This window comes from Electrona antarctica (assembly GCF_951216825.1).
Source record: "Electrona antarctica genome assembly, chromosome: 20".
Taxonomy (NCBI): Eukaryota; Metazoa; Chordata; class Actinopteri; order Myctophiformes; family Myctophidae; genus Electrona; species Electrona antarctica.
This window is the reverse complement of record NC_136801.1, coordinates 4,788,941-4,926,935: the sequence shown is the minus strand read 5'-3', so window position 1 is coordinate 4,926,935 and position 137,995 is coordinate 4,788,941. Positions and strand designations below refer to the sequence as shown.

Here is a 137,995-nt window from a genome sequence, read left to right as displayed (position 1 = left end):
CACACACACACACACACACGCGCACACAGAGCACACACACACACACATACGCACACACACACACACACGCACACACACAGCACACACACACCGAGCACACACACACACACACACACACACACACACACACACACACACACACACACACACACACACACAAACACACACACACAAAGAGCACACACACACACGGAGCCATCCCACTAATCAATAGTGCATCGGGCTGCAGGTCAACAGAGGGAATTTACTGAGCGTGGCCAATCACGTGGAGGGGGCCTCTGGGAAAAATCATTGGCTTCGCACCATTATAACCAGGATTGCATGTAGAGAAGTGCACATAGATATGTGTGTGTGCGCGTGTGTGTGTGTGTGTGTGTGCGTGCGAATGCGAATGTGCGTGTGCGTGTGTGTGTGCGCGTGCGCGCGCGTGTGTGTGTGTCCTATGCTAGAGGATGCTTATAACAAAGTGGATGTTATAAAAGTGTGTTAAACAAGAAATGTCCCTCAGCAAGGGCCTCAATCCCCCCTGGAGTATGGCCCAAACTACTTCAGGGAGAGCTAAAGAAAAACATGTTACATTCTGTTACTGGACACAACATGTAGGCAATTTCTTGCACTACAGCATTGCCTGTATCTCTCTCAGCCCCCCTCGCAGATATTTTATAGATAGTGTGTTTCAGTATAGAGCGCTGGATTCTGTAAAGTAATTATAGTTTCCCTGCCTTTTAGCTATAAGAAACCATTTCTCTGGTCATTTGTTGTTCATATTAAATCTCTTTATGGTATTGTTTATTGTTATAGTGGAACGTAAACGTGTTGAGCATGCACAATTATTAATCTGCAATTTATGCAGAATAGAAAAATGCAACCGGTTTAACCCCTTTTGGTGTTTTAAACATTATGTTATAATTTAGCTATTGAAAAATAGCAGATCTACAAGCTCATAGCGCGCCACCGAGTGGCGCGCTACGAGCTTGTAGGTCTGCAATTTTTGAAAAATTGTGAAAATATTTATTTCTGAAAACTGGAGGATTTAGAAGATTTTTTTTAAATTTCGAGGTCAGGTCTAAATGGGTTAATATACAACCAAATACATACAGTATAGCCGGTTCTGTGGTATATACAGTACACTCGATCCAGGGCGCTGCACAGCTTGCATCCATGCCATGTGAGAGGCTGACCACTTCCCCCAGCAGTGTGAGAGATAGGAGAAAGAAAATAGTGTCAATCCATTCTATGTCTAACATTCCATTCCACTCATGTGTCCCGCGGGGTCAGAGCCAGTGCAGTCCGATCAGAAGTCAAATCAGAGGAGACAGCTGTATCCAATCATGTCATTCAGAGAGAGGCCTGCCCCACTACCGTTGTCCGCCAACGCACCAGGGCTGAGGGCACTGATCTCTATCAACAGGAATACATTCAGTGAAGCCTTCAAAATGCGTGGCAGCTAGTGGACCCTCTTATAACCACGACAGAAATGACAAAACTTATTTCGGAAAATAGCAGAACTAACGAGCTCATGAATCTGCTATTTTAGATAATATTTAAAGTGGTTAACCCATTTTGGGCGGGAACCCCTTTTGGTGTTAGCATTATGTTATGCTTTAGCTATTGAAAAATAGCAGATCTACAAGCTCATAGCGCGCCACCGAGTGGCGTGCTACGAGCTTGTAGGTCTGCTATTTTTGAAAAATCGAAGAACGACTGACATAGAAACATAGCTTTTTCAGAAAACTGTCAGGATGTAGAAGACATTTTTAGAATCTGATCTCAGGTCAAAAGTGGTTAAATGTTTGAAACGAGGCCATCTGCATGGTGCAGTCAGAGCATCGTATGAGGCCATCTGCATGGTGCAGTCAGAGCATGGTATATACAGTGTATGGCTGCGTCTCCCTGCCTGGCACAGAGAGAAGAGTGCCATCCTCTGGCCCCTCTGTTAAAACACCCTTCCCACTAACAAGGCTCCGCTGTGGGGAGAAATGCAACAGCTACTGTAATAGCCTACTAAAGAAATACACCTATGGTAGCGTGTGTGTGTGTGTGTGTGTGTGTGTGTGTGTGTGTGTGTGTGTGTGTGTGTGTGTGTGTGTGTGTGTGTGTGTGTGTGTGTGTGTGTGTGTGTGTGTGTGTGTGTGTGTGTGGTACAGTATGCTAGGAGAATGTGCTTAGCATAAAGAAAATGCTGTGGTGTTTTTACGTAAATTGTAAATTTACTTACAATTTAGGCATTTGGCAGACGCTCTTAATCCAGAGTGACTTACAAAATGGGTTAATACCCATTTTGACCTGAGATCAGATTCTAAAAATGTCTTCTACATCCTGACAGTTTTCTGTTTCGATTTTTCAAAAATAGCAGACCTACAAGCTCGTAGCGCGCCACTCGGTGGCGCGCTATGAGCTTGTAGATCTGCTATTTTTCAATAGCTAAAGCATAACATAATGCTAACACCAAAAGGGGTTCCCGCCCAAAATGGTAGAACAAAAAGCATGGCAATACATCACATATATAAAAAGTGTTTATCATGAAACATGCGTAAGCTAAGAACGTAACAGTGGAATATCTATATAATGAAACTATACATATAAACTATACATATATACTATACTATGCTATACATGTACTATGAAGTGCTATGACCATACAATGCAATTCTAGTGCTGTCTACATAACATAACATAACATGCTATAAGTATAACATGCATAAGTCTGTATCAAATTATAGTGCTGTCTACATAACATGCTATAAGTCTGTATCAAATGTTATCTAAGTCTACAAAAAGTGCTATCTTGTGCTAACTTTATCAGAAAGCAAGTGATGATCATGTAATGATCGTTATATCAGCGCAAATTCAGTGTTTCCCAAACATAGGGTGGGACCTGTTTTATGGGCCGTGACTTGTGAGTAAATATCCAGGTTTTAACCGTTCTTACAAAACATTTTTTTTGTAAAATTAGAAAAAAAGAAAATATATATTTTTCCAGAACTTTCTGAAAAGAAACAACAAAAAAATTAATAAATAGTGAAAATGACAGATACACAAGCTCACAAACGTGTCAGCTATTTTCACAATTTAATGGCTTCTTAATAAGTGATTCATTCATAATGATTCTTTGTAAATGTAGGTCTGGGTCCTACCTACGTAGCTGGGAAGGCACACCATTTCTCTCTTGGGTCTTGAGAGAAAGGATGTGGGTGGGAACCCCTGGCGTCATTTTGCACCAGCAGCCAGTGTGTATAATGCCTTGCTTCATTAAGGACACACCCCTTGAGATGCATCTCATCATGAGTTTTAAGATGTGTTTTAAAAACAGGTAGTGTTGGAGCCAGCCTGACACGGCTAGGAAGCTGGTTCCACAGTTTAGGAGCAATGACTGAAAAGGCTCTGTGCCCTCATCTCTCACACCTTGCCAAACCAAACAGGTCTTCTTCAGCATTGCTATACCTTTATCTGGAGTGTTGAGGGCCTTCTTTGCAATATTTTCTCTCTGTGTACAGTATAATCTAATAGCTCTGTAAATGAAGATGTGATTGGGCAACAGCGTTGGATTGGGGGAAGGGGAGCATGTACTGTGTGTGGGGGTCAACTGCAGTTCCAACTAAGTCATTGGGGGTTGAGTGTAGAACTACAGTATAGGCTACTGTAGGTAGGTGTAGAACTACAGTATAGGCTACTGTAGGTAGGTGTAGAACTACAGTATAGGCTACTGTAGGTAGGTGTAGAACTACAGTATAGGCTACTGTAGGTAGGTGTAGAACTACAGTATAGGCTACTGTAGGTAGAGCTGTTGTTTGTAAACAACAGACTTCGCTGAGGAAAGTCAAACCAGAATACTGCACTTGATTGATTGATTTTTTTTATTCACAGTATGTACAGTAGAATAGGTATACATTTCAAACGAAAGCACAATTCAATGCAAAAAAGGATGAAACCAGAAAAGTACTACTAAGACTTGTTTACATCAGGGTCCATTTAAAGACGTACAAATATACACTTCTATGTAAAAAAAAAAAAAAGGAAATCATCATACAGTTAAAGATAGTAAAAAGTATAGGCTACATATATGTATACAGTATGGAGAAAAGGGGTGAGGGATTTTTACTTTTTTACAGGGGCCAGTTTTGAATTGCAGCTGTCCGTATGTAGGTATGTAGGTGCTCTTTGAGAGCAGTTTTGAAGGAGTCTAGGGATTCACATTTCTTTCAACTTAAAATGTACTAATTTTTCATGAACAAACAAACAGTCAAACAAGTAAACATCACATATGTTGCCAAACATCATCCTGTGTGAATTATAAAAGAAAAAGAAAAAGAAAACATTTTAGTGGTATAAGAGCAAAATTAATTTAATCCCTTATTTGAGCCGAATCTGGGTTTTACGTGGTTTGTTGAACTCCCTCTGGTGTTGTGATTGTGGACTTCGTTGATATTAAGGAAGTATTTTGACAGGTACATGGGTATCTTGGTGGTGTAGCGAATCTTGTAGACCAGGCCCATTGCAAGTTGTTGTACTCAACCCTAACCCTAAGAAGACTACCAAAACACAGGAGGACCCAGACCGGATCTCACTGGCCTCCACCCAGGACACAGGAGAACCACAGAACCCAGGAATCACACCCCAGCCACAGAGGACAATTCGGACCAGGAATAACCGCACACCAACCAACCAAAGAAAACAGAAACCTAAACTTAACATCTCAAAAACGAAGGAGATCTGTATCGACTTTAGACGTACCCCCCGTCCTACCCTGAACAGTGTCATCCAAGGCCAACCAGTGGAAATACCCAATTATAAGTATCTTTGCACGATCATCGATAAAAAAATTGAAATTTGATGCAAACACTGACATGCTGTGCAAGAAGGGCCAGCAACGCCTTTACTGACTAAGAAAATTGGCCAGGTTTAATGTGGACAGAAGCCTGATGAAACTGTTCTATAGTGCCTACATACATTCCGTCATTTCTTTCTCCTGTATCTGTTGGTATACGGTATAACCTCGTTATATAAAAGATAGAAATTCCCTTGCGGGACAATTGTGAAAACTGCTTCTAAAATGACTGGCATCCAATTGGAGAGCCTTGATTTCTTCTATAACCCAATCTGGGCGGGAACCCCTTTTGGTGTTAGCATTATGTTAGCATTTATAGCTATTGAAAAATAGCAGATCTACAAGCTCATAGCGCGCCACCAAGTGGCGCGCTACGAGCTTGTAGGTCTGCTATTTTTGAAAATATCGAAGAACGACTGACATAGAAACATAGCTTTTTCAGAAAACTGAATGATGATGATGATGTAGAAGACATTTTTACAATTTACAATTTAGGCATTTAGCAGACGCTCTTAATCCAGAGCGATTTACATTAAGCAATAACAAAAAGCATGGGAATACATCATATATATAAAAAGCATTTATCATGAAACATGCGTAAGCTAAGAACGTAACAGTGGAATATCTATATAATGATTTTTAGAATCTGATCTCAGGTCAGAATGGGATAATAGACAGCTGCTCCAAAAAGCCCTGTCCATCCGTTCAAATAGTGACTATATGCTGCTGCCATCTGGCCTTCGCCTGTGTGCCTGTGTCCCTATAGGACAACAAAAAACAGGTACAAATACTCCTTTGTACTCCCTCTGCCTCGATGCGAGCAGCTATTATGCAGCCGAAAGAAGGTAAAAAGAAAAGTGATGATGACGAGGATGATGACGATGATGGTGTTTTAGTGCCTAGCCCTTTGCTCACTTTGCCCTTGGCACTTAATGATGATGTCACTTTATGATGATGTCACTTAATGATGATGTCACTTTATGACACTTCACTTTGCTGTACTTGGTTGGCTACTCTTTTATTTTCTTATCCTTTTTATCAATTGCACATGATGTGCCCATGCTATGTTGCAGCCATTTTTGAAACTCGCGGGCCACCTTGAAAATTTTGAAATTCCCGAGGTTGATTATCGATTAGGGTCATATGAAGGTCATCTGTGCCGAATTTCATGCTTTTATCACCAACTGAACTATCATGTATTGAAAACAGCAATTTCCCGCCTAGCTACTATGCTATGTTGTCACATGTCTGTCGCTATGTGTTTTTGCGTTGCAAGCCTCTACGATCTGCTGTAAACCAAATTGCCCCCCTGGAGACATTAATAAAGGACTTGAACTTGAACGTGTGTGTGTGTGTGTGTGTGTGTGTGTGTGTGTGTGTGTGTGTGTGTGTGTGTGTGTGTGTGTGTGTGTGTGTGTGTGTGTGTGTGTGTGTGTGTGTGTGTGCATATGACGGTATAGAGATTAAACTATAGTGTATTTAAGAAGAAGATGATCTGGTAATATACTGTAATTGTGTGTGTGCGTGTGCGTGTGTGGGGGGTATTGTAATAGTACGGTTACGGACGTATGTTTGTATTCAGTCTGTTGATTGTAAAAAGTTGCCTGGCGTGGATTTACCTTTCAGTGTGTAATTGAAAAGAGGAAATCAATAAAAAGTCAGTCGTGTTTCCCGTCTCCGAGAAGCAAGGTGAATTCTGGGTGAGCTGGGGGGGGATGGGGAAAGATCCAACCTGCATGAGTGCTCGCCTCGCACGCCGACAAATAACACAGAATCCTCCTAATCAAGAATTATTCACTCTGTGCAAAAAAAATGCACAGTAGAACCCACACAATAATATACATTTGCACACATTTCAACACTCCAGCATGCATCCTGTTGATAACATGTTTGAACAGCATGCAATCACTGCCGTTATTTACCTCCCCCTATGCTTCCACTGTCCTACAAACAGCCTCGCAAACAACAAACAAACAGGTGGAGTCGGTCTGTGACACGCGCCAGATGCCAGAAAACACACAAGAGAATCTTAGTCAATCAACAATCAAGCCCGGGCGGCCCGAGCATAAACACACCTATTATCCCATTTTCACCTGAGATCAGATTCTAAAAATGTCTTCTACATCCTGACAGTTTTCTGAAAAAGCTATGTTTCTATGTCAGTCGTTCTTTGATTTTTCAAAAATAGCAGACCTACAAGCTCGTAGCGCGCCACTCGGTGGCGCGCTATGAGCTTGTAGATCTGCTATTTTTCAATAGCTAAAGCATAACAATGCTAACACAACAGGGGTTCCCGCCCAAAATGGATTATTAGCGTCGGACAGCGTCAGTGTAAACAATACAGAACAATACACTCTGCATTTCCTAGTGGCAGCGGCTCCCGTGATTGGCCGGATCGATCGTCTGAGGCATTTGATGTTATAGGAGGAGAGGCGAGGCTTATTGATTGGAGGATAATCAGAGTCAAGCTGCCTTGGTTCTCTTCAATAATTCAAAGGGAGGATTTGGGCCGAGATTCCCTGGGATTGGGGGTGTGGTGGGATGATGGGATGTACATTTCATACCCTGGGAGTTTTCGAGGAGGAGTGTTGGGGGGGGGGGTTGGGTTGGGGTAAGCTGAAAACATGATTCTAAAAATGTCTTCTACATCCTCACAGTTTTCTGAAAAAGCTATGTTTCTGTGTCAGTCGTTCTTCGATTTTTCTAAAATAGCAGATCTACAAGCTCGTAGCGCGCCACTCGGTGGCGCGCTATGAGCTTGTAGATCTGCTAAAGCTAAAGTGTAACATAATGCTTTAAAACACCAAATGGGGTTCCTGCCCAAAATGGGTTAACCAATCCAGAAGGATTTTGCTGTGACTTAATGCCATTTAAGGCCTGACGTCAAAATTTAAAAAAAAAACGTTCGCTCTGAAAGAATATATATTCAAAGATTTGTGCCGCATTTTTACGATTTAAAAAAGATAAGCTTGTAGATCTGCTATTTTTCAATAGCTAAAGTATAACATAATGCTTAGTTAAAACACCAAAAGGGGTTCCCGCCCAGAATGGGTTAATGCCAATCTCTGTGTCTGCTCGTAAAGCAGTAATAATATGTATTCTCAGTTTGTCACACCACAGAATAATGTGTTATAAACCACCCAGAGTAATATAGTAAGAGATTGGCGACACTAGCGTTGACTCCCATTGTAACAATGGAATGCGGAAGTGCTCATTATATCTCAATGGGAATGGATAGTTCCATCCATAGGAGCAATGTTTGGAACTATAGCCCATAGGCACCCGCTTTGTCTCAATGGGATAGTTCCAGCCATAGGAGCAATGTTTGGAACTATAGCCCATAGGGACCCGCTTTGTCTCAATGGGATAGTTCCAGCCATAGGAGCAATGTTTGGAACTATAGCCCATAGGCACCCGCTCTGCGGCGAGATAAAAGCGTGTCGCTACTCTCCTACTCTACACTCTGAAACCACCCAGCCTAATTTGTGATCATAAGCAGTATTACCTCTATTCACCTCTATGCTCTGGATGCTGGGGTCCACTGAAGGCTCAGAAACCATGCCCATTCTGTGGACATTCACTTGCCTGATCCTTTATCTATGAAAATAAAAAATAAATTAAGCTAAAGAGCTGTAGAGGCTATAAGTTATCGAGGGTTGAAAATGTCTGCCTGCCAGCTGTGTGTGTGTGTGAGAGAGAGAGAGAACATGCAGGTGCGGGGTGAGGACAGGGGGTCCCAGGGGGTCCTCACCCAGTGGGCATTGGTGCGGCTGATGACTCAACTGGAAACTGACTCAAGTGTGTCATCAAAAGTCAGGATTTATAGGTCTGGTTAAATGGTCTATAACACCACAATTCATTACATAATCATTCACAGTCATTTTACATGGTTTCAGCCTTTACTTTTGAAAGTATAAAGTGTTAAGAAACAAATAATTGAATTACCTGTGTGCGCGTGTGCGTGCGCGTGCGTGCGTGCGTGCGCGCCATGGTCTGTATGCACAGAATTGGGAATTATTGCCCTTTTCCAGCAGGTTTCTTGAAGTTCTCCAGAGACCGTAATGTACTGTATAGCTAACTCTGTGTTTACCTCACCCCGAGGACCTTGCAGTGCAATTCACACATTGATTTTCCTCTAACGCCGTTAACCCTGTCTGTATGACTAAGCCCATTTTAACCGGCCCTGACGTTGCTTTGAAAGGACAGAACAAACATCAAATTCAGCCTTTTGGTCTGGCTTTCATGAAATACAGGAAAAGTGTGTTACCATTGGAACAGGGGAAATAAATTGCCCGAATGTGTCGGGACATCCAATTTATATCGACGCACAGAGTGTGTTGCATTCAAATGCTTTGTGAGTATAGCTAGACGTGGTATAGTTTTATCTTAACAACTCAGCTATTGCGGTTTCTGCCCCGTCCAGTTTATTCGAAACATCGAAACATTACATTTTAGTGCTTGCCTCTGTTTTCCTCTGTATACCTCAAAGGCCCTTAAAACAAGGCTCCAGACTTCCCAAAACAAACTGGTCAGGCTACTACTGGGCCTCACCCCCCCGAACCCACTTCACCCCTGCCCACTTTGACAGGCTGCAATGGCTTAGGGTTCACGACACAAGATTCGATACACCACCAAGATACCCATGTACCTGTCTAAATGTCAATGAAGACCACACCCACAACACCAGAGGGAGCTCAACAAACCATGTGCAACCCAGATTCGGCACAAACAAGGGACTAAATTAATTTCACTCACTTCAAAACCGCTCTCAAAGGGCATCTACGGACGGCTGCAATTCGAAACTGGCCCCCCTAAAATCTGAATCCTCCACCCACCCTTTTCCCCCTCACTATATGTTTTTCCCCCTTTTTACCTCCTATAGAAGTGTATATTTGTACGTCTCTAAAGGTTATGATGAATTGAAAACGGTGGACCCTCTTGTAAACAAGTGTAATGCTTTATGGTGTCGTCCACTCACAGTTAAAGGACCACTTCACCACTTTTCAACATCTCTTCTTATAATTGGTCCTCACTAATGTTCATGATAAAACACCACCATTTTTTTCCGATCAGTCTGTGTCTCATAGGAGGGCTTTGGGCAGTTCGGACACCCGTCCACCAGTGACATCATCATTAGGCAGAATTTTTTTAAACAAGATTTGTTTTAAAATATATTTCGATTTTTGAGAGAACGATGGCTTCAACTTTTGCATTGCAACCTTTCAGGAAAAGAAAGCCTGCCGTTTCTATTAGCTTGGATTCACCATCGATGATGTCACTGGTGGACAGGTTTCTGAACTGCCCACAGCCTTTCTATGAGACACAGACACAGAGTAGGAAAAAATGGTTAGGACCAATTATAGGAAGAGAAGTTGTAAAGTGGTGAAGTGGTCCTTTAACAGTTTTTGTATTGAGTTGTGCTTGAAATGTACTTTAATTCTGCAAACTGTTAGTAAATACTTCAATCAATCAATCAATTGAATCTCATATTGCTAGTAACCCCCAGCCTGAGGCTGTGTGCTGCTGCTTGGCCTGCATGCACACTGCAGAAATCAATCGCAGCAACTCCTTCTTCTGGTGAAAGGTCACATGTTCCTCCGTAACCCGCGGTTTGCTCCCCCTGCACTATCTCTAATCACTGCAATTACTATGGCAACACTTGTTTGTTTGTTTGCTGGAATGGCATTAGTGTGTTTGTATCACGCTGACTGGTGCAGGTGGGTTGGCGGGGTGTCTAGGGAGGAGTCCTGCGGTTAAAGACCAGGTCTTGTGCTGACTGTAGATGTGGGCTATTATGGAAATGCACATAGCCATCATCAACATCTCTCTCTCTCTCTCTCTCTCTCTCTCTCTCTCTCTACATCGCGCCCTCAGCTCTCTCTCCTCCAACAGAGAGAGAGAGAGATTGCAGTTGAAACACAGCTCTGGGGGGAAAAAGCAGCGTAGGGTCATCTATCATCAGTGTCCCTAGCTGTGCAGCGCCGCCACACCCCTGTTCACTGTGACCCTAAAAGCAGCGTAGGGTCATCTATCATCAGTGTCCCTAGCTGTGCAGCGCCGCCACACCCCTGTTCACTGTGCCGTCTACAGTACGTTCCCACATGGTCAGCCCAAAAACGCAGCCCTCATCTGTTCCGCAATGTTACCGATATTGTAAACTTTTATCCCTAAAATCACGTCTCTCTCCTCTCTAACCCATTCTGGGTGGGAACCCCTTTTGGTGTTAACATTATGTTATGCTTTAGCTATTGAAAAATAGCAGATCTACAAGCTCATAGCGCGCCACCGAGTGGCGCGCTACGAGCTTGTAGGTCTGACATAGAAACATAGCTTTTTCAGAAAACTGTCAGGATGTAGGAGACATTTTTAGAATCTGATCTTGGGTCAAAATGGGCTAACAGACACAAGCTCCCTCCTCGGCTCTGTTCCTATACAGTATAGCGTTGCCTGTCCATCTGCTGATGGTTGCGATATCTTGTCCTCCCCCCCATACCTTGTCTGCTTAGCCTCCTTCTACAGCAGCCCTGCCCGTTGACATGCAGTGCGGGAGGCAGGCAGGCAGCAAGCACGCGTTAGACTGTGTCCCCCCCCCCCCCAGCCCCCCCGCCTCCCTTCCCTTCCCAGCACCCTGTCACCTCTTACCTGAAGATCAGACCTCTGAACACACCCCTAATTATCCCGTTCGCCCATTTAGAAAGAGTAAAATGAAAAACGTCTGTCCCGGCCTCAGTCACGCTGTGTGCTGCAGCACTGACTCCAGACCTGTCCCCGGCCCAGGCAGGCTAGCCCATTCTGGGCAGGAGGGAACCCCTTTTGGTGGTAGCATTATGTTATGCTTTAGCTATTGAAAAATAGCAGATCTACAAGCTCATAGCGCGCCACCGAGTGGCGCGCTACGAGCTTGTAGGTCTGCTATTTTTGAAAAATCGAAGAACCACTGACATAGAAACATAGCTTTTTCAGAAAACTGTCAGGATGTAAAAATGTAAAAATGACATTTTTAGAATCTGATCTCAGGTCAAAATGGGCTAGACGCAGGGCTCCTCAACCCACTCATCATTACCGCAGGAGATACCTGGCTAATTATAGCTCTGATAGGAGCAGCCAGGCTTGCATTCCGGAGACCGCACGCTGCTAGAGGCAGGATATGGTACAGTATGGGAGAGGCTGATGATGAAAGACTAATCCATGCGCCATCGTGCTTTTTGGCGAGCGAACACTGTCACACAACGAAATGTAAATTGGGGCTTTTTATAAAGGCTCCTGATTGCAACGTGCAAGGCGTCACGCCGAGGACAGACAGCAGTCGAATCAACACGATCATGTGTTATCCCATTTTGGGCGGGAACCCCATTTGGTGTTTTAAACATTATGTTATAATTTAGCTATTGAAAAATAGCAGATCTACAAGCTCATAGCGCGCCACCGAGTGGCGCGCTACGAGCTTGTAGGTCTGCTATTTTTGAAAAATCGTAAAAACGTGGCGCAAATCTTTGAATATATATTCTTTCAAAGTGAATGTTTTTAACTCAGGTCAAAATGGGTTATTTTGAATAGTCCTGTCAGTGGAGAAGCCCCGTTCTCTGTAATTAAACACCCTATTTTTTTCTGAATACATTTTCCATTTCCCAGTACTGCGTTTCTTGGAAATAGAACTATATTGTTCGTGAGATACAGGTTTCGTCAACTTGGGCTGCAGTAACCCTGGCTATATGCAGAAGAATGCAATAGTGTAAAAGTGTGCTAAACAGAATGCAGATCCCCGCCAGCCTGGGTTGCTTACCAAGGCCTGTGTCAGTCATGGGGTGCAGCCGTATACAGGAATCTGAATGTATGACAGAAGAGAAAGTGGTTTTGGAGTTGTAGGCCTACTCTAAAGCGGCCCCTCAACATGCAATTTAATTTTGGGTATCATGATAGGCCTATATGGCATTTTTGTAAGAAATAGACTCCGGCCAAACATTTGTGAGGACAATTGCAGACGATATTTATTTATTTGTTTATTTGTTTATTTGGATCCCCATTAGCTACTACCTTAGTAGCAGCTACTCTTCCTGGGGTCCACACATAAAATACATTACAATCAATACAGTCATATGAAATACATTTTACAAGACTGTAAGAAAACAGTTTAAAAAATAAAATACAACTAAATATAAAACAAGTGATTAATAACATTGCATATATATACAATTTCAGTTTGAGTAGCCTACCGTTACAGTATGAAATATTTTAAACAGTGCTCAATGACCATTCTCAAAAAGCAAGTGACATGAGATATTTCTTTAACTTATTTTTAAAATCTGATTTACTTGTTGCCTGTCTGATTTGTGATGGAAGACTATGCAGCTCTTTCATTGCTCTATATATTACTGTGTGTTGCATTGCATTCGTTTTTGAGATGGGAAACGTAAAAAGACCTTGTGCTGAATGTCTGGTATTGTAGGTGTGTTCATCAGAACTGAACGTCAGCCTGCTGATATGGAGTATCAAAACCCTGTTTGTTGATAGTCATTGTCACATGATTCACAAGACCATTTGTGCCTAATTTGTTGAAGGGGGGGGGGGGGGGATCAAGAATCAGCAACAAACTATTTCTAACATTTGTGGTATGGGTGTAAGTGCAATCACGTTTGGCTGCTAAATGTGTGATTCAAAGTTGGAGCAGATGCTGCGTTCGTGCACTTTTTACAAAGGCGGCCGGCCCCTCCCACAAGCTTTGGAAGCCAATCACAACCAATTAGAATGGAATATGTATAGCCTGGAACATCTAAACAATGGGAAATGGGCGGGCACGATCCACAGGATGAAAGGACGTTGTTTTTATTGAACGCCCTATACCGTTCAAGAGCTAGAGGACAAAATGTGACGTGGCCTGTTATAGCCAAGGGGCCAGTGAGGCTTTCCAACGTTGAAGCACTGGGCCCTAGTGGTAAGAGGAGGGACTGCAGGCGGACCCGTGGAAGTATGACGAGGAAACCCCGTGCAGCTGGACTTTAACGTTGAGCGCGTTTGCACTTCGAAAAAGGCGGAAGTAGAAGGCTCTTCCGGGTGCTTCAAAACGCCACTGAGCAACTTCCACTGACATGAATAGCGGGGGGCGGAGCTTCGCGCCAGATCAGTCTCTATCCTTTTATATACTCTATGGTTATAGTGCCGCCACCATGAGGCCAATTTGAAATATTTGGATGGAAGTTCTTCCTTGGCCTACTTGGAAAGTGCGTTCAAAGTGCGTTTCACACCGATCGGTCGGGCGGTTACCGAGGTTAGCTGTTCACTATAGTCTCTCGAGACAGACTGTTGACTCACGTCAACTAAGGGAGCTGTTTTTGCTTTATTTTTTGCCGATGGGTTCTCAGATGTGTTGTTCACAGAAAGAATCACGGACGGAGGGACGAATTGATGGATTGGACAGACTGACTCGATAATACCTCATCTTTGGCTGTTCTGGCCTGGCGGGGATAAATATACTGTACATATTTGAATAGCATGCATGCTGTCAGTGTGGCTTTAACCGTTACGCTGTCAGAAGCTGTGTAAACCAAAGAGGCAAAGATATTATTCAATATCACTTGACCTTGACTTTGAGGCTGTAGGTGAACCACATGGCAGGTTAGACACACGCACGCACGCACGCACGCACGCACGCACGCACGCACGCACGCACGCACGCACGCACGCACGCACGCACGCACGCACGCACGCACGCACGCACGCACGCACGCACGCACGCACGCACGCACGCACGCACGCGCACACACACACACACACACACACACACACACACAGATATACACACACACACACACACACACACACAGATACACACACACACACACACACACACACACACACACACACACACACACACACAGATATACACACACACACACACACACACACACACACACACAGATACACACACACACACACACACACACACACACACACACACACACACACACACACATGCAGGCATGCACATGCATAAAACGTGTGTGTGTGTATATACACACGTACACATGCACACATGTTTTATGTGCAAGCATCCTCTTTGACCCAGGTTGTCCTCTCTCCATCACCCCCCCCCCCCCCCCCCCACCCCTAATGGTTCTTCTCCTGCTCTCTGGGTTTCTGCAGCATCATTCACACACATCTAGTATTGTCCTTTTTGACTCTCTCTCTCTCTCTCTCTCTCTCTCTCTCTCTCGTCCTCTCATTGTTTTGCGGTCCATTCTTTGCATATACTCTTTTGAAGAACCCCTATATGTCAGCCGCCCAGCCGCAGAGACAAAGGCACTGAGTTAATTACCTATCATTTAGAGCAGATGGCTGTAGATGATATGTAAATGACGTGCGTGCGTGCGTGCGTGTGCGTGTGTGCGTGCGTGCGTGCGTGCGTGCGTGCGTGCGTGCATGCGTGCGTGGTGTGTGTGTAAATGCATTGTGAATGTGCAAACATGCATACACTCGATCCATGCGTACTGTATTTACATTCCTATAGCTATGCTCTCTTGTGTACCTGTGTGCGTGCGTGCATGCGTGCGCCTAAACATACTTTCACGCACATATACAAACAAAAGTGAGTGAATTATTTTATTCCTTTCAGATGAAGCGTTAATGACCAAAGCCATAATTACAGGTTGTCGTTATGAAATTGTGCAATTACGTGCAGCCTCCTTTTCCCTGCATATTCAATTGGATATACTATGTCTGGTGATATGTTTCTTGATTTTGAAATTACTGTGTGTCGTGCATTTGCATTTTGTGGATTATGTGTTGATTGATTCACATAAATGGACATGCAAAACATACAGGAGGTGCACACCCTACACCCTACACCCTACCCCCCCACCCCCAGTGTGAGGTAAGTTGAACAGATCATGCAAAAGAAATATCATATTATGTTCCAATCCAAAATATAAAATGGTAAATGGTGTATTTATATAGCGCCTTTATCCAAGGCGCTTTACATAGATTGTGCATTACATTCACCCACCATTCACACACACATTCATACACCGATTGCGGCGGAAGCCATGCAAGGTACCAACCAGCACATCGGGAGCAATTTGGGGTTCAGTGTCTTGCCCAAGGACACTTCGACATGTAGACAGGAGGAGCTGGGATTCGAACCGCCGACCCATGGATCATTGGACGACCTGCTCTACCTCTTGAGCCACAGTCTCTTGAGCCCCAACTATCATCTTCATAGAAACATATTTAGTCAAAATAAACAAAAAAAAAATCTCTCTCTCCACAAACTAAGTAACAAATGAATCGTAGACACTGCAGGACAGGCCCAATTTTACACCTGATCTATAACCGCAGGTTGTAGCTAGCATAGGGCCCGACAAGCATGATGCTTCTCCCTATAGCCCTTTTTCAGGGACTTGGACCATTTTGATTATGGTTTACTATATATGTATAATATGTAAACAAACCGAGAATGATTACATATGACTCTATATATACATATAAACCGAACTGAACTGAACGGAAACACTACCTGATGAAGAGTAATACCATCCTACTCCTCTTAGACATTATATGAAGCTCTCTAGTTCACTTCACTACATGATCCAAACCATCACATGGCTTCTGTAAGGGATGCACCGAAAGGGAAATTCTTGGCCGAAACCGAATACCGAATATAGGAAACAGTTGGCCGGAAACAGAATACCGAATAGCCGAATATGATTAAATTATATATATTTTTTCCTACCATTGCTGTCATGGCCATACCTTAAAGCTACCTGATTTATGGCAAAATAAATGGCAAAACTTAACTTAAATAATAATCATTATTATGGGTCCATATAACATTCATTCAGCTCTTTTGAATGCATTAATTGCATACACTATTCGGTGATATATTTTCTGCCTATTCGGGCCGAAACCAAATAGGCCGAATATGCATTTTTAGCCATTTTCTGCCGAATATTCGGTGCATCACTAATTATATATTTTTCTGTCAAATGCAGTCCGTGAAGATATGAAGCCATGTGTACACTCAACTGAGATGTCTGCCTCATATGCTTGTTGTGTTGTGGTTTGTGTGACTCTTTCACATACTGTACACTACTTCATATTCTCTCAAAGAGACCCTTTATTTTCCAGAAGCAGCCTTGTGTAGGATGCCAAAGAGACCCTTTATTTTCCAGAAGCAGCCTTGTGTAGGATGCCAAAGAGACCCTTTATTTTCCAGAAGCAGCCTTGTGTAGGATGCCAGAGTCGAGGTATAGTATTCGTGTCTCTTCGCGCGAGGTGAGAGGTGCAGCAAAATCAATGGAGAATGCATTGTGAATCAGATATATGTTACAGTGTACTCTATGACACAGGAAGTAATGTAACCACAGGAGGAAGCCAGGAGGAGAGGGAGATGGGGGGGGGGGGGGTTGGGGAGGGGGGGGGGGGGGGGCTGGGGGAGGGTAGAAAGATCAATAGCGCTGCTAGAAAGACCCATCCATTTTTTACCTCACTCTGTAAATTAAGCCTTCACTTCGCCAAGATACTTCTGCAAGGTGTGTGTGTGTGTGTGTGTGTGTGTGTGTGTGTGTGTGTGTGTGTGTGTGTGTGTGTGTGTGTGTGTGTGTGTGTGTGTGTGTGTGTGTGTGTGTGTGTGTGTTCGCTGTTCTGTTGTAATTGTATCCAATGCTTGTGTATTGTACTGCAGTTTAAATTATCACTGTGTTTTCCCCCCAGACCAACACTCCCAGCAGGAGCGTGACGTGGCTGTAGTCTCCATGTGGCTGTAGTCTCCATGTGGCTGTAGTCTCCATGTGGCTGTAGTCTCCATGTGGATGTAGTCTCCATGTGGCTGTAGTCTCCATGTGGCTGTAGTCTCCATGTGGCTGTAGTCTCCATGTGGCTGTAGTCTCCATGTGGCTGTAGTCTCCATGTGGCTATGTAGTCTCCATGTGGCTGTAGTCTCCATGTGGCTGTAGTCTCCATGTGGCTGTAGTCTCCATGTGGCTATGTAGTCTCCATGTGGCTGTAGTCTCCATGTGGCTGTAGTCTCCATGTGGCTATAGTCTCCATATGGCTGTAGTCTCCAGGCTGTAGTCTCCATGTGGATGTAGTCTCCATGTGGCTATAGTCTCCATATGGCTGTAGTCTCCAGGCTGTAGTCTCCATGTGGATGTAGTCTCCATGTGGCTGTAGTCTCCATGTGGATGTAGTCTCCATGTGGCTATAGTCTCCATGTGGCTGTAGTCTCCAGGCTGTAGTCTCCATGTGGCTGTAGTCTCCATGTGGCTGTAGTCTCCATGTGGCTGTAGTCTCCATGTGGCTGTAGTCTCCATGTGGCTGTAGTCTCCATGTGGCTGTAGTCTCCATGTGACTGTAGTCTCCATGTGGCTGTAGTCTCCATGTGGGACTATAGGAGCGTGTGGCTGTAGTCTCCATGTGGGACTATAGGAGCGTGTGGCTGTAGTCTCCATGTGGGACTATAGGAGCGTGTGGCTGTAGTCTCCATGTGGCTGTAGTCTCCATGTGGCTGTAGTCTCCATGTGGCTGTAGTCTCCATGTGGGACTAGAAGTTTGTAAACCCACAGATGGAGACCCACGACTACTATTATTCATGAAAACCTATAATAGCCTGAGTGTGGAAATAGTGACTCAATAATTTCACACGATGAATTCAGATCCTACTCACCCATTATGTTGGATTTTAGGATATTTTGTATGGATAGTCAATTTTAAGTTGATTCTTGGCATAGCCTAAAAACAATTAGTATTTGCTCTGTGGTATCATTCACTCATTTCAATTTAGTAAAAGTCCTCTAGTTATACGTCTACTTTGAGGGGAAACAAAAGATAAATTCAGATATGGAGATGTGTTGTATAGTGACTCATACTGTATAACACAATCAGATTTCAGATTGTTATTGAAGGGACAGCCCCTTGAGATGTAGCATCTCATTTTCAAGAGGGACCCAATAAACAAACAAAAAACAGAAAAGCACACTGTACACTAATACACAAAACATGCAGTACACAGATACAAACAGATATACAAATACATACATATATACACAAATAGCTTGCTCACCTTCTTCCACCTACACCACCAACCACCACATAATACACAATGGAGATAACAAGGTCACAGTGCAAATATTTCAGTGTCATAATTGGTTACAGTCAGGTTAGAAGCATAGACAGGTTGAGTCTAGATGTGAATGTAAGGAGGTCCTGAAGCTACTAAATGATGAAATGGATCTAAGAGATAGAGGGAGGTTGTTCCAATCGAATGGGGTTTTGTAGCAGAAAGACACATCAAAACACTGCAGTAGCAAATGGTGTCCAGTGAGACTATAATGCTGGTGCCCTACTGAGAGCTAGCCCTGGTGTGCCTATCTATAATGTATAATAAATATATAATATATCTATTTCTCCATGTTGAAACATTACCACTGCTTCAGGGCCTTTATGGCGCACTGGGAAATATAGCAGTTTGGCTTTCTGTGAAAAGTCATTTACAATAGGATGTATTCAGGAAGTACAAGTGCATACTTTGTGCATACGTATCATCATCTTAATTCAAATGGCAATACAATGCATGAAAACATCGCATTAGTAATTAAACTTCCTTCTCACTGCAATTAGCAGATTAAAATAATAATTGAGACAAAAATAATCAATTTGCTTTATTCAATTGTGTACTTTTTTGAGTGGTGTAAACCACTCCTACAACTGGCTTTTGTGTGCATAAAAAAATGACCATGGTTGCTATGTTCAAAATAATTTCTGACGTAATTAAATCACACCCGGGTGAACTGGATGACCGTAGCAACCGTGGTCATTTTCTCTGCGCAAAAAAAGCCAGTTGTGAAATCACATCCAGGTGTGATACATACGTTTATCAAAAATGATAGCTTTTTTTACTTAACATATTTTGTGTGATTTCATTACGTCAGACATTACGTCAGACCACAGCTGATCATGCTATATAAAACCTTACACCACTCAGTTCACACGGGTGTGATTTTATATAATACTGCCCGGCTGTAGAGCACCAAGTCGGTATAACGATTGAAGAATACCCGTTCCACCCGTCTGTGTCCCTTTTATGCCCATATATGGAGATTTCTGTCTCTGTCCTTTTATTCCTAATATGGAGTCCTGTGTCAGGCATGCCCAAATATGGAGTGTTGTTGTGATGTCAGAACAAGCCAGCTCCATATATGGAGCATGGGGGGCAGGGCAGCCCTGTTCGAATGTATATGTGTATATAAAATACAAGACATTGTGTAATTGGACATTTCTGAAATGATTTGGCTGGTGCTATATTTTCTGAGATTCTCCAGAGTTATTAGAAGAATGTGGGTGTCCTGTATCATAGATATTTAATCAAATCCAGTACCATTCAGCATTGTCTATGTGTGGAAGTCATGTCTGTATGTGTGTGTGTGTGTGTGTGTGTGTGTGTGTGTGTGTGTGTTTTGGTGCTAGAAAATGGAACCCGTCTTCTCCACTGCTCCATGTAACAGCAACGAGGCCCTCTGCTGGTAAGCAACAGTAACTGACAATGTTTGGGGCGAGCACTGAGCAGCATTTGCTCTGTATAATTTCACACTGTACGTCGTGGGCCTTTGGGATCATTAGTTCCACTTCTGTATGGTTTTAGTGCAGATTATGGTGCTACAATGCTCTTCACCATAGACATTTCAATTTTCAACATTAAAACTATAGTCCTACTATACAGTATTTAAGTTTTATAGAGTAATAAGCGCTAAATGACATTGTTAATGTAATTTCACATTTATTGCAAACCTTGGTGTGATGAATAAATAATGGAAACTGCAATACTCAACAACGAACAATGAAGCCGTTAGTAACTTCCAACGACTATAAATATGAACTAAATGTCCTGTTTTGATATTATTGCAGGGACATTGTTAAACTGATATAGGAGCAAAGCATATGATGGAAAAGGGGATTTGAAATTACCATTACTGAAAAATATGCCACCAGTACTTAGTAGGAGTCAATGTAATATTTCTGTTGCATTACACACACACACACACACACACACACACACACACACACACACACACACACACACACACACACACACACACACACACACACACACACACACACACACACACACACACACACACAGTATTTCCCCCCAATCCCCCTATATGGAGAAGTGTGTTTGATCTAGCCCGCTCACTGTGCATCTCTCCTAGAGCAGAAAAACATTATACACTTTGTGTGCACATGCAATTGTCATGCAATGGCGAACTCAGATCTCGGGGAATCAAAGTGTATGCCTCCAGAACCTGCATTAATATGTATGACAGGAGCCTGACCACTCTGCCTCCAGAACCTGCATTAATATGTATGACAGGAGCCTGACCGACCACTCTGCCCTGTGATGTAATTGCGGCTACAACGTGGATCAGTAGTTCCATCCAGCCCCTGTGCCATATCAAAGCACAGATATACGCGTGCGCGTGCACGCACACACACACACACACACACACACACACACACACACACACGCACGCGCGCGCGCGCGCGCGCGCGCACACACACACACACGCGCGCGCACACGTACGTACGCATGCATGCATCATGTATGTGTGTGTGTACACACACTCCACTGATAGGCTGCTTTATGGAATTTGCCATGCTCTTTTGTAGATGTGCTGATACAGGATTGCCTATATCTCCAAGCTCACGACACGTTGTGAGCTTGTATAGATTGGCTGTTTTCGCAGAAGAGATTTGGTGCAGAGGGTAACAAGGATGGGGAGGGCCCGGCATAGATCCTTGGGGAACCCAACTCTTCTCCCTTCTGGCCCCAAAACTGTGGAATGCACTCCCCGTTGCAATCAGAACTGCAGCATCACTCCCAATCTTCCGCCGTAGTCTGAAGACCCACCTTTTCAGACTCCATCATGGCCCATAGCACTTATCCTACCCCCTTAGATAGCACTTTTAGACTTAGATAGCATTTGAAACAGACTTATAGCATGTCATGTAGACAGCACAATAATTGCATTGTATGTAGTCATAGCACATCATAGTACATATGTATGATAAATGCATTTTATATATGTGATGTATTCCCATGCTTTTGTTCTTGCCTAATGTAAGTCGCTCTGGATTAAGAGCGTCTGCTAAATGCCTAAATTGTAAATTGTAAATTGAACCCCAGTCGTCAACTATAGGGTTTGAGTGGTAAATGTTAGTGCTGCTGATGATGTTACTGTGTTGGACTTGGAGTGTGTAAGCAGATGCTTAAATTGTCCACTTCCTGCATACGGTCTCCAAGGTCCGACATCCAATTCTGGCGTGTCTCTCCTTGGAAACAGTGCATGGCTCTCATCCACCAAGGGAATGTGTTTACAATCCCATCCCTCTCTCTCTCCTCCACACCATAGTCTCACATTCTCAAGACTGAGCCCGTACGTACATTATATACCTTTTATTCCTTCTCCAGCTCTGGCCTCGATTAGGCCCCATGGACACCATTAAAGTGTCCAAATGTTTGATCAGAAAACCTGTGTTTAATGAATTGGCACAACATTAGAGTAGACACATAATATTCCTTCTACGGTGCGAGACACACTGTGTAACTGCTTTTGTCTTTGCAGAGAAGTGCCCTGGTGGGATTCAGTGTTTGGGTTGTGTGTGAATGTGAATCCCTTGCCAATGCGGCTGAGTGATGGAACCGGGTTGGAAGAACGGCCCACATCCACAGCTATAGCACGCAGCTCCCCGTCTCCTCACAGACCCAGTTCTGTCACATTACACAGTGCATGTCTCTACTTAACCAAGAACAACACATTTTACACTATCAGCCATCAAAGGTATGAAGGGAATGTTTGCGGGACGTAACAGAAAGAAAAAGAAAATGAATAGTCAGTAAAATATATTCCCTATAGGACAAAATCTGTAGTCGAGATAGTACCATGACGAAACACCAATCAACTGATATTGCAGATTTTTCCCGATATTGTAGATATTGTATAACATATTAAAATGTACGCTCCAGAAAAGATTGACACCATCTTAGCATAGGACCTCAATCTATTTGGACTGGATGACTCGTTGCATTCTGAATGTTAACAATTGAAATGTAACAATTATATTGTACTGTGATGCCCGAGAGAACTATTCTCAAAAACAAAAGAATAAAAATAAAGTTAAAAAAAATAAAATAATAATGTACGCTCCAAATCTGGCTCATGTATACATGTTAACACTGAGGGTCCCAGAGTTGTATTGACACTCAAGATTTTTTCTGCACGATTCCAGTAGGGAACAGGTTGCCAGTTCCTCAGGAACACCCCCTCCCCCCCAAACGGCAGTGCAGTGGGACAGTTTATGTGGTGCATTGGAAACTAAGAAGATTACCAAGAGCCTCTGTCAATGCTAATAACCACTGTGGGGCTCACAGAGGGTTCCCCCAGGGCTGTTTGACCATGCAGGCAATGGAAGGCTGCTGGACGGGTGAGAGAAGTGTGTGTGGGGGTTGTAGGGCTTTGGGTTTATGCCTCTCAGACTGTCTGAACCCATTTAGCTCTTAGGCCCACCCATCTCTCTCCTGCAGATTCCTTGTCATAAAAACCCCCGTCGTACTTTTGTAATGTAGCCTACATTGCGCGCACACTGCAGGAAGGCTTCAACGACAGAAATGCAGACAGACAATGGGGCCAAGACACTCAGAGACTCGCCTTGGGGGCTTGGTCCCTTTGGGATGGGCCTTAGTGCTGACATCAGCTAGAGCAGTCACAGCCACCCCCCCCCCCCCCCCCCCCCCCGCCCGTCTCCCCCCGTCCCTGCAGAGCACCCTGGGCCACGAAGGGCAGAGTGGGGGATGGAGGAGGGAAGATGGCCGTGTGGCGATGGGGTGGGGGGTGGGCGACGGGGACAGGGGGTACAACACTTGTAATCGGATCATTGGCTACAGTGAGTTGAGTCGATGTGATCAATAGAAACTGCACATGCAGCAGAGAGCCTTTAATGGCCCTTAATCTCCATCAGGCCTGAACAGGAGGTCTGGAAGAGGAAGTCACAGCCAGCGTGCATCATGTTACATACCAACTGTCCGCTCATACAGTGCCACGCTCCTAGTCTCTCTTTCACGCACGCACGCACGCACGCACGCACGCACGCACGCACGCACGCACGCACGCACGCACACACACACACACACACACACACGCTTCAGGCTAGTTTCCCGACCCCATGTCTCCCATGTCTCCCACCCCGTATAGCAGCCAGCATTTCATATTTCATTCCGAGGCATCTTTTTATCCACTTCATTTCAAATGCATTACATTTCAGACCTTTCCGTGCTGCACTAGCCCACCGTCGAACCTCCACCCCCTTTGCAATGCATACCATTGGCCTGAATTACAGGACCGTTTCTAACCTTTTGAATTCAATAAGTAGCTGGACCATGTCCAGCAACGACGCCTCCCCTCCAGGAATCACCATCCCAGTGCAAGAGAGGTATAGATGTGGGTCTGGCCATCCGGAACGCTCTTGCATTCTCTTTCCACAAACATCTGATCCATATTATAAGTTTCACACATGCAAACAGTACATATTTATACACAATCTTGAGTAAACCGTGCTCAGCCTCAGTGTTCTGATTTCTAGTAGGGCCAGTGCAGCTTATTTAATATAAATATCTGATATATCATTACAATAACCAATCCCCCCCCCATTTTCTAGCTCACAGTTTGTTCGCTCTCCTGTTTCGTTCCCTCTCTGCTATCCATAAATAAAAGAGTGGGCCAACAGATAGGCAATAAACCTGACACCTTAGGGAAGAACCGGGCCTGTGTATGACCTACTGTAAGATGAATAATGATGGCCCAGATATGTCCATACTGTACCGGTATACCACCATAGATAAGAGACCCCACCTGGAGCCGGCACACAATTATGTCTGACTTGTAAGTTGTAAGCGGTTGCAAGCTGCATCTAGAAGGGGCCGTGTGTGTGTGTGTGTGTGTGTGTGTGTGTGTGTGCGCGTGTGCGCGTGCGCGTGTGTGCGTGCGTGCAGTATGAGCACATGCAGCATCAACAGCTGCAGCTGATTCCAACACAAAGATGCAACCAATTACATCAATTAAACACAAACAGGAGACAGTGCAACACATGTGCCATTTAAAGACATGCACACACACACACACACACACACACACACACACACACACACACACACACACAGGCCCCACACATACCCACACATAAAGGAGTAACACCGTCTGAGTAGTATAGTAAAGTAGTACCACTATCATCTGAATACCAGCACTCACACACCCAATAGAGAGTATGCACATGCATGCTTTTCCTATCAGGACACAGACTGAGTGGCAAAACAAATGCCGGCCATTTCTTGACAGAAAGTAGCTCATAGTTTCTATGGTGGATTTTCATGAAACAAAATCTTTGCAGATAGAAAGAGGATAGTTCAAGCTTTTCGTTCAGCTGCAATGTTGGTGAGTTTAACATTGTTTAATGCAATCAGACAGGACTTTTCTGTGTGGATGTATGGGCTGTCAAGGCCAGAAAGTAGTTTTTTGCCACTCAGTGCGCGTTCCCGCATAACTTCCAGGTACGATGATGTCACGCGCATACCCTCTATAAAGTATACTGTCTGTCTGAATACCAGCACCCACACATAAGAGTAGTACCGCCTGAATACCAGCACCCACACATAAGAGTAGTACCGCCTGAATACCAGCACCCACACATAAGAGTAGTACCGCCTGAATACCAGCACCAACCACACAACAAATAGAGTAGGCATGCACTGCTTATTCACAGAGGGTACGTGTGATTTTGTTTTTCTAACAACCTCTGTGGTGGTGTCTGTCAGGTGTGCAGGGATTTTACCAATATGGGCTTTCATGTAAATGTGTCAATGACCAAAAATCCGTAGTATGAACATTAAGAAACAAACAAATGATCAAAGGGGGAGCCTGCCTGCACATTCTCAATCAGCCTAATTACTAACGTGGTATTGCATGGTATGGCATGTTATTGTGGTATGGTATCATTGGTATGGCATGGCATATGGTATTGTAGATGGTAAACACAGTATTGCATACATACAGTATTATTGTAGTGGTTCTCAAAGTGAATTGGGTTACTTGAGGGAGTGGGACCAAAGGAACTCTTATACAAGCTCTAACTCTGAGAGGTATGGTGGTCCTTGAACTCTGAGAGGTATGGTGGTCCTTGAACTCTGAGAGGTATGGTGGTCCTTGAACTCTGAGAGGTATGGTGGTCCTTGAACTCTGAGAGGTATGGTGGTCCTTGAACTCTGAGAGGTATGGTGGTCCTTGAACTCTGAGAGGTATGGTGGTCCTTGAACTCTGAGAGGTATGGTGGTCCTTGAACTCTGAGAGGTATGGTGGTCCTTGAAATTAAAAGGTTTGAGAACCACTGGAATTGTATAGCTGCAGACGTGAAGTCTGACTGTGATGAATCCACTTCCGGAAATGGTTCCAAATGTGATGGAACCGATTCCGGTTCCTTAATGTTGGATCCAGTTCTTCTGGTTCCGAATCCCGACCATAGTCATGTCAGTATCATGGTCAGTATCATGTCAGTATCATGGGCACTATCATGGTCAGTATCATGTCAGTATCATGGGCACTTGGGCAGACTCTGTATTATGGTCACTATCACGGTCAGTAACATGTCAGCATCCTGTCAGTATGACATGATATGGAAACTCAATGACCAGTATCGAATAAGATGATAAGATAGCCCTGTGACAGGGCTATCAGGTCACAGGGTCACATCTACAAGCCAACAACACGTCTCAACACGTTGTTGGCTTGTAGATGTGTTATTTTTCTGCAAGCAAAAGCCGTCGTATGTCAGAGTGCGGCTTTAGTACTAGTTCCAGAGTCCAGACATGTTTCCACCTGTACTGTCCAAACCCCATTCAACACTTACTACATCTAGTTCATCACCAATGTTAGGTGCTTACAAATACACACATGGCACACAAAGCATGGTGCTATTTGTTTGCACACTCTTGTACATACATACATACATACATGCATACATACATACATACATACATACATACATACATACATACATACATTATTACTTTGGCTTAGGTATGCGGTCTAGTCTAACTTGGACTCAGGGGGGTGGACGCCTCTGCCTTGCATAGTCCCCAGTGAATAGGCAGGTTGCCCTTCACTGGTAACCTTACTTTGGATTTTAAATATATGAAGGTATTGTAGGCTGGGATTTTACAAAAAAAAAACCCTTTTAAATACATACATACATACATACATACATACAGACATACATACTTATAAGGTATGCCATAATGAACCAAACACATTCTCAGAAGTTGAAGCAGTTTTAGAGGACCCACTTTTAGGCCAGTGCAACAGAGCATGCTTTTGCCTTTTTTAAAACCTTACCCATTTTAACCAAATACATTATTACTTTGGCTATAACCTGGTATATGTGCTTGCATATGAACACACATGGCACACAAAGCATGGTGTCATATGCTTGAACACTTTACACACATCATCACTTGTCTTATAATGTGTTATCTGTCTGTCATCTATTTGTCCATTAATGTACTCTGTCTTTGCTCTGTCATAGTACCTGTGACATCGCTGACCCCTGCTGGTGTAAGGGACACTACCTGTCAATCACCTGAGGGCTCTGGATGCCACACCCTGTGGCAGCTGTGTCTTGTTGCATGATTGGGAGGAGGCTATAAATAGGAGCATGTGGCCAGCAGCTCAGTCGCTCCCCAAACACCCATCAGAACAGTTGTGTTCCCTCCCTGTTGCTGTTGTTCTTCTTTATTTCAGTTACAGGTGGGCTGGTCGTAAGTACTCTTTTGGTGTTTTGAGTTTGGTTAGTTTAGTTTGTTTTGTTTGATAGTTTATGAGGAGTCTGGGCACTCCGACACGCACATAGTGCGTAGCTGCCCAGGCTTAGCCTGGCTAATAAGCCAGACTCAAATCACACTGTCGTGTGGCATTTGAGTCTGGAGATGCTGTGTATGGATCTTGTTTCCCGGGGGGCGGGTTCAAACATTTTCTCTTTGACGCAATTGGTCAGAGCTACTGTCAGTCAAAGGTCTCAAGCATTGAACGTCACTGTACCAAAGCCCGCCCATATTGCATACCGTGTGCTGATTGGCCACACCAGTTCTCTGGTGTAGGAAATGGGCGTACAATTGAGCCGCAGGCAATTTTTTTTGCCAACGGCTGATTCGGTCTGGCTTATTAGCCATGCTAGCCCAGGCTCCCCACCTTATTAGTTGTGACCTGCCCATCCTTTGGTTTGTTAGGATATTTAGTTAGGTCTTTAGTTTACATTTATGATTGATTTCGGCATTCATTAATCCACTAATTTAGAAGTTCATTCATTCACTTCTTTATTCATTTGGTTATTCAGCGTTCCTTTTTGACTTGTAAGTTCATTAATTCGTCCCTTAACTCATGCATTGCCTGTTTGGTGTTCAGTACATGATTTATATGCCTGATTTCAGTTTTAAATAAACCTTTTGTAAACTTTTGAACTGCCTTGTGTTGAGTTATTATGGTATGGTCCTGGTGTTCGAGCCAAGTTCTTACGCACCGTAACAACCCCATACAAATGTGAAAGGATGACATATATGTCGTCAAATTAAGAAAATGTGCACTTGAAAATATCAAACTAGACAAATATTTGCTTTAATTGTATATTGTATGACTTCCATCTATCCTTCAGTAAAAGATGAAGTTAACAAGATCGGGTCCAATAACGGCGTGTCTCCCACCATATGATGATGTGAGTCTTACCCAAATATGGAGAAATGGCAAGCATTGTGTTTTATTATTAACAAATCTCTTTAATGCATTTTGACCTGAGATCAGATTCTAAAAATGTCTTCTACATCCTGACAGTTTTCTGAAAAAGCTATGTTTCTATGTCAGTCGTTCTTAGATTTTTCAAAAATAGCAGACCTACAAGCTCGTAGCGCGCCACTCGGTGGCGCGCTATGAGCTTGTAGATCTGCTATTTTTCAATAGCTAAAGCATAACATAATGCTAACACCAAAAGGGGTTCCCGCCCAAAATGGGTTTTAAACTATCACTTACAGAGCCACACCGAGAGACAATAAAGGCACTTGCACCTAGAGTTTATAATTTATTAATGACATCATATTGATGACATTAGTCACCAACAAAATGTAGCTCATAGAGGTGAGTACTCCATGCTCTATGGGGAGTGTACACTGGTGCTGGGTCAACTTTGTGGTAGCCTTGGAAACCCAGACATCCAAAAAGCAATTATAAACTCCATCTAAGGCTGGTCTGTGCCCATTCATTCAACCTTTTGAACCCTAGCATCCCTATTCTGGGGGAAATTCACAGAAAATAGCAGATCTACAAGCTCACAATGTGTTCATCACTTTAGAACATGAAGCTGAAGAGAATAGGCTTTCAAATATATATAGTAGTGTCCACGTTCTACCAAGCTAAACAGTCTTCAGATGGTGCCCCTTTGTGGATATCGAATAAAAGTACAATTCCGGCAATAAGCTGTACCGCAAGGCCAAACCTTTAACATTTCTCCATTGCTATAAAATGCATAGCAATAACTTTGCCTTCATGGATATGTCTACCCCCTGATCCCCTGTATGTATATTCATACGTACAGAGATTAAAATAGGGTGCATTTTGCATCCCAAAACGCAGTTTATAGTTAAGGGATGCAATAAAACAATGCCCTCTGCATCCACGGGAAGCACTACTGTACTGTTTTTATTCTAGTTTATTTTGCTAACTTTAGTTATAATAATCATTTCTTCTTCTGTTTTCTACATGAATATAACCATATAAAATGAAATGGGAGTTAAATGCTGCAATTTGTAAATGGCAAAATATGACTCCTGTTGAAGTGGGACTCATAAAATGTCCCTGGGACTCATCTAAAAGACCATCCCGGGACTCATTACATTGAAAACCTATTGCATCACTGCTAGTATAAATACAAACACAGGGGGGAGACAAACATTAGAAACCCATGCATTCAAGCAATAATTAAAAAATGATGACAGTTTAACAAAGCTATAGTTTCAGCAACTCTCTAATCTACATTATTGCATTGTAGATATTGCATTATTATTACATTATTAATTACAGAAAATGGAGGGAAAATACTGCGCTGAAAATACTGGGCTCTCGTCTCTAAAGCTTGGATCACTATGTTAGAAGTTAGAGAGTTTAACAGAGAGGACCTGTTACTATGTTTGCACATGTTAGTGAATGGTACTTGCACAGCATATGGGCACTTTAGGTATTGGCACTTTATTATCTTACACAGTTGCATTTTGCAATTTTCTTGTCATTTTTGTCATGATTTTATTGTTGAATACAATCCGGTTTAGCTGAGATGACCTCTCAGCCAACGAGTTCCACCTGGGGAAAGGGAAATTCTTGGTGTTTAAACAAACATGAGGGGCAGATAGATGCAATGTGGATATGGGACTAGGTGCAATATGTTTTCAGAAGTGCAATACTAATGTGAAGTTTTATTGTTGAATTGAATTGAATGCTTAACAATGACCTGTTGTGTTTCAGTAAGATTGGGCTGGACCATAGTCAGGAGGATAGTAGAGGGGGTGTGATGTGCATTTGTAGTTGCGAATTGTGTAATTCATGGAGACTTTTAATATACTTGTAGATATTGATGTATTTATTGTATGTATTTATTGTGCTCTATTGGTGAATGCTAGATTTAAAATACACCCTGCTAATGGTATAATCCAGGCTGGCTCATTGGCTCAGCTGAGCATAAAAGGCTGGTACTTGCCAGTTGACAGGGGTCTCCTGAGGGTATGTGATGTGCTTGTCTTGTTCTGTCTATGGTGAATTTATACACCTTTATTGGTTGCGACCTACAAGGCCTCTGTACTGTTTCCAGCCACTAAACACGGTCATTCTTACAGAGATAATATGTTCAGCCTCCACTTTCAGTTCATAATAATATAACCATGGCGACTGTGGCTCAGGAGGTAAAGCAGGTCGTCCAATGATCCATGGGTCGGTGGTTCGAATCCTGTCTACATGTCGAAGTGTCCTTGGGCAAGACACTGAACCCCAAATTGCTCCTGATGTGCTGGTTGGTACTTGGTACCTTGCATGGCTTCCGCTGCAATCGGTGTGTGAATGGGTGAATGTAATGCACTATCTATGTAAAGCGCCTTGGATAAAGGCGCTATATAAATGCACCATTTACCATTTTACCATACATCAATTATCATGTTAGGGATCTTGACAGTCACTAGAATGGAATAAAGGCCTCTGCTGTGGGTCTATATCCTGTTTTTCAGTAGAGCTAACACTGACCTGAGGTTGGCACCGGTGCTTACAATGAAGCTAATGTCAGTGAGCACTGTCACCAGCTTATGGCATATTATGTAGACATATAGTAGGCATCCTATAGTGTGTAGATTCAATGTACAGATTTGTTTTTTGGATATTCTACTGTTAGACGGATGACAGTTATTGGTTTACATATGATCCTAGATGACTTTCTATGCATTTGATGTATTACCTTGTGTTGTCCTTGCTTATTGTAATCGCTCTGAATTAAGAGCGTCTGCTAAATTGTATACGCAGACTTTATAAGAAGTGTCAGACTTTATGTAGCCTCAGAAACCCAGACGTTTTTATTTCCAAGGAAAACCCACAAAACACTTGACCTAACCTGTGTTGACGAGCCTTCGGTTCTGGCTGAAACTTCAAAGACAGTCCAGCTTTCGAAGTTTGTGCAGCTTCTTATCTTTCATCTCCACTCTCTCCTCTCCAGATATTGATGATTCTGAAAAGTTAGCTTGGCATGACCCTGGAACAACTTTGACCAATGTATACTGCTTTGATTGATTTAATACGTTAACAGCTTGCAAGAAGTACGTAGAGGTACAGTTGTACAATAATGCTGAACGGAACACAAAAAGCCTTGAGGGCTTGTTTCCATTGTGGTCCTATGTATTCATTTCATCACGAATGGACTATATGGTCTATATAGACTCTATATTATTGAGACCAAACAGGTGATTTGGCCTTGAATATATTATCATTGATGACTGACGTCTGTTGTAATTATTTTCTCGTACACATTCCATATGTAACCATAGACCTAATTCTGATAATGATATACTATATAGCCTAACGGAAAAAATGAAATGCTGTGCAATTTTAACATTATTCTTAAAGGAGAATTCCATACTAAAAGACTTTCTTACCTTTCTTTGTAGTTGTTACGTCCTCACAAAAGAGGTCCAGGTGTTATTTTGTGCAAAAGCTCCTTATTGGCTATTTCCCCTACCATAAGCCCTAAATGAATTGCATTGAATTGAATGGGAATTGAATGGGGCTATGGGGTGTTGTGCTAATTCGCTTATTTCCTTTGCTATTTTTGTATATATCATCTCTTCATAATGTAAATAATATCCCAAGCGGCATACTTTACTACTTATTTCGATGGAAATAAGTGAATTAGCACAACACCCCATAGCCCCATTAAATTCCCATTCCAAATGCAATTCATTGAGGGCTTATGGTAGGGGAAATAGGCAATAAGGAGTTTTTGCACAAAAAAACACCTGGACCTCTTTGGTGGGGATGTAACGACTACAAAGAAAGGTAAGAAAGCATTCTAGCATGGAATTCTCCTTTAAGCTTTTAAAGAAACAGAATTGCCTGCTATAATTAAGGAATAGGCTAAACCAAGCAGTAGAGTGTCATTACAGGTTTAGATTCCGTAAGCATCATCCTTTCATTGCACAAGATAAGAATCAGCAATTCAACAAACCAGATGGGTCTCTAATTTAAACCGCATTCATAGGTTATCCTTTGTGCATTTCAACGCTGTTACATACAACTAGTAATTGTCATGACATTGTGAAGGCCACGGGTATAAATAGAGTTTGGTTTAGTTGTGTTCCCAGACACATGGAGGAAGGAGTGTGGGGTATTCTTCTTTGAGAAAACCTGATGGATGTACAAATTAACACATAGAGAGCAAAGTTGCAATCCAAAGCTTCCGCTGTTATAATTACTGTTCTTTATTCATCCTTGACGAACATAAAGTGGGATTTATCCTCTCCACTTCTCATTGCAAAGCTTAGCTGGTGTTTAACTGGTCAACTGCTCCAACGACGAGGACATGTGAACTTGAGATAAGAGAGCCTCATACTGCCGGGGAGCTCACTGCAGCCACACATGGTACTATGGCGCCCTCTCGTGGACAAACTGAAATAAGCTTTTTTTGGTACAGCACCAAAAATGTGTGCTGTGAACAAGTTGATAAGTCAGTCAAATTCTCAGTGAGCCAGAAAGTCAGGCACATATACAGCACCAATGGGCTGACTACAGGATGGATAGTGATACTGGTTTATCGATCAAAAAGGCATTCTTAGTCATGTATAAATCTAATTTGAATTATAGCCAGTCAGTGAGGCAGGTGAAAGTTCTATAGTGCACAATGACTGTCATTTTGTGACAATGAAAATAAAGATTTTCTGATATGACTTTCTTAGTTTGTGTGACCAAAAGGTATACATTTTATAAATGGAGGGATTCTCTCTCAATGCACATTCAGACAAGTGTGACTCATGTGTACAGAGCAAACAGGAAATGCCATGGTCTGTCAATTACACTATATTACTTACAGATGTCTAGAGATACAGAGCGTTTTTCTGTAAGTGGGAGAGTGGTAGTGTCATGGTGCTGGGTGACGTGTTCACACCATAATTCCCTACAGTATTTCAACGTCTTTCACTCATCGCACTTCAATCGTCAAGTTTTCAATTCCATTTTGCAACAGTACTGTATGTATAATACAGGGTCCATTATTACACTCAGTGAAACTTAAAGGAGAATTCCATACTAGAAGGCTTTCTTAGCTTTATTTGTAGTTGTTACGTCCCCACCAAAGAGGTCCAGGTGTTATTTTGTGCAAAAGCGCATTATTGGATATTTCCCCTACCATAAGACCTCAATGAATTGCTTTGAATTGAATGGGGCTATGGGGTGTTATGCTAATTCACTTATTTCCATCGCTCAAAAATCTATATTTTTTGTATACATCCTCTCTTCATAATGTAAATAGTATCCCGAGCGGCACACTTTACTACTTATTTCGATGGAAATAAGTGAATTAGCACAAAAACCCAACCCCCATTGAGGGCTTATGGTAGGGGAAATAGCCAATAATGCACTTTTGCACAAAATAACACCTGGACCTCTTTGGTGGTGACGTTACGTAACAAATACAAATAAAGGTAAGAAAGCCTTCTAGCATGGAATTCTCCTTTAACACTCAAGATGTAGCTGTGAATGTTGTTCCCAACATGCATTGTCCCCAAGTAGGTCGTAGTCAGTAAAACAAGACAGTAAAGACACCAACACGGTTTCCGCTAAACATGGGTAATGTTTATTTAGCTAGTCAGTCACCTAGAGGAGAAAACTGTCACGTCCTTTCAATTGAGGGCAGGGGAGGGGGGAGAGGGGGGTCCCAGTCAAACCAAGCAGGATGGGGGTGAGGGTGGATGTTTGTTGGGAGGGTTATCCCAAAAGTGCTACAGAGTTGTGTAGGACAGACAGCCTGGCTGAGCCTGAGGTACAGTACAATACATCAACGTCAAAGCAACAGTCACCCATAGGGGCCCGAGGAGGCCACTGCTACTTCTGTCACAGTAGCAGGTTCCTCCTCAGACAAATGCACTTCAGAATGACAGGATCACATAACAGAGAGAGAGAATATGGAGTGAGCCAGCGAGCGGAAGAAAAAAAAAAGTATTAGGAAAAAGAAATGAAACAAACGTTACATTTAGCTGGGATTTATTTGCCACAGCTCAGCCGCTGCACAATAGTCATCTTTTGGTACACGGAATAAACGGGATGCTGAAACTAGGAAACAGGCAGTGAGGAAGGAAACACTGCATGACTGGCATGGTTGCACCCACTTCCCTGTCATCCCAACGAAATCAATCACAGCCTCCGTCTGAGAACTACAGTATCAGACGAGTGAATACAGATTTAGAGAATAATCTTTATTTCATTTTGTACACATTTTCTTTAAATCTCTTTTATGAGGCGATTGATTTCACCAGATTTTTTTTTATCCCAAACTTTTGAGGCATTAAAATAAAACAGATTGTTTTTTTCTCTTTCTTTTTTATAAGCCCAGTAAACTTCCCTGACTACACTGGTTAGTCAGTTAATCACAAATATAATCAAAGAAGAAGAAAATAGTTAGAGAGTTAAGGGTATTGGTAGAGGCTGTTTAGAAGGACTCAAAGTGCTTTAAAGACAGTTTCTAAAGTGGATTACGTTCCATAATTTTTCTTGTGAGACAGAAACACAGGATTTTGAATACACCAGTGAACTGATACAGAGGAGTCCGTCTATCATCAGGTTCAAGTGATCAGATACATTGTCATCTTCAGCAGAGAGATTGTGTTGGCCATTCTTCATTGTGGTTAGGCAAATCGTTTTAAAGTCCTACATCATTTTAGTGTTGCCGTTCTAGCAGAGGGCTTGCTTGAAGGTTACTGTTTATTTCTATTCCGCTCCTGACAAGAGAAAACAAAAAACAAATAGCAAACATAAACAGGCTGCATTAAAATATACGATAGATGGAGAAGAAACACATCATTTAATTATATAACAGTTATATAACAGTTTAAAACACTTTTCTGTTCTCAACTTCTCAGTGTCCATGCGACAAAATGTTAAACAAAAGCAACTGCTTGTGCACTCTACACAAGCGCAAGTACTTGAGCTTAAAGAGGTAAAAATCCACACTGGAATTCTTTGCACCCTTCTTTGGCTTTTATGTAATTTTATAACCTCAGTTGATAGAATGATGCTCGGCTAAATTTGGTATTATACTCTTGGGGAACATTGCCGTGAGGTGACGTCTGTGTCCCCTGATCGGATATGAAGTGACAAACTGTCAGAGGGTTTGGGCTCCCCAGAAGAACATGCCCCCCCACCAACCACCCTATTATGGCCACTTTGGTAGTGAGTGTTTGAAAACTGTCTGAGAATAACGCTGTCACTATCTACTCAGCAAGGAGGTTATGCCGGACTGTCTGCCTCAAAGGATACCCGCGAGGGGTGTTCGCTGGGTGACCCCGGTGAGTTTTTTTATGCAATGGGTGAAAATGGGTACGGACTGCTGTAGGATAGCAGTTAGGATGCAGGTACTGTACACTGTACAGGCCAGTGCTGGTTTTCAACCCGTGCAGAACACAATGTTATCAACCGATAATCACCAGTAGGTTACTTATCAAGACCATGCAATGGAGCCTACTTGACATTTCTTAGGGCCAATTCATACTCCTATTTTAGAGCTGAATAAAAGTCGGTTCGGCGCTGTAGAGCCTACAATGTGACGTCATTTTAGGTTCGGGGGGGCGGGTACCGTCCTAAAGTCGGCTCTTCGGTGCTACTGAAAATGTCTGACGAGCCGAAATCGGAGTATGAATCGGCCCTTACATATTGACGTTTGTCGTTGTCAGCCATTGTCCGACTACTAACCCTAACCTCAGTCTTAACCAGCCACGTAAGTAAACATAAAGCAAAGTTGTTGTATATCACAGTTTCACAATGTTTTCACTTCAGTGGGAGTAATTTCACTTCTGGCCGCTGTGTGAGTGGTCAACTCTATTCTTAGCACTTGTAGAGATACAGAGCAGAGTTTATCCGAGCATCTAAATTTGGACCATGTCCATATCGCTCTTGAAGTGCTTGGCTTTGAGACAACAACAAAACATCTGGTCATTAATCATTATAACGGAACACAGGTCAGTATTGAGTTATGACGATTGAAATACAGTGGACTACAGCATAATGCATTTGCATTGCATAGGACATAGTATACTATACATGATGGGTATTTAGAAAGTAGGATTTTCAATCCCATCAAAAATACAGATGCTCCTCTTTCTATAAACTATAACCCCTATTCTGAGACTAACATTCGGCGAAAACAGCCGAAGTCGAAAAACTCACAACATGTTGCAGCACATTGTGAGCTTGTAGATCGGCTATAACCCAGTACCGCCCAAACATCTCACTTAGCCAATGTTATCAATCACACTTACATGTTGTGACAATTGCCTACAGTGTATAAAGCAAAAAGTCCAGACAATACATTTAAAAATAAAAAGCTTGTTCAATGCAACATCTTCCAAGTTTAGCCTATAATCATTATACATATAGTTATTGCAGGTTGCAATTACAGGCTGGGCCTTTAAGCCCATTTAAACTGGTCTCTGTAGAGGGACCCTTATTAGTGGAATGTAGAACGCTTTCTCAAGACATATACACTAGTGGCACTAGAACGTTTATAGTGGTGTAAAGTAATTAAGTAGTACATTTACTCAAGTACTGTACTTACTACCATTTTGATGTATTTTTTTACTTTACTGGAATATTTCCAATTATCAATACTTTTACTCCAATCCACTAGATCTCAGAAGCAAATATTGTACTTTTACTTCATTACAATTATTTGAAAATGTTAGTTACTTTGTAGATTTAAATTGTATATTGTATATACTTTATCGGCTATTAAAAGGAATTTATACATTTGGAAACTTGCGAAATGGGACATTCTAGTGCATAATGAGTACTTTTGGTACGCAAAGAATATTTTGATGCTAATACTTTTGTACTTTAACTCAAGTAATATAATCCAATCATTCTGTAATCTAATATTAAAGGATATTTAAAACCGTCTGCTGACAATTTCATTTTCAAGAACCTGCCCTTTACCTTAACAAAACAAAACCAAAGCACAACATGCTGTGTGAAAACACTAATTTGTGTAAGCCTTTAGCACCAACTGATCTTGCAGCGAACTAGCGATGCTAAAGTGGTGTTTGCCACATTCCATGAGCAAAAAGCAAGAGACACAAAGCATATGTATGAAAGGTATATTTGCTTCTCACTCTTTTTTTTTTTACCATATACCCAAATGTATACAGAGGATAGGATATTTGATATATGAACCGTTTTCTTTGTTTCTGTCCCCTTGTTCTTTACCCCTTCTTTCATTTCAAATGTGAGCTTGTAAGAATTACACACACTTTTTTTCTTTTTTTTTTTTTACACCTGTAACAATAAAATGTATTCATCTAAATCTGAGAAGACACATACAGGTAAGGTATGCACTGGTATCTATCATCTATGTTTACACTAGGGACAAGAAGAGACTGCACTGCAGTGCACTCTACTGTCAGCCTTTCACCGGGCCTTGCATAAATACCAGCTGGTCTGTACAGTGTCTCAAAAAATAAATAAAAAAATCAATCAATCCAGATTCCAGAACACACCTTATATACTCAAAGGAAATCCTCAAGATCACATGAAAATAAGACCACATCCGAGTCGATACACTGTTGCAATGCATACAGTACCAGTCAGACAAAAAAAATGGAAATTAATCTTCCTGGGCATTAACAGCCATTAATGGACTGACGTCACTGACTCTTTACCCCATTTCCCAGGTGGAACAGCCTTCCCTTTGAGCAATGTCTGGTGTCCATGTCATTGATTTGGGGGAAGGCCCAGTGAGACCCAGGCCCCCTGTGTAACTCTATCCCCAGCAGGCCTGTTCAGACTGTGGCAGTGAGCAGGGAGGCGGGGGGTGGTTATGGTGGACAAAGCCCTCCATACAGTCTCACAGAGTGCATAGAGTGCTTTTTCATCCCTCTTGCCTCAGCAGGGTTAAGAGGAATTTACTTTTAAAAATCACTTAACACAAAATGTAAACCGAGACCGCAATTCACATTCACAGCACTAGCTCTCATTATTATTTTAATGGATATAAAAGTATAATCTTTTTTTCCCCCCGATGCCAAAATGAACTGATCCCACACCTTGTCATCAGACTCTGAAACTTGGTTCTCCACAACTGCATCAATCGATAAAATGAAATTATGTCAACAATTACACGATGCAGAGGGCAAAGCATCATCCATTTTCAAAACTCATTCACATTAACAAGCTATTATCTTCCGTCATCTACCAGGAACACCAGTGGAAATGGGCTGCAACCGTTAATCAATTGACTTGATTTAATCCATTACGAAAAAACAATCAATATACGTTTTTTTTAAAATATTGTGGGACAAATACAATCAAATTATTTCAAAATAGCTGATCTACAAGCTCACGTCTTTTTTTCATGTAGCTTTGTTATATATATATATATATATATATATATATATATATATATATATATATATATATATATAAAATCTAATAATGGCTTCTCCATTATTCGATGAAACTAAACGATAGAATAATCACTAAGAAAATAATCGATAGTTACAGCCCCACAGTGGAGCAATTGTATTTATCTACAAACATTTATAGCTACGCTAATAAAACCCCATAAATAAAACAAATATATTTGGTCACGGTGTCGAGAGTTGACTTAATGGTCATGCAGACATTGGTAAAAGGTGCTACAGTGCTGTTGTGCCGAGCTGGTTTGACACCTCCCAGACTCCGAGAAGGACAGGCACAACAACGGAGAACAATTAACCTTGTCAGGCGAGCAGGAGGACGAGACCTCTTTTGAGCTGATTCTGTCATGTAGGAGGTCAGGGCTACAAAAGCAGCACGGTGCACCGTCTGCACAGCACAGGATGAAACAGGCCTCCTACTGACAGGTCGTTTTCAGAAGCCTGAAAACACAGACTTGAAATATTTATGAGAAAGCAACCCTGGTGCATATTAACAAGGTCAGGACTGAGGAGTCAATACAGCATCAATGGAGCACCACCGTTGGGAGAGGGGCCAAGAAAGAGGGAGAGGGGTGTGTGTGACTGTGTGTGTAAGCCGGGATCTTAATGCAAACAGATTAGCATACTGGTGTATCCAGAATTGGATGCAGCAGAGCATTAGCTATGATGACAGATTATTCACCCTTCCTAGCATCTTATCTCACAATATGAAAGTGCATTTAATTTGTTTAATTATTAATTGACGACCATTTCTGGCACCCTTGTACGATCAACATTACCACTGCAACATAATCCAGTTTCCCCCCTGACAGTGCACTGCAGTACGTTTTACTTCTGAGAACTCTCATTAGCACAGAGGAAATGGAATCATGCATTTTAAATCACACACGTATAGTTGTTTCCAGGGGAGGTTTTCAAAATTAACCCATTAAATTAGAACACCCAGGGGAAAGGCACACCGCAGCTAGCTTGCAGGGCTGTGGACTTGTGTGGTTAAAGGCTAATAAAGCACGAGGAGCCTGCGGAGAGCGGAGGGCCTAGCCTTCAAAGGCAGATCAGAGCCTACTTCTGCCTTTGTCTGAGTGAAGGAATGCCAGGAATGTGGGCTATTTCAGGAAACACCCGTCCAGCATGCATCTAAAAATGTCAAAATCATCGCTCCCTGAACGACAGCACAAGATGGCTGATGAGATGCTTTCCTGTTGGGCATTTGGTTGTAGGGGCAAATCAGCCGACATGACTTCTTCGAAGGTCCCAGTTACGCTAGACTGTTTGTGTAACTCTGTGGTGTATCTACTTTTGTTTCATGGCAGGTGGAACAGGATCAGTTGATTACAGACATGAGGTGGCCACATTCTACAGCACTGACTCAGTGAAGAGTTGGTACACATTCAATCTGGAGTGTTGATCTAACACTTAAAGTGGTAATACTAGTAAATGATGTAATACGGTGTGGCTACGATGTGGACCTCCGACTTCAAGTGACCGACCAGCCTGTGACATCTGCATCTAGATATGTTGTCTATTATGCATCTATGAGTATGACATATACGACTACAAATATTTAAAAAGTATAAAACATATTTGGGAAAGAAAACAAAATGTCAAAATGTGTCCTGACTCCTAATGGCAGTGTGCATACAGTGTTTGCGAGATTAGCCACACACACACTCTTTCAGGGTTAACCCATTTTGACCTGAGATCAGATTCTTACAAAATGTCTTCTACATCCTGACAGTTTTCTGAAAAAGCTATGTTTCTATGTCAGTCGTACTTCGATTTTTCAAAAATAGCAGACCTACAAGCTCGTAGCGCGCCACTCGGTGGCGCGCTATGAGCTTGTAGATCTGCTAATAGCTAAAGCATAACATAATGCTAACACCAAAAGGGGTTAAACGAACAGTCTGGATTTCACTGTGTATGGCTTTCAACTAGGGTAGTTTAACGGTCTCATGCATTGCACATACATACAAACAAACAATTCATGGTAGAACTCTTCAGTTCGTGTGTGTGTGTGTGTGTTTTTATCTCACCCTTCTTAGAGCCTCTTCCTCTTCTTGGCGCTTTTCATAATGTGCAAAATCATCAAAGATTGAGGTGGTATGCTTGAAAGTGGCGATAATTTTAAGCACTTGCTTGGCCTTCTCCAGAGGCACTTCCTGAGTGTCCCTGGAGTTGGTCACTGGCTTGTTGTCATTGTTTTCCAACCGGACATGCCGCAGCTGGTTGTTGGGCACGTCTTTGACGAAGATCCACTTCACCTCAAACTTGCCCTTCCACTTGTCCTGAGACCAGACGCCTGTGTAGGCGTTATAGTCCACTGGCGAGCGCATCTCCGCCACGCCACAGAAGTGCCCACTGCCGTTGACGCTGAACAACAGGTAGAGGGGCCCCTTGGTGCCCAGCGAGCGGTACGCTCCGTCCAGGCGCTTGTTGCCGTGTTCCGTGCTACACCATATGGAGTACTTGATGGAGCGGTGGATGTCATCCTCTGAGTAGCTCTTGATTATGAAAACGCGGCCGTTTTTCAAGCTCCAATCAAAGTCTTTGGGGTTGTAGTTGTTGAGGGCTCTGAGTTTCTCCAGCACGGGATGCACCTCCCCGGAACAAGGGGAGGCGCTCATCGGGACCCCCCCGCCAAGGCCGAAGCCCTCCATCCCGCCACCCTGGTTAAAAGCGGTGCCCCGGTTCCTAGGGGCCACCCAGCGATTAGGGGGAGGGCCAGGCTGCTGCTGGTGAAGGGGCTGGGGAGGACCAGGCTGAGAGGAGAGGTGGGAGTGATGGTGGTGATGGTGGGGGTGAGGAGGACCAGGGGGAAGAGACTGGGGGTGTTGGGGGGACTGGAGCGACTGAAGTTGGAACGGCTGGTGTTGGTGTTGATGTTGGTGGTGGTGGTGGTGGTGCTGGGCCTGGTGTTGTTGCTGTGGGGGCAGAGGGTTCTGCAGCAGGGGTTGAGGCTGTACCATAAGAGGCTGTTGCACCAGGGATTGCGGGGGCATCATGGCCTGAGCTAGTGGGGGCTTATTGAGTGAGCCCTTATCGTCCCAAGTACCTATGTTCATATTGTGCTTTATAGGGGGCGGGGGGATGGTGTTGCCTCCCCCCATCCCTATATTGGCTTTGGGTTTGACCTTGGGCTGGGGCTTGGCTGGCTTCCTGGCAATGGCTGCCCAGGAGGCAGGTTTAGGTGCGGATGAGCTGACAGACGGTGGGGTGTTATTTGCTGCCATGCTGCTCATACCCGCTGTGCCACCCAGAGGGGAGCCAACAGTCTTTGTGACAGCTGCCACCATGTCCGTACCCAGTTTTAACCCTGTCATACCCTGCTCAATGCTATTCAGCACCGGGACCTTGCTGAGCTGGGTGTCGCTTCCAAAGCCCGCCTGTCCATCAGCAATGGCCCGGCTCAACGAGCTGGCGGCATAGCCATAGCTGTTAGTGTAGAGTGTAGACTGAGACTGTGTGGATTGGCCCTGAGAAACACTGGTGCCCCAGGTGGAAAAGTCTGCATTGCCAGGGAAGAAATTGAAGCCGTGCTGACTGAGGAAGGGAGGGGTGTTCCCCAGGCCCCCCGGCTGACCGAACACACCGTCTGGGATGAAGTGGGGCTCGCCATTGCTCATCTGTCCATAGGCGGTCAGGTATGGCATAGGAGGGTCTCCTGCTGTGGACCATGCAGCCTCTCCCAAGGAGTATGGGAAACCGATGGATGGAGCTGGAGCATAGTAGCTGGGCATGTAGGGATCAGACATTTGTTGGTAGCTGTTACTCTGTATATGGGAGGGAGAAGGTGCAACCAGTTAATGGGAGAATCTCAAGCAACTTTTTTTTTTTTTTTAGTGTGACAGTGAGCAAGTCCAGAATAATAAAAGAAAATACAAATTAAAAACGTTAATCTTTGGCTAACTGGAATGGAATGTAGCCATATTTTTCTTGGCTTGCAGTATAGCACCATGCTATTCTGTGATTATAGTTTATATGTTTGTCAACCCCCCCACGAAGAGAGCATACAACAAATATGGTACTCCACAAAAGGCTAGGGCAGAGTGAAAGCCACTAGCCAATTTAAGGCTTGTTTAAAATACTACCTAAGTCTACATAAAGTGCTAGCCTAGCCCCCCTTAGATAGCACTTTATGTAGACTTAGGTAGTATTTTAAACAGACTTATAGCTTGTTACGTAGACAGCACTAGAATTGCATTTTTATGTAGTCATAGCACTTTATAGTACACATGTATATAATATAGTATGTATAGTTTACATAGATACTCCACTGTTACGTTCTTAGTTTACGCTTGAGTCATGATAACTACTTTTTATATATGTGATGTATGCCATGCTTTTGTTATTTGTTTTTGTTATTGCTTAATGTAAATCGCTCTGCATTAAGAGCGTCTGCTAAATGCCTAAATTGTAAATTGTAAGGCTTTCACTCTTGATTGACCTACACAGTCTAACTATATGGTGGGACATTACCTGATTTGTCTGGCTGCTTAGATAAGGCTCAAAGTCATCCTCATTCACACCTTCCTTTTGATGCATTGATCCGTTTTGTACTGAAAATGGAGAAAGGGGACCATAAAATAAAAACATGAACAGACACCAGACCAGACCACCACTGATCTAAATCCTGGCAAAGCAGCACCTTCTTCTCCAATATGAATGACAAAAGACTAGTGTGAGGTTTTACAATGAAAACGAGTGCAGGATAATAGACAGTCAATACTAACCACTGGCAGAGTAGCAGTTGGCATTGTTGTCATGTTGTCCAAACAAAATAAAGTAGGCTATTTGTATAGTATGACAAAAAATGTTAAGTTGATTAATTCGTGTTTTTTATAATAAAAGACACCACTGTCCCGCTTTATTTGTACAATTCGATCTCCAACGAATGATTTCAATTTGAAATATAAATAAAATAAAACATTACCTTTATTTCCTTGTCCTTTGGGTCTCTGAAATCATGGACAGCACATGAGATTAAATTGTTGCGAGCTATTGCGTCAACACAGACATACAGGCCACTACACACACACAGCACACAAGATATTCTATCTATATATCATTAGTCAGGAAGATGTTAATAATAAGAGCAGGGGTGGCGGACGGTAACCTGATGCGACGCCATCAAGCTTGTGTCTAACATGTACAGGACGGTTGCTTTGCATTATTGACCGGATGTCAAACGGTCTGACATCCAGTAAACCTAAACGTACCGCATTGGCCGGGGAGCACGGTCGGCAACCGGCTACAACTGGAGTTGGTCGGCGTTTTGCAGCCGGTGCTTCAAGGGTCGGCCTACTACGTTACTGTGCTAATAGCTATCACATATCAAATACCTGTGTGATCTGGTACCGTCTTCCTCGAACTATGCTAATGCGATAACAGTCAAGCAGAGTGTTGACAAAGTTACGTTCGTCAATCGTCACCGCTCGATTTTTAATACGTGGCGACATAAGAGTAAAACAAATAATAAAAAGAGGACGAACCTGGTCGACGGTTGTCGTAGACATCCTCCAGGAACAGAGACGGGTGGCTGTTTATGGGTGTCTGTCCACGGCTTCTCCTGTCTCTGCACTCCGGTGCTCTTTTTCTAGCTCGGCTCGGGGTTTATCCAGTCACTCCGTGCACAGGCGACGGTTTCCTCCCGTTTAAACGTTGCGACAACGTGCCTCGGCGTTTACGAATGGCGGACTTTGTGGCCGTGAAAGACGCTGAGCGTTTCCGATATAGTTACAGTGTTTACAGTCACTCCGAAAACTGACTAATGCCTTTACTGGAAGTGGAATATATCCCTGACCACACTGGCACACTCTACAATGGCGGATAGTATTTTACTCCCCGCTTCCGTTCCGTTCTATTGCTCCATGACCTTCCGCCTGTGACGCTCTGAGTCATGTTACAAACTGACACTTCACATGACATGACCGACATGACACACACATACACCACACGTTACAAACTGACAATTCACTAACTTCACATGACACACACATGTTACAAACTGACATTTGAACTGAGCATATACAAACTGACAAAACATGACAGTCACACACAATCACACATCATGTCTGAGACATGGAAGAGGACGAGTGCTCTGCAAGATCTATAGACCACTGGACATTTTGATTATACTTCAGCTACATATGAGTCATGACATCATTATCCAACTAATTAGAATATAATTGCATACACACTACATCTAAAATAAAGGTATCTATCTATCTATCTATCGATCGATCGATTGATTGATTGATTGAAATATTTATTAACAGTTTGCAGAACATTTACATTTCACAGTACATTTCAGGCACAACTCAATACAAAGACTGTTAACTGTGAGTGGACAACCCAATAAAGCATTACACTTGTTTACAAGAGGGTCCACCTTCAATTCATCAAAACATTTAGAGACGTACAAATAGACACTTCTATATAGCCAGAGAACAGAACAGGAATTCATCATAAAGGAGGTAAAAAGGGAAAAGAAACATATACAGTGAGGGAGGGTGGAAAGGGGTGGGGGGGATTCCGATTTTACGGGGGCCAGTTACGAATTGCAGCCGTCCGTAGGTGGCAGGTGCCCTTTGAGAGCGGTTTTGAAGGAGTCAAGGGATTCGCATGTCTTAATGACTGTTGGTAGGGCGTTCCACATTTTGGTGGCATAGAAGCGAAAATAATTGAGTTCCTTGTTTGTCTATCTATCTTGCTCATGGGTATCTCCACGAAACTCGTTTTTACAGTACAGCAGCAGCTTACCGCCTATCCAAGGCCCTCAAAGGGCACCTACGGATGGCTGCAATTCGAAACTGGCCCCCGTAAAATCTGAATCCCCCCCACCGCCCCCCCCCCCCCCCTTTTCCCCTCACTGTATATGTTTCTTTTCCCTTTTTACCTCCATTATGATGAATTCCTGTACTGTTCTTTGTCTATATAGAAGTGTCTATTTGTACGTCTCTAAATGTTTTGATGAATTGAACATGGTGGACCCTGTTGTAAACAAGTGTAATGCTTAATTGGGTCGTCCACTCACAGTTAACAGCCTTTGTATTGAGTCTGTGCTTGAAATGTACTGTAATTCTGCAAACTGTTAATACAATTTTCAATCAATCAAAAAAAGGATAGTAGTATTACGAGATGAATAGGCTACCAGTAGCCCAAGGTTTTTTTCAAATCCAGAATAGACAGATCAAGGAAGCATATGTTGGTCTAAACATGAGGTAAAAAACTAAATAATATAGCTATAAGTAACTATTATTTGTTGTTACATAATGTGTTTTGAGTAGGTCAAGGCCAGTTGTGTACTTTGCAGTAGGGTCTACTCACGAAACCTTGGTGTATACTATATTCCTATAACCAGTCCGACCTGGGCTACAGCCCGCCTACTGTATCCGGTAATTTGCACACACACATACATGCATGCAGTATTTCCGTATCCGCTTTTGGCCCAGATCGGATTAGCAACCTGCGAAGTTAATGGATCCCAGTCTAGTCTCCGCGCACTGAACCTTGAAACGGATTTATCTCGTCTCGCGATATTTCCACAGTGGGTCACGGAGCAGTATGGCAGCCGTCGCGCTGAGGTCCTGTCGCAGAGGACTTTCACAGATTATAAACCATGGAGGGACCTCTACGTTCTCGCCAAATGGTTTGGCAGGTTAGTTTAAAATCTCGATGTAAACTGTACCCGTTTGTTTTCACTGAGAGCGTTAACAATGTCGTTAAACATGGACAGGGGGTGTGGCAACGCAGGCCCTGTGTGGCCTGGACATTTCACAGCATGTAAACGATGCGGTACCTGCGCTTGTGAACTGATTCGGGCTGCCGCAGACTTATCTTATCTAATACAAAATAAGAACATATTGTCAACCAACAGTTTTCTTCACTTAGTTTCGCATGTACAGTCATTTAAATGGCATAGAGAGAAGAAAGCAATCGAGTTAAATGCAATATGCCCCACAGGCAGGTTGGTATTTCACAATATGTTGACATGCTTTTTTGAAAGTCCATACGCCTCCTTTTTATTGACGTTATTGCAGTGCCTTACATCAGTGCCTTACATCACTCAAAGAGCGTCCCAGGGCGCCCCAGGGCTCCTTGAAGGCGTTCCAGGGGGTCCCCAGCAAAATGGTATCAAAATCATGAACCACTTTAAACCTATATACATGGGGCATGGGCTATTTGCCAAATGCAAAGGCGTGTTCTGAGCCTTAAGATTTGCATTTTTTTTTAGTGAGTGGTACAACCACTCCCTTATGGAGCTATGTGTGTGGGTGGCTGGGTAGCTGGCTGGCATGGTTGTTTTTCACCACCTGCGCAACCTAACACACATACACACACACACACACACACACACACACACACACACACACACACACATTAACTGTATATATGATGATTTCGGGTGTCCCAGTACAGTACAGTACAGTAGAGGGTACAGTAGAGGGACCTCCACACGGTAACTGTCATTTCTCAACCGTTTCGGACGCGGGGCAGCTCGCCGGAACCGGGCTGGCATTCTGTGGGTCTGGAACTTCCGCCGTGTTTTTTTTAATTTGTTTTTTGTTTTTTAACACACATTGTATACATATTAATTTGGGGGTCGTGCCTTGTTAACCACTGTGTTTTGCCTGCCAGGAGTGCGACATAAAACCACCGTTCAGTTTGCTTCAAGACCAGATCTTCCAAAGCTGGCCTACAGAAGACTGAAGGGGAAGAGCCCAGGTGTGGTGTTCCTACCAGGCTACGCCTCCACCATGAATGGACAGAAAGCTGAGGCCCTGGAGGAGTTCTGCAAGTCTCTAGGACACTCATACCTAAGGTACACTTAGCTGCAATTTGCAATTCTAGATTCTAGATTATAATGGGATGAATCTAGTTGCAATACCCTCCATTGACTCCCCATTCATCCAATTTGCTTTTGCGATCTGCTTGTATTAAACAACGTTAAACTCACCAACATTGCAGCTCTAGGCCAAGCTTGAATTAACTCTTTCAATCTGCCAAGCTTTTGTTTCATGAAAATCCACCGTAGACATGAGCTACTTAAGTGTTGGAGTTTGGAAGCACTCGTTTTTATTAACGGGTCACACTTCTGCCTCCTGTATTATGTGCAAATTCGAAACAGGTGGTACGTAGGGCGGTTCAGTGACTTCGATGAGTGCTTCCAAACTCCAACACTTAGAAAAAGACACCTGCACAGAATTTCTTGTCATAAAGTAGCTCATAACATGTCTAAGGTGGATTTTTATGAAACAAAAGCTTGACAGATTGAAAGAGGATAATTCAAACTTGGCCTAGAGCTGCAATGTTGGTGACTTTAACGTTGTTTAATACAAGCAGATCGCAAAAGCAAATTGGATGAATGGGGAGTCAATGGAGGGTATTGCAACTCTAGATTCATCCCATTATAAAAAAATCTAGAGTTGCAACTTGCAAATTGGGGCTAAGGTACACTATTTAAATGGATCACTATAAAGATGGACCACACTAGGTTGAATCTTTCTATATCTATTTTACATATTGAAGATGAGTTCACATCAACAACTTCAGTGTAACACCTGCAGTGGTGGTCTGGTGGACAATGTACTCGACTCCGGTACTGGAGTTAAAAGTATAGATACTCCTAGTCAAATATTGCTCAACTGCAAGCAAAAGTAGCTCTGTCAAAAATGCTCTCCACCACTGGTAAATTTAACCTGTAACCAGTTGACCTTTGGTAGAACTTTGGTTTGTACAGCTACCTTCATCATTGCTTTGCGGATCCATTCATCATTGCTTTGCGAAATAGGTCTCACAATCTTGGTCTCAAACCTTTAGCACATTTTATGTCGTCTCTTGAGACCTGTTTCACTATGCAACGAGAGAAAGAAAACTCCAGTTCTGCTTTCACAGAATTCACAGTGCACAAGAATAACAGATAAATTAAAGAAATTCATATCATGGCCAGGTACTACCAGTACCTACTACTACCTATACATTTTTTTTGATTGATTGATTGAAAAATGTATTAACAGTTTGCAGAATTACAGTACATTTCAAGCACAAACTCAATACAAAGGCTGTTAACTGTGAGTGGACGACCCAATTAAGCATTACACTTGTTTCCAATAGGGTCCACCATGTTCAATTCATCAAAAACATTTAGAGACGTACAAATAGACACTTCTATATAGACAAAGGACAGAACAGGAATTCATCATAAAGGAGGTAAAAAGGGAAAAGAAACATACAGTGAGGGGAAAAAAGGGGTGGGCGGTGGGGGGGATTCACGTTCAGCTCCGTTCATTTGTTTGTTTTCCTTGGAGGAGCTGCGTTGGGTCCCCAAGTCGGCTCCGTGGCCGTACCACGCATTAGAATAGGGCATTTTAACATGCCCTATTCTAAGAATAACTGAAATGTTGACTGAGTGAACAGTCAATCCTACTAGACCAGTCGTGGGGTGCAGTTGTCAGGGTGCGAGGAAGCTTCAGGGGGAAATAGTTTGTATAAAATGTGCAACTGTTCACGTTGGTGTAGCCTCCCAAGTGAAAGTGGCTTTGGAGCTACACTCTATTGAGGCCCCTCAACAAAAATAAAATTATGTTTCTTTCAATCGCCTTTATCTCCAATTCCTTGTCCCAGATGACATTTCTGGTCAAAACAAGGTTTATTCCACGGTCCATAGCCGACACGGTAAAATGGTAGCGATCAGCCTTTCTCGTCACTGATCGCGAGACTGGAAGTGGATGCGACAGCGCATACAGTGTGAGTAACATTTGTAACATCCAGTGGCTGGTTTTGGCTCTTCAAAATAAGGTTTGAATTGGGAGGTGATGCGACAAACAGTCCACGCCAGCGTCCTCACATCCCACATTCACACCCCAATGGTGGCAAGCTAGCACCGGCCGACTCATTGGAGGCAATGTAGGGTTCAGTCAACTTCAGTGTCTTGCCCAAGGACACTTTGACATGTAGACAGGAAGACCATTTGTGCCTAATTTGGTGGAAACAACAAACTACACTACGCGCATTCCTGGGATCCAGCCTGATTCACTACCTTCCGTGGAGTTTGTTTTCGAGCAAATTATTTACAACTGGGCCTGGCACCTATGTGTTGATAACTTGATACCTATGTGTTGTGTTTGTGCCTTGCCAGGTTTGACTATACAGGTCATGGGGCCTCCGAGGGTGTGTTGGCAGAAGGGACGGTTGGTACCTGGAAGAAAGACGTCCTTTTTGTATTGGATGAGTTAACAGAAGGCCCACAGGTAAATATTTCCTTTTGGGTAATAAAACGATGCAAGGTGCTGACAGTCAGAAAGTTATGGAATTGCAACTCGCAAAAACAAAAGTTAAGTTCTGTACTAGTGTTAATCAATGGCTGCGTTCAGAAAACATTGGTTGCTACTAGAGCTATTAAGCTATCTACATGTCAAGATATGATGCGCTGTTGGGTTGTAGACGTGTTATTTTCGTCAAAGTGATACCGTCACTATCATCAGGTGTTGTTTTAGCCACATTGGTCTACACACCAGTGGTCCTTGAGGACTGGGGACCTCCAGGTGGTCCCCAGCTAAATAATGGAGAGTTGGTAACCAAATGGACTCGTATAGATCTTTTACTCTTGAGAGTGTAAAGTGAAATGGGTGAGGATCCGTTAAGAGATATATTGGATAGGGGGCTCTGGCTCAAAAAAGGTTTAGAATCACTGTCACTAGTGTCCATGTGTGTTTGCTTTGTACCATTTTAACCAGAAGATGGCACTGTTTTACACTTTTCAGGCATTTTCTAGCTCTGTGAACCTACAGTATTTCTCCATTGCTTCTGTGAATAGTACATGATTGTTATCTAAAATGTAGAGAGATTGTTATCCAAAAATGTTTTGGCATTTTTTATAATGCCAAAAAATATACTTTATTACATTAATATGCTCAAATGTATCTGGTTGCTGCCTTATGACGAGTTAACAAGTTAACAACATAAAGGAGAGGTTTTTAAATAGTTTTATTTTTTGGCATTCTTTTCCCCTTTCGGGAACTTAATGACAGAGAGGCTTATGACATCATCTGGGACTTAGGAAAACATCTTTCTTTTTTAAGTAAATAACCTTTTCAGTTGGTCAACTCAGTTAACCATGGGTTTATAATCTTGTTATCTGTACATAGATCATGGTGGGCTCCAGTCTAGGAGGATGGCTGATGCTTCTGGCCGGCATTGCACGCCCAGAGAAGACGGCAGCGCTAGTGGGCATCTCCACGGCAGCCGATCACTTCGTCAATTCTTTCAATTCTCTTCCTCTGGAGGTGAGCTTGCCCCAAATGAATGCATTTATATTTTAAGTTGCAATCACGTCATGACTCGCGAGTCGTGATTAACAATAACATGTTTGTTTTTTTGAAGAGCACAAAAATAGTATTGTTGCGGTGTCTCATGGGTCTACGATCTGATTGGTTGTATACTTATTCATTCTGTGATTTCTCAATCTCCGCTCTTGACAACCCAGACACGTAAGGAGTTTGAAGAGAAAGGCGAGTGGTCGGTGCCCACCAAGCATTCAGAGGAAGGCGCGTACAAGTTTAGCATGGACTTCATACGCGAGGCGGAGAATCACTGTGTGCTGCAAAGCCCCATACCCATCATGTGCCCAATCCGGCTCATTCACGGCCTGAAGGACGAGGATGTGCCGTGGCACATCTCCATGCAGGTGGCAGAGCGTGTCCTCAGCCAGGACGTGGACGTCATCCTCCGCCGACACGGCCAGCACCGCATGGCCGACAAGGACGACATCAAGCTCATGGTCTACACCATCGATGACCTCATAGACAAGTTGACCACCCTGGTCTGAGTGAGAGGGGAAGGGAGCATGAGAGTCAGGGAGAAGCACCCTCAAGAAAAATGGTCCAATCTCTGCCAAACTAGATCCCTTATGCCGCTCAGTTATCCTACCGTCGGTTCCGCTGTTCCTATAGTCAGTTTGTTGTTTAATATGCCCTTACAGACGTTAACGCACAGACAGTGCAAACTGTAATGAAAGGGAGCTCCCCTACAAACTGCTCCCTTGTTTCTTCAGGTTGTGTTTGTACTTGTTTCTGTTTATTATGTCAAGTGTTCATTTTGACCATCCTCTCTACGGTCTGCCGCCGCCATCGCCGCTGTCTGCTGCTGCTGTCTGCTGCCGCTACCACTTTTTTTTCCTTTTATTTGGACCATTCTTTCTTGTCATTTTAGACATGTAGTCTGTTTTTCTGTGCCTTTTTTAATCTCTTTTCACCTGTTTGGGCCAATAAAGCCTCTGCACACCAAAGTGCAGGTGTCCTACTTGAAGCGAGAGCACCCATCATTACACCCAAACCTACCTTGAAGCGATAGCACCCATCATTACACCCAAACAGCACCCATCATTACACCCAAACAGCACCCATCATTACACCCAAACACTAAGTAACCGTTCAGGTGTCCTACTTGAAGCGATAGCACCCATCATTACACCCAAACCTACCTTGAAGCGATAGCACCCATCATTACACCCAAACACTGTCCTACTTGAAGCGATAGCACCCATCATTACACCCAAACCTACCTTGAAGCGATAGCACCCATCATTACACCCAAACACTGTCCTACTTGAAGCGAGAGCACCCATCATTACACCCAGGTGTCCTACTTGAAGCGATAGCACCCATCATTACACCCAAACACTAAGTAACCGTTCAGGTGTCCTACTTGAAGCGATAGCACCCATCATTACACCCAAACCTACCTTGAAGCGATAGCACCCATCATTACACCCAAACACTGTCCTACTTGAAGCGATAGCACCCATCATTACACCCAAACCTACCTTGAAGCGATAGCACCCATCATTACACCCAAACACTAAGTAACTGTTCACTGATGATGAAGTTATGAATGAAGGCTGAGTGCTCTTGGCATTTAAACTATTGAAAGCTTTACAGCATGTATACGATAATGCAGTAGGCAAATACATTAAATATTCATTCATAACACTGCTAAGAGATAACCTTGTTTACAAAGCAATTTGCGATTACATTTAGTTGTGTTTTATTCACTCAAGATAAGTATCAAAGGCGGTGTAGCATAGCTCCATTAAGGTTTTGTTTGCAGAACTGGTAACATCAGTATATCTACAGCCATATACCTAAGTTGTAGAAAGGCCAGCCCTGCTGGAGCTGAGTGAGCTGTTGATTAACATGTGATTGGCTGCTTGCTGTACTGCGCTCAATGGGGCGAAACCAACCAGTAACTTGCCCTCAGGTCTGCTAACTGCGATTATGACCTTTCACTTGCACGCTTAAGGTATGTGATCACTCGCCTCTATATCAAGCCCGAAACCAAAGGACATTTAATATGAGCATGCATCTGTTTGTGAAAAATGCCTGGCAATGTTTGGATGATTGAAAATTCACATGAATGAAAAATACATGATTGGCTATAGCCTATACCTGACACCTTGTCTACAGTAGCATATATGTTGCTATTTCACCATGACCTCCCTAATCGTTATTCACAATTAAATTATATTTTTATAGGAACATATTTGCATAATAACGGCACATTCTGCCACAAAACATTTTAGCTGCATAATTTGGAGACTATAGGGTCCACACTGCTGCACTCTAGTCCAGGGGTTCTCAACGTTTTTGGCTGGGGACCCCCGGAAATGCTTTGGCATCCCCCCCACCCCCAATACAAACTGACTGCAAAAATAACTGTAATAATAGAGAAAATATATCATAAATGAATACTGAAACCAGGTATAATCATTAAGGAAAGTTTATGCATGTACTATGTAAACTCTTGATTCCCATTTTTCGAGCCATTCGTTTTTTTGAGTGGTGTAAACCACTCCCACAACTGGCTTTGTTAGTTTACGTGTCTGTGTCTGTCTGTCTGTTCGTACCAAAAAATGAGCATGGTTGCTACCACACGGGTGTGATTTGTTAGTTTACGTGTCTGTTCGTACCAAAAAATGAGCATGGTTGCTACCACACGGGTGTGATTTCATTACGTCAGACATTACGTCAGACCACAGTTGATCAGTCTATATAAGACCTTACACCACTCAGTTCACACGGGTGTGATTTTTTTTTAATATATAATTTGAGGCCCCCCCCAAAATAATTTGGCGACCACCCCGAGGGCTCGCGACCCATGGGTTGAGAACCCCTGCAGTAGTCTACACACAGGACAGCCTTTCTCTGGAACATTCATCCACCTCAAATAACTCCTAACTCAATAAAAGCAGACAAATAGGCCTACCTCTCATTATTGCAACTAGCTCCAAAAAGGACAGTAATTCATATCTTCCTTGAATCCTTCTACAGTATCCATCCTAGGTCCAAACCTAGACAAAAATAGGGCTACCTATTAAGTTGTAATATAGCTAACTACCTCATGGTTTAATCTTTATTAGCATTTGCATTAATGTAGACGGTGTGTGTGCGTGTGTGGCTAGTATAAAATGCGATTTTCTCATGGCAGGTGCATGGCAAGGTTTATCGCGTATAGCCTTGGATAAAGAGTCAAGACTATCAGATCTATGATACTAAAGTAAAAGTCAAGACTTGATCAGATATAGTCTTGATCCAAGGCTATATCGCGTAGCATACACTGTAGCCTTAGTAGTACACGGGTCGGTTCATACTAGCTACTAACAGGCTACCTAAAGCTGGAATCGGGGATATCGATTTGTCTCTGCTATAGAGCCGAGGTGCCATGTGCCCATGTCATATTGTGCCTTTACAGAGATCCCCAGAGGCGGTCGCATATAAAACGAGCAGCGTGCCACTCCCGGACAATGTACTGTAAGGTCTTTACTAGTCTCGCCTGACGCACAAACGGACGCGCCTCCGACCCTCCGTTGCGCTTCATGGATGCTTCAGCAATTCAGCATCCTCTGCTCTGCTCAACTCAGCGGAATTAACACAGTGGCAAGGGGACGACAGGGACATCCTTTTCTCTAGAGTAAGTGCACAGCAGCCTTCATGGGATAGATATGTGATTGCATGACGCAGTGTCCTGCCGTAGCCTAGGCTACTTTATATCAGTAGTATCGCCTGTATGCCTAACTTTAATGGGTATCACATTTTAGGAATAGCATCTTTTCGATCAGTCACAATGCTGTCAGTGTATTTATCGTACATATCTGGATTTCCTGATTCCTATTGAAAAGTTTTTCTCTGCATTATTGTTGCAGTTGCTGCATTTGCTTTGATTTATGCTTTGCTTGCCTTTGGGCTACATCAGCGTACTGTGTAGAGTAATTGGATTGGCTGCTCCCATGGCAATAAGGATGGCTGTCCTTGTCCGGGACAAATGCCAAGGAAGGACCACACCCATCCCCACAAGAGCTCCATGTCTAGGGGGCCCTGCCGCCTTAGCCTATTAAGCTGAAAGGGACAGGTGTTATTGGGAAAGGAAAGATTTAGAAAGAAAACATTTCAAATGTTTAAGCTACTATGAGAAGGTTTTGTACTGTATTCTACAACTGTTAGTATTGTGGTTACCATAGTGGGGGGAAGAAAACAAAGGACTTTGCATAATTCTTATGTTATAATTTGATTTTTGTCCTTTCAGCTTCAACTGTGCTGTTTTCCTCCAGGGTTGCTTGCTTTGGTTTGGTGTAGCTTGTTGGGTGTGTTGTCATGGCGAACAGGGGACCCAGCTATGGGCTGAGCCGAGAAGTGCAAGAGAAGATAGACCAGAAGTATGACAATGATCTGGAAGTCCGGTTGATGGACTGGATAGTCGCACAGTGTGGAGGAAACCTAGAGCGACCACAGCCGGGCAAGCAGAACTTCCAGAACTGGCTGATGGATGGAACTGTGAGTGCCTTAGTACATCTACTGGAAATAGAAATAACCATTGAATTATTTAGGCTGTCACATAAACTATTTTTGCCAGCACTGTAAAACTTAAAGGGAAATGAATGTAGGAGTTAAAATGCTCAACCAAAATATGTGTCAAATACAAAATATATGAAATTATCTTTATCTATAATGGCAATTTTAAACCGGAGAGCTGCCCTTAACATTTGTCATGCTAGTTAACTGGTAATTGAAGGTTTAGCTGGTGTGTGAGTGTGCGTGAGTGTGTATGTACGTATGTGCCCCTGTCTCTCTCTAAATATGTACAGTACATACAGTATATGCAGTGTGTCTACTCTATATTATATACAATATATATACACACTTGTCTGGTAAGTGATGAGTTGTGAGCCCAGGTGGTAACATTGTGGGCTCTGTTTCTCATGTGAGACCACGGATCAAACACACGTTGCAACATTGGGGGTCGTCCAGGGTCGGGTTCTCTGGTGAAATGGAGGTCAGCGAGGGTGAATATACTGTAGTGGCAAAACGGTAACAGGACGACTCACCCCTTTTCTGTTTTCCTCCCGGAATTTTCCCCAGTGAGGGGTGGGAGAGGCTGGACGGCAGCTGGACTTTGAATATCTCTAACTATAAACGTTCACGACAGCAGACAGCCTAAGTCCATCCATCCATCCATCCATCCATCCATCCATACATCCATACATCCATACATCCATACATCCATACATCCATACATCCATCCATCCATCCATACATCCATACATCCATTCCATCCATCCATCCAGCAGACAGCCTAAGTCCATCCATCCATCCATCCATCTTCAACCGCTTATCCGTAGTCGGGTCGCGGGGGCAACAGCTCCAGACTTCCCTCTCCAGAGCAACATTAGTGACTTCCTCCTGGGGGATTCCGAGACGTTCCAAGGCCAGTGAGTCGATGTATTTCCTCCAACTGCGCCTTGGTCTGCCCCGGGGTCTCCTCCCAGTGGGACGTGCGCCGAGGACCTCCCTAGGGAGGCGCCCGAGAGGCATCCTAACCAGATGCCCGAACCACCTCAGCTGACTCCTTTCCAGGCGAAGGAGCAGCGGTTCTACTCCGAGTCTCTCTCGTGTGACTGAACTTCTCACCCTATCTCTAAGGGAGATGCCAGCCACCCGTCGAAAAGAAAACTCATTTCGGCCGCTTGTATTCGCGACCTTATTCTTTTGGTCAGCCTAAGTACAAATATAATTCATGGAAAAGGCTACTACAGTGAAGTCGGTTCACAGCAGTTGTTGTAGGCTATGTGGGGATTATCTGACGAGGTACCATTTGAGTGGGCAAAACCTTAAATATACTAAATTATACTAAATTGTTTATAGGGTCAATATAAGTAAAATGATAAAGACTTTCCATAGGAGTATCTTTTATATATTTTTCCAAAAAGAATACAAACAGCCAATAGCATATTACAAGTTATCCCCCTCACTGGGGAAAGTTCTGGGAGGAAAACCGGGCAAGCACCGGGGTGAGTTGTCCAGTATTCGGCAAAACACCCTGCCAGAAAGCCAAGAAGTCTAATGCCACTGTGGACGACTGAGCATTAGATGTTTGGTTTCCCACACAGGAGACCTGGGTTAAAATCTAGATTTGTCTGCCAGTGTAAATCAGGCCTAGGTGTGTACAACAACAGCTCACCACTCCACAACATCCCTCCTCCAGATTCTCTGCAGGCTTATCAACAGCCTGTATCCAAGAGGGAAGGAACCCATCAAGAAGATCACAGAGACACAGATGGCATTCAAACAGATGGAGAAGATCTCCCAGTTCCTGCAAGCATCAGAGGCCTATGGGGTGACGACCACTGATATCTTTCAAACCGTGGACTTGTGGGAAGGTGAGGTGTTCTCAGATCATTGTTGCTTTTGATTGACGCCTTTCATTTCACATCTGATCTATATACCATCCTTCCAATCATCTGCAGCTCAAAACAGGATTCCACTCAGTGCTGAACTGCTTAACCCATTTGACCTGAGATCAGATTCTAAAAATGTCTTCTACATCCTGACTGTTTTCTGAAAAAGCTATGTTTCTATGTCAGTCGTTCTTCGATTTTTCAAAAATAGCAGACCTACAAGCTCGTAGCGCGCCACTCGCTTGTAGCTTGTAGATCTGCTATTTTTCAATAGCTAAAGCATAACATGATGCTAACACCAAAAGGGGTTAACCGATTTTTAAATCAATTGTATGAGACATTTCTTCAACATGTTTGACAACAGGAAAAGATATGGCAGCAGTGCAGAGAACCCTGATGGCGTTGGGCAGTGTGGCCCTCACTAAGGACGACGGCCATTACAGAGGTGACCGCGATTGGTTCCACAGGTGAGGATATAAGAACGCTCATTGCGACCTACAGAAGTGGTATACTTTTCTGGAGCTCTTTGGACATGCTTATTTCATTCCATAATTCCTCAGCTCAAGCCTGTCTTGCTTTTTACTGTATTTTGTAGGAAAGCCCAGGGGTATCGGCGGGAGTTCACTGAAGAACAAATGCGCAAAGGGCAGAGCTTGATTGGCCTGCAGATGGGCAGCAACCAAGGGGCCTCCCAGTCTGGCATGACAGGTTATGGTCAGCACCGTCAGATCATGTAGCTCCTGGGACAATGATGGGATGCTCAGTAGCAGCCCACTTCCTTGTGTCTACACCTTAACTACGTTCCCTTCAAATTGTATCCCTAAAACCTCCATAAACTGCGTACCTCTGGCTGTGTTCAATTCACAGTTTCCCTTCAAATGCTGCTTGTCCCATCTCCAACACTTATGTTAAATGCCAGAACATATTACTTTCATTTCTCCCTTTGGCTATTTGCTGTCCTCACTCTGGCCTCGTTCAATGAAGTCAGTCATTCAACATTCATTTAATTTAGTCTTACAGTGGAATACAGAAAGCATACACATGTTCAAGTAACAGACATAAGCAAGTGTTATATAGCATGTATTCAATTTCTTTGTATTCATGTGTTCATCTATTTGTGTGCCATTATTCAACGATTTGGGACAGTCTGTTACACTGTATTATTGTTTCACCTTGAGCTACTGTATAATAGAACTCAATGACTGATGATGTCTCTGCAATTTTGAAAACCGATTGCAGTATCCTCTGTAACCAAATCACCATCACATTGTGCCTGGTTAAAGAAATACTGTACAGAGACTGTTATATTGGCGTCAACTTCAACCTCTAATATGTTTGGTTCATTATGGACTTTGGTCTTTTAAGGGTTATGTGTGTTAGAATAGATCAGCCTATAATGTGTCCAATTTTGCTCAGGCAAGTGAATGACAGTGAAGTTACCATTTTTAGTTGCAGATATGATTCTAGTTTGAATGTGCACTTTTATGTTGTCATGTTTATATTTTGGATATATATTTATATCTCGAGGCTTGTTATGTAAAATGTTACTGAAATAAAGTATCTAAACTTAATTGTTTGTAGATCTATATGAGATGATAAAGCTGAGGCATTCTGATCGCTGTAAGGAGAAGGGTTACAGTCAGTTAAACTCAGGATTTTGCACTATTAATAGTATAATTCGTGACCACTATTGTGTTATACAACCGTTTCTTCTGGTCTTCCCCTGTGATATTGTTTAATAAAGAAGAAATGCCATAAATATATTGCTTAAAAATGTTATATTATACTGAGATTGTACTGTAGTATAGAAGGAGAAAGTAAGTGACAAAAGCCTCATACACTAAATATGTGTAAATATGTATTTTCTGTTTATTCATCCCATGGAATATAGAATGAATGGAGAATGGAGTATCAATAAAGTAATTCAACAAGGACTGGGTTGGTCTTTGGAACACAAACTGAAAAGGTCAAAGTTGATGGCAGTACTACAGTTTATGGGGCCATATTAATAAATTATAAATCTTTCAAATAGCTTGGGTGATAACAGCATGCATGAATTAACTTATTTGCTTGTTAATAGTTTCCATTAGGTAACTGGAAGCTTCTTAATAGCGGAAACATGTAAATCAAAGGTTAGAGTTGAAATGTTACAGTCATTCTGTCTTGCATACCAATATTGTTCTCTCACAACACTATTAAATAGGAGTTACCCATCCATGTGAAAATGTTGTGACAGCATGTGCAATAATTTACATGATGTAAGTTTAATATCCTGCACTGAGTCACTACAGGAAGAGGTGAATCTTTGTAATGTGGTTCATGGCTGGTTCTAGATGGCGAAAAGAGTGGAAAAAGAAGGATCGATGACTCCTTTTGACCGAGACTAAGAAAATAACTTTCTCTTTATTTTTACATGCTCAAGTGCTAAGTGCAGCAAGCGTTTCAGTCATGCGATGATCATCATCATGATGGTCGCATGACTGAAATGTTTGTTGCACTGAACAGTTAGAGCACTTTATTGAGCATGTAAAATTAAAGAGATGAGTCACCCATGAACCTTTTTGTTGAGTGCGAGTCTTTCTTCCACTCTTTTCTCCCTGTGTTTTTGAGACCACCGGCCCTGCAACGAACCTTGAATTAAGGACAAAGAAAGGCACAACAGTGTACCCTGGACACCTAGATGGTGCCACAAGGTGAGTCCAAGCTGATAATTAGCTCTGAAGGGAAAGGAGGGACTTCTATGGAGCATAGGTGATGGGGAACTGAGTAACTGACAGAAGCCAGAAGGCGACAATAAGTAAACCAAAAAGTAGTCAGACCAATGGAATGGGGGCTTAGTGGACAAACATTGTTGTCCAAAGTTCTTATCCAGTTAGTGTTTTGTTTGGTTGGTGCCTTGGTTGTCTTTTATTTTGCTCCGATTTGTTCCATGGGTATTGATGTGGGTTTGATAAATACTTCTATAGATGCGCTGGTGTGCTACAAATTAGTGTAAGTACTGTAACTTGGCTTGCAGTTGTTTGAGTCTTATAAAGTGTAACACAGCAATCTTTTAGTTTGCATCAAGGACAATGCTGCGAATCAGACTGAGCATCACTCTTTTGCTCCTCCTGTTGGCGGCGAGGTGTCTTGCACAGGCAGAAACTACTCTGCCAAAAGGATGTGTCTGTGGACATCCAGGGATACCAGGGGACCCTGGACACAATGCATTACCAGGCAGAGATGGTCGAGATGGACTCAGAGGTGACAAAGGTGATCACGGTAAGTTAGAAGAAAGAGGTTCAACTCAGATAAAATTATCTGCGATTCTCATTAGCATATATATATCTATACACTATATTCCTCGGTCAAGGTTTTATGCATCAGTGTCAAGATTTTTGAATGCACAATTATTTTGTTGATAAAGGTGAACTTGGAGCTAGCGGACCTCCTGGCAAGGATGGCCTTAAAGGAGACAAAGGGGAATTGGGTAGGTGTTTTTCTAAATGAGCTACGAAACTGGAAAGTGATGGTCATGAATTTGTAATATCTTGGAGATATTTCACCTATACTTACAAAGCACTACATTTTGTTTATTGCGGCAGAGTTTCTGTAGTAATTGTTGTAATCTCTAAGTACTGGACGGTCGTCTGGTTCTGACAGACAGGTAGTGTGTGCAGGCTGGGTGGTGTGTGACAATCCAGTTGAAGTATTCCTTTGGTACGGCGACTGCGGCGGCGGGCCCGGGAGAACAAATTAACGGACACGAGACAGTATCACGCTAAGGTTCACAAAGTTTATTACACAAACAGGAAACATATATAGTGCTGGATCATAATGACGTGACAATAAGATATGAGACAGAAGAACGTGCCTACTGCAGCAAGGCTGACCTTGCTGCCGCCGAGATGTCTCTCGTAGCCTATCTATAAAGTATGCTACAGTACAGGCAGTACACAATACATATCAAGTACACTGTATCTCAAGTTGGAGTAAACAGACATGGGCAACTCATAACAGTAATTACATAGTAACAGTAGTAGCACTCACTATTAAGACATATATGTTTCAAAGGGTTCTTTAGCTATACCATCTATAGCCAATATTATTTGTTTATAAAATAACATATTGAATAAATGTGATTGGACTATTTTACATCACATCTTTAATGAATGCCACAGACGAAAAACAGTCTAAGTCCACACTATTTATCCATAATGTATAAATGATAGATAAGGGGTCAGGACAACGAGGCCTTTTCGTGGAGGGGTCAGAATGAAATTTGGACTTAGACTGTTTTTCGTCTGTGGTACTCAATGTTAATGTTCAGGTAGAGTTCAGGCTGAACTAATAGCAGACTAATCCGTGTCAGTTTTTTTCAGAGTTCAAATTCACCCTGAGGATGTTGATGTGTACAATTCAATATAGCATCATGGTTGGGGATATGATTTTAATAGCTTGCAGTGACTTACATTTTACCCAGAAAAGCTAGCTCCGAATTGACATGTCCTTGTTCATTGCAGGTGCAGCTGGCGCTTTAGGGCCGAAAGGAAAAAGAGGTGACAACGGAGAAAAGGGCCCACCTGGGAAAATGGGGCCCCAAGGAGTCCAGGGACCCATTGGCCTGAAAGGAAATAAGGGAGAGCTTGGACTACCAGGGCCCATAGGGCCTATGGGGGAAACGGGTGCTCTTGGACCCGAGGGGCCAAAAGGAGAAATTGGCACCCGGGGAGACAGAGGCATTCAGGGGCCTTTGGGACCCCCTGGAAGACCTGGCCCAAAGGGGGAGATCGGTGTTCCGGGGCACAAAGGCACCTTGGGTTACCGGGGGGAGAGAGGAACTCGAGGGGACAAGGGAGAGAGCGGCGAGAAGGGAGAAACTTTCATCCTCCCCCGAAGTGCTTTCTCTGTGGGTCTCACAGAAATCTCCAAACTCCCAGCGCCGAATGCACCGATCCGGTTTGACAAAATCCTATACAACAGGCAGAATCATTACGACCCACAGACTGGCAGGTTCACATGCGCCGTGGCAGGTGCTTATTACTTTGCCTACTACATCACAGTGTTCTCCCGAAATGTCAAGGTGGCTCTGGTGAAGAACGGGGCAAAGGTCATTCACACCACGGACAACTACCAGAGCAGCGAAGACCAAGCAGCAGGGGGCGCTGTCCTGCACCTAGAGGTGGGAGACAGGGTGTGGCTGCAGGTAGTCGGTGGGGAGCTCTTCAACGGGCTCTTTGCTGATGAAGATGATGACACGACTTTCTCTGGATTTTTAATTTTTGGAGCTTAATCATCATGCCAGTATAACACTGAACCATTGTGTGTCAACAGAGATTTGCTTGTCAAAAATGTACTCGTAGTATGGTATTTATCCTAATCTCAAGTCCCACATTTTACCTGAAATTACATACGCCTATTCATTGTAGCTGGATCTTCAGTATGGCCTACTATGTAATTAAAATGAACCATAAACACTAATTTGTGTGTTGTTGCTGTGAGGAGGGGGAGGTGTAATTCAACTGTTCAAAACAAAATGTTTCCACCTCTGTGGTCTCCATAAAAATAAAAAATAAACGTGAGATCTGCTATAATTATGCTTTCCCTAAAATGATTCACTCCTCCCCAGTACATTGTTGTGGTGCTGAAGTTTCACAATATTACAAAACAACATTGAATGACTAACACATCCTAACTAATTATGCGGTCTGGTCTGACATGGGGATGGGCTCGTAATGTAGGCTAAGTAGACACAATGCAATGCCAAATAACTGGACTGTCTAGTCCTGTTTGTTTTACAATAATAAGCTCAGAGAAAGTGCATACCAATCACTCAGACAGAAGAAAAAAAACTAGTGACTGAGACGTTTGTATTCCTCATTCAACGCTACGCTGCACCTTTTTCTTCAATGGGACGTATCAAAGGCGCGTCTTTAGATCACGGACTCACCAATTGATCCGCGATTGGCTGTCGTGGACTGGTCACGCTCCGGTCAACCAATAACCTCATAACCAAACCTCATGGCCCCTCCCCTTTAATCAGTGCAACAAGTGCAGTGATGCTCCGTGCAGTTTCAACCTGCCAAGGAGCACTTCTAGTGCTGGAGCATCTACGGACTCATCCCGGGTTGTTTTGAACCATTTCTAGATATTTAAAACCATTCCGTATTTATTATTGTTTTGTTTACACACGAGGTCCGTCGAGAGAGCTTCTTCCGATCGGTGAAAGCGGAGACAACAGATTTTTTTTGCGTAGGAATTGGTTGGTTTTAGTAGAAGTTGCAACTTGCAAGTGAACTTTGAGCTAGCTGGAGTTGCTAGTGTATAGCCCGGTGTTTGAAAACTTAGCCAGCCGTTTGTCTCAAGATGTTGCGAGGTAGTTGGCATGGTAGCGGCTAACCAAAAGCTTTTACTCCTGACAACATGTTGTTTTCTAATGTGAGCGTCGAGTTCAACCTTTGGACTTCAGAGAAACCCAGCCTTCCAAATCTGGTCTGGTTGACCATGGTCAGCCAACAAAAACAGCTGCTGTGTTGATGTGAAAAATCAAAAAGGACAACTCCGACTATGAGGAGGGTAAGGAAGCACCATTATGCGCCATGTGATCGTATCCATTAAACAAAACAAAATCATGCGATCAAATGTTCAAATAACAGTACGACGTCTGTTTATTTGTGTTACGTTGCCGCTCTGTTTTACCGTTTTACATCACAATAGTAAAGGTTTGTTTGCCTGTTGTGTGCTTTTGGAAAGGGAACGAAAGAGGGCTATTGTAGTGCATTACAGCCTTGGTTGTTATAGTGATGTGGGAGATGCCAGGCAGTGAGATGGTGAAGGAAGGGGTGGGGGCCCTCAGCAACAGTGAGCAACTACAAAGCTTTATGGGCAAAGCAAGTTCATTAATGCACAAATAAATAAGCAGTTCCCCCTCCCGAGTTCATTGCAAGCTTTTTAAAAAAAGAAGAAAATAATGCACTGTGTACAGTAATCCTCTTTGATGCTTGTTTGCGAGTCATAGTTAATTCTGGTCATGCTGTAATAAATACATATTTTGAGGGGATTTGCAGTCATCCATACAGTGTTTGTTTTTGCATCAACTTGTTTTTACAGCTCCCCTGCCATGAAACTAGGGTATATAACTATGGTATATCCACCTGTTGCATTGTATTTCAAATTTGCATTGATTGTATTGCAGACTGACTGAGAGTTCCACAAAACGCTACAATACAAAACACTACAATACAATACAATACAAACAATACAAGCAGTTACACTGCTTGTATTCTAAAGATTCAGTATCTCCTTCATATGAAGTATGAAGGAGCAGAAGGTATAATACTTCTCACGGCACCATTCCATTTTTGGTGCAGGCAAGTTGAGCAAACAATGGCGAGCATTCAGTTTTACTCATCAGACGACATTAAGAATAGTTTGGTTTAAACTATGTTTTCCCCTCACAAAGTCAAATCCTTTTGACTGTAATTTATTAATCATGAACATAGTTTTATGGAGCATAAATCCATTTTACACTATGTTGGCAAAATTGTAACTATGCCTATAACCTGGTAACCTGTATGCTATGCCCTTATAGATAAGATAGCCTTCATTGATAGTACCTGGAGGGAAATAAAGGTGTCATAGCAGCAATGACAATTAAACACAAGAAAGAAGATGGGGTTGTCATCATGATCATGACATTTTATTTGAAGACAAATTGTTCTCACATATAATTGCAATTAACAATTTAAAATGTAACTTGTACAAGCTTGTTTGAATTAAATGTATGAACATTTTTCTACATGTAAATACCTATGATTATTACATTGTGCAAAAAGAATATCTCAAATTATCTCAAATACTTGCAATTAGACAATTATGTAATAATAGTGACAGGCCTAAGGAAAAGTACATGTAAAAGACGCAGAATCTGACACAGAGCATAGTCAGATTTGTGGAATAAGTTGTACAATGCTGGTAGAACAGCCTAGTTGAGTGCTGTACTGCGGTTAGCTTGTTGTTAACTTGGCCTAATAACGTTTTGTCCTTGCTAAACTCTGTACACTGTGGTGCGGTGTTGGATTTCTGGGTGGCTGTTTCTATGACAAGCCGCAGTGGATCAGGTGGGTGAGTTAGCGGATGCCTTGGTGTTGGTGCAAGTGGTTGACACTCCCTGGCTTTGGCGTATACCGGTGCTTCCCATGATCTATGGAGGGGGTGTGGCCCCAGTCTCTGTCTTCGTTCATCAAATTATAAGGAACTAGGTCACAGCCACAATTTGAGACTGCTGGAGTAGCCTACAGCTTGACAGAGAGGTCACCTGAGCTAGTTGCACTTTGCAAAACCTATTTCCGATTTTTAAGCAATCCGGCCGTTTTTAGAAGATGGTTGTCTTGAAATCATCCCTTTGCCAGACGTGTGGCTACTTTAGTGAACTACCTTTTTAATACCTTTTTATACATTATAACTATTACAGTAAATTAACATGGCAGTTGGCATTTATCCCAGATCACCTTCCATTTGTCAACACTTGGCACCCAGTGCTTGTTAAAAGCACATATTGGTGCCTCCTGTGGGAAAACACTGCAGTGTCTTATAATAGATCTTTTTGTCTGTCTCTCAGTCAGTATGGCTGAATAGCCTAGTTGTCTCTCTGATTAGGCTATAATGTGTGGATGAAACAAGTCCCGAACACAGACTGGTAAAGCTTTGGTAATCTGATTAGTACTGGTAGGGAAGAAGACATGGCTGCACGCACGCACGCACGCACGCACACACGCACGCACGCACGCACGCACGCACGCACGCACGCACGCACACACACACACCCCTCAAACTCTCGGCTGGTCTTGCTGTTGGACTCGGACATTCAGTCCCCTGTAATGTCTCCTCAGACCACCCGGGCCTCAGACTTGACTCTTGGCCGAGGGAAACGCTGCATAAAAAGTTAAGCTTTCTGAAATGTCGGAGAAATAGCTTATGAATGTTGATTCAGATTTATGAAGGTGTGTTTGATTTATCTTGCCAGACAGTGAAACAACTTCAAATGTGGATTCCCATCCACTTGGAAAACAAGATAAAATCCTTTCTGTTAAACCTTTCCAGAAGTATTCCCACTTACGGATCTACACACACACTGAGTCACTGACCATTCCCTTTCTGTAGAACGTTTGGGAGGCCATTTTGCTGTAAATCACCTGAAAAGCCGTTTTCCTTGTAGGTTTCTGTAAAGACTCAAGACTGATGGGCAACTAGTAAACTAACCACTTTACAAAGGAATGGCAGAGGTGCTTCAGGGTGTCTCACAGCTAAGCCAGAGAATTGAAAGTGCTTCCCTTCATACTCTGTCTGACTGACTTTTTTTAATTTTCAGTTCATTTTGGACCTAATTAGTTTTTATCCTAGCCTGAGGCAGCACATACTACTTTAGAGGTGAACCAGGGGCGGGAGTTAACTAATCATTATGCATTTATGACCTCTTACATAAGAGCCTGACTTCCACACAAATGGGAAGCGAGAGAGAATTTGAAAGGGAGTGAGATAGAAGAATGCCTTCCTCCCTGGTCTTGTCTTCATGTAGCAGTGTGTTTACCAACTGGCGAAGTCATGGGTGTATGTTTGCATATGCGTGATGCGGCACCTAAGTGCAATGCGAAATTGCGAATCCATTGCACATTTTATCCGGTGGGAAAGGATGTCCTAAAGCATTGTGTGTGTGAGACGTGTGTTTATGCAAGGCGTGCTTTTGGCTATTTTCTGCCCCTGTGTTTGTGTATCCATGCACGCAGGTCTGTCCTGGTCTCCGGGAGTCTAATCTACAGCTGGCTCCAGCTGGCTGCCATGCGGGGGGGGTTCTTCTCCTCCCTGAGCTCTTAATTAACTGTGAACCAGGGAGGACCAATACACAACTCAGCACTGAGCTGGCTCTGCACTGTAAACTATATTACTATGTTAATAAACAGATTCTTGCAGGTCTTCAGAGGTCTACAGGTAAAATAAATACCACACAGGCCAGGTCTTGCAGTGCAATTGAGCTGTGCTGTGGTAATGCTTGGATTGAAAAAATAAGATAAAATCACAGTGATTGGAGCTAAAAGGATTACCTAGAGCACCTAAAATGTGTTAAAAGTCATGGCTAAATAAAATATTGGCAAGGCAGAGCCTGAGCCTCCTGTGAAATGGAATAGCCCAGGTCTATGTGTTCTGGCTCCTTGCTATCAACACTGCATAGTGTTGTGGATGCCAACTGGCCTGTGACAGTTGGTGCCTCATGGGGGGTGGGGGGGGGGTGCATAGAGGTGGTGGAAAAGCTGATAAGATGAAGAGGAATGTTTTTGGGGAAAAAAACACGAGACACCTAACTCTGTAGAAATGTTGTTCCCCCCCCACACTTTCCTCACGTTTGGGCTCGGACGATACACGGAACAATTGATCGAGTCTCCACTCTCCTTTTTTTTCTCCGTTCACCGAGTTTTCTTTTTTCCAGGGGCAGAGGAGGAAAGGAACAACAACACAATTGAGCATAGCTTTGAAAACAGCACATTGTTTTGCGAGGGGGTGTTCACTGTCCGTCAGCAGCAGTGCTTGGCAGCGGTAGCTCTGTGTTTACATAAGTGTTCAGTGTGATGGAGTGAGCTGGTTGGAATGACAGCAGACTCCAGAGGCACTTGGACAGAGAAAGCCCATCTGTTGCTGCTGCAGAGCAGGCGAGGAGACTGACTGGAGTCCCCCATCCCCCCGGACCACTTCCCGCAACAATCGAATAAGCAATGCTGTGTTCACTGTTCATAGTAAAAATATACACGAGGCTGTGTCATACCAGACAAACAGCACAAGGTTATGTTCTATGGACCGCGCTGGTTCTAACAAAGATTAGCAAGGTAACTTATTTATTTGCTTTCCAGAAAATGGAAAAGACTGGTGAATTAAAAAAACAAAACAAATACATATAATATACAGGGCAGGCCTATATGGCCTAATTGTTACATTTATTTTGAAGACCTTCAGCAAGGGTATATACATGATATATGACATAGATATGGTGCCCACTGCCCAGCCTCAGCCAATATTAGCACACATCCTCCTGGGCACCAAACCAAAACCTTTAAACCCAGATAAGGCATTTTTGTCTAGAAAAAGCTTGCAAAGTTGGAAATGGAATATGTAGGACTAGGATCCCCTGTATATTCAGTCTGTCCCAGGCCACTGCTGCAGGCTACCAGCATATTGGAGGTATTTTAACAGTGCTGCTGCCCAGGAGGTCTGCATTCAATGAGAAGCTGAGAGTCCACTCCAGGGACCTCTCGAAACCTCAACCTCCCCACCTTGCCATCACCTCACCGTCGACGTAATCTGTAGAAAACCGGGCAATTTATTGCATCAATCACAATGGATTAGCGATTCTCATTGCTTAGTCATGCTCGCAACCCCCACAACCACTAGCATCAAAGACTCAGCTGCATTAGTTGCTGCCCTGCTACACACATGCACGCACACACACACACACACACACACACACACACACACACACACACACACACACACACACACACACACACACACACACACACACAGCTCAGTGCGACCCCTGCCTGGGCCTCAACTCTCCTTGGACTTGGAAATACTGCACCAAGGAGAAATGCACTCTGTGTTCTCACAGTGTGAAACGTGGCCTTCTCCCGCTGCTCCCACACATTCTGAGCGATGCTCCGTTTCAGCGCCCCAGCACAGTTATAAACGGTTATGAACTTGTATCATCATAGTCGGTGTATACATGGAACAGTTCAGCTCCATGCTTACACACACGACATGCACGTCATTCTCTAAATTCCCCGTAACACGCTTTTTACACATTTGCAATTATCTTCCATGATCTTTCTCTGAGGAATGCACTGTAGTATTACTGTGACAATCTCTTTCATCTTCCACTCGTAGATTGGTTTCAAAATATATTCCATCACTATCTTTATCTTTCAGATCTGACTTTTCATTCACTGATTCAAATAAGTTACCTAGGAATGGGAACATTTGGGCTAAAACATTTCAGGTGATGTGAATTTAAGCACCTCAAACTCAACTTTATTGCTGTTTATTGTTTAACTGTATTCGCTGTATGTAGTCAAATATACAGCAAGTTCCTGTACAACTATTCCTCAGTCTATTGTGCTTAATATCAAATATGCATGCCATAAAAATGTATGATTGAGTATATGTCTGTACTGACATACAAACAATACTGGCTACAGCTGCTCACTCAAAAGGTGTCTAAGTCAAGCCATTTTGGTTTGATCACACTGGTCAGGTAACATGAATCTGTTCTCCTGACCGCCATGTACAGCAGCTTAGCCTGCTCTCACTCACTGTATTTCTCAGTCTGTCTGTATACTAGTCAGGGCTCCAGAAATACCACTGTGTTCTTTACTAATCTTTAATACTAATGCAGTGGTTCTCAAAGTGGGGTCCGAGCACCCCAGGGGTCCTTGAGCGGGTTCCAGGGGGCCCCCAACTAAATGATTTATAGTTGAGATCAGGAACCAAATGGACCCTTACTTACAGGACCTGTAAGGATCCATTTGGTTCATTTGTATACTCTCAGGGTTGCAGACCATGAGGTCTGGAACCAAATGGGGGTCTGTGGCCTAATGTATACCATTACCAATCTGAAATTAAAAACTTTGAGGACCATGGTACTAATTCATCTATACATTGCATTTGCAGGCGGACCAAACAGAGGGAACTTTGTCCACCATCGAAGACTCCGTTCCTTGCCTTCTCGGCCCCAAAGGCGACCCACCCCTTCAGCCCCGGAGTCGACCCCTCAGTGACATCTACCCCTACCAGAGCCATGCTGAGAGGACTGCAGCCCCCTGCCTGCTGTCTGGCTGTGTTACCCAGATACAGCCAGTCACCTCAGATCCTCACTCGGAGGAGAGCAGGCTCAATGGCATCAACTCCTCGGCCTGGTCCAGTGCTGTGATAGGCCAACCTGATGACAAGCCCCACCCCTCACGGATTATGAGGCTCTTCTCTAACCCAAAGAAGTGTCCTGTCCTTGGGCACAGTCCAAGTACGGACTGTCCCCCCTCCCTCCAGGGCTCGCATGGTTCTGGTGGCCCACAGGCCTGGCCGGGCCTTTCAGGACTTGCTGTCGTGGACTCCTTCAAGAAGCTGCGCTCCTCTGTGCTCCAGGGAATCCAGAGCAGAGGAACAGCCAATCACGATGAAGAGTGTAGTCCTACAACCAATCAGCAACTAGCTATTGGCTTGATCATGAGCAATCAAGGCAGTGGTCCAGGCCATGCGGCTGACCTCTTCACATTTTCAGAGGGATGCACTGTGTCTAACGGCCATAAGGTTGCTGTTACTAGCCTAGGCTCTGATTATGAGGACTGTGACGTTGAGGATGAAGAAGATGCGGAAGGAAATGGTCCTCAGAGGAACACTCGTTTCTCTAGGAGTATCAGGCGAGCTTACGGAGCAGGACGAATCAGTTTACTCGACTCGGGTCGGGGGAGACGAGGGGGAAGCAACAAGGATGTGACGGTGTGCAGCGAGAAGCCAGCTGAAGGGTCAGGGTCAGAGGTGGACCCGCACGCAGAGGGAGTAAACGCCAACACAAATGTGAAGGTGATGCGCAGACTGAGCAAGAGTGCAGAAAACCTGAACCTTTTCAAGTCGTCTTTCAGACGCAAAGCCCCTTCTTCACCCAGTCCTACGTCACCTGCGCCAGACTCCCCAGAGACCAGCAGACCCAACAGGACCGCAAGCCTCCAGAGGACGGCCAGTGCCTCGTCGGTGGACGTACGCGGACGCAGCAGCGTCCCACGCTGTAAGAACCCTCTGAGGGCCAAGGACCAGATGCTGAGGCTCATGGGCAGCATGACGGACATCACCACCCGGAGGCGGCTCGGCAGCTCCCCGGGCCCTTGTTCCCCCACATCTCCACTGTCACCCCTCAGCCGTCTCCACGATGACTATTCCCGCAGACTGCCTTGCCTGCCTGCCAATGAGCGGCAGCGGCGGCCCTCGCCCGCCCGAACTCGGAAGGCCGGGGAGAGCACGGACGGGAGGCAGCCCCAAGTTGAATCCACCCCTGTGCTCCACCCGCCGCCTGACTCTGTCTTCAGCCCGGTCCTTCAGCCCGGTCCCTCTGTCTTCAGCCCGGTCCTGCACCAGGTTCATATGAGCACCGTCTCTGTGGAGAACGCAGAGGGGAAAGAAGGGGCTTCACCCTCTCTCTCTAATTACAATGCTTTGTCTATAACTTCAACCAGCTGCTACACACTGACCGCAGAATGCCATTCCCCGCCACTCAACCTCATTGAACCTTCTGGAAGCAAAGACCAGACCAACGTCACGTCGCAACCAAAAGAGGTAAGCAGTCAGTGGACCAGGTAAAGATGGCACCCTCCCTCCTGAACAAACAGTGTCCCTTGTGTAACAAGGAAGTCGTCTTTATGCACCGGTTCTGTTTGAAAATAACCATTTTTAGTGTTCAGGGATGAAGGTAATGTCCTGCAGCTGAATGAAGCTAGCAAGGAACTGTGTCCTTATATCATCATATTAATAATTATTATTATTCATTTTTCTAAAACTAAAAACAGTTTACAAATCTCTTTGCACAACACGTAACAAAAAATGGTAAAATGTCATATCAACAAAATATCAATACAAACAACTATAAAGTGGCACAGTAAATTGTAAAGGGCCAAAGTGAAGGGGAAAAAAAGCTAAACAAAGAAGCGCTCGGGTCGTAAAGTACCTGCCTGTCACCACATAGGCTCATCGCTTCAATCCACCGCGTTGCATCTGGCTTTGTCAAGCGTCAATAGTGTACGAACTACGAACACAATTGGCCCGTGTTCGGGGGAGGGAAGCCGGGCAGGGAAGTTGATATTTGTAATTGCACATACTCCTACGGGCTGGGATGGCACCTGTCGTCAGGGAGTGTTGGGAGGGGGGGGGGGGGGGGGGGGACTCCTCACTGCAGGTGAATGTGTAGGAAGTATGTGGCATTTAAAGACTAAATTGGGGAGAAAAAGATGGTTAAAAAGCAAAAACGAGACAAACGAAATAAAAGCTAAACAAAGGAAGGAGACCAAACTACAGTATAGTAGTAACCACCTGTGAACCAGCGTGTCCTTCTCTAAGGAAGGAGACTAAACTACAGTATAGTAGTAACCACCTGTGAACCAGCGTGTCCTTCTCTAAGGAAGGAGACTAAACTACAGTATAGTAGTAACCACCTGTGAACCAGCGTGTCCTTCTCTCAAGGCTGAAACAGCCCTGCCATTAATCAGCTGTTTCAGACGCTGGAAGTGAAGACTCATGAGGTCATAGGTTCTGTGAGTGAGGACTTGCGAGGTCATGGGTTGTGTCTCATCTGTGTGAAGTAACAATGGGATGAAGGCAATAAAAAGATCAAATGTCTGCCTTATCACCTGGAGCAGGAAGGATCATCAATGAATTATTACTCGACGCAATGCCATCGACCCTTGCCTTGGAAACTGAACTTAGCACCTCCTGGTAGTAGTGATTTTTGTGTCAAAACTCCCATGATAAGGTCATGTGCATACTGTACATGATATTTGAACTGTAGCCAAGCTCCAGCGCCAGAGAGCAGCAGCTGAGAGTGCAACAGTTCGAGCAACACACCGGTCCAAAGTTCCCCACAAGGGCTGCAACTATCGACTATGTCATTGGCGATTTATTCTGTTTTGGATTAATCGATAAGAGCATTTTCTTAAATGTATAATCGATATATTTGTATATATTACATATCAATGAATCTATATGAAGCATTTCAAATTGTTTTTTTTTCCTTTAATAATTTACTAAATTGATTAATCTGATTAACTACTTAAACCCTGTTTTATACTTCGTCGTATCACAGTGTCACGCGAAAAATGCTGATCTACGACAAGCTCACAGCGCATTGCAATGCGACTCATGGCGCGCTTGTAGAACGGCTATTTTAGCTAGTGAATATTCAAAGGGGCTTTTCTCAGCTTTGGGGAAAACGGTACAATCACTTTAAAATGGTCATATCTCCTTCAAATATTTTCCAATTTCATTGAATGATACATCATATGAAAGCTTACATTCTGTACTTTAATAATCTGTAAAAAACTGAAAAATTACTCTGGTCGAGATGAGGGCCTATTTGCCAGACCCGGTCACATTTAAATTATATTAATTATATTATGGAATTACATATGACCTCCCCATTATTTTTTTTTACAATTTAGACATTTAGTGCAGGGGTTCTCAACGTTTTTGGCCGGGGACCCCCGAAAATGCTTTGGCAACGTCTCGGGACCCCCGCCCCGCCCCCTCCCGACCCCCAATATAAATTGACTGCTACAATAACCTTAAACCATTTTGGGCGGGAACCCCTTTTGGTGTTTTAAGCATTGTTATAATTTAGCTATTTAAAAATAGCAGATCTACAAGCTCATAGCGCGCCACCGAGTGGCGCGCTACGAGCTTGTAGGTCTGCTATTTTTGAAAAATCGTTTTTTTTTTTTTTTTTTTTTTTTTTGAAAACATTTTGGGGACCCCCTAAAATAATTTGGCGACCCCCCCGAGGGGTCGCGACCCACGGGTTGAGAACCCCTGATTTTAGTGTATGCTCTCTTCCAGAGTGAAATCTGAATAAGCAGAGTATAAGCGGTATGAAGATGGAGTGAGTCTGTGATTGGCTGAGTGAACCATGTGAGTGAGAACGTGATGCTGAGGCGGCCCAATTAACGCCGGCAGCGACTTCACTGAGGTTTGCTCTGTGCATGTCTGGCAGGCAGCGACTCCACTGAGGTTTGCTCTGTGCGTGTCTGTGACAGGCGCCATGCTCATTAGTCATCATGGCTTAGTTTTCATTTAGTTTTAGTCAGTGAAAAAAAGGTAGCCGATGAACATTTATTCTCATAGTTATTAGTCGACGAAATCAACACTTCAGTTATGATTGAACTTTTTTTTTTAATCACTTGAATCTATTAGTGTGATTAGCTGTTGCACTCCCCACCAGTGTCAATGAAATTAATTAATCAACAATAGTAACTTAAATCTTTGCGCCGTTTGACTCCCCTCCCTCCCCTTCTGTCATCCTGAGTCATAAACATTGTTGTGAGCTACAGCTGGGTCACATGCTGAGGCCAGTGGTACTGTTTTACCTTCAGCTGGGTCACATGCTGAGGCCAGTGGTACCGTTTTACCTTCCAGCTACAGCTGGGTCACATGCTGAGGCCAGTGGTACTGTTTTACCTTCCAGCTACAGCTGGGTCACATGCTGAGGCCAGTGGTACTGTTTTACCTTCAGCTGGGTCACATGCTGAGGCCAGTGGTACTGTTTTACCTTCCAGCTACAGCTGGGTCACATGCTGAGGCCAGTGGTACTGTTCTACCGTCCAGCTACAGCTGGGTCACATGCTGAGGCCAGTGGTACTGTTCTACCTTCCACACTGTACTGAAGGAGCTGCCCAGGGTTAATAATTACACCTTGTTTGTGATTAGCAGCCCTTGCGCAAAGCTTCCAGCTCCATGTTCCAAGTTGCTGTGGCAGGTTAGGCAGCTATCAGTAAGTACCATGCTCCCCCCCAGCCCCCCTCCCCACTGTCCGTTTCCCTCCCCTCCCCTCCCCCCCTGTGGTGGTGGTGGCAGCCCGCTGGGTCAAAGTCCGATAACAATGCGTACTAGGCCCAGGATAGCTGGAGCAACACAGACCGGCGTACAGGCAGAATTGTAAACATATAGCTAAATGGATTTAGATAAAAGCCTAGCCATATAGCCAGACTCTGATTAAGAGGATCAATGGAGGAAATACTATTTGGTTTCCGTTCAATAGCAAGAGGCGGGAGGCATTACCTGGACTTGTGAAGACTGCTTTCAGGAGACGGGCCTGTGTGTATGTTTGTATATGAGTGTGGGTATATTTCACAATGGTGCTGGGCCACTGTGTGCCTTTTCAGTGCATATGCAGGGGACCGGACCCAGACCGAGAGAACAAGGAGGTGAGGTTTCAGCCCGAGTATCATTCGCTATAACTAAACAATTTTAGAAAACTTTTTAGATGAGTAACTATTAGCCAATATTTGACCATTTTAGCCATACAATAGATGTATCATACTGTATGTACACATGCAGGATGTTATCACTAAATGAAGGGAAATATTTTTTCATATTTTCTTGATAACCCTTGATAATCCCACTCAACACACCCACTTGTGTGTTGAGTGTTTGGGCAATCACTGTGTGAATAGTTGAATACTTTCACATGGTTTGTGCCAGACTTTCAGTGAGAATCCTGATACGGTTCCTTGGAAGATGACTCCTTAATGTAGCATTTTCGTTTTGCCTTTAACCCATTTTGACCTGAGATCACAAATCCTGACAGTTTTCTGAAAAAGCTATGTTTCTATGTCAGTCGTTCTTCGATTTAAAAAAAATTAGCAGACCTACAAGGTCGTAGCGTGCCACTCGGTGGCGCGCTATGAGCTTGTAGATCTGCTATTTTTCAATAGCTAAAGCACAACATAATGCTAACACCAAGAGGGGTTCCCGCCCAAAATGGGTAGACAGTTTTACTAACTTTGAAGGCACTCAGCTCTGTTTCTGATTAACATGTTCACAGACTTTCTGTCCTACAGCCTGTAAATCACGGGACCATTGCAGGTTGTTGAATGGGGGAAGAGTGATAAATTAGCCTCATTGACCTGTGAACTTTGACCTTTGCCCCCCCTCCCCCTCCCCTCCTTGCTCTCCAGGCATCATCTGACCAAAACGCAGGCAGCAGCACCCCTCCTCTCTCGCCAGTATCATCCACAGGGTCATCCTCATCCCCTGGAGAGGCGTCCACCTCTTCCATAGAATCAACGCCGTCCGTCAACCCCAGGCGGAGGGCGGGGAGATCGCGGCCTCGGCCAATCTCTGCCTACGGCCAGCTGGTGTCAAGGAAATGCCCCATCCCAGAGGAAGAGGCAGAGCCGCATCCGGATGAAAGGACTACAAACGGAACATCCTGTGGAGACTACAATAGCAATGACAGTTGTGCGAGTGGAGACAGTCCTGAGGGCCGTGGCGTCAATGGGGACCTTCAGAGCCGAAAGCCGCGGCCCGTCTCAGTGATAGGAGGAGAGGAGCTGTTCTCCTCCCCCGAGGAGAAGGAGTGCCGCCTGCCCTCAGTAAGTCCCGGCTTTCTGATGACGGCTATGGCTTTTAGCCCAAGGAGTGTGTTTTTTTTTGTGCAAAACTAATGCTTGGAATGGATTCAGAATCATGAAAACCCCCTGGTTTGACATGTCACATGCTACTTAAATCATAATGAGGTTTTGACATTTTCGCCATATATAGGTTGTTAACACACCGAGCGGCAAAAACGGGGGTCTCCGTCCTATCAAATAATCCTGTTCCGCGCCCAGGACGGAGATTAATCAAAAGTTCCGTCTTTAATTATATAACTGAGCGCACCAGTTTTACTGGCTGGTAGCGTCGATTGAGCAACATTCGATGTCATTTCCGGTTGGGACGTCATCCAAAGTGGTCCCCCTCCATTTTAGTGGATGCGAGGAAAAATCTTAAAACGTGAATAACTTGATCTAAATCAATGCTTCCAATTCTAACCAAAGATTGTGTTTTTGACGGACCATCGCAGTCCCGTCGCTTGTCGCGTTAGGAGTAATCATACTTCTCGTTGTTGTCGATCCCCTCAGGGGTGTTTTGGCTACTAATAAGGGAAAATTAGCAAAATGTGTGCAAATCTGCAAAATCTAAAAACATTACATAATATAATTGCAATAACGTCATTAATGCACTTCTGCGTTGCTTTCGGAACTCGCCCCTCCATTATCATTTTATGCAGAAGTAAGTCTGCTGAATAGGTTGGTTATGTGACGGTGAGCCATCATGGCACTTATTTTAATTCCATATAAGTCAGCATGTCGCACAGCTTTAGTTTAAAGATGTAGTGCCGTGATCTTTTTCCACACTAAAGACATGATCATCAGGTCTTATTGTTATATAAGGAGGTATAATTTTTTCAAAGAAATGTACAGTATTTGTTAAAATGTTGTTTTTATGTGGGCACGCCCACCAGTTCATTAAGTATGCCTGGTGGGTGGTGATGGGTGGTGATCCACCTGAACTGAAGCCGCACCCACAGCTGTAGTTGTATGATAAAGGGGGAGGGGTTAGGGGAGGGGCTGATAGTGTGATGTCACTATATAACTGTTTATTTCATTGGCCCGTTTGACTGTCAAGGTTTCAGCCTCCAGGAAGAAACCCTAAATACAAAGTTAATACACCATTGCACATAAAAACGACTCCAGGGTGTCTAATGAAGTACTGTCACCTCATAGACACATGAAAAACTGGAAAAATACAAAAATTGTGGCACTCCATCTTTTAAGTATTTTAAGCGGTCAAACTAGCAAAAGAATACATTACATGCTCAATCTTCCAGAAAACCATATTCTAGGATATTTCATAAAAGCCTCGATGTACACTGTATGGCTACCAACACATAATTTTACATATTGTGCCAATTGTTTATGAAACCGAACCCTAGTGTGTGCGTGGGGGCTCCTTTCATGCTTCATCACAGATTAGTACTTGGCCGAACGTCATTCTTTCAGCCGTGAGATGTTATTTTTGCTATAATCCACGACCCTTAACTAAATCCCACAATGGTTTCTCCCCCTGCAGCCCCTGTCGCGACCCCCGGTCCCGTCCCACCAGGTGCCCCCCTACAGAGCCGTGTCTGCCAGGTTCCGCCCCTCCTCCACCCTCTCCCAGAGCACCCCCATCGGACTGGACCGTCTCGGACGACACAAGATCCACAGAGTCCTCAGCGGTGAGAACCAGGGGATTGTGTTAATAGCGGGGGGGGAAAAACAAGCAAGAGATGGTGAGTCTGGGAATGTTGATGTGCGTGTCTCCGGACAGCGCAGGAACAGAACCGGGTCTGTGACCACGTTGATTTTGCAGATTTATTTTTGTTTTGCAAGTAATGCTAGATTTGTTGTTTTTGTCAACAGGTAATGCTAGATTTACACACCGTGTTAACACATTTTGTGCCCAAGACGTCTGTGGACGTCTTGGGTATTACCGCACGTGCATAGCCCAAGACGTCTGTGGACAGAAAAATCAAAACCTTTTTTTTTTTTTTTTTTTTATACGTGGTGCCAAAGTTTGTGTTTTCGCCATTGAGAATGCATTTGGCGTTTAAATTAAATAACTCAGAAACTATAAAACATTTCAAAGTAAAAAGTTCCAGCATGTGTCTCCACAGTCAGCTGAATTATAAAAAATGTGAATGGATTTTCTAGGTGAAAGTGATTTTGGGCAGTTTTGCGTGGGCTCTCAATGTGTTAATACGCCCATGTATTCTGTCATCTGTGCATTGCAGATGAGAGCTCAGAGAGCTCGGTGGCGCTCGACGACAGCGTGAGCGAGGAGGACGGCAGCTTTGACGAGCTCAGTGATGGGACACCCTACTTGCAGTCAGGGGTGGAGCTCCCCATGCTCAACGAGGTGAGTCAGCTTATTGGTGGAATTAACACCATGATCCCAAACCGCTTGCCTTCCTGACAACAACTGAACCGTGGAAAACACGGGTTGGATCTGCTGGGATGTAACATTCTGTCGCTCAATTTTAATCCCAGTGCAGTGTGTCTGTGCAGTCAGTCACAAAGAGTTGTTTGTGTGTTGTGAAGATGCACTGGGGCTGTTGCTTTGTCTGGTCTGCTACCTTAGCAGAACAGGCAAATTCTGCAGTGTCCCAGACATCCAGATGTAATCTTGTATGTTTGACATAAGACATGGCTTTGCCCGGCATGTAATATTGTACTCTGTGTGTTTGTGGGGATCAGTGGATAATCGCTGGTCATGCGGTGTATGCTGAGGCCCTCTGGGACCATGTGACCATGGAGGACCAGGAGTTGGCCTTCAAGGCAGGCGACGTCATCCGCGTCTTGGATGCCTCTCACAAGGACTGGTGGTGGGGCAGGGCCGTCGACAGGGAGGCCTGGTTCCCCTCAACCTTTGTCAGGGTAAGTGGACTTCCTGACCTGCGTGTCCAAATGCATGTTTGCTCTCCAACCACAAAGCAAAGGCCTTCCAACTGGCTTTGCTCCAAACATTGCCCCGTTAACCCCCTTTAATACTGTGTGTAGAGGGCTTTGGTGGTTCAGAGCTTCGGCTGGTTTCTGTGGCGACCACTGTTGATTGGCAGTTGAGTCTTAATTAGGCTGGCTGTGGTTACCACGGTGAGGCCAGTTGATTGGCAGATGCTCATCTGCTGTGCTGTGTGTAATTGCCTGGTGCTGTTGACTGAACAGGAGTTGGTTAAATTGCACATGGTGGTGTTGTCATAGTGATGTGGAACATTCTTGGGCTATCATAGTTTTAGTAGTTAACTTGCTTGCATTTTTTAAAATTATTTCATATATTTTAACGGCAATGTGTATTAAATTTTTGTTTTAATGAAAATGGTCCCTTTATCTCACTTTCTTGTTTGTGAAGCGCAATAAATGATTGCAAACAGAGCGACATTTACCAAACTGATGTGTATGTCCTCATGATGTACCATTTATGAGAGCTTTATCTGAAGGTTTTTCCTGTGATCCCAGTTGGGGTTCAGTTCCCACTGCGGGTGTGGTGGTGCATTCACATGCATAATGTGTGTTTGTCTGTACACAGCTGCGTGTGAACCAGGAGGACTCTAGCGGGGACAGTGTGGAGAGCATCGCTGACCAGGAGGAGCCGGCGGCCCCCAGGGACAGGGACACGCACAGCAGCCAGCACAAGGAGCAGATGAGGACCAATGTGATCCAAGAGATCATGAACACCGAGCGGATCTACATCAAGCACCTGAGAGACATCTGTGAGGTACTGGAGCTGACCACCTAGACCACGTCACTCTGGAGCTGCCCAACCTAGACCACGTCACTCTTGGCACTGGCAACAATTCATGTTCATTTAACCCATTTGGACCTGAGGACGATTCTACAAATGTTTTCTAAATCCTGACAGTTTTCTGAAAAACCTCATGTTTCTATGTCAGTGGTTCTCAAACATTTTCATGTCAAGGACACCCAAAAATATATGTAATTGGCCGCTGACCCCCATCTGAAAATATGTTGTTCCAGGGACCCCCCAGGAGCATTCAAAAATAGCAGACCTACAAGCTCGTAGCGCGCCACTCGGTGGCGCGCTATGAGCTTGTAGATCTGCTATTTTTCAATAGCTAAATTATAACAATGTTTAAAACACCATAAGGGGTTCCCACCCAAAATGGGTTAACTGTAGTGGGTTGAGTTTTCAACACAGAATTTTGCAGTGTGTATGAAATGTGTATGTTTGGGATGTCAACTGTTATTTGTTGAGTAATATGTGAATATGCTTATCGGCTACTAATTTGCTCACAGGCTACTAGTTCAGAGATAGTTCAAGAGTGAGAGGGATGGGGTACATACTTAGTTTAGACTAGTCATTGGTTAGACATGGGTTAAGGTTAGGTTTAGGTGTGCTGCCCCGTGGGAGGTTAGGTTTAAGGTGAGGGTTTGAGATGGGTTGTAGATGTAGGACTAATGACTGGTCTAACCAATGACTAGTCTAAACCAAAAAGTATAGCTCAGTATGGGACCATTTCACAAAGATGGGCGATGGCAAAGTTGCATAAGAGCTTTGCAAAACTGTGCTCAAATTTAAACGTCAGCAGCATGAGCAACATGCTAATCACTTAGAATATAATCATCACCTGTGTGTCCAAGCGATCTATTGCGCATGGATGGGGACACAAGGAAGAATGTGAAGAACTGCTTCTCTGACATCTATGTTACTTCTGAGGAAAATGGGCAAGTAAACAAAGTGGAGAGCTATGAGAGGTTTCCCTCCCCCCAATCCTGGAAATGAATCCATTAGAATGGAACACTCCCCCAGACTGGCTACCTTAACCATTATTCATCTGCTATCTGGGAGTACCGGGGATGTCTGTGCCAACAGACTGCAGTGCACTCTAGATGTTGATCTTTTAATAAAAATGTGTATACTAAACCTACAAGCAGACAGTTACCTGGGCTGGGTCAGGATGTGTAGGTTGCTTAATGCATTTGAGCTGCGAAGATCAAGGCATAATTAAATGCCTAAATGAATATCTAGTATTCTGATAAATGTTCATTCTAATGTAGATTTGGGTGCATTTCGAGTTTGGGTATGTGGGTCATCATAACTGTATTTCAGCTTTAGGCTACACCGTCAATTTAAATAAAAATGATGTCGGCTATCCGATTGCAAGACGTTCTGTTAGTGACATCCCTAGTTTATGGAACATTTGCTGTCAACCTATCCTGTGTACTTTTGTACAGGAATGCACACAATCACTTAAGACTAATTTGATTTAAAGTAGGGCTTATTTGCACAACTGCAAAGGGGAAACTGAAGTGGATGGAGGCACAACATCTGCTTTATTTTCTTTTTTTTCTTTATTTTTTTTTATCCCACGATTTTTGCAACCCTGTTTTTTCACCCAGTGCCAATTATCTAATGTAATCCTGGGCGCTACACTTCCTCTGCCAACCTGGGGGGGGGGCAGCGGACTGACCTCATGCCTCCTTCTATGCATGAGGAGTCCAAGCTGCTTCTTTTCACCTGACAGGGGAGAATTTCCCAGGCCGGACGTAGTGCGTGGAAGGAACACGTTATTGGCGCCCCGGCTGGCCAGGGGGAGGTAGTTTAGAGACCAGGATTACTGCATGTTTTTGTGAGGGTACCTACCCTAGGGGACACGGGGAGAACATGCAAACTCCACACAGAAAGGCTTTATTTGCTTTATTTTCAATGGATTTTCTGTGCTTCCAATGTGCATGCTGTCACTCAGGATAATTGTGTGAACCAAAAGTCTGTCTCAAGAGAATAATCATTACTCACACCAATAATGAAATGGAGGTAATGTTGAAGAGATGAGAATTCCTTTTACATTAACATGATGAGAAATGCTTCAACTTAGTAAATTAGTAAATAAAATCAACAGGGTTATGGTTACATGTTTAGCCTTTGGCGGCACCTGTTGGCCAGCAGCTGAACTGTTTCCAGGCTGTCCTGTCAGTGTTGCTATACTATAAAATAGCAACACCTTTGCTTTGCTCTTCTCTGTCCAGGGTTATATCCGCCAGTGTCGTAAACACCCGACCATGTTCACCGAAGAGCAGCTCAAGACCATCTTCAGCAACATCGAGGACATCTACCGCTTCCAGAGGCAGTTCCTCCGTGACCTGGAGAAGAAATACAACAAAGATCAACCACATCTGAGCGAGATAGGCTCTTGCTTTCTCTTGCAGGTATTGGATCTAAACGCACAAACACTGAACATTCACTCACTCAGTCCTCGAACACTTCACTTGGGTCACTTGCTCATTAATTTATTCACAACGGATTCAGTATCACTTAACCCATTTTGGGCGGGAACCCCTTTTGGTGTTAGCATTATGTTATGCTTTAGCTATTGAAAAATAGCAGATCTACAAGTTCGTAACGCGCCACCGAGTGGTGCGCTACGAGCTTGTATGTCTGCTATTTTTGAAAAATCGAAGAACCACTGACATAGAAACATAGCTTTTTCAGAAAACTGTCAGGATGTAGAAGACATTTTTAGAATCTGATCTCAGGTCAAAATGGGTTAATCTCTCTGTCTCGCTCCGGGTCAGGGCGAGGGCTTCTCCATCTACTCGGACTACTGCAACACCCACCCAGCAGCGTGTGCTGAGCTTCAGCGCTTGATGAAGCTGGGACGTTACAAGCACTTCTTCGAGGCGTGCCGGCTCCTCCAGCAGATGATTGACATCTCCATTGCCGGCTTCCTACTCACACCGGTTCAGAAGATCTGTAAATACCCCCTTCAGCTCGGAGAGCTACTCAAGTACACCCCCAAGGAGCACAGGTACCACCAGAAGCCAGAACACCCTGTTTTCCCTATTTACTTTCTTTTGCGAACAACAAATAACTTACAAACTTAAAGGAGAATTCCATGCAAGAAGGCTTTCTTACCTTTCTTACCTTTCTTTGTAGTCGTTACATCCCCACCAAAGAGGTCCAGGTGTTTTTTTGTGCAAAAACTCCTTATTGGCTATTTCCCCTATACCATAAGCCCTCAATGAATTGCATTGAATTGAATGGGAATTGAATGGGACTATGGGGTGGGGCTATGGGGTGTTAATTCGCTTATTTCCATCGAAATAAGTAGTAAAGTGTGCCGCTTGGGATATTATTTACATTATGAAGAGAGGATATATATAAAATAATTGAGCGATGGAAATAAGCACCCCATACCCCCATTCAATTCCCATTCAATGCAATTCATTTAGGCCTTATGGTAGGGGAAATAGCCAATAAGGAGCTTTTGCACAAAATAACATCTGGACCTCTTTGGTGGGGACGTAACAACTACAAAGAAAGGTAAGAAAGCCTTTTAGTATGGAATTCTCCTTTAAGTTTGTCAACCTTCTCTTTCTATCATCAACATCAGGGGTTCAACACCATGAACCCCTGCTGTGGTGTACCTGGATGCTAACATGGTCTCTCTCCGTTGTTAGTGACTACGGTGGAGTGAGCAATGCGTACGAGGCTATGAAGAACGTGGCCAGTCTGATCAACGAGAGGAAGAGGAGGCTGGAGAGTGTTGATGCCATCGCTCACTGGCAGGTGGCCATTCTGCACTGGGAGGTTTGTTATTGGTCACGCTCAAATGAACAATATGTTACTTCATACAAGTGGATTTCTCTTTTTTTTAAACCCATTTTGGGCGGGAACCCCTTTTGGTGTTTTAAACATTATGTTATGATTTAGCTATTGAAAAATAGCAGATCTACAAGCTCATAGCGCGCCACCGAGTGGCGCGCTATGAGCTTGTAGGTCTGCTATTTTTTTTAAATTGTTAAAATGTGGCGCAAATCATTGAATATATATATTTCAGAGCGAACATTTTTAACTAAAATATTTGCTTCTTGGGGGTCCCTGGAACTACATATTTTGAGATTGGGGTCTGTGTCCCAATAGAGATAATTCTGGGGGTCCTTGACATGAAAAAGGTTGAGCACCACTGACATAGAAACATAGGTTTTTCAGATTTTTTTGGGGGATTTAGAAGCCTTTTCTTTTAATTGACCTCAGTCCAAAATGTGTTAAGCGATAAAGAAAATTGCATTCATGAACATCTTACTGTTAACTTGCTGCCACAGGGAGCCGACGCCCTGGAGCGCAGCTCTGAGCTGATCCACTCTGGCGAGCTGACGCGGGTTACCCCACGTAACGGCAAGGCGCAGCAGCGCCACTTCTTCCTGTTCGACCACCAGCTCGTATTCTGCAAGAAGGACATCCTGCGCAGGGACCTACTGCACTACCGCGGCCGGCTAGACATGGACCAGACGGAGGTGGTGGAGCAGGCCGACGGCCGGGACCCGGACCTGGGCTTGAGTCTGAGGAACGCCCTGCGCCTCCGCAACGCCGACACCCTGGAGACTCTGTGTATGCTCTGCTGCAGGAAGCCACAGGACAAGCAGCGGTGGCTGCAGGCCTTTGCCAGGGAGAGACGCCAGGTCCAGGAGGATCAGGAGATGGGTGAGTGTTGACACCTTTTGTGCAGTGGTCGTGTATACACGTCTTTTCTAATCAAACCGCGGGGGGCCTATGATGTGTCTTTAGGTCCTTTTTGAGTGGTGTAAACCACTCCTACAACTGGCTTTGTTAGTCTGTCTGTCTGTCTGTCTGTCTGTCTGTCTGTCTGTCTGTCTGTGCAGAAAAAATGAGCATGGTTGCTACGGTCACCCAGTTCACCCGGGTGTGATTACATTACGTCAGACCACAGCTGATCAGGCTATATAAGACCTTACACCACTCTGTTCACACGGGTGTGATTTGTAATTATATCAAACGGGATCACTGAAATCTTTTTTCTTTTTGAGTGGTGTAAACCACTCCTACGACTGGCTTTGTTAGTTTACGTGTCTGTCTGTCTGTTCGTAAAAAATGAGCACGGTTGCTATGGTCACCCAGTTCACACGGGTGTGATTTCATTACGTCAGACATTACGTCAGACCACAGCTGATCAGTCTATATAAGACCTTACACCACTCAGTTCACACGGGTGTGATGCTTTTTTATTTGCCTCAGCGATCCTAGACATGTTTTGTGCATGCACACTGCTGTTCACTTCCTTGCTTACGGCCCAGACTATGGAGTTTAGTCTCTCAAGCCAGACAACCATCCCACAATCTTCGAATGCTACAAAGTCTGTAACTACACCCCCTGCAAGTGGTGCAAAGGAAGTCGTTTGTCATTTCCATTTACAAAAACATATTTTAAAACATCTTTAAAATATATTTTAAGATGTCAACTTCTGCTAAGCAGCAAACTAGATACAGTATTCTTTGTCTAATCAAGAAAGAGTCATTTATTTTCTGTTTTATTTAAGAGCTGGAGAGACAGGGCGGTCTCTGTTACTGAACATTCTATAACAATGATTAGTTAGAAAATAGTAACCTGGAAACCAGATGAATCTGCTAGTTCAAAAGGCTGTAATCTCTCGGTTGAGATTGGATTTCCCTGCCCCCGGTGTAGTGGGGCCCAGTATGCCAATATGGGGCGGGTTTATCACCAGAGGCGTTTTTGAAATGTGCCCATCTGCCACACAGATTCCAGAATAATATCTATGTGGTGAAAATGTATAATACACTACTTAACACTTAGTTATCTTCACTTAGTTATTACTTTTCTCTCTCTTCTCTTGTGACAGGGATGGAGATCAGTGAAGAGCAAAGAAAACGGGCTATTTTTAATGCCAGAAAGGCCAAACGAGGGAAGATCAAGAGTAAGTAACCATGTCATCTTTTTTTTTAATACTGTTTTTATTAGGCATTTTGTATATGACATAACTTCAGAATATCTTTGACAATGATAATGAGTAATTAAGTGATATGAAATGAAAAAAATAATAATGACAGGTAGTGTAAATGTTCCAAATACAATACATAATAAAATAGGTATATAAATGTGATTAACAAGAAAAAACAAAACATTTAAACAGTGACAAATGTGAACAGACAAACAAAGACACCAGGACAGACACTCTTGCTCTCAAACTTTCCCAACACGTTGTTGTAAATCAACTGAATTACAGACATTTTTCTTTTTAAATGAGAAAAAATTAAATAAAGAAAAAACACTTTTTTTTTTCCTTTCCAATTTTCGATTATGTTATCTATTGTGTAGGAGGGGTTAGCGTGCACCTATTGAAATAGTCAATGAAGGGTTGCCATGTCTGGTAAAATCTATCTTCACTCCCTCTCAATTCAAACTATCTTTTCCAATTGCAAATAGTGCATAACATCTTTCATAAGTGTAGTGTGAGTCGGAACCTGTGCTTGCTTCCAATTCAACCATGTCATCTTTGACCCATTTCGACTTGAGGCCGATTCTGGAAAAAACTTGAATGGATGTTGCTATATATCGTCTGTCGGGTAGAATCCACATATGTCCAAAACTGTTACTTATCACGATTCAAATTCAAAAGTAGCAGATCTGCTATTTTTGATTCTATGTGATGCTGTAGTTAGTATAATCGAGAGGTTTCTATATAAGCTATATATGTGGTTAATTGTCAGGTTTTGAACCCATTTTGGGCGGGAACCCCTTTTGGTGTTAGCATTATGTTATGCTTTATCTATTGAAAAATAGCAGATCTACAAGCTCATAGCGCGGCACCGAGTGGTGCGCTACGAGCTTGTAGGTCTGGTATTTTTGAAAAATCGAAGAACGACTGACATAGAAACATAGCTTTTTCAGAAAACTGTCAGGATGTAGAAGACATTTTTAGAATCTGATCTCAGGTCAAAATGGGTTAAATAATATCTCCCTCTACTTTCTCTGTTAGCCATTGGGTACTCTGATTCTCTTCCGCCTCACCACCAAAACCTTCACCCGCTTCACCAACGCCACGTCACCGTGCCAACCAGCGTGCCTCAGCAGCAGGTGTTCTCATTGGCCGAGCCCCAGAAGCGAAAGCCCTCCCACCTGTGGAACACTTTCACCCGCAGCGCCTTTTTCAGGAAATGAGACTTAATTATTTCGCCACCCCTTGATCCCTGTTCTGTGAATGTGTGTAAACCTCACCCCCCAAACCGTCGTCCTGAAGGCTCAAAGATCACTTTGTTGTTTTTTTGTTTTGTTCTTTAAAACCTACTTGTGAATATATGTCATGCTTTATTTTGTGCTTTGTATGTCTGTTAATGTATGTCTGTTTATTCAATGTTGAAGTTCAGTGCCTGCAACTTGGGAGGGACACCCTCAAAAGTGTTAAAATACTGACTCCCTCCATATTGTGGGTTTTAACGATGCTGCTCATTATACCCCCACCCTGTCTTATGCCAGCTGAAACTTGTTTTTATGTTAATTATGACAAAGTTTTTTCTGCTTTAAATTTTGAGTACTTGTTGTGTTTTTTGTTTGTTTTCACTAAGGCTGGAACCTTTTTTTTTTCCTTTTGTTTTTTTGTTTAAGTGTCGTCTCTGAGCACAAATTGGCCAGAGAAGCAGTCGGTCAGCTGTCCCACTCACTTCCTGTTAACATTGTAAATAAAAGTCTTGTACAAAATGACCAAATTGTGTCATTTTTAAAGAAGATTTGCTAGCTTGACAGTTGACATGAATTCTGGAAAATGCTAATTGGTTTCTTTGCTGTGGAATTTGTGGATGCACCCTTCCTCTGGTCAAACTGTCAAATTGAATAGCCTGATTTCTTTGAGATTGATGAATGAGGAAAATGTTTTTTAATGAATGAAACCTTAGCCACAGGACTGGAGGAGGTGTGTTACTTCACCGAGGTCGACTCTGTTCCCACAGCTCATCTGAGCGAAAGGATCTGGTTTCACAGACAACCTGTTGCCTGGGCTGCAAATGCATCTCAGCCATACACTACCTGCACTCACTGCTACGCACAGATACCCGTTTCTGAGCCCTGTCTTATATTGATGTGCATGTTTTTGATCTGAGAGAGAGAGAGAGGATGAGAATGGCTATAGCTCTTGACCACCTAGTGATGAGACGGATATCAATGAAGTGACGGCATGTCTGTGCGCCTGTGTCATGGGCACAGAGTGTGTGGAGAACGAGCAGCCAACAAAAGATGGAGATGGAGATGCCCCTCAACTGGATGCTGCCAGTGTAAGTAATATCATTAACGGCTTTGAATCCGGCGTGTCTAATTTGAGCAAATGGGCCACGAGTTTGCAATCTCACGATCACTTCGTGAGGTTGTAGATCTGCTATTTTTGCGTGCGACACCGACCGCCCTACATGCGATCGGATGAAGTACTGTAGATGGGCTGCTCAGATATCGGCTGGAATGCATGTTTTTGTTACATTTTGTTTTTATGAGGCTAATGTCATTAAATTGCAATTTAAAGAAAGGTCCTAAAACTCTGGTCATTCCTTCTCGTTGAAGATCCAGCATGTTTGTTAAACTATGAAAGATGGTCAACCATGGCTACTGTATGAAAGATGGTCAACCATGGCTACTGAAAAGCAGCCTAGATATACCATGATGAGAATTGTGTAATTGGAAGGTCTTTCCACTATTGAAAGTGCTGTAGTGGTATATGTAAATGGTGGGGTTTTAAATGGAGATTCCAAATCTACAGTGATAACCAAAGTCGGGCATGATTTTGGTTTGATTTGCTTCATTAAGTATGTATTATGTCACAGTCTACTGTGAGATAGTGGGGTATAGATTCACGTTGAAAATTAAAATGGGCTAAGTGGCACTTGCGAGGTATGGGATGACACTCCCTTGAATAATGTATGTGTAACGGGTAACTCAATGAGTGAGCGCTGGATCTGGTGGAGTTACTGTTGCCCTCAGACTGTCCCTTCTACAAGAAGCCATGACCAGACAGCTGGCAAACAACGTTGTTTCACCTACTCCAGTGTTCCAAACTATTTTGCAAATGAACAAGTGTTGCTGTCAAATCATTAAGTCTGAATTCCAATCGACTTCCCTACCCTTTATCTAACCCAGGTTTGGGCAACTTTGACGATGGCGAGGGCCACTATATTTCCACACTCACTCCAGAGGGGCCACATTGCTGTCGTAAATAGCAGATCTACAAGCTCAAAACGCGTCGCAGTGCGACGCGTTTTGAGCTTGTAGATCTGCAATTTTTGCTATATTCGAATTGAAATCTTGAATTCTTTTTTGCTATTTTTTAATTGGAATCCTGAAAATTAACATTCTTATGTAATTTCAAATGCCTTTAATTATACTTGTGTTGAAGCAATGAGCTACTAATTTAGACTGAAGTAATTAAAGTGGGTCATGTTTGCATGTTGTGGAATTGTAAACAGCTGAAACCAATATATCAGTATTCTGACATTAACCTGAGGGCCACATTAAGTGAAGGTGGGGGCCGCATGTGGCCCCCGGGCCACCAGTTGCCCATGTATGATCTAACCAGAAGAAACTACATTGAGCCACGGCCTACGACAGAAGAACACATTATGTAAATGTCTGTAGACTGTATAGGGCCTTTTGGTCACCCAAGTCTGTGTGATTCACTTGGAGACAATTGACGTTGATTAGCATATCTGCCATTCCACTGTAAGGTCGAGGCTACTGTAAGGTACACTAGCTGACACAGATAAAGAAGAGTGATTAGGCAACGAGGTCTATGCCAATGGGGCACTGGTGGCTTCATTACATACAGTGTATGACCTCTCAGTGACTCCCTGTAAATGTCATAAAATGGGTAAAAAAAATCATTCATTAGCCTGATTGTCCTACACTTTATTATAACTCCTCTCTCCTCTTTGCATCATCACTGAATCCCCACATTGTGGCTTGTATGTGAGCCTTGCAGTACATTTCTTTTAGCATTTTTGTCCTCACTGAGACAGTGAATCCAGTCAAAGAGAGATACGTCTTGTCTTGTGGGATTCATCTTAACCAAGGCATGGTGCACCAACCAACAGTCACCCAAAGCATTATTTTTATTTTATTTTGTTTTGAGAGAGTGAGTCATTGTCTTTTTATTATATATATATATATATATATGTATATATATATATATATATATATATGTATATATATATATATATATATGTGTATATATATATATATATATATATATATATGTGTATAGAGAGAGAGAGAGAGAGAGGTAAATGGTAATGGGATGCTGTTTCATTCACTTCAGCATCAGGGTTTGGACTCTGGAGGCAGCAGGCCTTATTACCCACATGACAGTCCCCAGGGATTTGATATGCATGGCTGGCTGGGGACCTGCAGTACAGAGACATAATTCATTCCATGTCACTTCAGCACCATAAACCACATCCCGTTTAGAGGCTTGGCAGATTGAACTGACTATACTTCAAAGGTCAAAGGAAATTTGAGTGCTACATTAAGTGGCTTCATCATGTGAGAGAATGTCATGACCATGCTTCTCCTGCAGGTCGCAGATGTGTCTGTGGAGGTGGCCACCGTGGACCACACTCTGGAGAAGCTGTGCAGGAAGTACAACAGGGCCAGAATCAGGTGGAAGTCCAGTAAAGTCAAGGCGCTGTGGAACCGCCTGCTGAACGTCCCGCACATTGCTATCATCGTCGCGGCGGTGGTGTTTGTGGTGGTGGTCGTCGTGTGGTCCCTGCTGTGGGTTTTCATATGTAAGTGGGTGTGATGTAGCCTGGCTAATAAGCCAGACCGAATCATCCGTTGGCAAAAAAATTGCCTGCCGCGACAGTGTTGAACCAGGCTAGGTGTGATGCAAAGCTCTTTTGTATTATTGATAGAAAGAAAATAGGGTCCGCACACTGAACGGAGCTCCAAAAGCTTAAGTATTTATTCTCACCACAGGGACATGACGTTTCGAGACTCACGGTGAGGCTCGAAACGTCATGTCCCTGTGGTGAGAATAAATACCGGTAGCCTACTTAAGCTTTTGGAGCTCAGTTCAGTGTGCAGACCCTATTTTCTTTCTATCAATTACCTCAGCCCAGCACCTGGCGTTCAGTTAGTGGATGTGCGCGTGTTTTATTGCTTCTCTTTTGTAATTGATGTAATTCCCAGTGCCTTTGATTGATTGATTGATTGATTGAAATATTTATTAACAGTTTGCAGAATTACAGTACATTTCAAGCACAAACTCAATACAAAGACTGTTAACTGTGGGTGGACGACCCAATTAAGCATTACACTTGTTTACAAGAGGGTCCACCATGTTCAATTCATCAAAACATTTAGAGACGTACAAATAGACACTTCTATATAGTCAAAGAACTTTACAATATCTGAACCATTACATTTAACTTGCATCACTGATCTGTACTCCAAAATATAACAACAGGATATTAGGGCTATCCTCGACTTAACAAAGTATTAGTTGACTGAGGAATTTGTTGACTAATTGGTTATACTTGAGTTTTACAAACGGCTCAGTAACACCAACAAATTGTCAGTCTTCACATTTTGACATGAAAAAATAAAACGGACATAGATATAATGTAGGCCTATCTGTAGGCCTACACATATTAGGCATACAAATTAAAGATAAATGATGAGGAAAATATAATTTCAGCTCAAACGGTGACAGAAAAAGAAAAAAGGGAGGTATAGTTAACTATCCATCCAATATGTGTACCTGTATTTTAGGACAAGACCAGACACAATAGGTGACACAAAATGTAAAACTGAGACTTTACATTTTAGGCACAGAGGTGATAGCTGTGGGTTCATGTATTACTGTATGTCTTAGATTTGCAGTCGGTGCAGGATTTTAAACTGCTGAAGTCTAACCAGGGACAAATTAGCCGTGGGGCCGTGGCCCAGGGGCCCTTGGCTCTCAGGGGCCCTTCGGGGAAATTGGACCGTGAGGTAGGCCTACTAGGTTTGACGCCCTGAAAAGGGCTCCTGGGGCTCTTCATTGGCTGTTGATTTTGTTAAATTTAGGTGATGATAAAAACACGGAAAACACAAAAATATCGCGCGCACGCTAAGGGGGCCCTGCAAATATTACCGGCCCAGGGGCCCTTGTAGGGGCTAATCCGTCCCTGAGTCTAACATGGTTGCACACAGACATTTTCTTTACACGGCCCATATGATCCCATTCATCCTCATCAATGTTCACTACGTCCTCATTTATTTTGCCCTATATCTGAGTGACCTTCTGTACATTCAACACACCGTCCCACAGCATAGTAGGTTATAATGGTTAGTTGGTTTAATCAACACATCTATACAATTGTGTTTGCCACACATATAATCATCCAGAGTTCAGAACTGATTAGGGTTCAGAATTTATCATTCTAAATGTCGATATCACAATTGCTACTAGTTACTCACTATTGGCCTATAGACTGGTAATGAAATGGTTTAGAGTTTACAAGATATACATACATATACATCTTTTATCAATAAATAATTAATCCAGCATGAAAAAAAAAACATGACTATTAATCCAGCATGAAAAAAAAAACATGACTATTAAGTCTTGATCGACTAAGAACTATGAGGACTGACTAGGTCAGTAGAGTTCAAGGAGCATAAGATATGCAAACTGTACAGTTGATTTGCTTCTTTGTGCCTATAGTCATCATTTGATGTTCATTTAGTTCGCAGAGAAAGTAACAGCTCCACCTATTTTACTGGGATGTTCCGGGTGGCCAATGTGGAATTTATCCCAGAGTACCGTCACGCAGAATCCCAGGAGTTTGTATTCATGGCCAACAAGATACAACATGTGGTATGTGTAAGAGTTCAATGCTAATGTTTGTCTTGGAACGCCATGTGAAGTGTTTATCATTATGAATATGACAGGTGGTGATACTTCATCATCTGTGATGTCGTTTGTTGCTGTGACACACAGGTGAGCAACGTGTACAGAATGTCAACCGTGGCCAAACTCTACAAGCATGCTGTCATTTCCGACCTCAGGTATACTGTAACAAAATAGCAAGTGTGTTCTTTGTGCATTTCACACCACTGATTACTACACTGTGTGGGCCTTTTAAACACTCAACAGTCAGATGCAGGTCTGGGTAGTGGGTAGTGGGTACCACCAGGGGTCCATGGACACTTATGGGACTGTGGCTGGGGCGGCGGTGGCTCAGGGGTAGAGATTCCGGATGGCAACCGCAAGGTCGCCAGCTCGAACCCGGGCTCCCCCAGAGTTAGTGTCGAAGTGTCCTTGAGCAAGACACTGAACCCCTAATTGCTCCTGATGTGCTGGTTGGTACCTTGCATGGTTGCATCGGTGTATGAATGTGTGTGTGAATGGGTGAATGTAATGCACAATCTATGTAAAGCGCCTTGGATAAAGGCGCTATATAAATGCACCATTTACCATTTTATTTACCATTTAACTCAGAGAGCACGTACAGACAGTACAAAAGGAACCAAATGGTCATGGACCCACAAGGGTCCCTCAGAGACACAGTTAAATAAACACTGAGAGTTTTACAATGTAGATTGGGGTCCCAGAGATTGGCCTAATGATGCATATCAGACTCGGGGGGTCCTTGAAATGACAACGGTTGCTAATCACTGCTTTAAAGCGTGTGTATATGTTTTGCCCAGTAACAACAATAAAGGTGGCGTGCTGGTCCATTTTTGGATGGTGTTTGTGGTTCCTCACCTGAAGAGCTACCCAGGAATGTGTGAAGACTGCGTGGGAGCAATCCTTAGAGACTCTGTCCACACCAGCATAAAGAACAGGACATCTGTAGGAGACCTGCTGGGCCTTCCAGTTGATATCGACTCCATCCTTGTCAATGGTGTGTGTGTGTGTGTGTGTGTGTGTGTGTGTGTGTGTGTGTGTGTGTGTGTGTGCGTGTGCGTGTGCGTGTGTGTGTTTGTTTTGATTGATTGATTGAAATATTTATTAACAGTTTGCAGAATTACAGTACAAGCACAAACTCAATACAAAGACTGTTAACTGTGAGTGGACGACCCAATTAAGCATTACACTTGTTTACAAGAGGGTCCATCAAAACATGTAGAGACGTACAAATAGACACTTCTATATAGACAAAGAACAGAACAGGAATTCATGATAATGGAGGTAAAAAGGGAAAAGAAACATATACAGTGAGGGAAAAGGGGGGAGTGTGTGTGTGTGTGTGTGTGTGTGTGTGTGTGTGTGTGTGTCTATGGAAATGTGTTAGTCAGTCAGTGGTCAGTGTGTACTGAGAGTGACCGACTACCTATTGTGTTCCCCTCAGCTGCTCAGCGGTCAGATTACTCATCAACTGCAGCAGGTGAGTTCATGCACTTAATAGACACTCAATAAAGCGTGATGAGAGGGTTGTGTAGACAACAGTTCAATGGTTCTCAAAGTGGGTCAGGGGACCCCCAGGGGTCCTTGATGGGGTTCATTCATGGTTCATTGGGTTCCCCAGCAAAATGTGTTAATATTGCATCAAAATCACCCTATATCCTATAGGCCAACATGGCAATTTGAAAACCAATTGGAATATTGTTTTGAAACAATTTAACAACACAAATCTTGTATGGGCACAGAATCTGTTGATATGGGGGTCCGTGGCCAAATACATACTAATTTGGAGGTCCTTGACATGAAAACGTTTTAGAACCACTGGCCGCTATTGTGTATGTATAGTGGAAACGTCTGTTGATTGTACTGTACGTGGAAAAAAATGATGTAATTTACAGCACTCTGAGACAAGTGATGAACACAAATTGCAACATACATAGTGCTGTCATTTCAATGATGTCAGGTCAGTATGTTAGATCTAATGTCAGTGTAACATAACAGGGTGTACAGGGGGGTGTCCGTTTAGGTATACCCTAGCTCTGGTCCATAGCTCTAATGCGTTGCTCTTAGAGCTATGGACCAGAGCTAGGTATACCCAGTCTCAGCCTGCTCCACTTCCCTACTGCATTCAAGACACATTTTGAATTGTAGTCGGAACCAGAACCTGTGTATGTGAAAATCTGTTGGAGTGTGCATGAGAGACCTTAAGTACTGGACAGTAATAAAGTACATTTACTTGAGTACTGTACTTAAGTAAAATCTGTATTTTACTTGAGTATTTGTAATTTTGGAGACTTGGGCCTCACTCACACCTTTCGATCTAGTATACAACATTGATGCATGCTAGATGTAAGCAAGCTGTAAGTGTCATGGCCGCCCCAATGCATTTCCAATGGAAGTCACATGGTTTGATACAACATTTTGGACTACAAGCTGTTGTATGGCTTTCGGCTGTGTTTCGACTGCCCCCCTCCCCCTCATACAACACGTATGTTGTGTCAAACCATGTGACTCCCATTGGAAATGCATTGCGAGCTTGCATCAGCTATACATCTCATACAACAAGCATACATCAATCTGTTGCGACCGTGTGAGTCGCCCCTTAGTGACTTTTAATTTACTCCACTACATTTCAAAGACAAATAATATACTTTTGACTGCACTACATTTCTAGGAATGGAAAAATAATTAACTACTTAATTTCGATTGCTACAGATCCATAACCGTGGCTTGGGAGTCACACTGAGACTCCAGTATACCAATGTTATTTCTCCTCCATCCAGGCTCACAGTGTGTTGATAAGCTGTATGCCAACCTGCCCGGAGTGAATGTCCCTTTAAATGTCTACTCATCTTGGGGCGGCTTGAGCTGCTATGTGAAGCTGACGTCCGCCCCGGGTTCTGTGATCCGCCTGACCATCGACTCTTTTATGATTGAGCCCAGTGACTGCGTGAGTGACGCCCTCACCGTGTATGACGCACTGCTGCCCATCAGGGGGCGCACTCTCCACAGGTGAGTCAGTGACGTATAGGTGAGACCAAAATCAGTTTAAGCTCTGGGAGATGTGTTTTTCTTTTCAAGAAGCTTTTTATTGAGAGCGAGCGTTTCATCAAAATATGTCCCTCTGTCAAGTATACCGTATGTTCTAAAATATCATCCCCCTGCCAGAGAATATTTTGCTCTTGTGAAGGATTTTTACTGGTCAGTGATTTATTTAAGTGTAGAAAACACAATACAATTTCTTGCCAAATATTGTATATTTCTCGAACATAAGTAACTGTAAAATATAGCTTTTACCAGTCCAGGCAGTCCACACCAATGACTCGCAATTCGCAACCACTTACAACAGAAACCCCAAACTGTGCCGACCACTGTGCAACGGAGCAATTCAGACCGCTACAATTTCTCGCCGCGGTTTCGTCGCATCACAAATAATCAGGGACGGATTAACCCCCACCAATTTCCCCGAAGGGCCCCTGGGAGCCAAGGGCCCCTGGGTCTCGGCCCCACTGGCCCAATGGCTAATTTGTCCCTGCAAATAATTTGTGTCGACTGGGCTTAAATGTGACAGCAACACAACAAAGTATAACATATGCTACTATAGTGTGACGATAGAGATACTGATGTTATGTCCTTATATAAGTATATCTGTATACTGTGCAGGGTGTGCGAGCCAGTGTCCAGGCCTTTGTCTCTGGTGTCCACCTCCAATGTGATGCTGCTGTCATTCCGAATGACCCACGGCAACAAGAGCTTCAGAGGCCACTTTGAGGCCATCTCTGACCAAAGTGAGTCATTTAACTTGTTGACTTAAAAAGCGTCGGGTAACTCAACAAGGATCGTAATGATTAACTAAACATTAGACCCTGGAAGTGAACAGAACCCTTCAGTGACAATCAATGCTCCGGGTCGTGTCTCTGTCTATGTCCCACAGTGGGTGTGTCTCACATGTCTCTTGTCTGTCCCACAGTGGGTGTGTCTCACATGTCTCTTGTCTGTCCCACAGTGGGTGTGTCTCACATGTCTCTTGTCTGTCCCACAGTGGGTGTGTCTCACATTGAGACCCGGCCCTTCCAAGGTCATCTCTATAGCCCCTTCCACCCTAGCATGCTTCCTCCTCGCTGTCTCTGCACCTGGACTTTCCAGGTACGGACGGTGTAAATTCACACACACACGCGCACACACACACACACACACACACACACACACACACACACACACACACACACACACACACACACACACACACACACACACACACACACACACACACACACACACACACACACACACACCAAGTATAATGGTATAGTTATGATTTGGTAATAATGACGGTATAATAACGGCTCTTATACTGACTGAGGTTCTGTTATTCTTCTGCAGACCCCTAACCGTGGTTTAGGAGTTGAACTGAGGTTCGAGAACTACGTACTGAAACGAAAAGACATGAGAGGCTGTGAAAGCGGCTGGTGGAAGGTCAACGAAGTCATGTACGTGCTGCAAGTATTGAGATTCTTGTTTCCGTGTGTGTGTGCGTGTGCGTGCATGCACACATGCATGCATAATGTGCCCTATACGGCATGTGTCACGGTGTCGACAACATGTATTGTTTATGTATGCGTGTGCACACACCGCAGTGAGTTCCATTATCAACATCCGCTAGACAGCCCGCTTTGAGTCGATGGTTTGCTGATGGCTCATTTCCTGCCATAGATTCTGCGGCGGCTACGTGGGCCACGCCACGGTGTTCCGGATCGCTGACCACCACGCTGAGGTGGAGTTCCGCTGCAGCTCCCGGGCCGCGGAGCAGCCCTTCCAGGCTTCCTACAGCAGCTTCAACATCAGCCAGCGTACGTATGTCTGTCGTGCAAACAACCAGAGCAGGGGTGGGCAACTTAGAAGCTGCATGCAGACAGTGGAGAGAAGGCCACTATAATAGTTCCACACTCACTCCAGAGGGCCACTTTGCATATTCTGTCTATTATGCAAGATCTACAATCTTAGATTGCTATATTTTAATTGAGATTCTGAATTATTTGTTTTGCTATTTTTGAATTGGAATCCTGAAAAGAAAATTTTTATTTAATTTCAAATGAATTTACTTTATGAACTTAAATGCAAATAAATTGGACAAACATTTTTAAGCTACTAATATAGACTGAAGTAATTAAAGCGGGTCATGTTTGCATTGTTTGGAATTGTAACAGCTGATATCAATAATATATCAGTCTTAAGATATTAACCTGCGGGCCGCAAACCCATTTTGGACTGAGGCCGATTCTAAAAATGCCTTCTAAAAACGGACCTAAGTTTTCTGAAATACTTATTCTCAAATATTTATATAGCAGCATAATTTTTTGGGTAATTTTTGAATACTGTACATACTGTACAGAAGAGGGGTTCCCGTCCAGAAGGGTTAGAACACCTAAAGGGGTTCCCGCCCAGAATGGGTTAAGTGAAGGTGAGGGCCGCATGTGGCCCCCGGGCCGCCAGTTGCCCATATATGAACTAAACCAGGGGTGGGCAACTTTGACGATGGAGAGGGCCACTATATTTCCACACTCACTCCCTAGGGCCATATATTACTGTCGCAGTGCGACGCATTTTGAGCTTGTAGATCAGCTATTTTTGCTATTTTCGAATTGAAATCTTGAATTATTCTTTTGCTATTTTTGAATTGGAATCCTGAAAATTAACATTTTTATGTCTTTTCAAATGCCTTTAATTATACTTCTGTTGAGCAATGAGCTACTAATTTAGACTGAAGTAATTAAAGCGGGTCATGTTTTCATGTTGTGGAATTGTAAACAGCTGAAACCAATATTATATCAGTATTCTGACATTAACCTGAGGGCCACATTAAGTGAAGGTTAACTAGAGCAAGACTGAACTAGAGCCTAGAAGACTTGTAACAGTGGTGAAGTTAGTGGGGAGAATTGATGTATTGTATTTCAGTGAAGGTCACACAGAAATGCATCTACAGTACTGTAAGTCAGTGGTTCTCAAAGCTTAAGTGGGGTCCCCGCAGCACAATTCGTTAGTATGGCTGGCATTAAAATCAGTTTAAAACCCATTTAGGCCTGAGATCAGATTCTAAAAATGTCTTCTACATCCTGACAGTTTTCTGAAAAAGCTATGTTTCTATGTCAGTGGTTCTTCGATTTTTCAAAAATAGCAGACCTACAAGCTCTATTTTTCAATAGCTAAAGCATAACATAATGCTAACACCAAAAGGGGTTCCCGCCCAAAATGGGTTAATACTTTAATCCTAATGGGCTATTTATCTACCATAGATCCTCTATTGTCCAAAAATCTTAAGAAAATGTGTGAATGTTTTATTTAATTTTATATATTATATATATATATTATTAGATTTTTATATTTAGTTTGTATATGTGGGTCTCTGGCACTAAACATTTTCAGATGAGGGTCTTCTTGACATGAAAAAAAAATCACAAAACCTGTGTGTCCACAGTTCTGTCTTTAGGCGTTGACCCCATTGAATATTGTAATGTACCCTCTAATACAGGGGTGCCCAAAAGGTAGATCGCGATCTACCAGTAGATCACAAAGGCTGTGCAGGTAGATCACAGCATGGCATGGTCCTAAAAATATATTTAATTTAAATACGCTGTTAAAAAATAACTTTTGGGAATCTGACACTTGAATTATGGTGACTTGTCAGTTCAAACCCACAATGCAATACTTGTATTACAAAAACACAAAAAACACCCTACCAATTCCATTTGTCCCTCTATTTCCCCATTCCAAGTGTGTTTGTGTTATGTCTTGCTGTGTGTAACGCCAGCGACGCTATTCCAAAGCCCCCGTACATTTTTAAACACATTTCAGCAATGATCATATTGGTGGGTAGATCTTGTTGAGCTGGTCATTTTGAAAGTGGCTCTCAAGTCAAAAAGGTGTGGGCCCCCCTGCTCTAATATGTCTGTGCTCCTTCTGTCCCCTGTCACACTGCCCTTAGTCTGCTTCTGTCCCCTGTCACACTGCCCTTAGTCTCGCGTTACCAGACTGTTGCCACCGCCATTTCCAAACGCTTCATCATACAGTCTGGGCCAACGGAAAAAAGTCTCATGAGTATCCGGATACAGCGGAAGTGGAGCCTCCTCACCACTTCCGTTTAGTCTTTACAGTCTCGCATATTTATCCTAATATAAATAGAAAACATCTAAGGCCATAGATTGTTGCTTAGCAGAAAAAGGAAATAAAAATATATATTTTCGTGAACGGAAATGGCAGCTTCCGTTACTCAGCTCATGGGGGCTATAGGTCCAGACTCTATATAGCATTCTGTTACTCAGCTCATGGGGCTATAGGTCCAGACTCTATATAGCATTCTGTTACTCAGCTCATGGGGGCTATAGGTCCAGACTCTATGTAGCATTATGTTACTCAGCTCATGGGGGCTATATGTCCAGACTCTATGTAGCATTCTGTTACTCAGCTCATGGGGCTGTAGGTCCAGACTCTATATAGCATTCTGTTACTCAGCTCATGGGGCTATAGGTCCAGACTCTATGTAGCATTATGTTACTCAGCTCATGGGGCTGTAGGTCCAGACTCTATATAGCATTCTGTTACTCAGCTCATGGGGCTATAGGTCCAGACTCTATGTAGCATTATGTTACTCAGCTCATGGGGGCTATAGGTCCAGACTCTATATAGCATTCTGTTACTCAGCTCATGGGGGCTGTAGGTCCAGACTCTATATAGCATTCTGTTACTCAGCTCATGGGGGCTATAGGTCCAGACTCTATATAGCATTCTGTTACTCAGCTCATGGGGGCTATAGGTCCAGACTCTATATAGCATTCTGTTACTCAGCTCATGGGGGCTATAGGTCCAGACTCTATATAGCATTCTGTTACTCAGCTCATGGGGGCTATAGGTCCAGACTCTATATAGCATTCTGTTACTCAGCTCATGGGGGCTATAGGTCCAGACTCTATATAGCATTCTGTTACTCAGCTCATGGAGGCTGTAGGTCCAGACTCTATATAGCATTCTGTTACTCAGCTCATGGGGGCTATAGGTCCAGACTCTATGTAGCATTCTGTTACTCAGCTCATGGGGGCTATAGGTCCAGACTCTATGTAGCATTCTGTTACTCAGCTCATGGGGGCTATAGGTCCAGACTCTATATAGCATTCTGTTACTCATCTCATGGGGGCTATAGTCCCAGACTCTATATAGCATTCTGTTACTCAGCTCATGGGGGCTATAGGTCCAGACTCTATATAGCATTCTGTTACTCAGCTCATGGGGCTATAGGTCCAGACTCTATATAGCCCTAACCTCTCTTCCTGTCCATGCCTTATACAGCCTGTCCAGAGGACTACACTGCCCTGAACCCCCTAACCTCTCTTCCTGTCCATGCCTTCTACAGCCTGTCCAGAGGGCTACTTCACTGCCCTAAACCCCCTAACCTCTCTTCCTGTCCATGCCTTCTACAGCCTGTCCAGAGGGCTACTTCACTGCCCTAAACCCCCTAACCTCTCTTCCTGTCCATGCCTTATACAGCCTGTCCAGAGGGCTACACTGCCCTGAACCCCCTAACCTCTCTTCCTGTCCATGCCTTCTACACTGCCCTAAACCCCCTAACCTCTCTTCCTGTCCATGCCTTCTCTACAGCCTGTCCAGAGGGCTACTTCCTGTGCACATCGGGGCTGTGTGTGGAGAAGAGCCGTCGATGTGACGGCCTGGACGACTGTCTGGATGAGAGTGACGAAGTCTTCTGCTGTACGCAAATACTTACATACACCATACATACACATGGCTGCTATAGTATACTTACATACACCATACACTTGGCTGTTATAGTATACTTCCATATAGTATACTTCCAGTATATATACAGTACATTATGTTTGTTGGATACAGTGAAATCCATTGAATTTAGAGTGTAAAAAGGGACCCATATAACATTATTGCTATACCTTTCCAGCAAAGCCTTCGAAGAACTGCGATGAAAATGAAGATACGCCCATGCACCCTTTTTATGTCTGCAACGGAGAGAGAGACTGCGATGACGGGAGAGATGAAGTCAACTGCAGTCGGGGTATGGAGATATATTATTTTCTCATGTCACTGCTGGATGTAGTGTGTGTGTGTGTGTGTGTGCGTGTGCGTGTGCGTGTGTGTGTGCGTGTGCGTGTGCGTGTGTATGCGTGAGAGCGTGCGTGAGAGCGTGCGTGTGTACCCTTGTGCTGACCAAATACTAATCATCTTAATGTGTCCCATATTTCTCAGAGACCACGTGCTCTGCGATTAAATACCAGTGCGACAGCGGGGCCTGCATCCTGAAGAAGAATGCAAAGTGTGATGGAGTGGCCGACTGCCTGGACAATAGCGACGAGGATGACTGTGGTGAGTCAGTGCACTGCACACACACAAACACACATTTGTATTGCTTTATTTGGAAGTTTACTCCATTTTGACCTGAGATCAGATTCTAAAAATGCCTTCTACATCCTGACAGTTTTCTGAAAAAGCTGTTTCTATGTCGTTCTTCGATTTTTCAAAAATAGCAGACCTAAGCTCATAGCTCTATGAGCTTGTAGATCTGCTATTTTTCAATAGCAGATCACACACACACACACACACACACACACACACACACACACACACACACACACACACACACACACACACACACACACACACACACACCTTACTGTATATTTAATGAGGTTGCAGCAGACCTGTCTGTCAGACTGGGGACTCAACAATCTGCATGCACGCACGTGCTGACAGACAGACAGACTGACTGACTGACGGACAGACAGAGCTATTATTGTCATTTTCTGAATATTTCTGCCCATAATGACATCAATATGGATGCCAGGTGTAAGCACAATAAAGTCTTGAACAAGAACTTATATTACACACACACACACACACACACACACACACACACACACTCCGATCCATTTACTGTATGACCTAATCCGCCCATCCATCATGGCGTGTCCTACAGCCTGTGGTCATCCGTCTCCAGTGAAGAAGGTGAGCTCATCAACAGAGTTCGAGCGGATTGTGGGCGGAGCCAGTGCAGTGGAGGGGGAGTGGCCATGGCAGGTCAGCCTGCACTTCTCCGGTAATCTGCACTGCGGGGCCTCTGTCCTCTCTTCTGATTGGCTGATCTCTGCTGCCCACTGCTTCAGCAAGGACAGGTGGGTGATGTTCACAACCGAATGATCAGAAGGTTTTCCCCATGACGTCCACCTAATCTATCTACACTACAGTATAAATGCATTATAATCAGGTAATAACAATGTAAATTAAGCAATATTACACAAGAGGGTGTGCTTTATCGTGATTTTTGGCACGCCAGTGATGCGGTCAGGAAAGTGCCAATAATGACGATAAAGCACACCCTCAAGTGTAATATTGCAATTATACAACAGTCAAAAAACACATCAACCTAATTTCATTGTAACTAAAATATTCGATAGAAATTCAGAATTTTGTAATTCCAGATTTAGCCACTATGACCGCAAATGTCCCACCATGCAAACTGCTAGCTTAGCCCCTCAGTTGGCTCTGCTCTGTGAGACAGCAGAGCTGTTTTGATTAGCTGTGCCATCATGCTCATATAAGCACGGCTAGATGGCTATTTCAACCAATCAGATTGCTTCCTCGAAACTACCTGTTATAGTTATAAGCACTCACAACAAATATTCATAATGATTTATAACAATAATCATAACAACATTATGAAGCATTTTATATTGACTGTCAAGTAATAAAGGGTAACGACTATGTGATGACCAATATGCTTAAAGGCATAATAACGGTAAGTGATTGTTATTGTCAAATCACATAAGCTAAGTTAAGTCCTTTATTGAGAGTCGCTTCGGTGACCCTTGACCCCTCACTGTGCCAGGACGTCAGACCCACGGCCGTGGACCGCCCACCTCGGCATGGTGACGCAGGGCAGCGCCAGGTTCGTGGCGGAGATCCGTCGAATTGTGGTGCACGAGTATTACAACACGCGCACGTTTGACTACGACGTGGCCCTGCTGCAGCTGAAGAGGCCGTGGCCCGCCTCTCTGCGGCCCCTGGTGCAACCTGTGTGCCTCCCTGGCCGCTCCCAGAGCCTCACCCAGGAACACCACTGCTGGGTCACTGGCTGGGGCTACCGCTCGGAGGAGGGTGAGTAGTGGTGGGAAAAAGTACTCAAATGTGACTAAATTTGACTGAGGGACTGCCATTGGATCTTTTTTTTGATTTTTCGTTTTTCATGTCATATGAAAGCAGGGAATCAATTTGACATATTGGTTGTAAAGTTTGACCCACCAGTTTTGGAGATATGGCTTATAGAGTAATGTCTTGCAGAAAACAGCGAGTTGAGAAAACAGGCTTGAAAGGTTCACTTCTGTGGACTCTAACATTACACCTAGCTACATGTTTAAGCATTTATTTCATATTTACATGTCGATTTCAGCTCTGACACTTATTTCAGACATGCTCTAGTATGTGAAGACTCTGCCTGTGCTATTAACTCATTTTGGAGAAAAAAATAAAAAATAGGTTTTTCTCCATACAAGGTTTCCACTCGAGTCTCGACTTCTGCAACAATATGAAATAACCACAGAACACGAGCGTGATGGGTTCCTGCCAGTGTTGTTTTTGGCAGCAAATTTCTATTTTAGTTTTAGTCATAGTCTCTTGAATAGTGTTCATTTAGTTTAAGTCACATTTTAGTCACCTGGAATAGAGGGTATGCGCGTGACATCATCATCAAACCAGGAAGTTATGTAGGAACGCCTACTGAGTGGCAAAAAGTACTTTCTGGCCTTCACAGCCCATACATCCACACAGAAAAGTCATATCTGATTGCATTAAACGACATTAAACAATGTTAAACTCACTTTGCATGTTGCTTTGCCACTCGATTTGCCACTCGATGTGCCATTCACTTTAAGCATGCGCATACACTATACTTTAGTGTTAGTCTAGTTTTAGTTGACTAAATATCATAAGAATTTAGTCGACTAAATCTACAGTTGATTTAGTCGACTAAAATGTATTTTCCGGGCCTTGATGCCATCGTATAATGGCTGATTTTACGCTGCGACGTGTTGTGAGCTTGTAGATCGGCTATTTTCAGCATGCAACCACTTGTAAAATGACTTATACTGGATCTCTTGTCCACTAGTCCCTCCCTAACATTTTAGTCTAGTTTTTATTTGTTGACGAAATTGTCAATACATTTAGCTTAGTTTTAGTCATAATAGCTAAGTTTTCATTTAGTTTCCATTTAGTTTTCGTCAGTGAAAAAAGGTACGACGGACATTTTTCGTCTTAGTTTTAGTCGACGAAATCAACACTGGTTCCTGCCAACTTCCTGGTGCATAATATGCTTCACATGGGGGGCCTGAATAGTCAGTAATCCCTTTTCCATCCCAGGGAAAGACAAATTTAAAAAACAATCAGACAGGCATATTCAGGAATATATACAGTAAATCTACAGGTCAGGCCATTCGACCAAATTTGACTGAGACTGAGACTGCCATTGGATTTTTTTGAATTTTAGTTTTTTCACGTCATATGAAAGCAGGGAATCATAGCTTCAAATTGACATATTGGTTGTTCAGTTTGGCCCACCAGTTTTGGAGATATGGCATATAGAGTGATGTCTTGCAGAAAACAGCGAAAAAAACAGGCTTGAAAGGTTCACTTCTGTGGTCTCTAACATTACACCTAGCTACATGTTTAAGCATTGAAATATTTCATATTTACATGTCGATTTCAGCTCTGACACTTATTTCAGACATGCTCTAGTATGTGAAGAGTCTGCCTGTGCTATTAACTCATTTTGGGGAAGAAAAAAAAAGTTTTTCAGGGTAATCCTATACGAACATTATTGTCCGCTCTCTTCCACTCCCTCCCGCAGACAAAGTCCTGCCTACGGTGCTCCAGAAAGCGGAGGTGTCCATACTGAGCCAGAGTGAATGTAAGAAGAGGTACGGCCCCATCTCGCCACGTATGCTGTGTGCTGGGGTCCCCACGGGAGAGCAGGACGCCTGTAGGGTAGGAGCACAACTATATGTCAGACTAATCATATGTTTTAACCCATTTTGGGGCGGGAACCACTTTTAAAGCATTATGTTATACTTTAGCTATTGAAAAATAGCAGATCTACAAGTTCATAGCGCGGCACCGAGTGCCGCGCTATGAACTTGTAGGTCTGCTATTTTTTTTAAATCGTTTTAACTCAAATCTTTAACTCAAATCTTTGCTTCTGGGGAGGTCCCTGGAACAACATATTTTCAGATGGGGCGGCAGAGGGATATTACGTACATATCATTTTTGGGGTCCTTGACATGAAATATTGAGCACCACTGATACAGAGACATAAGGTTTTGTCAGGATTTTGAAGACATTTTTTAAATCTCGACGTCAGGCCTAAATGGGTTAAAAGAAATCTCAAGAAAAATGAAAACAGCTGATCTACAAGCATTGTGAGCTTGTAGAACATTTGTTGCTATTTTAGATATTATTATTATTATTTATTTATTTTTAAGTTTTACTCCTCCTGAGCAGGGCCCAAATGAAGTTCTGAGAACCGTATCCGAAACTGACTGTAGCCTATTGTATGGAAACAAATCCAGAATTTTACAGCACAGCACTGTTCATTTAGTTCTACCCAGAGTAATCTAGTAAGAGAGTGGTGACACGCTTTGATCTCGCCGCAAAGCGGGTACCTATGGTACCAAACATTGCTCCTATGGCTAGAACTATTCCATTGAGATAGAATGAGCACTTCCGCATTCCATTGTTACAATGTGAGTCAACAGGAGTGTCATTACTCTCTTACTAGATTACTCTGGTTCTACCTAGATTACATATATGCGGGCAAATTTGTTTGTATAAAGAGATAATAAAATGTACCATCAGTTCAAACTGTTTACCAAAAGCTGAAATGTGTGCATGTGTGTGTGTGCCTTCCTTCCCAGGGTGACTCGGGGGGTCCATTGTCTTGCCGGGCGCCGGGCGAGGGACGCTGGTTCCTGATTGGCATCGTTAGTTGGGGGGCGGGCTGTGGCAGACCCAACCTGCCGGGGGTCTACACCAAGGTCAGCAAGTTCACGTCCTGGATCCACGATCATGTCACCTGACATATACGACCTCCAGTATTTCATCCCCATTCACACACTGTCAACAGGTGTTGTACTGCTGCTGATTACGGACTCTCATAAAAGCAGTGTCAGGTTTCCATTGCACAGGTTTCCATTGCATTCCATTGTGTAAAGTTGTTATCATTATTGTATTATTACCGCAGATCAGATGAAAAGTGTAAAGTAGTTTGAGATCTTGATGCACAAAAATAAAACCTGATTGAAAAATAAAAAGTGACGTGAAGGATTTAAATTCTAATATACCTACCATGCCCCTACAACTCATACTGCAATGCCACTATACTTCTTCTGTTTTCTCTCCCATGACTGAGACTGCCAAGTGAGACCATTTTATCTCCTGTATCAATCATCCACAAAAGAATTGTACGCCTATTGCCAGGTCTATTGTAGCTTATTTTGTACCCCTGTGGAAGATGATCCAAGGGCATGTCCGCCAAGTCGCCATTATCCGGATACCTTGAGCACGTTCCTCTCAAAACATTCTTTTGTCCGACCAACTTTCCTCCACATACACAACGGGGGACGTTTGCCCACAAATATCTGTCGCACGGATGCTTGTGTGGATTGTACACTTTCATAGTGGACCCATTGTCCCGCACTGCATTGTGGGGCTCCGTGTGACACCTGCCGTCCAGGTATACGGCAGTGCAGTGAATGCCCGCCGCGTCCGAGCCGCTCAGGTCGGGTTTCTGCACTTTTTTTCAAAGCAGCGATAGCTTAGGGGTTTCCTCTCTCCATCATTTCTATGCCTGAGGTATTGTTGTATATCACCTCTCCGGAGCTTAACGGGACCGTGCCATGAGGACTCTCCCCAACAGCAAAACCTGCGAAGTTTACAGCGTCTGTGGCCATGGACATAGTTGTTCTGCTGCCAGCCTGCCTGCTGCACAGGTAAGAGACCCATGCCTTCAGTATAGCCTCTCGCTTTTTTCCATCTGTCTGATCCAAGGACAAAGAGAAAATGAAAAACAGACCATCGCTAGTCATCGCAAGTAATATATTATGTCTATGCCAGGTTTGGCTATATCATTTAGAAAGCATATAGAGTTTTTGATAGACCAGGGATTTCCCCTCATCAGAGGCAGGAGGCTGAACGATCTGGGCAGTTCATCAGCTTAGTCCACTCAGCCATGGCTCATCTTAATTGTAAAATCCGTCTCTATGGGTATCTGGTTCTCTTTCTCATGAATGTCCATGTCAGAGTGTTGCTACTTGATGGAGTGCTGACACCAGAGCGCCGGGCCGTGGGAAAGCAGACCCCTCTTGCCACGCTTTGTGTTCTCCCCCGGGGAATTTTGCCAACCGTTTAAATGTTTTAGAAGAACCTTTCAGCTGAAAAGATGTTCGCCGTTGCTCTCAATAAATCAGTGGTGCTTAAGTATGCCGCGCGCCGTTTTAGGATAGATTCAGTGCATAGATTTTGCACAAAGGTCAATTAGCTTTCCACATTTGTTCTTTATTCATCTTGTTCTGTAGTCACACTGTAAAGAGATCCAAAGAATTATAGCCACAAGAGAAGCTTAGAGTAGTAGTAGTATGATGTGTGAGTTGTGTTTGTCTCTGGAAGGGAGAGGGGGTCTTAAAGGCGCCCCCCACCCAATCCCAGAGCCACCCCATGAAGCTTGAGGTTCGGGCGGATGAGGAGGTGGAGGTGGCCCGAGCACCACCGCCCTGTGGTTCATGGAGGAGGTGGACGTTAGGTATCGTCCCTCTCACCGCTGCAGTTGCACTGACTCTACACTTCTTAACATGTGAGTACAGTGTTATCTGTGTTGGGCCCGACTCACACCTTTCGATCTAGCATACAACATTGATGCATGCTAGATGTAAGCAAGATGTAAGTGTCATGGCCGCCCCAATGCATTTCCAATGGAAGTCACATGGTTTGATACAACATTTTGGACTACAAGCTGTTGTATGGCTTTCGGCTGTGTTTCGACTGCCCCCCTCCCCCTCATACAACACAAATGTTGTGTCAAACCATGTGACTCCCATTGGAAATGCATTGCGAGCTTGCATCAGCTATACATCTCATACAACAAGCATACATCAATCTGTTGCGACCGTGTAGCTGACTTAGTCAGCGATGTGTCCTCATATCCACCATAAACGACTTCAAAACCTGTTTCGAAACATTCTGACCACCGTTCAACTCATATACCATGTCTCAAATCCCTTGTTGTTGTTTTTTTTAAAGCTCCACCTCCCTCAGTGTTCTTCCTTGGCGGCAGCGTAGAGTTCCCCGGCCTGAACTTCTCATTGGACCTGGCTAACTCCACCTCGCCAGAGTTCCGCCGGCAGGCTCAGGCTTTGAACCATTATGTAAGTGGAGGAGCAGCACAGCGGGTGATGGTCGATGGTCGCCTCGCTGTGTCTTCCCTGAAAGCCCATTCTTGAGTGCTGTGCTTGACCCCTTCCTATTCCTGGCTCAAAGTGATGCTCCGTCTGGCTCCCTACAGCAACCTACTTGTTTCTGTCTTTTTCACCTCTCGCATTGGCAAAGCGCGGCAGCCCTCTGCCCGCGCTTTATTCTCTATCCAAGTGTTTCTCTTTGAATTTGTATTCTTTTTAGTGGCCCCCCCATCTCCTTTCTGTCCTCTGTTTTCCTCTTTCTTCCATTGAAGCGTCTCTCTCCTCTCCCTCTCTCTCTCTCCTCTCCCTCTCCCTCTCCCTCTCCCTCTCCCTCTTCCTCTCTCTCTCTCTCTCTCTCCCTCTCTCTCCTCTCCCTCTCCCCCTCTCTCTTCCTCTCTCTGCTCCCCCCCCTCTCTCTCTCTCTCCTCTCCCTCTTCCTCTCTCTCTCTCTCAATCCTCTCTCTCTCTCTCTCTCTCTCTCTCTCTCTCTCTCTCTCTCTCTCTCTCTCTCCCTCTCTCTCCTCTCCTCTCCTTCTCCCTCTCTCTGGTGGTGTTAAATGTAAAGCTGCTGTAACAGGACCCCGGTCCAGTGTGTGCGTGAGTCCTGGGACCCCCAGAGACAGGGCCCTTTCAGGGCCGAAGACAAGCCTGGCATTTGTGAGCCCTGCCGAAGGCCCTGCATGCAGGCAGCGAGAGTGAGAGGACGAGCAGCCCCTCAATAAAAACATTGTCTGTGTCGCCTTTCACACAATCAGCCACTCTGTGCCCTTCGATGCAGAGGAAGGCTTCGTACACACATAAAGAACAACTGTGCTGTGCTCTGCCTGTGTTTCATGGCCGCCCCAATGCTTTTCCAATGGAAGTCTTGTGGTTTGACCAAACACTTGTGTTTGATTGCCCCCCCTCCCCCCATCACACACAACTGTTTGGTCAAACCACGAGACTTCCATTGGAAAAGCATTGAGGCGGCCATGAAACACGGACAGCACAGAGCATATTCGTCTGAAATGTGTGTACGAAGCCGGAGACAACCACAACTCCAGGCAGGGGTTGAGAGAGACAGGGCACTAGGGAAGGATGGTGGGAAGAGACACGGAAGGGCCCGGATGGAGTCCACTGGGTTGAGAGAGACAGGGCACTAGGGAAGGATGGTGGGAAGAGACACGGAAGGGCCCGGATGGAGTCCTCTGGACGGCATAACAAGAATAAAGGGCAGGAGCTGCACACTGTGCACATATCCTATATGATCAGGTTGATTACATAGGATAGGACACGCTTGATTGATAATGGGTGAACGTTTCCCCTTGTTACTGTAGGGCTTCAGCAATTTACTCTAATTTCCTAGTAATCAGCCCTGTGGGTGAGTCCGTGGGCTAGTCAGGTGGTCACAGTATCTGCATTGCCATCTGTTCATTATAGAGCAGGTGAACCCAGGGCCAGCAGCCCATACCACCCAGGGTCTGCTTCTACGAGGCTGGCAGGTGAGAGGGACACAAAGGACCTCTGTGCTGCTCAAAATCGACACAAAACCCATTTAGGCCTGACGTCGAAATAAAAAAAACGTTCGCTCCGAAAGAATATATATTCAAAGATTTGTGCCGCATTTTTACGATTTTTCAAAAATAGCAGACCTACAAGCTCATAGCGCGCCACCGAGTGGCGCGCTACGAGCTTGTAGGTCTGATATTTTTTGAAAAATCGAAGAACCACTGACATAGAAACATAGCTTTTTCAGAAAACTGTCTTCTACTGATGTAGAAGACATTTTTAGAATCTGATCTCAGGTCAAAATGGGTTTAAGTGTTTTACAATGTGCATTACATTCACTCATTCACACACAAACTCAAACACATGGTGGTGGAGGTGACCATGCAAGGCACCAAACTGCCGGGGTTTAGTGTCTTGCCCAACGACACTTCAACCCTAACCCGGGGATCGAACCGGAAACGTTCTGATTCCCAAGCAGCCAATGTGCCACTATGACACTTGAGCCAGTGCCGTCCGAGTGAAGTGACCTCACAAGCCATGTCATGAATGATGTAGCATCCACTGTGTCAAAGCCCTGACTGATTCCTCCTCTCTCTGCCCTCTGAAAAACAGTTCTCACAACTCTATGAGTCGTCCCCTTGGAGCTCCTATTACCTACACTCAGGAATTATCGCCTTCAGGTAAGTCTAAAATAACTAAATTATGCAAAAACACAATCTCGAGTGTACATTTAACTCTGAGCGTAACATGCAATTTTCTTTTATGGACACTCAGGATTGTATAGTGCGACCATCCAGTTTCTGCTCATAAAGATCATATATACAGCCCCGCCCAGATACAATACAGTAGCCTACAATACACTGTCACCAAAAATAGCCGTTGTAGAAGCTCACAGCGCGCCGTGTTGTGAGCTTGCAGATCAGCTATTTGTGCTGGCACACAACCAAGTGTAACAGGCCCTTTAGAATAGCAACGTTGTAAACCATTTGTGTGACAGTGAAGGAACGCAGCAGGGCCTCAACGTCTTCTACTGGAGTAAATTCTCCGCCCCGGACAACGTTGCCATGGCGATCCGGAGGCGGGGTCCCGAGCGGCTGCAGCGGAGACTCCCGGGCACCAACAAGCTGCTGGACAGCCGCAACGAGCAGCGATACTACATGAACAGAGACATGGACCTGTTCAGCTGGCTCGGTAGAGTGGCCCATGTATTTGTTACAAATAGAACTCTATGTTACACAAGAAAATAGGTAGTAAGAAAGTAGGTAACAATTAGTAGTAGTTAAATAAGTAAATTACTAATAACTAATAGTTTTCACATGTATACAAATATTTTCAAATGCCTGAAATGTATAGGGCTGTATAGGGCTGAAATGTATAGGGCTGAAGTAGAGGATCTAAACTCAGCAACAAAAGTTCGGAAACTTAACTCTCACACAGTAATAAGGAAAGAAAATCTGACCCGTCTGAAGTGAGTGGTACTGTACTGTACTGTACTGTACTGTACTGTACTGTACTGTACTGTACTGTACTGTACTGTACTGTACTGTACTGTACTGTACTGTACTGTACTGTACTGTACTGTACAAGCCCTCCTCCCTTTGTGTGTCTGTGTCTGTGTGTTAGGCTGTGCAACAGTGACACTTGGTGGTGAACAAACGCTATAACGCTATTTCCGTGCTCGGACACAGACCCAGGGACACAGCCACACACATAGCTGTCTATAGGAGTGGTTGCACCACTCAAAAACAACACATATTGGCCATTTTTACACTTTATTAATTTTACACTCAGTGTACAGCTGCTTGGCACCTCCTCCTCATGCTAGTCATAGATATATATAAAGTCTAGATGGCTTAAGGCGGAGTTTCTGACGTCGTTCACCCGGCGGCCATCTTACTTCGGGGCTACAGTACAGTATGTTCAATGGCAGCTCAAACAAAAACATAACTCGCTCGGATCTTGACGGATTTACAAACGGGTTGGTTTATTACAAACGTTGTCAACGTGGCTATGATTCAGGGCGCTTATCTGCTTAATTTAGTTTTTTTATATGAACGTTGTATAAAAGCATATAAGTATGCGGACGTCTCTGACGTTTATAACAAACCAAACCGGTTGAAAATTGAGCAAGTTGTGGTTATTTAAAAGTACATGCCCCATAGACACAATGTTATGCTGCCCCGAGGTAAGATGGCCGCCACGTAGCAACGTCGCTCTCCATTGGCCAGAGCGCGGATGAGCCATCTAGCTTTCTTATATATATCTATGATGCTAGTCACCAACCTAGCCACATTTTGCTGTGGGATGGCATCCCATTCCTCATCCTCAACCAGTACAGGTTTTGTTGCAAGTCATCCAACGTGGTTCTGTTGGCCACTCAATTGGGTTGAGGTCTGGACTCACGGCAGGCCATTCCATCCTCTCCACTTCCAAATAATAGGATGTGATGATCCTGAAGAGGAGCGACAGGAAGACCCTTGCTGCTGTCTATATCTATAACAATGATTACTATGGGAATATAGAGCTACCGGTATATAACACTTTAACACATTCGTTTTTAATAAATGTTTTCACACATAAATATGTATGCACGAGCGATCGCACGCGCGCGCACACACACACACACACACACACACACACACACACACACACACACACACACACACACACACACACACACACACAAAATCACAATGTTGTAAATGTTTGTTGTATAGGTAGGACTTGAATAACATTTTTACGTATGAAGACATTTCTCATGTGCCTCTGTATAGGTTTGGACCCTGATGACTTTGACTCGGATGACAAGACAGACAAGATTAAAAACCCAAATAGCATCCAGAGTGGGAAGTGGCAGCTGGGTTTCCAAGGTAAGGGAAGTATGATATACACTCTCCGATCTTCTATTGTCAAATGTCTTGCCTCAGTTTCCGTGTCACCCGATGTGTTCTTCTGCTTGTGTAGTCCATCTGCCTAAGGTTCGAGGTGTAGTCCATCTGCCTAAGGTTCGAGGTGTAGTCCATCTGCCTAAGGTTCGAGGTGTAGTCCATCTGCCTAAGGTTCGAGGTGTAGTCCAACTGCCTAAGGTTCGAGGTGTAGTCCATCTGCCTAAGGTTCGAGGTGTAGTCCATCTGCCTAAGGTTCGAGGTGTAGTCCATCTGCCTAAGGTTCGAGGTGTAGTCCATCTGCCTAAGGTTCGAGGTGTTGTGCACTCAGAGATGCTCTGAAGTTTACTGCTCGGTTGTAGCGAGCGGTTATTTGAGTTATTTTTGCTGTTCTATCAGCTCGAACCAGTCTGGGCATTCTGCGCTGACCTCTGGCATCAACAAGGCATTTTTCTCACAGACTGGATTTTTTTTCTTCTTTTCTGACAGACCATTCTCTATAAACCCTGGAGATGGTTGTGTGTGTGAATAATATCCCAGTGCCAGCAACCATGCCATGTACCCAAAGTAATTTAAATCACCTTTCTTCCCCCATTTGATGATCGGTTTCAACTGCACCATGTGTACACGCTGAAATGCATTGAGTTTCAACTGCACCATGTGTACATACACGCTGAAATGCATTGAGTTTCAACTGCACCATGTGTACACGCTGAAATGCATTGAGTTTCAACTGCACCATGTGTACACGCTGAAATGCATTGAGTTTCAACTGCACCATGTGTACATACACGCTGAAATGCATTGAGTTTCAACTGCACCATGTGTACACGCTGAAATGCATTGAGTTTCAACTGCACCATGTGTACATACACGCTGAAATGCATTGAGTTTCAACTGCACCATGTGTACACGCTGAAATGCATTGAGTTTCAACTGCACCATGTGTACACGCTGAAATGCATTGAGTTTCAACTGCACCATGTGTACATACACGCTGAAATGCATTGAGTTTCAACTGCACCATGTGTACATACACGCTGAAATGCATTGAGTTTCAACTGCACCATGTGTACATACACGCTGAGATGCGTTGAGTTTCAACTGCACCATGTGTACATACACGCTGAAATGCATTGAGTTTCAACTGCACCATGTGTACATACACGCTGAGATGCGTTGAGTTGCAGTCATGACGTGCGAACATCCCACGAGGCAGAGTTAATCAGAAGCTGTCAATGAATTGCAATGCATTATTTAGTTTGATTGATTTTGGGGGCGTGTGCTCTGATCCAGATCATTACTGAACTAATGCCTTTTAAACCTCCGGATGTTTTACTTTGCACTTTTCCTACATTGTGACGTATTCTTGCTCTCGTTCATTGATTGCTGTATATACCGTTTGTCTGCAAAACCACTCCGTCCACGGTGTACTGAATGTGCATCACTTGCTCGAACCCATTTTGGGCCTTTTGGTGTTAGCATTATGTTATGCTTTAGCTATTGAAAAATAGCAGATCTACAAGCTCGTAGCGCGCCACCGAGTGGCGCGCTATGAGCTTGTAGGTCTGCTATTTTTGAAAAATCGAAGAACCACTGACATAGAAACATAGCTTTTTCAGAAAACTGTCAGGATGTAGAAGACATTTATAGAATCTGATCTCAGGTCAAAATGGGCTAATAGAACAGGGGTTCTCAACGTTTTTGGCCGGGGACCCCCGGAAATGCTTTGACAATGTCTCGGGACCCCCGCCCCGCCCCCTCCCGACCCCCAATATAAATTGACTGCTACAATAACCTTAAACCATTTTGGGCGGGAACCCCTTTTGGTGTTTTAAGCATTGTTATAATTTAGCTATTGAAAAATAGCAGATCTACAAGCTCATAGCGCGCCACCGAGTGGCGCGCTATGAGCTTGTAGGTCTGCTTTTTTTTTTAATCGTGAAAATAAAAAAAAAATTCTTTTTTTTTTTTTAAATAATTTGGGGACCCCCTAAAATAATTTGGCGACCCCCCGAGGGGTCGCGACCCACGGGTTGAGAACCCCTGTAATAGAAGACACGTAAACAAAACCATCATTTCCCTTGTGTGTAGCGATGTCCTTTGACCTCTACGCCAAATTTGGCTACAACCGCACCCTGATTCTGGTGAACCCCAAGAAGCCGTACTACCAGTGGCGTCTGCGGGTCCCCTCGGGTCACGTGGTGAGACTGGTGGTCCTGACTCTGCACGGAGCCACGCCCGGGAGCTGCTCTGCCCACAAGCTGTCTGCTTACGACTTCCTGCTACCTTTACAGAACAAGATCATTGCCAGGTATTTGGACTTTTCAATTTATGCCCTTCATCCTAGGGATCATCTAGGGATGTCCATCTAGGGATGTCCAGATCACGTGTTTTTGCTCCTTATTTGCTCCACACCGTATTGTGTGTGGAGTACTACTGACATGTAATCATGTTGTACCGTATTTGCAATTGTATTTGTCTGTATGCTTTTATTTGGACCCCAGAAAGACTAGCTGGTTATGCTTAAAGGACCACTTCACCACTTTTCAACCTCCGACCTCCGACCCAATGACCTCCGACCTATAACCACTCTGCATACTGACAGACCCAATGACCTCCGAGCTATAACCACTCTGCATACTGACAGACCCAATGACCTCCGACCTATAACCACTCTGCATACTGACAGACCCAATGACCTCCGAGCTATAACCACTCTGCATACTGACAGACCCAATGACCTCCGACCCAATGACCTCCGACCCAATGACCTCCGAGCTATAACCACTCTGCATACTGACAGACCCAATGACCTCCGAGCTATAACCACTCTGCATACTGACAGACCCAATGACCTCCGAGCTATAACCACTCTGCATACTGACAGACCCAATGACCTCCGACCTATAACCACTCTGCATACTGACAGACCCAATGACGTCCGAGCTATAACCACTCTGCATACTGACAGACCCAATGACGTCCGAGCTATAACCACTCTGCATACTGACAGACCCAATGACCTCCGACCTATAACCACTCTGCATACTGACAGACCCAATGACGTCCGAGCTATAACCACTCTGCATACTGACAGACCCAATGACCTCCGAGCTATAACCACTCTGCATACTGACAGACCCAATGACCTCCGACCCAATGACCTCCGAGCTATAACCACTCTGCATACTGACAGACCCAATGACCTCCGAGCTATAACCACTCTGCATACTGACAGACCCAATGACCTCCGAGCTATAACCACTCTGCATACTGACAGACCCAATGACCTCCGAGCTAGAACCACTCTGCATACCGTCGCTGTCGGGTGGAGACATCATAACTGCTTACTTTTCAGGATTAATTAAACTAAAGTAGCAGATCTACTTCGTTAAAGACTGCTTGCAGATGTGCTACTTTTGGTACTTTTTGTGTGATGCTGTAGTACGATCAAATAGGACATTAATTTACAAATAAGTTAAACTATGGAGATAGGAGGTTTTCTGCCCGACGGCAACGATTAGCTGAAGGTCTCTGCCTGTCCCAGGTGGTGTGGTCTGCCTGTGTCTGGCCCGCCTGCGTCTGGCCTGTCTCCCCGTCATGAAGCTAACATCTTCTGCCTGTCCCAGGTGGTGTGGTCTGCCTGTGGCCGGCCCGCCTGCGTCTGGCCTGTCTCCCCGTCATGAAGCTAACATTTTCTACCTGTCCCAGGTGGTGTGGTCTGCCTGTGGCCGGCCCGCCTGCGTCTGGCCTGTCTCCCATCATGAAGCTAACATCTTCTGCCTGTCCCAGGTGGTGTGGTCTGCCTGGTGCCGGCCCGCCTGCGTCTGGCCTGTCTCCCGTCATGAAGCTAACATCTTCTGCCTGTCCCAGGTGGTGTGGTCTGCCTGGTGCTGGCCCGCCTGCGTCCGGCCTGTCTCCCGTGCTAACATCTTCTGGGAACGTTATGCTGGTCACCTTCTCCTTCAGTAGGCTGAGGGACGGAGCTGTTTTCAAAGCCTATTTCCAGGCTATCCCCAAAGCAGGTGTGACTGCTACACGCACGCACGCACGCACGCACACACGCACGCACGCACGCACGCAAGCACACAATGAGCTAGATATGTTGCATAATGTGGAACAAGTTTGACTTGCTGCTGTTTTTGAACTGGGTTCTTTCCTGTTTCTCTGTGTGGAATGTCTCCCCCTGCAGGTTGTGGAGGCTCCATCTCCTCATGGAATGGCTCTCTGGCCTCGCCTCACTACCCATCCTACTACCCCCCCAATGTGGACTGCAGCTGGACACTGCGGGTGCGCGTGTGTGTGTATGTGCGCGCGTGCGCGGGCGTATGTATCAGTGTATGTTGTGAGTGATAGACAGGGCTAGAGAGAGATTAAGTGAAAGGCAAAGATAAAGATCAAGAGAGAGAGAGAGAGAGAGAGAGAGAGAGAGAGAGAGAGAGAGAGAGAGAGGATGGTACCTTTGTTCTGTAGCCTCTCCACATTCCGCCATGTGAACCCTGCTCCTGTCTGGTGTCGTGTTCCAGGCGCCACTGCCAGGATACCAGATCTCCTTGACGATCGTGACGTTGGACATTCAGGACGCGTCCTCAGACGGCTGTGAGAAAGACTGGCTGGACGTCGCAGGGGTCAAGTAAGTAGTAGTACTGAGGTGTGACTGACTACTGTCTACAGAGCGGCGTTTCCCCACCTATAATGTCTACGGATCTGTGTCCCCTTTGGGGCTGGCGCCCTTTCAACCTGGTGTGCCTATTTTGGGCATGTCATTATATTGCCAAAAAGATTGTAATATGTTTTATTTTAATGTTAATAAATGGCAAACGTTGCTTGTAGATTGGCTATCTTTGCTATTCGTCATATGAGAAGTGTGTGTGTGTGTGTGTGTGTGTGTGTGTGTGTGTGTGTGTGTGTGTGTGTGTGTGTGTGTGTGTGTGTGTGTGTGTGTGTGTGTGTGTGTGTGTGTGTGTGTATTGTATGTATATATATATACAATATATATTCCAATCTATGATCAGTAATTTCTACTTTCACACTCGGTTTTATGAGTTTCCAATCACATTCATTTTCCAGATTATGTAATCCAATGCCAGACAGCTACAAGAAGCGTGTATACTCTTCTCCTGTTTCCCTCCACTTCCACTCTGATGAGTCACTCACTCACAGGGGCTTCTATATCCTCTACCGAGCCTTCAATCCTGACAGCTGTAAGTCCAAATGCTTCCGCAGCATCATTGCGATTCCCAAACCAGTTTAGCTTTAAAAAAAGGCCTGTGTCCCCATTGTGCATTGGCTTTAGGGGCTGCGGACCAGGGCACCAAGCTTTAGGGGCTGCGGACCAGGGCACCAAGCTTTAGGGGCTGCTGACCAGGGCACCAAGCTTGGGGGGAGGGGGGCGCATAGCACAGCACGTTAGGGGGCATCTCAGCCAATCACTTGGGAATCGTTACGAGTTACACAGCATTTCTCTATAAGCGTTTAATGATGGCCATTTTCTGTCCTTCCTAACAATGGTATATGTACTAATATATTCATATTGTTTCAGCTTTGTACAGGCTGTCAAAGCTGGCACTGAGAAGTAGCTGCATACGGAGCTGCACATCACTAAATCATTCTTACCGTTGGCCACTGAGCAGCTCATTGGTGCAATAGAATAGACGGTGTGCATAACTGTAGTACCATCTTTCAGAAGGATGAACATGTCAGTTTCCCATAGCTTCATCTTTCTGATTCTGAGCCAATTAAATGAAGCTATGAGAAACTGACCTGGAACAGGAAACGGTTATGCCCACCTTCTGGAAAACGGAACTAGAAGTCATGCACATGTCTTACTGAGGATTGCGCAAACCAAACCGCAAAGGCTTTTCAATATTGAGGAATCTCCTCTCCTCTCCCAGATGCTCTCAGTGTTCCAACCAGCCTTTTAGGTCACAGCCCAGAGGCACACTTTTAAAAGCTTTCAGGGTAATTGCCGCAACTGTGAGAAAGTAGAACAGTTCCAGGGTTGTTTTCTTCATGTGTGTCTCCTCCTCCTCCAGCCTGTCCTCGACAGTTCCGCTGTGGTGATGGACGCTGTATCCCTCTGAGGAATGTGTGTGATGGCACAAAAGACTGCTCAGATAGCCGGGATGAAGCTAGATGTTGTAAGTCTATCAACAGCAGCTCATAGTCTGTACTGTACTGTACTGTACTGTAACAGTACATCAAACTAGTAGGGTGTACCCTTATCTTTTGCTAATAATGTACAAATCTAGGCATCAATTCTGTATTTTTTGGAGCTTCCTAATCAGGTTTTACACATTTAGCCACAGTACATGTGCTTACAAACTGCGAAATGATGAATTACCGGTATTAATTGTGTGCGTGCGCGCGTGCGTGCGTGCGTGCGTGCATGCGTGCGTGCGTGCGTGCGTGTGTGCGTGCGTGTGTGTGTTGTCTCGTATACAGCGCTCTGCAAGCCAGGAGAAGTGTCATGTGGCGGTGGTCAGTGCAAGCCACACGGCAGCCTGTGTAACGGTCACAACACCTGTGGAGACAGCAGCAGTGAGGAGAGCAACTGTGGTGAGTACATTCTCATTCATTATGCCGTCATACAATTAAAGAATTAAAGAACATCAAAGAAACTTCATTAAAATCAAGATTTTTCAAAAGCTGTCGAAAATGGTACATCGATCTACAAGCTCACAATGTGTGAAGCACAAGCATGCACGTGAAAGCAGTTGTAGGCTACACATAAACGAGGCACACGCGTGAAGCATGTCTGTGATGAATGCTTATGGAGTGCCACAATTTTTTCCACCCTAAAACATGATCATCAGGTACTATTATAATATAAGGAGGAAGAACTTTTTCCAAAAAGTGTACAGTATTTGTTAAATCATGCTTTTATGAACTGCACCTGAACTGAAGCCGCACCCACAGCTGTAGTTGTATGATAAAGGGGGAGGGGTTAGGGGAGGAGCTGATAGTGTGATGTCACTTTATTACTGTTTATTTCATTGGCCCGTTTGACTGTCAAGGGTTCAGCCTCCAGGAAGAAACCCTAAATACAAAGTTAATACATCATTGCACATAAAAACGACTCCAGGGTGTCTAATGAAGTACTGTCACCTCATAGACACATGAAAAACTGGAAAAATACAAAGATTGTGGCACTCCATCTTTATGTTTGCTGTGTTTTCTGCAGGTAAATGCTACCACGTGTGTCCCAACAAGTTGTGCTTGCCAAAGTCTTCAGTGTGTGACGGCATCATAGACTGCAGAGACCGCAGTGATGAAATCAACTGCACAAGAGCATGTGAGTATTTCATTCATCTACGTACCATAACAGGTTGTTATACTTTTTTCCTGCCATCAAACCATAGACTGTAAAAGAAAATATGGACAAAGCGTTCTCCGGGTCTGATATGGATTTAACATGAAGCCTGTCAGTCCTTGAATTGTAAATCGCCATCTTTCTAGATCCGTTTGGGCCCAGCTGGCCATTGGCTGGCCCAGACAACGAGGCGGGACTTCCCCCCTTCTTCTTCGTTGGTTTTTATTTTGACTCGAGCGGGGGGTGGATCCCGATCATAGACTGTAAAGGTAGCCACGCCCCTCAGAACATACTCGACTTTATGGTCATTTTTTTAATAAATGGGACCATAATTTATAATATTATGACATGAGAAATTAGACTTTAAACTAGTGACTGGAAGCAGAAAGTATTCATGACCATGTTTATTAAGGTAATACAGTCTAGGTGAAGTTGGGCCTAAATACATGGACCTCTATGGAGCTATGGGGTTTTTGGGGCCCAATGACAGCGCCACAACAGGCCATTATATGAACTTTCAGGAAGTCAGGATTTCCTACTGACACAATTGGCTTCACTGCCCCCCTGCATCAAACTGATCTTTGTCAAAGGCATTGATCAATGATTGGAAAGTCCAATGGAGAGCACTTTGGTATACTGATAAACTTTTTTTTGATAAACTTTTAATTCACATTAGCCACATACACCCTATATACTTCATTGACTGGGGTCCCACCGGAGTCTCCACCTGGCCTCTGCTTTTTTCCCTCTACACCAAACCTCTGACGAAAATAGCCACAAGCAAACAACTTGAGCTTGTAGACCGGAAAATTGCAAAGACTAAGTATAAATAGGGTTTATGCGGTTACTATATTATATGGAATCTCTAAATTGAAGTAACTACTAAGAATCCATCCATCCATCTTCAACCGCTTATCCGTAGTCGGGTCGCGGGGGCAACAGCTCCACCAGAGTGCTCCAGACTTCCCTCTCCAGAGCAACATTTGTGACTTCCTCCTGGGGGATTCCCAGACGTTCCAAAGCCAGTGAGTCGATGTGTTTCCTCCAACTGCGCCTTGGTCTGCCCCGGGGTCTCCTCCCAGTGGGACTACTAACTACTAAGAATGATATGATATAATATTCATATATTTACGGTATACCCTGTGTGACACCTGCTCTATCCCTTCCTCTTTAGTCCAGAAAGGCTGCACTCCATCCACCTACAAATGTGCCAATGGAAAGTGTGTGAGTAAGATCAACCCTGAATGCGACGGAAACAAAGACTGCTCTGACGGCTCTGATGAGCTGCGATGTGGTGAGCAGTACATTTTTTGCATACCTGACCAGTGACCGTTCATTTAGGCGATAGGAAAACCAAGCTAAAAACCTGTTTCCTTAGGGAAGAAAGAGGATTTGGCCTACCCCCTAGCCCCTAACCCTCCTTCCTGTTCTTATACCCCCCTACCAGGTTGTGGTACGAGGCCTAAGAAGCGTACTAAGATAGTGGGAGGGTCCGATGCGGGGGCCGGCTCGTGGCCCTGGCAGGTCAGCCTCCAGATGGATCGCTATGGCCACGTCTGTGGGGCCTCGCTGGTCTCCAACCGCTGGCTCATCTCGGCTGCACACTGCTTCCAGGATTCAGATTCCATTAAGTGAGATTCTTTTTTTTTCTAAAATTTTTATCCCACGATTTTGTAACCCATTTTTCACCCCTGTGTCAATTATCTAATGTGATCCTGGGCTCTACACACCCTCCGCCAACCTAGTCCCCATATATGGGGGACATGGGGAGAGCAACGGACTTGAACTCATGCTTCGTTCATGCCTGAGTGTCCAAGTTGCTCCTTTACACATGACAGGGGGGAGTTTCCCTGGTTGGACGTAGCTCGTGGAAAGGAACACATTATTCCAACCAGTTCCTTTCCCCTCCATCAGGCGCCCCGGCTGGCCAGGGGGAGGCAGTTTAGAGAACAGGATTACTGCATGTTTTTTGTGAGGGTACCTACCCTAGGGGACATTAAGTGAGATTTTAAAAAGAAAAAAAACACCAGTGATCATAATCAGTCGCCGCTAATGATGCGCGGGTCTGCATGCCATGCATCCCCAATTTCTTTTTAACAAAAAAAAATATATATATTCATTATATTGGAAATGTATTCATTTAGAATTAGTAATAATTTGTTAATTTTTACATTTGAAAAAAGAGAAAGAGAAATGACACGCACATCACCCAACCCAAGCTTGGGCAGTAGGTGCTGAGCAACGAACAGTAAGTAGAGAAGAATAAATAAATGACAGATGCTTTACTACTGCACACACAAAAAAAACATTCAGTTTTGAGCACAAAGCTCTTCCTCTTTTTTTCATTTTGACATTTGACATCAGTTTGTCTGTAATGCTGTAACGATAAAGTTACAAATGGACCCTAACGGGTCCATTTGGTTCCATTTGTACACTCTCAGAGTTACAGACCCACAAGGGTCAATTTGGTTCCAAACTATCATTTAGCTGGGTACCCCCTGGAACTCCCTCAAGGACCCCTGGGGGTCCCCGGACCCCACTTTGGGAACCAGTGCGTTAGAGGTCCCTTGCCCTTTGTTGCCTACAGATACTCTGATGCCCGGGCGTGGCGTGCGTACATGGGTATGCGTGTGATGACCGCGGGTAACAACGGAGCGGCCACCAGGCCGATCCGCCGCATCCTCATCCACCCACAGTACGACCAGTTCACCTCGGACTACGACATCGCCCTGCTGGAGCTCAGCGTTCCCATCTTCTTCAACGAAATGGTCCAGCCCGTGTGCGTCCCGGCGCCCACGCACTCCTTCAGCACGGGCACCAGCTGTTTCGTCACTGGCTGGGGAGTGCTTATGGAGGACGGTGAGAGCTGCCTGAAATGTACCTTTACTAGTCGCCCCTAATGAACTAGACAAGTAAACAAAATGGAGGGGTCCTTTCTTCCAGCACAAAAAAGGTGTTTATAACCGCACACGTTTTGCCCATGTTGTATAATAATTAACCAAAATTGGTGGCACTCATCATGTGCACCTGCGATTCATATTAAAGCTGCTATAAGCAATAATATGTCAAATTTTTAATGACCTTTTTATTTTTTGGTATTCAGACAGCCAGCAAAACGCTCCCCAAAAGAATGTAGTCTATGTGACACATCTAGGGGCCACAATCTGCATTCAAATATTTTCCTAGAAGCTTTGTCATTGGTCGATTTGCCTGTCTACTTCCTGATTGGTTAGTCATTTCGACCGGGTTTTTTGTCGACCAATGAAAAAGCTTCTAGGAACATCTTTGAATGCAGATTGTGGCCCCTAGATGTGTCACAGAGACTTCTTCAGAGAAGTCATTAAAATTCTGACATATTATTGCTTATAGCAGCTTTAAGTGCTGATGATGATATAACATTAGTACATGTTATTTAATGCTGTGTGTGTGTGTGTGTGTGTGTGTGTGTGTGTGTGTGTGTGTGTGTGTGTGTGTGTGTGTGTGTGTGTGTGTGTGTGTGTGTGTGTGTGTGTGTGTGTGTGTGTGTGTGTGTGTGTGTGTATATGATGTCTGCTATTTATTTAGGCGAACTGGCAGCTCTCTTGCAAGAGGCCTCCGTGAGGATCATCAGCAGAAACACGTGTAACAAGCTGTACGACGACGCTGTCACTCCCAGGATGCTCTGCGCTGGGAACCTGAATGGAGGGGTAGATGCTTGTCAGGTGTGTATACTGAATGGAGGGGTAGATGCTTGTCAGGTGTGTATACTGAATGGAGGGGTAGATGCTTGTCAGGTGTGTATACTGAATGGAGGGGTAGATGCTTGTCAGGTGTGTATACTGAATGGAGGGGTAGATGCTTGTCAGGTGTGTATACTGAATGGAGGGGTAGATGCTTGTCAGGTGAATGGAGGGGTAGATGCTTGTCAGGTGTGTATACTGAATGGAGGGGTAGATGCTTGTCAGGTGTGTATACTGAATGGAGGGGTAGATGCTTGTCAGGTGAATGGAGGGGTAGATGCTTGTCAGGTGTGTATACTGAATGGAGGGGTAGATGCTTGTCAGGTGTGTATACTGAATGGAGGGGTAGATGCTTGTCAGGTGAATGGAGGGGTAGATGCTTGTCAGGTGTGTATACTGAATGGAGGGGTAGATGCTTGTCAGGTGTGTATACTGAATGGAGGGGTAGATGCTTGTCAGGTGTGTATACTGTATGGAGGGGTAGATGCTTGTCAGGTGTGTATACTGTATGGAGGGGTAGATGCTTGTCAGGTGTGTATACTGAATGGAGGGGTAGATGCTTGTCAGGTGTGTATACTGAATGGAGGGGTAGATGCTTGTCAGGTGTGTATACTGAATGGAGGGGTAGATGCTTGTCAGGTGTGTATACTGAATGGAGGGGTAGATGCTTGTCAGGTGTGTATACTGAATGGAGGGGTAGATGCTTGTCAGGTGTGCATACTGAATGGAGGGGTAGATGCTTGTCAGGTGTGTATACTGAATGGAGGGGTAGACATTGCCAAAGCATTTCCGGGGGTCCCCGGCCAAAAACGTTGAGAACCCCTGCTCTAACCAGAAAAAGTTAAAACAGATGGTTGTCATTTTACAAAATAATACATGTCTTTACTGGCAGTAAAACAAAAAATGAATTTAATTTTCAATTTCTTTCAAATCACACACTAGACACACTCAGTCCTCCTCAGGAGTACCAATGAATCTACCCGTTTCTAAAGCTAATGGTCCCAGAATGCAGCTGTGCACAAAAAGATACATTTTGTGTAACATAAGGTTCAGGGCCATAATTATTTTTAATAAGACGATATGTTCTTAGTTTTGGTTTGTACCATAAATCAACAGCCCAACTCTCCTTATACCCAAGGAACATATAGTTCTGTATTTCATGAATATTACAGCATAGTCTATTTAAATAAATAAATGATGAATTATTCATAAAAAATAAAGACTTTACTTCATTGGCCCAGGGGTAACCATTAGAACGATGAGTTGTAACGATATAGTAACTGCATCGAAAATTGAAGGAAGGAAGTGAGACCAGTGTCCATGACATCACAGACACTTTGAAATACTAAAATATCTAAAAAACACACAATACCCACATAAAAACCCCAGGGAAGTGTTTCTTGTCTCCCAAACATCATTAAAATAAGATCTGGTTGCAAAAGGGGTGAAGTGTCCCTTTAACCCATTTACGTAGGCCTGACTAACGTTCGCTCTGAAAGAATATATATTCAAAAGATTTGTGCCCCTTTTTTTAACGATTTTTCAAAAATAGCAGACCTACAAGCTCTATGAGCTTGTAGATCTGCTATTTTTGAAATAGCTAAAGTATAACATAATGCTTAGTTAAAACACCAAAAGGGGTTCCCGTCCAGAATGGGTTGCGCTACTCAGTGGCTCAATTTTGTGAGGCTTTACAAAGCTTGACTAGTCCCCTGTTCTCAATTCTGATGACATCAATCAGGCATGGTGTAGTTTCAAAAAGCTTTTTATCTCTGCAATTGATACCGTAGCTCCAACCAGAACAGTCAGAATCAAGCAGAGATCAAACGTATGGTTCACACAAGAAAAGAGGGGGTTGGCGAAAGGGCCTTTCTGTGTGGAGTTTGCATGGGTAGGTACCCTCACAAAAAACATGCAGTAATCCTGGTCTCTAAACTGCCTCCCCCTGACCAGCCGGGGCGCCTGATGGAGGGGAAAGGAACTGGTTGGAATAACGTGTTCCTTCCACGCGCTACGTCCAACCAGGGAAACTCCCCCCTGTCAGGTGTAAAGGAGCAACTTGGACACTCAGGCATGAAGGAAGCATGAGTTTCAAGTCCGTTGCTCTCCCCATGTCCCCCATATATGGGGACTAGGTTGACGGAGGGTGTGTAGAGCCCAGGATCACATTAGATAATTGACACAGGGGTGAAAAATGGGTTACAAAATTGTGGGATAAAAAAAAAGAAAAAAAGAGGGGTTTAATTACTTTTCCATTCAATATCTGTACACTTGATCTATCTATGAAATGTGTGAATTCTCTGTGTTCATGTCAAGGTACGGGTTTGTCCACATGTGTTCAAATATAATGTCTATGTATTTGCCACAGAATCACTGTGTTTACTTATTTATATCCATATTCATACATTTTCCCTTAAAAAAACTCTCACACAGATTTAACTTCTTTGCTAAATAGTTACTATATCGATTTTAAATCATTGAATCCTATCGTATCATATCGCCATAATTAACCAACATCGTCCATGTATCGCATTGTCAACCATGTATCATGATACATATCGTATCGCTGTTCAAATGTGTGTGTGTCTGTGTGTGTGTGCATGTGTGTGCATGTGCATGTGTGTGCGTGTGTGCAGGGGGACTCAGGGGGTCCTCTGGTGTGCCTGGAGCGGGGCAGGCGGTGGTTCCTGGCGGGCATCGTGAGCTGGGGCGAGGGCTGTGCCAGGCAGAACCGCCCCGGAGTTTACACACAGCTGGTCAAGTTCGCGGACTGGATCCATCAGCAGACCAAAGGACAGGTCTGACTGATGACTGAATGACACACAGAGGGACAGAGACACAAACCAAACTTCTAACGGTTCAGAAACGGAAGCCATGCTCAGACTAAAGGATGATATTCATAAGAACACATTCAGTCAGGGGTCACTGCTACTTTTAGGGGGTCCGGCCGACACAAGGCGAAACATGGCAGGTGCTCTTACTTCCCCGGACTGGCCGAGTTCATTACGATTGCCTCTAGTCCATTGCTATACTTACTTACTTATCCTCTTTGTCCCGGTTGGGGCATAAGGCCGGAAATGGACACATTCCGTGTGTGTCTTCCTCACTCTCTCTGTCATGGTGTCCTTCTCTCCTATAGCTCAGCACTACAGCTGTTCTCACCTCTTTCTCTCGCAAATTTTGACACCATTTCTCTCAGCTGTGTCGTTCAGTGAGGAGACGGCGAGCATGGCACATGTTGCACACACTAGGCCAAAAGAAGTCTATTCTCTCCTCTCATTGTGTGTGGGATGAGTTCTCTCCCTGTAAGTATGTAGCTGTATGTGACTAAATTTGACTGAGGGACTGCCATTGGATTTTGGATTTGAATTTTCGTTTTTTCATGTCATATGAAAGCAGGGAATCACAGCTTCAAATTGACATATTGGTTGTTCAGTTTGACCCACCAGTTTTGGAGATATGGCTTATAGAGTAATGTCTTGCAGAACACAGCGAGTTGAGAAAACAGGCTTGAAAGGTTCACTTCTGTGGTCTCTAACATTACACCTAGCTACATGTTTAAGCATTTATTTCATATTTACATGTCGATTTCAGCTCTGACACTTATTTCAGACATGCTCTAGTATGTGAAGAGTCTGGCTGTGCTATTAACTCATTTAAAAAAAAAAAAAAGCTTTTCTCCTCTGGTGAAAAGCTGTAATTTGCGCGATGGCAGTCTCTCAGTCAAATCTGGTGTTGTCCTCATTTACACTTGTCCATGTACTGTATGTTCATCATGACACATTGTATGCATCTATTAACATGTACTGTATGTATGTATGTATGTGTATTTGAATATCAAACGTTTATTTGAGTCATAATAGGTTCCTTTTTAAATAGTGTATTTGTAGTGGAGTGAGCATAAGGCCCAGGTAGGGAATGATTGTATACTTTGCTATTTTCATGTTATATCCTATGCTGTCTATTTTATCCTCTCCTGCCAGTTTGTTATGACATTTCTTAACCCATTCTGACCTGAGATCAGATTCTAAAAATGTCTTCTACATCCTGACAGTTTTCTGAAAAAGCTGTTTCTATGTCAGTCGTTCTTCGATTTTTCAAAAATAGCAGACCTACAAGCTCGTAGCGCTATGAGCTTGTAGATCTGCTATTTTTCAATGGCTAAAGCATAACATAATGCTTCCCGCTCAAAATGGGTTAAAATACAACCAGACGGCTGGTTTGAAGGTCAGTTCCAGAAAGACCAACATGGTGTAATGAAGACACAATCTTCCCATGGGGCTTCCTCCGTCTGGGACCGAAGCCAAGGTCCATGTGAATGACTGCAAAGTGGAAGATATACTGTCCACAACTCCACACAATGCTCCCATGAACTGTGAAGAGTGCTGACCAAAACCAACAACAGAGGCACCTTTTTGAGTTGCAAACAAGCTGTCAGCACTCTGACAATCAGCCCAGGTGTCAAGTTGATTGAGAATGTTTACAGGCACATACCTTCCATCAACCACTTGACCCAGCAGTGCTCAGTGCTGTCTTTAGTTGCTGAATCCTCTCCTGCTCGCCTCGGTGGTGACGCCAGTTGGACCGGTGCCCCAAGCGACATCCCACAGAACATTTATTGGATCATCGCAAGGGCAGTATTTGGAGTTCTGGTAGATGGCAATTGCCACCCCCTAACTTTCCTATTTTATCCTCGAAATTATTTTATTCATATTTTCTTACAACGGTAATAGAGGGGAAATAGAGTCAGAAAAAGCTCAGTTTTCATACCGGTGTTGCGGACTCTATTTTTTCCATTCATATTTTCTTCCCCTCTGAATGTTTTTTTTTTTGCAGACGCATCTGGTCAGGTGTGTCATATTAGAGACACCCCTAACCTAACCCTAACCGCAAGCACGGTGCAACGCAGTGTCGGACCAGTGGGTGTCGGTAGCGACGGGTGATTTCAGCATGTCGGACCTTTGGTATGTCGGATAAACGTCTGCATCCCCCTTCAAATATGTACTTGGCCAGGTCACCTGACAGGTCTGTATGATTCTGTCTAAAGAAGAGCTTGATGCTCCAACTATCACTTGGTGGTAATCCAGTACTGTAAATGTTCATGGGAGCATTGTCCAGTGTGCGCACTCTATTTAAATTTTTTCTCATGTGTTCTTCTGTGGATCACCTGGTGTTTATTCTTTAATTGGATGTGCATGCTTTTGCAAACTTTCTGAATGACTGCAAAATGTCACAGTTTATAAGCTACAGTGAAAGAGCCCTCATCCAATGGGACACATTGAGCCCCTCTCCTGTCTCATCTGCCTTCAGACAGCTGATATCACCGCCCAGTGGCCAATCTTTAGCATCACCTCTTCTTTGTCATGAGGGAGTGATAAAAAGTGCCATTCAAAATGATCATTTTGGTTTTTGAAATACAACTTGTTTGTACATTATTGTTTAAGATAATGAGAGGATTTTGCATTCATATTAAATACACTATTATCAGTGGCAGCATGTTGTGGTGTTATCTTCTCCTGTACAATCTTCACTGAGTCTTAATGAGGTTACGGTTCATGATACTTTCTTACACATTTTCTTTTCTTTATTTTTTCATATTTTGACGAGTTCTGTGACTTGGATAATGGATTTAAAACGAAGACACCATCGTTGATATAGTATTCTTGCCTTCTAGCTGGGGATTCCATAGGCATCTATATATTTAGAAATATTGCCATAGTCAACAAATGGTTACAACAAATCATATTTATCTGGTACTAAACATGTCAGCCAAAAACCACAATGTTCCATTGTTTGGCATATGACTGTGATTTCAAGAAGGAATTAGTTATGTGAGATGATTTTGTCCCTTGCTTTGCAATGTGGAAGTGGTATAGCCTACAGTATGCTCCACAAAAGTATAGCCTTCCTTTTTAAATGTTGAGGGATGAAGGGGAAATAAGTTATTTAGGACGTCCCGCCACCACCCCGTACGTGTACCCCTGAACCTACGTGCCAAGTTCATACACGTCTAACAATCAAGAGATCCAATATTTACGCACCATCACCACCGTGCGTCTTTACGCACAAATCTTCCCTTATCATTCATGACGGTGCTTTAACACAAACTTCTTCCTTGGGGCCGAACAAGTTATAATGGCCTAATTGTGGTTCAAACATATATACCGTCCGAAGTCCGAACTGTCGATTTGTTGTATTATATCCAAACTGTATGAACCGACAGCACACAGTTGCGGGTGGACCTGCTATGATAGCCTGTGTAGGCTACGCGCCATGGGTGTGTCAATGGACGTCACGGATGTCCGTTATCCGGTGGCTGTGGGAACCGTATAAATCTGTGGCACTATCGAATACGATGGGAAAAAGTTGCACTGGAGTTCATGCGTCTAGAGTTCTGTTGATCTCCTGTAGCTCTCCTCAGGAAGCGCACCATTTCCACACTCACCTCACCACTCATGCTGAACTGTACTGTGCCAAAGGTTCCTCTACTGGGAAGACACGCAGGATTATAAACATAAACGTGTGCGCCTTTTTTCATCTTCAAAACGTTCTCGGCACACAGGGAGTCGTGAGGCAACATGACGTTCACTTTCTTCTGTATAATATTTGGATTGTCGTATGTATACGCAAAAGGTGAGTAGCCTGACTTGCAACTTTTTTGGCTGATGCAATCGATACAGAAACGTAGGCATGTGCAACTGAGTCTTCTGTTGTTAATTCAACCGTTGGGTTGATTTAATTGATTGAGTTGAATTTGTATTTACAAAACGAAATAAAACGGTCATAGAAACTTAGAAAGCACTCACCAAACTTATTAGTATCTTGACTGTATACTGTATATGGGCCAGGTTTAAGGTTTCATCATTGAGAGACAGAAGCAAAGTCGCTCTGATGTCATTTAAGTACCGGTAGTTTAAGTTTGATTGATTGATTGATTGATTGATTGAAATATGTATGCAGAATTACAGTACATTTCAAGCACAAACTCAATACAAAGACTGTTAACTGTGAGTGGACGACCCAATAAAGCATTACACTTGTTTACAAGAGGGTCAATTCATCAAAGTCTCTGGATTGATTGTTAAATTAACTTGGATTAAGGACATCAGCTGTCAGACGACAGACGGTCCCTTTGCGTCTTTTTCTCCAAACACACATGTATGCCAGATTCCACCACTCCATCCCTTATTTATAAAAGAGCACGATGTAGGCCTCCATAGACACATGCAGCGCTCTCTTGGCACATTGCATTTTTCTGGCCTTGGTTTTGGATAATCTGCATGGTCGTGTGGCGTCACTGGCGTGGGTTGTTATTGGACGTGTAAACTTATAGCACTGAGTGTTTCCAGTGAGATAAGCGCGATGCTACGGGATACTGTTTGGATAACGTGGAGTCGTGGACCTGTGCGGCCTGACTTGGCAGCGCTTGGCGCTGGTATAGACTCGACACGCACAGGGCGTTGTTTCCTGAGAGCCTGATGATGAGTTTGTGAAATGGAAGTTCTAATAAAATGACCAAGAGGTCATCATGTAGGGCTACAGCTCAAGGAAACATGCGATTGCTGCTGCAGGAACTGAGGCTAATCAGTGCATTATTGCTAAAACAGAGCCTGGGGTTGAGATCTGGTGGAGGGGGTGCATACTTAGTTTAGACTATAGTCATTGGTTAGACATGGGTTAAGGTTAGGTTTAGGTGTGCTGCTGGTTAGGGTGAGGGCGCACCACGGTACTCCCACGGGTGTATATTGGTTGGTTAAAAACACTGAAACTATAACGTTCCTAATCCTAACGCGAAATCAAATGGGTTCTCAGACATATCTGTCTCCTGAAGAGGTACGTCCATGCATGGACGTAAAAACTGCCTATAGCCTAGTGTATAATTTATACATCCTTTAGAAAAAATACTTTTGTAAAGCCTCTTGCTCCCTCCTATTTTTTGTAAGTTAGCCTGGTGCCTGCATGTGCAAAGGTTCCAAAAAGAAAGAAAATTAATACATATTTAATTTAATTTAACATAATTAAATTCAATGTAGGTCAGAATTAATTTGATAAAATGTAATTCAATATATTTTGCCATGATATTTAGAACATGTATGCATTGCACAAAACAATTGAAGTAAAGTGCTGATGATGCATGACATTGAGGTTACAGTACGTATTCTGATGGCATAAGAACGTTACAAATCATGCACTGATCTCAAAATCACTCTTTTTCTCATGTGTTTTACAGTAGATGGTGTCATACCCATCATCTACTGTGTGTGTGTGTGTGTGTGTGTGTGTGTGTGTGTCATACCTAAAAAATGTCTCCACCGCCTCATGGTGCGGGTGCACTCGTGCATGAGTGAGTAAGAGAGAGAGCCACCATGTCTTTTCTGTTTCTGTGTGATTCTGACTCATGGGTAATATCTGATACTTCTGTGACCGTGGAGAGCAAAGGTCCGTATACAATACATGTACGTTTCTCAGTGGATTTATTTTCTATGGGTAAAAAAAAAAAACTCGCAAAAATGCGGGCAGAATTCATGAGAGCCCCAAATCCATATGGCCACCATTAACAATCTGTTAAGGCACAATAAGGCAAACATTTCTAAATTTCATTATGCTTTAAAGGAGAATTCCATACTAAAAGGCTTTCTTACCTTTCTTTGTAGTTGTTACGTCCCCACCAAAGAGGTCCAGGTGTTATTTTGTGCAAAAGCTCCTTATTGGCTATTTCCCCTATAAGCCCTAAATGAATTGCATTGAATTGAATGGGGCTATTTTTTTGAGTGGTGTAAACCACTCCTACAACTGGCTTTTGTGTGCAGAAAAAAATGAGCATGGTTGCTATGTTCAAAATAATTTCTGACGTAATTAAATCACACCCGGGTGAACTGGATGACCGTAGCAACCATGCTCATTTTTTCTGCACAAAAAAAGCCAGTTGTGAAATCACATCCGGGTGTGATTTCATTACGTCAGATCAGAGCTGATCAAGCTATATAAAACCTTACACCACTCAGTTCACACGGGTGTGATTTTTTGTATATATCCTCTCTTCATAATGTAAATAATATCCCAAGCGGCACAGTTTACTACTTATTTCGATGGAAATAAGCGAATTAGCACAACACCCCATAGCCCCATTCAATTCCCATTCAATTCAATGCAATTCATTGAGGGCTTATGGTAGGGGAAATAGCCAATAAGGAGTTTTTGCACAAAAAAACACCTGGACCTCTTTGGTGGGGACGTAACAACTACAAAGAAAGGTAAGAAAGGTAAGAAAGCCTTCTAAATGGTAAATGGTGCATTTATATAGCACCTTTATCCAAGGCGCTTTACATAGATTGTGCATTACATTCACCCATTCACACACACATTCATACACCGATTGCGGCGGAAGCCATGCAAGGTACCAACCAGCACATCGGGAGCAATTTGGGGTTCAGTGTCTTGCCCAAGGACACTTCGACATGTAGACAGGAGGAGCCGGGATTCGAACCGCCGACCCATGGATCATTGGACGACCTGCTCTACCTCTTGAGCCACAGTCGCCTTCTAGCATGGAATTCTCCTTTTAAGTAGCATATGTGACGTGTCAAACTGGGTTTTCATGATTCTGAATCCATTCCAAGCATTAGTTTTGCACAAAAAACACCCCTTGGGCTAAAAACGACCATATCCGTCATCACAAATGGCACAAGTGGCTATGGCCGCATTTAGCCCAAGGATTGTTTTTTGCACAAAACTAATGCTTGGAATGGATTCAGAATCATGAAAACCCCCTAGTTTGACACGTCACATGCTACTTAAAGCATAATGAAATTTAGAAATGTTTGCCTTATTGTGGCCCTCGCATTTTTGCGAGGGGCCTGGCCGGGGGCTCAATTTGTTTTTTAGCCTTCATAGATGATAAATCCACTGGGAAACAGACCTTTGCTCTCCGCGGTCACGGAAGTATCAGATATTACCCAACGTCTACTCGCACATTGTGTAGTGTGTGTAAAAACGAAGGAAATAGTTCAGGAAGTGCAGGCAGTGTGAGTAAATCTAGATCTTCTCAATGGGACATCTACTGGGAACAATAATGACGACAATGAAGGGCAATAAATTCACTCCGAGAGGCTGGCATTGTGGTGAACTCAGTCAAATGAACGTTTTCAACTATTTACAGTGAAAGAGTATAGTGACATGCCAATGTGCTGCTGACGGGAGCTGGTGTCGGCATGCATTTGAGCATGATCCGTACGGAGGAGCTGGATTCAAGGACAGACTCTTCTGAATGATGTTTCCCCTGTAGTTGGAGGAAGGAAGGGTGGACAGACGGTGGTCTTTATCTCTCATTAATAAGCCTCAGAGATGCAGTGGGAGCAATGCTTTCGTTTGATAAACAAGAGAGCTATAGGGACACTGCTTACGCATTTCCACAGAGGTTGTCAAGTGGCCCTGGTGGCTTGAGAAAGGGGATGTGAAGAGGGAGTCACTGGCATTCTGACCTGGGTGGGGGAGGTGAGGGGTGGGGAGTTATGTGTGCGGAACTGTGATGTACCAAAACTGGTCCTGAGACATTGCTGTGTTTGTGTGTTGTTTGGGTTAGTGTGGATCACATCTTGACATCACTATTAATCAGGCGGGTGAATTGGCATTTCGTCAGAACCTTTTTCTGGAAAAATGAGTCTTTTGACTATTGACCATAGGAAACCATTAGAAATCCAGCTATTGTGGGTGGGAGTGAGATGTAGATTCTCAGGGGGGGGTGTTTTGTAATATTCTCACAGTCAAATGAGATTCACGTACCCACTTAGACCCCCTTTCCACTGGTTGGTTCCCAATGGGAACCGGTTCAGTTATTTTTGGCTTCATAATTAATGTTTCAATTTTGGAGCTCTGGCTCATGGACTAAAAACCAAAAAGAACTGAACCGGTTCCCATTGGGAACCAACCGGTGGAAAAGGGGCCTCTGTGTATGACCTGGGCAGTGGATAGCCCATGAGCCTTTAGTTCAAAGCTCTGATTCATTTTATAGCATGCCTTGGTCTAGTAGTAGAACTGACTGACCGACCATCATGGCCATACAGTAGGTTGGTACTAGAGCTGTTCCTTCTCTACCATTCATTAATTTGCACTCTGTGTCTCCTTCCATTCATTCCCCTGTTTCTTCAGACAAGGAGCCAAAGGGGAAATATAGTGTTCCATCTCTAGACGTGAAGGCTCGGCAGCTGGTCCTGGAGACCAATCAGACTCTACAACTCAACTGCAGGTGGGTGGTATAGATTGTTTAACCACATAAGCCCTGTTCTCAAAAACACAATCTAAAAGCTCACAACACATCAGGTCTCATCACAAAGTGAACTTGTAGGCTATGGGCTCCATTTTCGTCACCGCTAAACCCCTTATCCCTAAACTTCTTTGCCTATTTTTACTATTTTGCAAAACATTTTTTAATAGTTAAAATGGCCAGTCTACAAGCTCACAACGTGTCAATGTAGATTGGCTAGTTGAACGATTCAAAAATGTTTTTCAAAATAGTAAAAAAAAAAGGCAAAGAAGTTTAGGGATAAGGGGTTTAGCGGTGACGAAAATGGAGCCCTATATCTGCTATTTTAGAAGAATTTAGCATTTACACAGTTATCCCCTGTAATGCCCAACAATCACAAACGTGTGAAGTGAGGGGAGCTCTTTGTGATTCAATACACCACATTTATTTGTGTAATAACTAAACAGATTTACCACTGTATATATCATAAGCAATTCGACATTTGCGTGCAGAGTTTCACAGCCCATTACATCTGTTGACCTTTTCAGGGGCCGCTGGGAGCTGTCGTGGGCGTTCCCCGCGGGTCTAGCCAAAGACCACCAGAGCGTGGTGGTCGAGGAGTCTCGCTGCGGCAGGACGGGCACGCTGTACTGCAGTCGTCTGGCGCTCAGCCCGGCCCTCGCGCAGCACACCGGCGCGTTCCGCTGCCGCTATCGGCACCGCACGTCCAGGCAAACCTCCGTCTACGTCTACGTCGCAGGTAAGAGGCCGCTGCTAGAAGAGGGCCGAGACCTGCCGCTCTGCTGCTGAAAGACTGGCGAGGTGTCAAACAATTAAACGTAAACATCATGTATTCCCAGAGACGTTGTTTTGCTTAAATATTTCTAAGGAACTAAATATATTCTAAATATAGCTTTCGGTAGTATTTCTTATTTTTCTTCCTTTCCCTACCTTGCACAATCTCTCGCACTCTCTCCGCCTTTTTCTTGATATCTCACTCCCTCTCCCTTACTCCCTTAAACATCATGTATTCCCAGAGACGTTGTTTTGCTTAAATCTTTCTAAGGAACTAAATAATTTCTAAATATAGCTTTCTGTAGTATTTCTTCTTTTTCTTCCTTTCCCTGCAATCTCTCGCACTCTCTCCGCCTTTTTCTTGATATCTCACTCCCTCACTCCCTCTCCCTTACTCCTACTGAATGAATAGCCCCCCCCC

At 43.8% G+C, this 137,995-nt stretch overlaps 8 protein-coding genes across 10 annotated transcripts in view; 7 read left to right on the top strand and 1 right to left on the bottom strand.

The window, feature by feature from the left end:
- Positions 1-34,259: 34,259 nt before the first annotated feature.
- ythdf3 (YTH N6-methyladenosine RNA binding protein F3) lies at positions 34,260-45,067 on the bottom strand. 2 transcript variants are annotated; one of them, XM_079490009.1, is made up of 6 exons: positions 44,600-45,067; positions 44,041-44,065; positions 43,841-43,897; positions 43,587-43,666; positions 41,144-42,880; positions 34,260-35,423 (listed from the first exon to the last, which is right to left on the bottom strand). In XM_079490009.1, the coding sequence occupies exons 1-6, from the start codon at positions 44,621-44,623 to the stop codon at positions 35,400-35,402; spliced, it is 1,947 nt and encodes a 648-aa protein (XP_079346135.1). In that variant the 5' UTR covers positions 44,624-45,067; the 3' UTR covers positions 34,260-35,399. The 2 variants fall into 2 exon arrangements, with proteins under 2 accessions (XP_079346135.1, XP_079346136.1); XM_079490010.1 differs by lacking the exon at positions 43,841-43,897 and having other exon boundaries at positions 44,600-45,065.
- Positions 45,068-46,637: 1,570 nt separating this feature from the next.
- Positions 46,638-52,415, top strand: abhd10b (abhydrolase domain containing 10, depalmitoylase b). The gene is made up of 5 exons (XM_079490034.1): positions 46,638-46,767; positions 47,748-47,931; positions 50,248-50,359; positions 51,257-51,394; positions 51,595-52,415. The coding sequence occupies exons 1-5, from the start codon at positions 46,674-46,676 to the stop codon at positions 51,934-51,936; spliced, it is 870 nt and encodes a 289-aa protein (XP_079346160.1). The 5' UTR covers positions 46,638-46,673; the 3' UTR covers positions 51,937-52,415.
- A 2,263-nt stretch (positions 52,416-54,678) lies between these two features.
- tagln3b (transgelin 3b) lies at positions 54,679-59,466 on the top strand. Of its 2 annotated transcripts, none has more exons than XM_079490042.1 (5): positions 54,679-55,076; positions 55,714-55,936; positions 57,645-57,819; positions 58,202-58,304; positions 58,433-59,466. In XM_079490042.1, the coding sequence occupies exons 2-5, from the start codon at positions 55,757-55,759 to the stop codon at positions 58,572-58,574; spliced, it is 600 nt and encodes a 199-aa protein (XP_079346168.1). In that variant the 5' UTR covers positions 54,679-55,076; positions 55,714-55,756; the 3' UTR covers positions 58,575-59,466. The 2 variants fall into 2 exon arrangements, with proteins under 2 accessions (XP_079346168.1, XP_079346167.1); XM_079490041.1 differs by having other exon boundaries at positions 55,689-55,936.
- A 1,442-nt stretch (positions 59,467-60,908) lies between these two features.
- c1qtnf9 (C1q and TNF related 9) lies at positions 60,909-63,109 on the top strand (the record flags this gene model as incomplete). Its single annotated transcript, XM_079490031.1, has 3 exons — positions 60,909-61,098; positions 61,244-61,306; positions 62,340-63,109. The coding sequence occupies 3 exons, from the start codon at positions 60,909-60,911 to the stop codon at positions 63,107-63,109; spliced, it is 1,023 nt and encodes a 340-aa protein (XP_079346157.1).
- A 763-nt stretch (positions 63,110-63,872) lies between these two features.
- spata13 (spermatogenesis associated 13) lies at positions 63,873-88,482 on the top strand. The gene is made up of 13 exons (XM_079489999.1): positions 63,873-64,392; positions 70,531-72,186; positions 76,572-76,988; positions 78,508-78,655; positions 79,211-79,335; positions 79,674-79,853; positions 80,503-80,691; positions 82,962-83,141; positions 83,508-83,740; positions 84,393-84,522; positions 85,038-85,416; positions 86,591-86,665; positions 87,728-88,482. Exons 1-13 carry the CDS (start codon positions 64,384-64,386, stop codon positions 87,907-87,909), a joined length of 3,903 nt encoding a protein of 1,300 aa, XP_079346125.1. The 5' UTR covers positions 63,873-64,383; the 3' UTR covers positions 87,910-88,482.
- Positions 88,483-91,366: 2,884 nt separating this feature from the next.
- tmprss7 (transmembrane serine protease 7) lies at positions 91,367-107,836 on the top strand. Its single transcript, XM_079489356.1, has 17 exons — positions 91,367-91,511; positions 93,456-93,586; positions 93,710-93,777; positions 94,420-94,616; positions 95,064-95,099; positions 96,400-96,628; positions 97,280-97,404; positions 97,659-97,762; positions 98,000-98,106; positions 98,330-98,466; positions 102,266-102,373; positions 102,579-102,692; positions 102,884-103,000; positions 103,611-103,806; positions 104,520-104,788; positions 106,533-106,669; positions 107,596-107,836. The coding sequence occupies exons 2-17, from the start codon at positions 93,494-93,496 to the stop codon at positions 107,755-107,757; spliced, it is 2,199 nt and encodes a 732-aa protein (XP_079345482.1). The 5' UTR covers positions 91,367-91,511; positions 93,456-93,493; the 3' UTR covers positions 107,758-107,836.
- A 740-nt stretch (positions 107,837-108,576) lies between these two features.
- LOC306912836 (suppressor of tumorigenicity 14 protein homolog) lies at positions 108,577-128,341 on the top strand (the record flags this gene model as incomplete). The annotated part of the gene is made up of 19 exons (XM_079489291.1): positions 108,577-108,669; positions 109,346-109,529; positions 109,976-110,100; positions 112,231-112,298; positions 112,616-112,809; positions 114,393-114,488; positions 116,598-116,817; positions 118,380-118,531; positions 118,699-118,796; positions 119,033-119,139; positions 119,577-119,710; positions 120,542-120,646; positions 120,951-121,064; positions 121,690-121,800; positions 122,993-123,112; positions 123,266-123,449; positions 124,406-124,677; positions 125,383-125,519; positions 128,174-128,341. The coding sequence occupies 19 exons, from the start codon at positions 108,577-108,579 to the stop codon at positions 128,339-128,341; spliced, it is 2,682 nt and encodes an 893-aa protein (XP_079345417.1).
- Positions 128,342-131,992: 3,651 nt separating this feature from the next.
- The window catches only part of flt1 (fms related receptor tyrosine kinase 1), an 85,816-nt gene continuing 79,813 nt past the window's right edge, over positions 131,993-137,995 (top strand). The window contains exons 1-3 of the mRNA XM_079489290.1: positions 131,993-132,170; positions 136,686-136,782; positions 137,328-137,539. Of these exons, the coding sequence (XP_079345416.1) occupies positions 132,116-132,170; positions 136,686-136,782; positions 137,328-137,539 (364 nt within the window). The 5' untranslated portion in view covers positions 131,993-132,115. The remainder of the gene's footprint in view (positions 132,171-136,685; positions 136,783-137,327; positions 137,540-137,995) is intronic.

Bases quoted from the DNA above. Each gene is read 5' to 3' on its own strand.
- ythdf3 (XM_079490009.1), bottom strand. From the start codon at position 44,623: ATGTCTACGACAACCGTCGACCAG. The intron at 44,066-44,599 runs GTTCGTCCTCTT...CCATGATTTCAG, and splicing joins CTACGACAACCGTCGACCAG to AGACCCAAAGGACAAGGAAA. The intron at 43,667-43,840 runs GTTAGTATTGAC...CTCCATTTTCAG, and splicing joins CAACTGCTACTCTGCCAGTG to TACAAAACGGATCAATGCAT.
- abhd10b (XM_079490034.1), top strand. From the start codon at position 46,674: ATGGCAGCCGTCGCGCTGAGGTCCTGTCGCAGAGGACTTTCACAGATT. The intron at 50,360-51,256 runs GTAAATATTTCC...ATCTGTACATAG, and splicing joins AGTTAACAGAAGGCCCACAG to ATCATGGTGGGCTCCAGTCT. The intron at 51,395-51,594 runs GTGAGCTTGCCC...TTGACAACCCAG, and splicing joins TCAATTCTCTTCCTCTGGAG to ACACGTAAGGAGTTTGAAGA.
- tagln3b (XM_079490042.1), top strand. From the start codon at position 55,757: ATGGCGAACAGGGGACCCAGCTATGGGCTGAGCCGAGAAGTGCAAGAG. The intron at 55,937-57,644 runs GTGAGTGCCTTA...TCCCTCCTCCAG, and splicing joins ACTGGCTGATGGATGGAACT to ATTCTCTGCAGGCTTATCAA. The intron at 58,305-58,432 runs GTGAGGATATAA...TGTATTTTGTAG, and splicing joins GACCGCGATTGGTTCCACAG to GAAAGCCCAGGGGTATCGGC.
- spata13 (XM_079489999.1), top strand. The intron at 83,142-83,507 runs GTATTGGATCTA...GCTCCGGGTCAG, and splicing joins GCTCTTGCTTTCTCTTGCAG to GGCGAGGGCTTCTCCATCTA. The intron at 84,523-85,037 runs GTTTGTTATTGG...TTGCTGCCACAG, and splicing joins TGGCCATTCTGCACTGGGAG to GGAGCCGACGCCCTGGAGCG.
- tmprss7 (XM_079489356.1), top strand. From the start codon at position 93,494: ATGTTCCGGGTGGCCAATGTGGAATTTATCCCAGAGTACCGTCACGCA. The intron at 94,617-95,063 runs GTGTGTGTGTGT...TGTTCCCCTCAG, and splicing joins CGACTCCATCCTTGTCAATG to CTGCTCAGCGGTCAGATTAC. The intron at 102,693-102,883 runs GTATGGAGATAT...CATATTTCTCAG, and splicing joins TGAAGTCAACTGCAGTCGGG to AGACCACGTGCTCTGCGATT.